The sequence below is a fragment of the Pelecanus crispus genome, chromosome 2 (assembly GCF_030463565.1).
Source record: "Pelecanus crispus isolate bPelCri1 chromosome 2, bPelCri1.pri, whole genome shotgun sequence".
Taxonomy (NCBI): Eukaryota; Metazoa; Chordata; class Aves; order Pelecaniformes; family Pelecanidae; genus Pelecanus; species Pelecanus crispus.
This window is the reverse complement of record NC_134644.1, coordinates 72,971,705-73,115,883: the sequence shown is the minus strand read 5'-3', so window position 1 is coordinate 73,115,883 and position 144,179 is coordinate 72,971,705. Positions and strand designations below refer to the sequence as shown.

Sequence of the window (144,179 nt, the reverse complement as noted above, 5' to 3'; positions counted from 1 at the left end):
TGTTTTTCAGGCAAGGACTGGACAAAGAACTGTTTCTGGAGAAAATTTGTCACAACACCATTTCACAAAGCAACGCTAGCTTTATGAATGGGTTCATAAGTTTCACTGTACGCATTCAAACTGTTATAAGCAAGATGAATGCCTAATAAAATTAATGAACATATTTAGTGTTCAGTAACAGACTCCATTTCCTCTGCCTGTGACAATGAAGAGAACACCGCACATGAGCTCATGAGTTATACCATTACAAAGACTAAAAATCGTCACCATTTCAAAGCTCCATGTTAGAATACTTTTTTTTTTTTAAATCCAAATGTTAGATCCCTCGAAACAGCCCAGTCCATGACCTGAAATGTACATCTTTATTTGTGCAGTTCTTCATAGATGCCATACCTATACAATGGTAGAAACGCAGCCTGTGCCAGAGAGATGTTTGGTGTGTATTGGAAAGGAAAGAGGCATTAAGATATATTACACTATTAAAAAAACCATAGTAGTAGTACCTGCTTGTTTAGTTTAAGATTTAATTTCTGTAGAAACTGTGCCCATTTTGACCCAAGGGTGCCCCTTATGAGTCAGTGACAGCACACAGAGGTCAAGGGGCAGGGGCTGGATCCTGTACTGAGTCCCATCCTCTGCTTGCTTGTGCACCTGCCAGTGAGGGTAAGTCAGATCAGCAAATAACTACTGAAGTGTGACCGTCCTTCTGTGTTCAGTGATTGCAGAGTCTTTTGGAAGTCAAAAGGAGATCACAGCTTGGGTGAAAATGCTGCTGGAGGCCAGCTGTATTAAAAGTGATTATGTGTGTGTACCCCATAGCTCTTGCTGAAAACTGGGTAGTTGGCTTGAGGGGTATTTTGGCCTTTTCCAGTTTTTGTCTCTCTGCTTCTGATATAACAAACAGGATGACCTCTGCAGCACTGTCTTCTCAAGTTGGTATTAGACTGACACAGATATTGAAAGCAGGAGAACTCTCCTTTCATCTGCTCTGAAATGGTGAGATTTTAGGATTGCTCTTGGAGAAAACCTTCTCTAGGGTGAACCTCATCACGACTTCTACGTCTGATATTTAGAAAACACCCATTCAGGCAGGGCAGACTAACAGGTACTTTGAGCTAGGTTACCTTTCAGCTACCATCAGCTGCACTTGGGATATTTGGGTCCCAGAACAGGTGCAGCACCCATAACATGTAAAATATCTTTTTTTTTTTTTTTTTTTTTTTTTGACAAACAGGAAAGAAGAGAAAACCAGATGAAACACTGCAGCCATGAAAACAGTACAACACTGTTCCACCTTAGATCAGCTATCGCTAAATTAGATCATAAATGTAATGGGTCAGTGTCTTGGCTGACACAAATGAACTTCATTGCACTGTCCCATGCAAGCAAAGGCGCTGGTGCAATATGTGTGCCCCCATCACAAATACTTGCTAGATGTTTCCAGTACACTCAGCAGCTAGCACCTGCTGGGCCACAGAACAAAACAAACCCACTGACATTCATCTGATCTCCGGAACAATGAAGGTAATACTAAAGGAAACAAAAAGCCATATATCATGTACATAGATAAATAATACTAAGCCTTATTTGCTAATAGGAGGGAAAGCTTAATTAGAGCATGAGAATGTGCTACAAAACCATCTATACACAAAACACTTTATTCCTTCCATATACTTTGCTAGCTTACTCTGATACTATGCATTGTCCCATCCTCCCAATGAATACCTCCACTGCCCACCAGTCTGGTGGCAGCAAGTGCACAAGCAGTTGCTCAGGCCTGTATCGATGTTTTTGTGCCCTGGAAGGTGCCAACCACATCCCAACCTGGCAGGGAGATGAGAGGCATAAGAAACTCTATGCACCAGGGCTTTTCTGAGCTTGAAGCAAGTGGGAGACTCACACCCATACGTGAAGATGAATGTTGCAGTCTGGACTCATCTTCACTTTTTCCATCTCCTCTCCCCTAGCTGTGATGTTTTCAGATGAGCAGAGGGCACTTGCACTTGGAGCTCAGCAGAATCCAATGTCAAAGTATAGAAAAGGAGTTGAAACTTGTGGCACTTCCTTCCACTTGTGTGGTTAAATCCTGTGCAAGGAAAGGAAGAAGGTGACATTTGGGTACTGGAATATGGTTAGAAGTCTCTTCTTCCTTCCTGGAAGATAAGTGAAGTGAGAAGTAGCAACTTATCACTGCTAATTTACGGCACTTGAACATTCTGTTAAAAAAGAATCTAATCTGTGATTTACTCATTTAAATAACATTTCAGTTCACCTATAATGTCTTCACCTTCACAATGGTAGTTATAGGAGACATGTGGCATGGACAGAATGAACCTCTTGCAGATGTAGAAATGGGTTAAAAAATGGATGTTCTGTCCACCCTACTTTACTACTGCTGTGATTTAGTAAAAGACTAGTTGCTGTCAGATCCAGTAATTTGAGACTCATCTTACAACGAAGTATATATGCTGATGAAAAGCTGCTTTAGCAGCAGAGAGACTGCTAATTGTTTGATTATACAGGTCTTCACATTAATGAAGCACTATTCCATGGATTTGGAGCATGGCGTGCAACCAAATTACCACCCCAGCACTCAAGCTGTGAAATCTGATTATTCATTAGCCAGTCAGTGAGTGGTACAAACATCTTTTCTTTTTTCAAACCGTCAAAGGAGAGTGACTGCTTTTTTTCCCCCACTCTTCCCTTTAAGAATATGAGGTTTTGGACTTTTGTCAATGATAGGAGCTTACTCAAGATTTTAAGGACAAGCGTATTATATAAAAAGGGACCCGTTTTTCTCCAAACTGTGCTCTTCTTGTATAATTTATCCTCCATGTTTACTTAGTCCTGGCCTCCCCTGAGCCTGTCACTAACTGACAATTGTGGTGCACTTAATGAATTGAGAGTAGACTATATCCTCACTAATTGACAAGAGTTACTAAAAGGCAAGAAATCAAAGTGAGGAAAGCTCACAGTACATCTGCCTCTACCACACAGACCTGACTGAAGATGGATAGCTGTGAAAGTAATTTCCAAACTTCTTTTATTATTATCTTTTTATAAACCTTGATTTTTTTTTTTAAAAGGGAAATTTCCTCTCTCATGTAAACAATGAGATGGAGAAAAAAAATCATTAGGTATTATTAGCAGAAAGGAGTCTCTTCCTTGCTTCCTTCCTTCTTTCCTTCCTTCCTTCTTTCCTTCTTCCTTCTCCCTTGAATTTCCCTGCCCACAGCAAACCTAACCTAAGGGACATTCCAGCTACAGCCAGTATGTTTTATACAGTGAATGTAGCTGGGATCAGTTACAAAATGAGCCGAGTGGAAATCCTTCCTCACATAGTGGAGAAGTACTGACATCTCCAGCAAATGGGATTATCTGTAATGAGATTACATACAAAGAGATTAAGATGTGAACTGACACTCCTAGGAGATACAAAAGAGGCTCCTGAGACAACAGAGAAATGAGGTGTCAGAAGCAGAAGGTGGAATTGCTTCCTTGAGAAGGTTTTTCATGATAATGATAATGATCTTACCCGTATAATAGTGCCTTTCATCCAGGAAGATCCCCAAAGAGCTGTACAAATGCCGTACACTAGTTCTTTTCAGACCATCATGGAAATGCTTCCACCTCTGGTCGGAGTACAGTAGCTGTTTAACCACATACAACCTGACCTCATAGCAGCACTGGACAAGAACTGTTAAGATAAAGGCTGATCATGGGGAAAATTTAGGACACCAAAATATAACTATATAAATCTCAAGTCTGGACATATAGTCATTCAGGTTTCAGTTTTCATTTCTTTGGTGTTTTTCACCATTTACATTGACATGTTTAAATAAGAATATTGAATTAGTTTTTTAAATGTTCATTAAAAATGCACCATTTTTCTTTTTCAAAAATTGTGTGGAAAAATTAAGAGGCCAAATCAAGTAAGAAAGAAAAAAGCTGTTGGAAGTATTGTTGCATTAAAGCTTTGGCACTACTTTCAGGTGCATCTGAAAGTGCAGTGCATTGACTGGCCATTGTCAAGCAGATGATTGACACATTAGACCCATGCATGTCTGTTGATGGACGCAGTTTTGAAAATGTGACATCTCATATTTGATCGACAAGGTTGTGGTGGAAGTCATCACAAGCCACTGCAAATTGAGGAGAGACCTCTCATATAAAGTAACCTATGACTGTGGCTGAGGTGGTTAGTTCTTCGTCTCACAGAACATTGCGTTACTTACTCAGCCTTTTAACTTCTCTCCATAAAGCTGGCTGGCGAAAACTTCATATGAAAAGCCTTAGACAACAGGCAGTAGATGTTGTCCAGAAGAAAAAAGTGACGGAAAAAACCCGTCAGTGCAGGCTCATAGCTCATCAGAAGAAATATCTGTACTTCAGACATGGCTTGAAGATGTTAGAGCAGTGTGCGCAACCCTCAGATACGGCTCCTCTCTCTCTCTCCAAGTGCTATATTACCATCATTGTTCTTAGTAGATTTTATTAGTTTTCTTGTCACTCTTATAAATGGAGTTTAACAGGAAAACAAAATATATTTAGACAATATGGTCTATATGGCTTTGCAGCTAAACAAGTTTCCCTGTCAGATTCTTTCAGCTCTCTGGCAATGAGGATAATGAAACGTTTTGCTTGCTCCTCCGCTCTTGTGTTTGCTCTGCCAGGCAAACCACCAGCACAAATGCCCAAAAGACACCTTGCTTTCAGAAAGAGGGGGCTTAGCAGTAACCCTGGATATTATTCTTCTCCTTCCAGCCTCCAAGCCTAGAAGCCTTAAGTCAAGTTTACTACTTCATCGGTTGCCATGTACCAGGGGAACTACTAACTGCTCACAACAGACCCCCACTCAGCATCCTCCAGCGCCATGTCTCTTCTCTGTGAAGGAGGCCTGGGTCCTGGCCCTGCCTCTGCTAATGTCTGACAGCCCTGCAGTGACCCCACAGCTCTGACCAAACCCCTCTGTGGTCCAGTAATCCCTGTCTGCAGCATGGATAATAATGCTACTTATCCTGGTAGGGGTGGCTTTTATTTTTCTGGCAGTCACAGTGCACAAAAGAAAAAATACGGATCTTTGTAGCATCCCTCAGGCATCACAGACTGTTAAAACCAATACAAATTACAACTATTTTACCTGCTGCTGCTGTCATTGGTAACCTACTACCAAGCTCCTGAGAGTGCTGTACACATGGGAGATCTCTTTGCCTTTGCTCTTCTACCTTTGAACTGTATCATCACACCCTGGATGAAAACCCACACACTTATTGATGTTAAGAATACTATGCTCATAAATGAAATTATTCTCTCTCTCTCTTTTTTTTTTTAACTGAACTTTTTGGGCACTAAGATTAGGCCTCAAGACACTTGCCAGTATGATCATGTGATTTTAGGGTTTGGGGGCTTTTTCCTCTAACTTTATGACATTATATTGGCAAAAGCCCTAGGTTTGAGTCACTTGTCCTGGAATAAAGCCTCTTTGACTGATGTAGCTTGGTTTACATGAGCGTCACAGCTGGACTCCTGACATTACTTGTTTGCTGCCACAGGCTGTAGCTACCTGAGGAAAGTTTTGCTCACCTAACCATCCTGACAAGGTCCACCCTAGGACTCAGCATGAGCTAAAGTCTGATTAATAGGCTTCCCCATGCTTTGGGACTTCTCCAGGAGGAATCAGATTGGGATACCTGCCTCTTGCCTTATACAGTTTGGTGAGCATCTGAGGCAGGGCGTGTACCAGAGCCCGGCTCTTGGCTGGCTCAGGTACACCATCACCTGTCCTGCCCTGGTTCAGCGCTGCTCCTACCCTGCCCCGGTAAACAGATATTTCTGGCAAAACCCACTGTGTCCCAGTGTGGACAAGAATCCATTATCCACTGAAGAGGGTCCTGCTTATCACTCTTTCTCTGCAGCATTCAATGATTTTGATCTCTGTCTGGGCTACTGAGAAGTGCTTCCAGTCCAAAGCAAGAAATCCAACAGCTTTCATCACCCGCACAGAAGCTTTCATTTTAAAAATAATGCCTTTCAATGTCAGCTTGGCCAACAGCTGCTTCTAGAAGATTAGAGCTTTTCTCTGCCTTCTCTGGCAACCCAGATGGATTTGTTTGCCTAGTTTACATTGCACTGCATTGTTTAGCTATCTGTAAGCGTGATCAGTGCTGGCTTCCAATATTTCAAAGCCTGTGGCATCATCATCATCTAATACCAATTACGGGGGGAAAAAAACCTCTTCCAAGTAGCAGCTGTTGAGTTTGGGAGGAGCAGCGGGGTACTCTTTGTGCTTGCAAACTTAATCAGCAAGATGAGAGGTATTGGTGCTCACATGACACAGCACTTTTAGGACAAGATACTGCATCTAATCTAGTCCCAGGATTTTCCTGGATACCTATCCCAACAGTGCCTGCAGTGGCATTTCTATATTAGGATGACCATGGCTTCCCAGGAATATCCAAGATGGCAAGAGTCATGTTACCTGACTGGCTTCATGTGCTTGTCATGTCACCTCCACACTGTCCTACACCATGTCCTGCTGACAGTAAGTGGGCTGATGCATGACTCTGACAACCGAAAAGTTATATTGGAGATATTAACCACCTTCGCATGTTTCAGCTTCGCCCTCCGACCAGTCTTACAGTGTGATGAGCATGTGCTTAGATGTCTCCTGCCACACATTCAAGGACAAACAAGGACAGACTGCCAGGTCTCCCCAAAACTTCTATGTTTTTGTGCCTGCAGCTCAGCAGCTAAGTCAATATATTAAGCACCAGCATCAGTGGTCTGTTTTTTTGGAGCTGCTGAGCACCCACAAGTCCCATAGACTTTACGTACAGATTCTCCCTGCTCAGCTACTTTCCCCAAAGTTTTCACAGCTCTGTTATTATCCTGCTTCCTCCCTAGCCTGCATTAACTTGCAAGCATTGACATATGTACTTCACTGCAGAGCACAAAGTCCAGTCATTCTGTAGAAACAGTCCATAACAGATCAAAATGCCTGTAACAATACCGATTTTCCTTGACTTCAACTTATGCCACAACAAAGCTCTTCATGAGTCATTTGGCAGAGACATTGCTCAGTCAAGAAAACATTCCTTAACTTGGGGACAATAAACAGCTCTATTACATATGCTGCCGCTTCTTTCTCTCTTTTTATTTATAAGACCTTTAACACAAGAATATCAGCTTTTCTGTGATTCTTCATTTTTCTCATTATTTCCAGCTATTAGGAATAGTTCATTTCCACCTGCAAATCAAATGTTTGCATGCACATACATACAAGGCACCATCTATTTTGAACAGGCAAATGCAAGCTGTGAGGAAAACACTTGAGCATTGGAGACACAGACCCTAAATAAGTGCACCCTGCAAAGAGAGATTATCATTTTGGATAGGAACCAATGTTCAATCTGGGGTAACATTTGCACCACCAGATGTCATAAAACTTGTTATTCCACATTCCTTATGCTGGAAAGTGCTACATCTGGCTCAGGAACACATCAAAGGCTACGTCTACACAGCATTTTGCAGACAGACTCAGGCTCGATCTGACCGCACTCCCAGCCAGTCAGGAACCATGTGGCCACACCAGTGTTGTGCCAAACCCCAGAGAATCAACCCAGATGAGAAAAAGTGTATATGAGAACAGTCAGAGCTCAGAGCAAGTGTGCCTCCCTGCAAAAATGGCTGTAGATATACCAGGCTCAAATTTTCAGGACACCTCCATCAGGTTTTAGACTAAAACTTCTCCATCTACCTGGCTGGTGGCAAAAGTAATGAAGTTTCTTTTCATACATCAGTAACTTTCTCTAAAATCCTTTGCTACAATGACAAAAGATGCTTTTATGAAATGCCAGGAGAGCTTGACAGACAGACACCTGCTTCATGAGAGCTCATTCAGGAAGACCCACGGATCATAGCAGTCTGGGATATACAACCTCAGTTCAAAGCAGTGGAAAGAATTAGCTCCTTTGAAACTCTTTGCCTAGGAGCTCTCAAATATTTGCATGCTGAAGCCTTTCACATGTTTTTGAAGCAGATTATTTTTTAGGAATTTCAGGTAGTATTCCAGGTTGGTTGCTGAAAAATTATCAACAGCTGACACATGAGAAGCTGGACTGTCATGAGCCAGAACAAATTTGGTGTGGATGATCTGATCTTCACCATAGCTAAATTACTATTAGGCGCCTTTAAAAAAAAAGTGTATTCCAAAACTCAATCTCATTCATTTAATAAAAGATGGAAAAGTTATGACTTATACAAGCTCAGTTACCATATAATATCAGGCAGACTGCATTTATTTATCACCTATTTCCATGTGTTTGCAAAGCAGTTCAAATTTTCCTTTTCCTCCCAGTTAACTGCATTTGGACAGAAGTCAAAAGTTTATTTAAAACATGAGAGAAGCAATGAAGAAGCACAGAAGAAAATGGTGTCATGTCCTCGCCTTTGTCATGCGTTGAAGCAGCTGCCAGCCCTGAAGCAGATGGGAAACCTCAGCTTCTGATGCTATTTCATGGGGTCTGCTCATGTCGGTAATGGGCTCCAACAGCTTGAGATCCACCTGATCTTTGACGATCCTTCTCCTGCTCACTTCATGGAGGGAGGAACCTTATCCTCCATTTCTGCGCATTGTCCAAATGCATGGTAGGCACTTTGTAAGTTGCTTGCAGAAAAACAGTGACCCTGACCCAAAAACACTTTCTGTGTGAATGCAGATCGTGAAACACTAACCAGATGGGTGACAGTTGAAGACATCCTGGCTTTCCACAGTGATGAAACAGCTTTTTCTGGTCTCCGTGTAGAGAAGTCAACAGCGTCATCTCCCCACCTGAGTTTAGGAGTGGACTTTTGCCTGGTGAAATAAGCTTGGTGTGTGGGTTTGTTTATGCAGACTTGAGCATAACTTGTTTCCTCGGGTGAGAGCTGTTTCCCCAGACTTAAACAGTACAAATGCATGTGATTTACAATGAATTCAGTGGGAAGTCAGCATCTGGATCTGCAGTATTTCAAATTATTGCTTCATACTGCGAATGACGTGCTTCAGCTTTTAAAGTGTTTCATGTGAGATACCCAAAGGAAATTTTCAGACTACTGAGTTATCATTACTGAGCTACTGCAACTACTATCTGTCTTAACAGTTCATTGTAATGAAGTAATATTTAAGTTACCACCAAGGAGGGTCTTGCAATACCTCCTTAAGCCAAAGGGTGGGTGAGCACCAGAGATAGTTCCAAATTTTGTCATTCCAGGGATGGATTTTGCAAGTGGCCCATTTCTCCTCAAGCCCAACCTTCCTGCCACACTGGATAAAGTAACTTGCACCTCTCTCTGGCATACACTGGCTACCAGCTGTCATAAAACTTGGGGCAACATTTTATTGATTAAACCTTTTGGAAACGTGCCATTCCCAAGTAAAACTTCAGCATGACAGAGGTAGCAGAAAGGAAATAGTTATGCCAAGGAAGATCAGTTTCAGTTTTTACTTCTGGAGTCACCATTAACATACTACTGTCACCTCTTATCTATATTGCAAATTTAAGGCCCCTAAAAACAATGGTCACTAGCAACACATTACCATAGACAGGGACCTTTCAGATTTCTCTGGGTGACACTAAACAGTCCATGTCTATGTTACACTGGTGGGAGCCTTCTTCTAGGGTAGATGTACAGGAATTGCTACCAGTCCCAGTGAAATCCCAGCAAGCACTGAAGATGAAAACAGGCAAGAGAGAGAGACCTCTGAAGAAACAGAGGGTACAGCGAGGAAATTTGGCCATGCTTTACAGTAATCTTCTGGCATTTATCTCCAAGATGGGCGGAACAAGTATGCTAGCACTGCAAGACTGCTGTCCCCGGTCCAGGCGAGGAGCATGAAGGGACCCATGGTGCTGCCCAGCCTGCTACCAGCAATACAAAATACTGAACCTAGATTTCCTGAAATAAGAGTGTCTTAAAAGTGGTGGAGATTCCCTGTTCTTTTAGGGAGGACTCCTCTGGACAGCCAGAAACCGTCTCATGTGGTGAAAGACCTCTTGAGGTCACGGAAGACATCTTGAGGTCTAGGAAGAGGAAAGGGGCTTTTTGCTTCTGCTTATAAGAAAAGAAAAGGAAAGACTACTTGAAAAGCACTCTTTACTTACCTCTGGCAAGTAAGAGATCCTCTTGAACAGTCCTAAGCAGAAGACAGCTCTAGTCATACAATACCATATTATAAGTCCATCTGCTTCACAGAAAGTTATGTTCAGTAGGTATTTACAGATCTAATTTCTCTCTTTAGTTCTTTTTCATCAGGATAAATGTTGTGAACTTTAAGAGGTATGAAGTTGGGAGGGTGGGGAAAAAAGAAATATAGATGAATTTCAAGGCAAAAAAGTACACTCCATCCTCAATTCTCTTAGCTTAAGTACTCTATGAATATCTGAACAGCTGGTGATTTTGCATATTGTATCATCTGTGCTGTGGTATGGAGGTAGAGGGATATGTATAATAACAACAGGCTTTGGGGCTTAACTGAGAATTGCCCAGGATTTTGTTGATATAAATCAGCTATCTTAGTATAAGGGTAGATTTTATACCAAAGTTTTCACTTTTCACATTTGAATTTTCATTACAATGCTGATTATAATAATTTCTTAGAAAAAAAAGAAAAAGAAAAAGGCAAGTCATCTCTCCAATAGAAACAGGAACAATGCCTTTTACTGGAGTTTCATGAATCCACTTCAATGTCACTTGAAAGTCTCCTGAAGAGTCGAGCTGCTTGGTTTCTGTGAAACAGCCCAGGAGTCTCTCTCTGTCCAGCTCACGCAGCTAAGTTAAGCTCTTATTAAACTCAGTTGCTATTTTTCTAACAGATTCTTAATTACTGTTTTTTGAAGCAACAATCATCCCACGCTTCGCATTCCCTTTGTTTCTCCACCTCTTCGTGCGGTGCAAGCATGTGGGCAAAGCGTGGGAGGCTCCAAGAGCCCCAGCAATTGAAAATTGATGCGGCGCTTTAAAATAAAGGAATGATCCTTATTATAAAAGGGGAAAAACAAAGTAGCACACTGAGATAAACAAAGACGCACAGACAATGCAAGGAAAATAATATTAGCAGATGTTGAGCCAGCCGTTAATGATCTGTTTTATATTTAAATCTATTGCTTGAATGCTGGAGCCAGAACACCAAGGAGCGAGAAAGAAGCCTGGCAGCAGCCATGCACTTCACTTTTATTGCTCTGACTCCAATCATTGATGTTGTCCTTTTAAGTTATCAATATAAATTTTTTGCATGCGAGTTGAGCGCTGATGGAAAAGCAGAGCTGATGCCACTGAGGGGGGAGGGCTCTCCTTGCAGACCAGGCACAGCAAACCTCCCCATGCACCCAGACTGCAGTAGCTCCTTGGAGGAACAGTGCTTGGGTCTTGCTCGCTTGTAGGACTTGGACTGCTTGTAGGACCATGCACGTGTCATGAAAGAGCCGCACAGGTCAGATACAGCTTGCAAGAGGCAGATGAGCCTGTGGAAATGAGAGAGGAAAGGCCCCACATTCAGGTTGTAACCTACCTCCTAAACTGTGCACTGTCTGCACTTCATCATCCCTTGCAGGGACATCTGCACTGCACACCTCGGGGTCATTTTCAGTAAAAATGCAGGGCCTCAGCACTCCCTGCGAGGAGAGGTGGCTGTGCACGCTGCTCCTCGATTGCCCCGTGGTTATGGCAGTGCGGTGAGCTGTCTGTGAGGAAAGCCTGCCTGGTGCTCTCAGCACCATCCTTGTGGCAGAGGGACGTGCTCCCTGGCTGGACCTGCTGGTGTCACCAGGAGCAGTGACAGCTTCCCCCTGCTCATGCTGAGCACAGGCTCATTCACTGCACTGCCAGACCAGAACTTCTTGCCCTGTTGCTTTCTGACCATCCCACCTGCCTCGCTGGCAGCTGCTGCTTGCCAGAGTCAAACCCTCCCCGCTGCTCCTGTAAGCCTGGCCTGCATCAAGACGACCAAGATGTTCTCAAAGTCATAATCCAACCCTAAAACCAAGGCGCTTCTGAAGAGGTGTTACCTCACATCTGCAACAAATGGATCCCTAGTGTTATTTTGGCATGTGGGGCAGGCTGGCAGAGAGCACTTCCCCACTTTCCAGACCCATACAGCTTGTGCTGGGTAACAGGCGCTACAGCTGCCTTTTATACCCATTCCTCTCCTCAAAGGATACCTCACTTTTCAGCAACATACCACTGCAGGCATGTTTATTGCAAAGCAACGTGATGGATAAAAGTTGGAGGGAGAAAAGCTCCCTCATGCACCGTTCAGTCAGGGTCAAACATTCAATTGCAAACCTGCAAGCAGCTACACAAGAATAAAATGTCATAATACCATCTCAAGATCAAAGTTCAGCTTATTTAGGCAACATCAGAGAGAGCTGGATCTCATTTCACACTGGAGCAGGACCCCCCAAGCCTGATCTTCTCCCCAACACTACCTGCACCCCTGTGGGGAGAAAACCAGGTGCATGGGGCTACAGCACCCTTTGCTCAAGTCCTTGCCCGAGGCGTGGGGACCTGGGACCTGCCACATCCTGCAGCGTGCACCAGCCGTGCAGACTAGACACGTCTGACAGAGGCAGTCAGCTTGGCTGCTCTTCCAGGGCCAGGTTTCTGGTTTATGCCAGAGTTTCTTGCTTTAAGTTTCCTCTTGCTTTGCATGAGATGGCTGCCCTGTCCTCACCCACCCTCTCTCCTGGAGCAGCTCCTATTTATCAGCCATCTCCCCCTCTCCTTTATATTTACATTTTCATTTGCATTCCCTAATAAATATACTGCTACCTTTCAGGGCGGTATTTCCTGCTTATGCTATTTTCAGGACTTTGGTAAAACTTTGTAAATCACTGCTCCTGAGGAACAGATACTACTAACAATCTGTTAGTACCACAGTTGTCTGCTTGCTGTCAGCCTGACATAGACAGGGAACGCGATATGTAAACACAATAGAAAAAAAACAACCTAAATGGAAAGGGTGTTGCTCCAACATTTCTGCCTGTGCTCCTTGGTACCCAGAGGGAGGACGCTGGGCTGCTCACAGCTTTTGACACAGCTCCAGACCACCAGGACCAGAGACTGCCATTGTTAATTACCTTCTGCTCCTTCAGTGGCAGGGACATCCTCACTAGATCCTTTTAGGTTCAAGTAGATACAGATTCCCCATGAAATTATTGGATCTGTCAGGCTGTTTGGCTCTCTTCTGTTACTATTACTGTAACAAAAATATCATTATAATGTATTATTTATACCAATAATTCATACCAACCACTATCTAACTTAGAGTAAGTAACTTACAGTTGCTTTTAGGTTATTTAAAATAGAAAATTGTAATCCATTTTACTTGTGCCGTACTGATTTCAGATCAGTGCGTGTTTTTCAGTTAAGACAGGACAATTTCATCCAAGACATGCTCTGGTTGCAACAAGAATTGGTGCAACTTCCATGGCTCCTGCTCCGCCGCCCGTTCAGCTGGACCACCACTGGCCTCCGCAGTGTGACAGTCCTCTGAACTGATCAAAATGGATCAAGCATCAAGTCAGGCACTTTATAGATGCCTACCATGATAGTACAGGTACTTTTAGTCATCACTCTTGAAATCTCACCACTGAAACGTCTCAATTTTGTTTAAAAAAAAAAAAAAAAATAGCCCTTACATTGATACTCATTTTACCCTGTACTGATGCCAGTAACAACCCTGACATTATTGCGCAGAATCTTCTTCAAGGTAAAGGTAATTTCAGTCACCTGGATCAAGTGAGGAGTCTTTTAATACTGACCTTCTTCTACTTTACGGGAGCTCCCCTGCTTTTCAAACGCAAGAAAGGCTCAGCCAAAGCTTTAAAAGCTCTTCAGTTCAAGTTATATAAAACTACTAATTTTAAAATATTTAATAATTTTTGATGCTTTTTAACATCCAGCAACACTACTTCTCACCTTACATGTGTACCCTGACAGCCCAGAAAAATCAGACCCCCAGCTTTTTGGTATATCCTTTTCCATTGCCTACTAGATGCCTGTGTTTGCAATTATCCCCCAGCAAACAGAGTCATGTAAAGTCAAAGGAAACAGAAAGCAGATCTGAGCTTTGAATCTTGCACTCACCACACTTCAATAACACATTGCCTTGCAAGTCACTGTTGTGAATGCTAACATTTGGTGGTGAACAATTGGGACAACGTTACTGTATCCACTATATATTAATAACAGATGCGTGTGTATCCTATTTTTCCTTCCCTTTCTCTCCTCCCCTCCCCTTTTCATGATAATTAACAAGGCAATAAACATGTAAAACTTAAAAATCACAGAAGTGGAAAACTGATAAAAGCCTCTGAAATTATACTAAGGAAAAAAAAAGAATCAGTGAACCAGAAGAACATATAAAGTTATTGCTATTAAGCTTTGCAGAGAGCACAAAAATTGAAAGAATAATAAACAACAAGGGCAGGTCAGTTTTCCAGCAAGAGCTAAATCAGAGGTGACTTAATCAGAGCTAACTTAAACAATCTATGTTATCATGTAAACAAAGGGAGGGATTCCTTATGCGGGAATAATAGATGCTACTTAGGTTTATGGGTGGGGGAAGGAGCTGTATTTTTTAAGGCGCTCAGACATCCAGGAGTGCAAGCAGCTGCACCCAGCACAGTGGGGCAGCCAGGGCTCTCCCAGCAGCAAAGGTCCCACCCAGCCCGGCTCATGGGGACCAGGTCCTTCTGCAGCCCACATGCCTTGCACAGCGCTCTGCGATTAATGAAGCGCAACAGTAAATGGTGGAACAGCAACGTTACCCTGAAAGTGAGAGGGGAAATTCCGCCTACGCTGTTAAAATGGGAATAACCAAAGAGAGCAGCAGGCTTTTGAGGAACTCTGCTGTGGTAAGTGTTAGCTTCACCTGTCTCGTTAGCTATTGCCCTGCCACCTCATCCCCAAGCGTACGTGCACTTGCACACACAGACACACCGGCACACTCGAGCTTATACTTCCCACCAGCTGAAAACAGATAAAGTACATACAACGAGGTCTTAAGATCAGTTTAATGAACCATCATGATGAAATTTGGCAAGATTTCCCATCTTGCTTCTTTTTGGTACCTCAGACTGTTTTGATCCATTTGTGAGAAATTTACTTTTGGCAAGTGAAAGTCCTTTATCACTGCCAGTGGTTAATCTGCACTGTGACACACTCATTCAACCAGAGAAAATCCAGTATTGATATTTGTACCTTGGAGGGAGAAGAGGTTAAATGCTGGATGTAAAATAAACTCCTGGAGTACGACAAGCAACCGTATAATATCTATATCATGTATAAGCATGTTTCTTTCCCTGAGAACTCAATCGTAGCTTGATCACATCTGGACTCCACTATTATTCCACATAATCGGTCAAATGGATGCTGTTGGACAACATCTGGAAGTGCCTCTGATAGCCCAACTCAGCTGCTCCAGCCTTTTGGTGGTCCACTGAGAACTGGCTGTTCACATGCTGCTAAATCTCTTCCTTGTTTCCACCTGCTAAACAGCATTAAAAGGCAGCTTAAAATACATTAAATACTCTCCCAACATTAATTTCCTCTGTAAGCAATTACTGTGTGGGCCACAAGGATGTTTTGCAGTTCCTGGTAAGAAGGAGATGGTATGTGCAGCCAGACGTTCACACATGGGAAGGACCAACCCCACGAGTCTCACTAAAACATGTCACTGTTAATCATTTTCATTACCACCGTGCCTAAGAGTCAGCCGAAAAAATGAAACCCTATTGCAAAAGGCACGGTACAAACATGCAGTTGTGCGAGGTCCTGGCTCCAAAGAGTTCACAGCTTGAGAAGCTCTCACTGCCCTCTTCCCGTCTACTTTTAATTCATTCATTTGATTTCTAAAGCCGAGTTTAAAAGTCCTGAAATCTGCTACCTTTGCATACGTTGTGCAACACCTTTATCAGTGAGTAGTGTCACCAATTTCAGGACACCCATTTTTTAGATTTATATGCTTTTTTTTAGGCACTCATCTGCATACATTTGGGTGTGTATGTATATTCCGCATTTCAGATTATATGCAGGCATAAATATGTTGGTCTTAGAGAATATTTCCCAGAGGAAGATCAGAGCATACAGTATTAAATTCTCTCTCTCCAAAACTAACTGTGCTTTATCTTGGGTGTAGTGCTGTTGAAAATAAGCAGGACTTCTCAAAGGCTAAGTGTTTGTCAACATGAACAAAGGTATCAAGAAAATATTGCAATAATGATCAGAACTGGCTAGTTTTTAAACCATGATTAAACCTTGCAAACTGTTCCACTTAACATAAAAACTTCTCAATGACCAAATTACTTTTTTTACACTTTGTCATTAAAAAGAATATGGTCGAAAGGTTGGAAGTAACCTGGGATTCAGATTTAGCCAAGTTTAGACAGGAATCTGAGAACCAGCCAGAGATAGAAATAAGCCACTGTTGCCCATTATTCTGACCACCGACAAACAGAATCTAGGAGCCTTCATATAAAGCTAACTTAAAATCTATTACACTGCTTCTTTCCCTTATATCTAGGACTTCACCTGTTAATAATGAGCCAAACCAAAATGATGATGCCATCACATATACTGTCTGGTCACCCTGAACTTGCATTGCTTGTCAAAAAATTCTTTACATTTGCTGAGGCCAGTGCTACTCACTCTGCGCTTTGCCTATGTAACACAGAAGGGCTTAACCTATGACAAAGACAATAGAGCCAGGAATGGCATCCTGACAACTGTGTTTTCCTGATACAGTCATTTTGGTTAGAGAGATAACAAAGGAAAGCAAAGTGAACATCAGAAACTACTAAACTCAGATGCAGAACTAATTATTAAAACATACCTTCACAGCTGCAAATTTGATTTCCATAACAGGGAAGATACAGCCACACAGAGCTAGAGTAATGCAATATTCAGTGGGGCTTAGTCCAATCAAAGGTATAGGCGTATCTTTATTAGGAAACATCATGGCCAACAAAGCTGAGAGAAATCATCACAGAAGTAACACCCAGAATCAATGGGAGGAAACTGAGCATTATTTACATAGACAACAAGAACACTTTTGAGGCAGCGTCATACAAAAAGCTGATTTATATGAGAGGATTACTACAATTTACTCAAAAGCATTATGTTTTCATTCTCAATTGGGAAGTAATTCACTTGATTACAAAAAAAATCAAGGCCCTCTCCTGCAAAACTTTCACAGTAGAAAGCCATTTCAAGGGATTGCCCTCAAGACCAGCTTACTGTAGCTCAGGTGAAGGCATCTGTGACAACAGAAATGGGGAGGAAGGTGATTGGATCTGCAACACATGCAAGGGACATCAAGAACCAAAATTGAAGAAACAGTTCCTATATGAAAGCAGGTCAAATAAGGAATATATAGGCATTAATAGAGAGGAGCAGTGGATGAGTCTGATACTTAGGACAAGACTGCAAATCCAGAACAGACCTATAAAAGCATCACACTGATGAAACACGGGTGAGGCAGGTAGGACACTAACATCCTGTCATGGCACTTAAAAATGGTGAAAAACTACATAGTCTGCTAGATAATGGGATCTGAATCAGCAGGAGTTTTGCTCAGCAAGGACCACACAGACCCAAAGTCTTCTCTTCATGGACGTTAAGTAACCACACACCTGTCCCCCGGGGACTACACAGGTGGCAGAACAGATAGCATGTCCTCAAAGCTGCCCCAGGTAGCACCCTTGAATATAAAATTATATCTGCAATCAAAATCAGAGCCACTACAGTGGAGACTCAGTCACTGGGTCCCTACCCACAGGCTAGGCTACAGCTGGAGGCAGTGTCCTCCTAAATCACTCCGGCATGACCCAGTGGTGGGTCAGAGCTGTCACCTCATCACCTTATTGTCTCTGCAACAGGGGATACATTTCCAGTTTTGCTTGCTTTCACTTTGTTTCCTGTGTTTTATATTCACAAGCATGTACAGCTTCTGCAGTGAAGAATATAAATACATATAGATATGCGTATATAGTTTGGTTTCTATTAGAGGTCAAGGATTTGGTTTCACCCGAAAGTAAGTTGTCCCAGTGCCATACAGGGACAAATAACAAGGAAATGGTATCTGACCCATCCCATATTACCTATTCCTTTAATCTGGAGACTATTCCAAAGATGGAGAAGGTGCGTTACCAACATTACCAGGGTGAGTCTGTGGTCCTAGGTACTCAGCGGCTATTAAAACTTCAATCTTTAGAAGAAAAAGGTTAAGGTCTATTATTATCCCAGAGCTCCTGTTAAATCAGATGCAGCCATGGTTTCCCTCTACCTTTAAGGTTTGTCTTCATGTGCAGGGAGCATTTATTACCAGCATCGTCTTCATAATCTTGGGATGGAGGCTCATCTGGGCCTGGTGTCTTCCTAATCTTCATTAACTGTAATTTCATTATCACCTGTCCTGAAGTGACCCTGAGATCACTCACTACTTCTTTCTTCCTCCTCTGGGAAATGAATTTCTGTTTCTGTCCTCAGCTACTGAACTGCTTTTGTGAGCCCTGCGGCAAATAATTAATATTAGTAGTATCCCTTTTGTCTCTCACCAATCTGGGTGCCCCACCCCATCTTAAAAGCTCTGCTGTCTCCTTGACTCATCTTTCTGTTTCTGATACATATGTTTTTAAAAGCCTCTAGAATATTCAGCTTGGCTCGGTAGTCTTATTTCATCCCTTGTATGAGCTTTTCTCACCTTTTTTTTAAAAAATCCATCTATTAACCTTCCTATTCCTCACCTTCCCTTCTTGCATTTGATGTTCAGCAGCTCTCAGATGTCTTTTGCATGACATAAGAACCAATTTTTCCAGTTAATTATTCAACCTCTTCTCCTGCCTCTCCCCTCCCCCCAAACAAGACTGTTGCAGAGGTGGGCTTGGGATGACAGAGCATCACCAGATTAAAGAAACAGACTGAATTAAAGGTCTTCCCACAAAAGAGAAGTCTCAACCAAAAAGCTCAGAGCCCCCCCAGATTGCAGGGAAAAGTTTTGTAAAAAGCAGATGCCCCAGCTCTCTTCCCTGGCAGCGGCAGAGATCCTTGTCATCTGATAATGTGGCAGGGCAATAACATTTTATTTCTGTCCCGCACCTAACTAATAGGGCTGTTTGGCACGGAACAGAAACAAATAAGGAGGAAGAATGATGATGACCGAGAGAGGAGAGAAATGGAAAGAAACCTTTTCTTCAGCTTTGTGTCTTTGACAAACATCTGAGGTAATAAACAGGGAGTTTTATGAGCTAATTGCATTTTAATCAATTTGAGCTCTTAACTGCATTGGAAAGGCTGCTAACTTATATTAGATTCATGTATGGTTTTACACTGCGTCCCCACCGTTAGCAGCTTTACAATAACAAAGCCCCCGCCGCCACCATCACCATGGGCTATTGCTCCTGAGGAGCACGCGGGCGAGAAAAACTCCCCTGAACAAAAGCAAAGAGGAAGAGCAAGATCCTTTGCATAAACAAGGGGAAAATGGAGCGATTGTGCTGCACGACGTGAGGCGAGAGTGGAAGTTCGGCGGCTGGCAGCAACCCGCGGCCACCGATCTTTGGAGAAAGAAATCCTGGCACAACAGATTTGGGAGAGTCCAATAAAAATGTAGAAGTGAAGGCAGAAAACTCTCTCCTCCCGGTTGTGTACGTGTGTCCACACAACCAGCATATGTTAAGCCTTTAAATGAACATTTGGCCATGAAACAGTAGCTATGGCAATACACAGGCATGAATTTATGTACTGTACGTACATATTGCATAGAAAAGCTCTCTGTTTCTGAACTGGACTGGCAGCTGCTTGAAATTTTCCCCTTCGCTTTCCCTAAGGTCTCAGGTGTGGGATTCATGAGCCAGTGTCTCAGCTAGAACAGGTGTCTATCGCTGTGTAAATAGCAATTAGGCCCAAATTTCAGACTTTTTTCAAATCCCTATCTGAGGAAAAGCCCAGGAATAAATAGTTGCTGTAACGGCCAGGGGTATTGTGTAGCATTATAGCCTCCAGCTGGGCTATTACATACTATAGACGGGTGAAGAATACAAGCACCTGACAGATGTGTTCTGTTAGCTTCATTAGAAAAGAAACAAAGAAACTCCTCAATTAATAGCAGTGGAGCCAAAGGGAAGGGGGGTGCGGGAGGGAGGAATCATAGCCTGTTATTTAAACAGAGTCAGGGAGCCTTTCACTGATGGCTTAATATGATTCATTAATAAAAACAGCTTTTTGAATGCCCAGTTTAAGTCAAAAGAAATCACTAGCGTGGTTTTTTTTTGTTCATGGTGGGTATTTTTTCCCTGCAAAAGAAGGGCAAAATGACAAACTGGAGTTGCTGAATTCATTTTGTGCAAGGCTGGTCCTTCTCAAAGCCCCCTTTCCATGGGGCATTCATCCCTCAGGGTGGTGGTGCAGTCCTCGGGAATCAATGGGGTCACATCAAGACTTTGTGTGAGATTTGCAGGGGTAATATAGAAAAATTCCATGTCTTGACTAGGAAGCCCTAATGATTTTGAAGTGTCAAAAAGGAGCTCTTCAATAGAATGAAAATCAGATGCATCTCAAAAGTCACACCTTTCCATTACAACACATTATTCCTGTTCTGAGGGTCTAAACGACCAGTGAAGCCATGTTGAGTGTAGTTCTGTGTGCCACTTCTTTAAAAGTGATGGACTTCATGTCTCTTTATTCAATGCAGTTTTAATCATAACAAACATATATACAAACTATGTTATACTGCAGCTCCTTCTTATGCCCAGGCACGTGACAGGGTAGAGGATCCTGCAGCTAGCTACAGAAACCATGTCTCTTCTGCTCCTAAAAATAAGATGAAGCCATCACCACCTTTTTATAGCAGACAGCAAAACTCAACTGCAACATAGTTCTTAAGCTGCAGTGCTTACTGCTGTCACTGGCGGTGGCAATATCTTCCCAACACACATTTGAAAGAGAGGGAGGCGTTTCAAGCGTTTGTGGGTTCAGGGAGCTCCCAACATGAAGCCATCTGTGCTGGAGGATTTTAAAGATGAAGAAATTGCTGGGTGGTGTAAGATAAGTGGGAAGGAAAGGATAATTCATCTTCTGAGCGTACAGAAGGAGCCCTACGACAGAGGTAGCCATCATTTGCACCTTGACCTGCCAAATGAACGCATGCCAAGAGAAGACCTTGCAAGATTTGCCAGCCTCTGCCTGGGCAAGGGGATGCTGATGGTGTGGCTCTCACACAGCAGTCACTGGATCCATGTGGTCCAAGTGTGGCGATGGCAAAGTTGAGGCACCGAGCTGGGGGGTTAGTTTGATGAGATGTATTACAGAAAGATTAAGGAGACCAACAATACCTATCAACTCCTCTCACGTATTTCCCTGCAAGTTGTTTTCTATGGTGCATTAACTGATGTTTTGTCAAAGCCTGCTTCTAATTTGCCAAACGATGGATCTTTCATCACTTCCCAAAGGACAGTTGTCCATAACCAAATAGATCTTGCTGTCAAGCAGGTTTCTTTTATATATTCAGCCTAATTTTTCCTATTCTTAATTTCATCCCATTACTCTTAGTTAAACCTACTCCTATTGCCCTAAATAATTCACCTCCCTCAGGAATTTACCCCCTCTGTGTATTTGTAGGCTATTCTTTTGTCCCACTGTAGTCTTCACTTAGCGAAGCTATCTATATTTAATTCTTTTAATCTCTCTTCGTAAATGAGTCCCTCCAGCCAGCGAGGGGAAGGTCATATTTGAGACATTATTCAGTGGTGAGCTAGGATGCTCTGTTGCATTCTGGGGATATCTAGAGCATGGAAAATGCCTAAGGGAAGCCTAAACATTATATTATTATTTTTTTCCCCAAGTGTTTGAACTGTTGTAGACAAAGTGATATTTCTGAAGGAGAAAAATACAACTAAAGATCTCTGTTTCATTCTCCCTTTTCTGCCCCACTGCTGTAAATGTCTGCTTTGTCCTCAGTTAATAACCTCCATCACCAGCTGGCTAGCTCTTGCTTACAAGCTTCCCCTTCCTTTACACCCTAACCTAGGATTTTTGTGTCTGGGTGAAAAGCAGAGAATCAGACAGTCAACGTAAAAATAGGTTAAACTATATACAATAATAAACAAATGCACTGCTGCTGTGGCATGCTGGAGTTTTTCCATCAGACTTGAAGAAGCAGTTTACTTGTGATAGTTTGTATACTTGTGACAAAGTTATTGCTTTTCTAATGTACATAAATTCCCAATGAATTAGATAGCACCACTATCTTCTTTTTCTTACTCTACTGACAGAATCAGACAATAGCTGTACTCTTGCCCTTCCCACCCAAAAATTAATGACTTGGAGGATTCAGACTTACAAGTTAAATGCAAACTAATGACTGTTTATTTGAATTGCTGGTTTCCTTCCTAAGGACACTTTGTATGACAGAGCTGATAGCAAAGTCTCCCTTTAGGAGAAGCTGTATAATTCTGCGTGTCTTACATTTATTTGCTGCAAATTGCTCTCTGTTCAGTCAAGCTCTACATCTGAAGAAACTGAAGTGACTCCTACCAGGAGATGAGGGTGGTGTGGTCTTTGAACCCCTTTTTTTTTAAAAAAAAAAAAAAGAGGAGTTGTTGTTGTTATTACTTGTACTTCATGGCACTTTTCCTGTGTAGCTTAAACACTCCTTTACCAGCAAGTGGAATTTTATACTAAAACTTCAATCCTACCACAATCTTAAGGTAACCATTAGTATTTGTTAAAGGGACTGTAATAGCATTTGACTTTTGTGTTGAAAAGGGATTTTCAATTGCTTTAAATACATCCAAAGACTTGGAATGACTGGGCCTGTGTACTGGAATCATTTAAATATCTAAAGGAGAAATGCAGAATCCAACACATGAACCAGTGCCCATAATTGGCTCTGATACTTCAACAATTTATTTACTTTTCTCTACAGCTGACTTAATACCATAAAATGAATTCAGTACTTGCCAAAATGCCTATTGCAAAAAAAAGTCAAACAATTCATATTTGGGTCATACAAACCTGAAAAACATTACAGACCAATAAATGATGTCTTCTGGAGGATATGAAAATAAACAGACACACATGTTAATGCAAACTAACTCAGTCTTTAACCCATTGGCTATTATTTTTTCTTTCTGCATTGTGGCAACACATAGGATCACTTCTGGTTATAAAAGCTGTACAAGCATGAAATGCCAAATAACCCTTGACTCAAGAGTTTTTACACTAAGGAAAGTAATCTGATCTGGAGAAAGCTAGGGGTGTGTGTGCACACGTACAGGAAAAAAAAAAAAAACATTAGTGGTATGCACAAGGTGTCCTACGAGTGCCTGCCACCTTTCAAGTATTCCTTCTCTTCCACTGCAAAGCCTGTTTGTCTATTCAGTGACCAGGGAAATGGCTTAATGTGGCTGGTTATGGCTATTTCCAGAGTTAGGAGATGCCCATGAAGAAGACTTCATCAATTCCTTCCCTCTGGAATCTCAGGGCTAAGCTCCTGGGGTGGCATCCCCCCACATCCAACAGCTTTGTTCCAAGAGAAGGGAAAAGCTTGTGTTTTCTTCTCTTGCTATGTTATGGGTCAACTTGAGTGCAAAATGTGAACATACACAGGCTGGAAAGTCTATTTTAATCTCTGGGTTTGTTATATTTTCTTCTTTCATCATACTGCATTGCAAATTATTCTAGTTCTATTTCTCTGGTGTATTAAACTAGTGCATTGCCAAGTCTCAGCTCTCCATTCAGGTTCTGGCATCAAAGCCTTAGGCCAATTTTATTTCATTTGTATTTGCTGTCAGAGCAATGTCTTTATTCTAAAATGTCCTTCTCATATCAACTTCTCAAGTGGCTTGACAGAAGTAGGAAGTGTGAGGAAGAAAACCCTCCCCCACGCCGCAGTCTGCAGTATTGCTTTTATGTTTTCACCCTCTCTGAGGCGGGAAACGTACAACACATATCGAGAAAATGGAGTTCAGGACGCCATTTAGCAATGAAGGGGATTTTTTTCTAATCTTAGGTAGGCACTTGACCTGTTCATACAGCCTTTCTATTTTATTTATATGTATGTGTATATATGGATATATATATATATGTAAGTATATAAAAAACACACACACTCATGCTGCTGTTGCTCTGGGCTAATTTTTTTAACAGCATCTATTTTCAACTGCTAGCGGCACATTTACTCAGTCACAAACAAAATTTTAGTAAAGCAGAGTGAAAATCTATCACGTCCAATTATGATGACAATGCAGTGCCACGCAGCTGAGGGTTAAGCTGGGACCAGCCGTGTTTTGCTTGTGGCCATCGAGGATTGCGATGGAGCTTTTTTTATGCATGGGTAGAAAAGTGATTTAAACTGGATGACAGGAAGCCCAAATCATTTTGTCATATTAAAGACTGTCAAGGACCCACCTCAGGATGGAAGTGCTTGATGTCAAATATAATGCCATAATTAGGCAAGGTAATGACAGCTGTGAACAGGACATCACAGGACAAGGGGAAGCGTAAGAGAAGTTTATCTTCTGGCTTTGCACATTACGCAGTAACAGTACTTGATTATAATTGGTTTTAGTCTTGTGTTTGATTTTCCCCATTGTGTCCGGTAAAAGGACACTTTGCATTCTTACAATTTTTATTTGCCAAGCACGAATGTGTGCTATCTATAAAATCACATGCACTTAAACATATATAACCAAACATTAAAAATCCACGTGCATACATACACATCCATCTGCAGCATCTGTGTATAGGCGAGACTAAGGACACTGGAATCCCTGGGTCATGTACTTTTGCAAAGAGCTTAGTAAGCAGCAATGCAGCCTGTGGTGCAACAGGAACAGCGCAGTGTTGTCATCCCCCTCACACTCTGTTTTCAGAAGTAATGATTCTCACCCCTTTAAAAATAACAGTGATTTGGGTTGCACAAAATAAAGGTACCTTCCCAAGCACAAACACATGTATACATGTTCTGAAGGCTACTCCCCATTAAGTGCTTTGTTTTTGGATAGTTTAATCTGTGTCCTCACTGGTTTAAGGCAGAACAATGGGTTTCTCAACTGAGGAATGTGCACGTTAAAAGCAGGCGTCAGATGAGACCTCTGTACCAAGGCAATGAGTTTCACCAGGGCATTCGAAATAAATCTAGTCTACAGAAATCCCTACGTTTAGGATCCCAGAAAATGTTGTGCCTTAGGAATGGAGTATTTCAGAAAGTAGTTGAACAGTGCCAGTATTTCAACATCGACAGCCAGGAAAAAGAAACCTCAGTTCACTGTATTGCTAAGTGAATGCAGCTGATTGCTCCCTTGCAAGCGGTGACCATTCAAATTCCTCAAAAATTGTAACAACTTCCAGTAATGTTTTCCTTTGACAGCTCTGGGACAAACTTTTTCATTCATTCACTGTTTTCTCTGAAGATTTATGTCAAAATTAGGGGTCAGTAAAGCCTGCTTCTTTCTGTGCTTTCTTTTGCTTTTCCCCACAACTCTGCTTTATTCTTTACTGGAAAACGAGTTGAGGTGAAAGAAGAAGCAACAACAACAGAAAACAAAACTATCAAAGCAGGTCTCGGTAAAATAAAAATGGAAAAAATTGGAAGCAAAAGGTGTATTTTTTTCCCATTTTGTCAAAGACTTATTTTTGCCACAGGCCAGTGAAGAGCAGAAACCTCTCTGCAGTGTACCTAGATATTGTTGTCTGGAAGCATATTCATATTTCAGACACTATAATGACAGATGTGAAAGAAGAGAGGTTTTTAGAGCAATTGGATGAGAAAAACTATAGGAGTGAATAGAATTTTCTTTCTCTGGGTGTGCAGATACAGAAATGTAGCATGCATTTATATTATTACCTCTTTATATATTATTCATATGATAATGTGTTTTGATTTGCTGCAAATTACAGAAGACTTAAAATACTAATTTTAAAAAACTTTCCCTGCCTGCCTGCCTCTCTCTCTCACCCACACACACACTTATTTTCTATACAATAATCCCTCTTTCTAGTAATCATTAGAAGAATATACTCTCAGAGCTAGGAAGTCTGAGATGATGCACTGAGGGGCCACTCCTGCAGCTACTTCTACCAGGGTCATACAGGGGTTGATAGCAAATTTTTTTGTTTTTTTTCCTGGCCTTTATGCTTTTCTGTGTGCTGTATTTAAGGCAGTATACTCAGGGTGAAATCTAGAAACCACAAATTTGTTTACATCCATAGGAAAAAAATACCCTATGGATATTTCTTCAAACGTACAATATAGGAGCCAGAAGCCATGACCTGAAATTAATTCAGTATCATTATTTTACTCATGTCAGATCAAAAGTTTGAGAAACAGTATCTGGATAATGGAAGTTTATTGTTGTTATGATACAAATCAACAACCATATTAAACCTAAAATCAGTTTACCACAAAGCAAACTCCCCATCTCCCAAGCATCCTGGTACGTACAAATTAAACATACGCAGATCTGAGGTTCTGCATGCAAACCAAGGTGTTTAACTTAACCAAGTTAAACAAAATTAAATCTTGTTTCATTATTTCAAGTCCTCCATAGAACTGTCTGTGCTAATATCTACATTATAGTCAACACTACTTTTAGCATTTCTGTAAGTAGTAAACAGGCAATAGGAGCGGTCTCCTCACCTACTTTATGAGAAGGAAGGGTTCTGGGGGAAGTGGGTATTCATAATTTGGACACAGAATTGCACAAAGGTAGTTTTTTGGCAGGCAGAACAACCACTAGCGTTATTGGTCTTACAAAATGCCCAGACAACATCTAAACACTCTTGAGAAGTACCTTCCAAAACATTTGCTCTGCACTAGTTCTGCAAATCTGAATGTGCTGGTTACAAGGTAAATAAAGAGTTATTGTGGGACTCAGTGGAGAAGCAAGATACCACAGGGAGTCATAAGCAATGGGCAAAGGAAATTGCCGTGAGGATAGTGCCTGGAAAAGGGACTAGGGTCAGAGGGATGCTGGGCCATGGGCACAGGCTGAGGGTGAATGGTGGGAGGTGGGCGCAGAAGGAAACACCTGTGAGATGTTCAATTAGGACCTGGCTTGAGAGCGGGGTGGTCCAGAAATGCTGTGTTTCTGATGACAACATGAGAGAGAAGCGAGGCCCTCCAAAGGTGTAGGTGATCCTGGGCAAAGTCTTGGGACAACTATAGCCCAGCATGGAGCTCATACTAACGCCACGGTCACCAAGTTTGTGTTCTCTTGGGAAGTGTGTGTGCTTCCACACTGGACAAAACTGGTGTGCCCAGCTGCCCCAGACCCCAGGGAGTCAGCACAACCAACACGACCCTCTGCAGTATTGTAAAACAGCCTCGTCAGCACTGCTCCCACAGGGTTCCCGCAGCACACACCAACCTCGCTAGGGTTAAAAAAGGCAAAAGGTTCAGATAATGCTGGTGTTGCTTAGCCTGATCCTCCTGCTGGCAAAAGAAGAGGCAGAACAAACACTGGTGAGTTTATCAGAAACAAGAGATGATTTATTGAGAAAGTGTCCAACAATTACTTCTTTGAAGGAAGCTGGCACCTCGCCCCTGCAACAGTGCCGCTTACCATCCGCTCCAAAATTAGATAAGCAAATCCCTCCTGGCCTTTTCCCACCAGATAGAGTGTCAGTCTACTCCATCCATGAACCATGAATCCCAAGTACTTGATATCAACTGGCAATTGATAGTCAATAGTATTGGCAGACCCATTCATCGAAGCTAATTGCACAACAGGAAACATCCTGTTTTAGTTCATTGTTGTGTAATTCAGTGCTATAATATTAGAGATACAAGGAAAGTTTCCACAGGAAGATAGATTGAAAAGAACAAGACTTCTAGTTTAGAGAAGTAATGAAAACAGTAATGTCTATGTGACACAAAAAAATATACTTTTGTGTTATCTACTGTTTCTCATAATGAAAGAACAAGAGATAGCTAAAAAAAATTGAAAAGCATTCAATTGAAAACTGATAAAAGGATTTATTTATTTGTATACAACATGCAAGTAACTTCTGGAGCTAACTGTCAACAGATATGACCGAAGGAAAAAAAAAAAAAAATCAGTAGGATTAGGAGTTTATCTGGATATTAAGAGTATATATCATTACAAAACTAACTTGCCAAGCTCTGTTTTTTTCTCCTGCAGTTAGTAAACATAACCAACAACTTTGTTGGAAATTCCTGCAGTATTTTGAGGTAGTCAGCCTGAAGATTTAAAGGGACTCATTGAAAATCCCTGAAAAATCACAATCGTACCCGACTTGCTGTCTCATAATTCTACCTTACGGACAATCTGAATCAAATAAGTAGCTGATAAACAGGCTGGGAAACCAATTTGTTGACAAATACTGTAATGTTCAAACTTTGATCTCACAGCTCATTAGCACAGCAACTAATTGGTGCAATAAAAAAATCAAATCTATGTCCTTTTTGTTTTCCCATCATGAAAAGTTTTTTTTTTTTTTTAAATATACTTACCTAATGAACATATAACTCCTCAGATATCTCAAGTCGCTTCTTACCATAGATTTGCTCTATGTACAAAGTGCTACTTGGACCCTCTGAAAGCTGGGCTAGGCACAAATGATCCTGATGTCCTGTCTCATCTGGGTTACTTAAAAGTGTGGACAGGCAGTCTACTCCCTGTCGGCAAAGATTTTAATCTGAATTTTCTAAGATGTAGATCATTCTAGTGAATAAACACCAGGTATTTCCTGCACATAGGAAAAGTGGTTGGAGTAAGGTTCAACAGAGAAGTGTGAAGGTCCTGGTCTACCTTGCTGCCACCAGAAAGCAGAAGTAAACCCCAATACGTTCAGTATTAGGATTATACAGGCTCCTGACTCCAGTGCCACCTTAGTTTAGGATGTCCCAGCAGTGTTTAATTTGTCTAATAAGATGCTTGCCTGACAGGTCCTACGGTTTCACCTTTGCAAATGTGTGCCAGATTTATCTTCCAGCCTTGAACTGTCTTCTTCCTAAACTCACGAGGTGAGCTACTGTGTGTCTAACTGATTCAAATTCAAAGTCAACAGGATGCATCTTCTGCAATCTGCATCTTACTTATGGCTCACACTTCCAAAACACGACAACTTTGAGACATGGGTTAAAAATGGAGGAAGCTATTGCAAAATACATACTGCAGCTCCTTTTACATGCCTAAGCCTGTGAAATACCTTCGCTAATCTACCTCATACTTTCTGTCAAACAGTTCTACCAGATTTGCAAATTTTGCAAAACAGATATGCAAATTTTAGGTAGAAAAGAGATTTTTTTCAGGAAATTGAACATAAGAGGTATCAAAATAAGACTTGATTCTAAAAAGACATTAATTCAACTGCAACTGCTTCATAATTCAGAGTATTAGATTAATGCTTTATGAGCACATTATCTACAAGTTAATGTAAATGCTGTAACAAACTGAAATTCAGAGATAGAGACTGTTCACAGGTTTGGCTTGGACCTCGTCCACAGAAGCTTTATTAATCAGCACAGAAAGTTTAGTCTAACCTTTGCCAGTCAGTTCAAGGTAGAGAAGCTTCCTGAAACACGACAGAATGTCTTTCATGCTTGCACGACGTCTAGCAGCTCCCTCTGCTCTCACTACAGGGGTGGGTCAGACCTTCCTGCATCACCTCATCATTGCTGATGTGCTAGCCCACCAGCGCGATGACCAAGGCATCGCTGCTGTGGGTGCAAGAGCAAGTCCAGCTGAAAAGCAGTCTGCATCTGTCACATGGAAAGAATCAAAAGCCAAAGCTCTGTATCATTGGCAATGCCCCCAAAGCACTGCAAGACACACGTGTGCTTCCCAACGCAACAGTGCAGACATTTCAGTCCCATGCTTTACCCCTCCAGCTGAGCCACATCAGCCAGCGCTCACCATATTCCCACCCTGCATCCATCTACTTTTGCACAGTCTAGCACACCCAAGAAGGACAGCTGAATCAGGAACACACAGAGAATTGCTTTTTAGCAACATTACAAATGTTAACCTAAACAACCCAACAAACAAAAACCTGGCGCAGCAGTAATAGTGATGAAGCCATGGCACTTTATCACAATCCCATCTAGTGAGACAGGAAATTTTTGTCAATATGTTTCATGCTCAGAAAATGTACTGCTCAGCGCTTTGAGACTGTACTAGACACACACATTTTCTTTTATTGGCAAAAGGTTCCTTTATTTAAAAGCACGCGTTGGACCCAGATCTGTGTCCTCCCATACAGACTTCCCGGCTCATTCAAATGGGGACGCGTGGCTGTGCCCACATGAATACAGTGCACTGGGAGAAAGCACCAAGTACATGGGCAGAAGTCCTTGAGACAATTTTCAAGGACTTTTACATGACAGGATATTAGGAACATTTTTTAAGGAATATATTCACTGAGAACACTTAGAGGTCCAGCACAGAGACATGTAATTATAACCCAAATGAGATTAGCTGTAGAGACAAGTATTGGACCTCCACAAGTGACCAGTGTGAGCAGTCCAAATGACAAGGTAAAGCAATTTATAGCAGTTTATATAGTTATGAAATAACTTACCCACTTGAAAAATGTCCTCTGAAGCTAGACAGCGGGTTTCTGACTTATGCCATGGGGCATTAGGGTTTATACCCACTGATAGATTAAATTAATCTCTAATACCGTGCGGAATGCAGCTCTCTTTCCCCTTTAGGCATCCTCTGGGTCGCACACCTCTGTGAGCACCTTACAAACCTCTGGTCTACTCTAGATTTCATGCATCTTCCCCTCTCTCTCCAAGGTTATCTTTCCGTATCTCTAACAACTTCCATAGCAGACTTCAATCCTTTCATATTGCAGATCCTTTCAATCTTTCATCTCAAGCTTTTTTTTTTTTTTTTAATTAGATGAACTGAAAAGTTTTGCAAGGTAGACTAACTTTCCTTCTCTGGCTGAAGACACCATAATTACACAAGGGCAGGGAGTGATTTTTTTTAATCCCATAGACTCTACCACATTATTTGCATTATTTTTTTTCTGGAGATCCCACTAGCACCTGTGTTTTATTCAAACTACTTCCATGGATGTCCTTCACCTTTTTTTACTATTTGTATTTGGTTTTGAGCAATCTACCCACATGAATTTATCAAGTTACTCTGAAGTTCCTCATAGTCTTCTGGAGCTTTGAAAAACCTAAACTTTTGCATCAGCTCGAATATTGTTAGGTGATTAATGAAAACGTTAAGTATCAGCTCTCAAGAAAAGAGCATTAAGCAACACATTCCCATGGATCTATGAGAATCAAAAGGCGACAAAACCTGTAGTCAGTCTCAGGCCAAGCTGAGCAGTGGCAAAGGCAGGCTTACCACCCACTTTCAACTTACTTCCAGTATCTACAGCTCCTGTAAACCTGTCTAATGATACTGTTTACCAGTTACTGGTAACTAATAATTTTACCTCTAATGAAAGTTTTTTTGCTGTCTGCTTTTACTGAACTTGCAAAATTCTTTCAAATGAACGGAAAGGCCCTATCGGGCCGCTGTGCAGGGAGTCACCAGGGCTGCGGGGTTTGGGCCAAAGGGTGTGAAACACTTGAGAGCGTGGAATTTTCTCTACGAGAAAGCAGCATTAGCTCTTGAGCAATCAGCATTAACTCCTGAGAAATCACTCAATACCCTCCTGAGAGCGCTGTGGGACCGCAAGGGTGAAGCCCTGAGGACAGAGCTGCTGGTGCCTGCCTGCGCTCGCAGCCTTCGCTGACGCTTACAGCCTGCCACAGAAACGCTGGAGTGAGATAGCCAGAGCCTTTAAAATTGGATAAGAACGAACAACGGAAATGGTGTAAAATGTCACATCCAGACAAACAGAATGAAACAAAGGGAATTTTTTTTTTTCTCCCCTTACAGCAGGACGAAAGTACTCACAGGAGCTTCTTATCCCTTCCCTGGTCGTTTTTTTTTTTTTTTTTCCTTCTCAGGTTTCTTTCATGCAGGGAAATAATTCTCTCTCTGTTGACACCTATGCAACCACAGATGTGTCAGCATGAGCTGACTGGGTAGAAAAAGAAAAAAATATTTACCCCCAGCATTTCTGTGATCTGGTGCATTGCCGTTTACTGCCGTGATTTATTGGGCCCCTTTACATATTTTTAGCTTAAGCTTCTCAGTCACCCAAATGATTTCCTCTCAACAAATGAGAAATACCAGTGAGCTGCACAAGTTCACAGGGAAGAGGGTGGAGGGGGAAAGAATCACGGTTTCCACTCCCCCCCCCGCCAGCATCTGCCTCAAAAATGGGAGTAATACACCGGGGGCAAACCCCCCGAGATGGATGTTGAGAGATGCTGGGGAGCGGCAGGGTACCCCGGGGGTACGAAGCACCCCCACCTCCCCTCCTCGCCGCGCACGCCAGCAGCCCCCCGCTCCCCCCAGGACCCCGGGGGCACCCCTTCTCCCCCGCCGCCGTGCTGCCTCCGTCCCCCCCGCCGCTAACGGTGGGCAGGCGGTGGGCTGGGGAGGGGGAGACCGGTGGCTGCAGAAATGCAGCATCAGCACGGAGATTAGGCTGTCAGCCTCCAGAGCACTTCCCTGCGAGGGAGCAGATAAGAGGGAAAAGGTGAATGGGAACACTTGTCACAGCAGATGGCGGCTTTGATTTGCAGAAGAAAGCCGGGGGGGGGGGTGGGGGGGGGGGGGGAGTGGAAAATAGGGAAGGGGAGGCCGTGCCTGCCCGCCCCGTCCCCGCCCGCTCCCCCGAGCCCCCCGGCGCCGCCCGGGGTGCCGCAGCCCCCCGCCCCCGGGCCGGCCCCCATGCCGGTGCGCCCGAAGTACTTGTTGACCTTCCCCGCAGACTTTGTAAGACGAAGTGTGGGGTTTCGGCAATCCTGGCCGCGTTATACGTTTTATTAACGTTATGCTAATTAGCTGGAAAGCCACGCATTGATTTTCTTGAAAGGATTCAAGGATCAAATATCCATGAATAGAGCTGGCAAAACCTAATCTACTAATGGATTTAACTTAAGAGAAATATAAAGCTCATAGAAAAATATGATTATTTGGGGGCTACTTAACTAGTACTTATCTTTAAAATACTTTTACAGAATTTCCATATTCCATTGAGGTGGAAAAAATGCAGTTATATTTTTAAAACATATTTGGCCAATAGCTCCAAACAATGCCTTCTCTTCTCTTCTCTTCTCTTCTCTTCTCTTCTCTTCTCTTCTCTTCTCTTCTCTTCTCTTCTCTTCTCTTCTCTTCTCTTCTCTTCTCTTCTCTTCTCTTCTCTTCCCTTCCCTTCCCTTCCCTTCCCTTCCCTTCCCTTCCCTTCCCTTCCCTTCCCCCTTTCCCTTCTCCCTTTCCCTTCTCCCTTCCCCTTTCCCCTTCCCCTTCTCCCTTTCCCTTCTCCCTTCCCCTTTCCCCTTCCCCTTCCCCTTCCTCTTCCTCTTCCTCTTCCTCTTCCTCTTCCTCTTCCTCTTCCTCTTCCTCTTCCTCTTCCTCTTCCTCTTCCTCTTCCTCTTCCCATTGCTGACCCATTGAGGTGCTCAAATTCTCTGCCACAGCCATGAGCCGATGATGGCTGGTTCAAACCAGAGGCAGAAACACCCCACAGCACTTACCCTACCTGCAGAGGGGCTCATTTTCTGCTGACATACCATGGCTGTGCCTCCATTTGCTGGGATGGCATTTTGTCCTTTTGCATCAGGGAAAAACTTGATTCTGCACCTTTTTGTGCTACAGTGTGGAGTTTCCTCATTGTAAAACCCCTCCAAATTTTCAGATTACATCTCAAATGCATAGGGTGGACTCCAAGGAGAGTGCCAGGAGGGCACAACCATGCCGGGGATGGAGGAACACATGTCCCATGCTGACCAGGGCTAGCAACAGGCAACACGGGGGTCCTCCTCTCTCCCAGCGGAACCTCTCCACCTAATATAAAGCCACTGTCATTGTGTCCAGGAGCCCTAGTCACAGGCAAGGCTTGCATTGTGGCAGGCACTGTATAAGCACAGTGCAAGAAAGTGGTCCAAACTACAAAGAAATGAGGCTTAGCAGGAGAAAAAAAGACCCCAGGCAAATGGGGACAGGAAGGAAATACAAGGAAATAACAGGAAAATAGTAGTCAGCTGGACAGGCAGTCTCTCCAGCACACCCACCAGCAGTTGTCCAGCCTTTTATAGATACCATTATAAAGGATAGTTTCAAGGCGGGTTGGACAGCGATAATAAGGCAAGTTTGGCTATGGCTGCAGGGGATGCATCTTGAGCACAAAAGGCAGCAGGAAAGAAAACAGAGAGACACTTGTTTGAAACTTTAACAAGGCAACAGGGAAGAAAACACAGAGGCACTTGTTTGAAAATTTAACAAACGATCAATAGAGACCAGAAAAGTGTCTGACTGGAAGTGGAAGTAGACATTTCATGAGTACATAAGAGATGGTGGTGACCCAGTGGTGTGCTAGCTGGGGAATCAGTCGTGACAGGCCTTGGAAATGAAGATACGTAGCTGGTGTTTGATGCAGCATGGGAAGACAAGAAAGGGGGGGCAATCCCTCAGGACAGACTGGGCATGGTCAACATAACAAGTCATAGAAAACTTGGATCATGATAGTGAAGTGATTTGATGTGTTGGGACATCTGGGTAGGTAGGTGAACTCGTAGACAGCATAGCCACAAAGTTTCAGAGGGTCACACAGCTCCAAAACAGAATTTTTAAATCAAGACTACCGAATTTGTTGTGCAGACAATTGCACTGACACTTGGTTTTCTCTTAGGCATGAATATGAACTAGCAGACCTGAACCAGGGTGTACTTTGTGCTAGGAACAAAACTGAAGCTGGGATCAAGTGAGCAGAAATCTGAAGTGTGAGTCTCCCCTGCCATTGTACGAGAGAGGGCACTGTGCAAGCTGTCTCCCAGAGCTCTCTCCATGCTGTTTTCTCTCAGTGGCTCAAGATCAATTGTGCACAGTTCACTAGTAAAAAGACCCTTATTTTAACTGGCAGCAGCAGGCTCAGCCTGTGCTGCCATTCTGTCTTACACACCACTAACAAGCAAAGCCATCCAATTTGAAATTAGCTGCCAGTCCTCAGGATCTTGGGTGTGTCAGAACAAAATCAAGCAGGGCAATCTACGCTGGGCTGGTTATTCAGTGCTCGCTGGATGAAAATAAGTATACCCTCCATTTGAGTTAGCACAATAAGCAAATATAACTTTAAACCAAACTTTCATACCTGAGTAATATAATCAGGTGGATTTCTACATTACCACTTCTGACATACAATCATTCTTGAAAAAGTGGAATCTGGTCTCCATGTGAATATGTCTCTCTGTGTTCCTCATTGTTGTATTGATAAACCCCCTTTTAGCTAATGAACGGCTGCCATTAGGTTACACTGGTGTCTAAACTCTGAGGTGTAGTGATTTTATTTACTCACCCCAGAAGCACGATTGCTCTCTGTCCCTCAAGAAATTACAGCAGCTCCACCATCACACAGCTCCAGGGCAATGCCTTGCTCTGGGATACCTCAGCAGAGAGAGGTCATTTCAGAAGAGTTACAGTAGCCTAAAACTTGAGCAATGAAGTGGCAGGTCAGACCCATTGGGTTTGTGATAATGCAGTTGTCATCTTGTAATTTAACCAGTCTGCTTGGCCTCTCTTCCATACATCACACTCTCACAGTACTGTATACTTGGGTTCTTAGACCTATGCAAGTCCTGGCCAACAGTAAAGCTCCAACCTCAGCTTCCCACTTCAAGCCACTATTTTTCTCCCCAAAACTCCCTCAGAAAAGTCTCTGCAGTCTTCCCCATTTCTATATCTAGGGCTAAAATTCGCCACACTTCTGATTCCTGGATGTGGTAACCCTCGCAGGTCTCAAATAGATTTTGTTCACTGCAGCAAGGAGATCACCACCTTTGAGACAAACTTTAGAGAGAGTCCTCCATAACATGGCTCATGCCTCGGAGTTCTTGTATGCTGCACCCACCTACTTTATGGTCAAGAGGTTCTGATATGTGAATAAAAAATTGCATGTATTCTGGGTTATTAGAGGGTTATTTCATTGCTTTTTCCACAGATGGCTTGTGGTACTCACAAAGGAACCATCACAGTGCTGGAAAACATCACCATCAAAATGTTCATGATGTTCAGCTCTGTGACTCCTATTTCATGGGACTTCAGGTTTTGCAGACATTTGGCTTTCTCAGGCTCAATCCAAACCCAGGGCTTGGAAGACAAGAGCTGACTGCACATGAAATCAAAATGATAATGGTGGCAGGAAATAACTGGGGGAGATGGCAAAAGTGATGCTCGCCGTCTGGATGGAAGGAAGCCTTGCCCTTTGTTGCCCGGCTGGAGAAGGCCTCCTGGATTTCCAGATGCTTTTGAATGTTCCAGCAGCAGCAGGAGCTACGAGTGTTTATTTCCCCTTCTCCTATCTGCTTGGTGAGGAGATTTCAACCTCTTGTCCTGTTGGACTGTGTCGCCATTGTCTGTGCTTTTCTCATCTCCAGACTGGATCGCTGCCATGTGGTCTGCTCAGCACTACGTCTGAGGACCACTCAGAAACTTCAGCTAATTGCAGTATGCAGCTGCCTGCTTACATATCCACATTTCAGACACAAACCATAGAGCGCAGATGGTACACAGGCTGCGCCAATTTTCAGTTCATTTCCAGGTGCAATTCAGGCCTTAGTTTCTAAATCTCCTTGTGATTTGAACCTGCCCGTCCCCCAGAGACTACCTCTGCCTACGAACACTAGGTCCACCGTTGAGATGAGCCGAGGCATTTGAACTGACAGTCCCTGGAGCAGCACATTTGGAAATGGCTTTTTTCTCAGCAGAAGGCGGCCCACAGCTCTTGAATTTGCTTCCTTCTGTGGTGAACCTTCAGGGCACATTGCAAAACTTGCCTCTTTTGTTAAGCTTTAGTTTAATATATTGGGGTGGGCTAAGAAGGGAGGTTTTGATGAGGATACTTTTACTTTCACTGTTGTCATGGCAGTATAATTCAGTAGAGGATATGAGTTTTGATTTGTTTTTATTTTAACTTTAGCTAATGCAATCTAAGATTGTGCACAGCATAAATGAAATCAAATAAATAAGTACAATTGCTTCAGGCCAGTGTTGTTTACTGGAGAGCCAGGGAAGGAAAGACAAGAGTAGAGTATTGCTGCACTAGAAAGAATTAAGTACATATGACCAAAGGAAAAGGAGTAGGCCAGGTTATCTCTGTATGTTCAAGCTACGGGATGCCACTGACTTGTTTCCTTGCAAGGGGATTCTTGGGGCCTGGCATGTTCTTCAAGCTCATACTGACAGTTGACTGCAATATGTGACTGCTGTTGGTCTAGAGAGGAAAGGACAGAGATACTGACCAAGACACACTGTCAAAAAAAGGAAAAAAAAAAAACAAACAAGAACAAAGCATGGAGTACAATAACAAATCACAATGGCGTTAGATCCCAAAGACCCCCTGGTCAAAGAATTATCCTACCTTTCTTTTTCTTCTGATTTTAGTCCCCACCACGCTCCCTTTGTGTGGCTGTCTCTGCTCATTTTCTCAGGTTCTTTTCAGCTGGGATCACACATTGCAGATTTGAACTGATCCATCAAACTGAAAAATGCTTCTGGAGAAGAAATGAAAGCACCTAGAAAGAAGAGAGGCAGATTGCTGAAAATAACCAAGGGTCTCAGATGATAAAGATATTCTCTCTAAAGGCACATGTACGTACACATATACACACATAGGTGAGTAGATCATGATTGCAAAAAGCATTTCTTTGTGGATATCCACAGTCTGGAAACACATCTACTAATTTTATGGACAATTATATCCCTCCTAGCTAGAGATCTGTGTATATTTCTATTTAATAAACCAGCCACAATTCATGGTTGCTTTTGGGTCTACAATGACAATTGTAGACCTTCTGTTCCCATAGCCGTGTGTGGCAGAGAAGACTTCTTGCTTAGAGCTCAGAGAACAAAACTGTGGGCAAAACACACAGAAGAACTCACCGCAAGAGCCAGGAAAGGAGAGAAACCCAGCTACCTAACCAGGGAGCATCTAACCAGGAAAGCACATGAGATGTCAGCCCTTTGAAACTGCACTTTTTTTACCTGTAGGAAAGCTTTGTTGAGGGATTTTTGCTCTCCAGTGGCGTAAAGGGGACTGAAAGCTGCCTCAAACAGGCAGCAGGTTTTTTGTTTTTTCCTAGGATGGGGATTGGCATAGTGTTGGAAGAAACAGTTTTATACCATCTGCTTCCCCCTCTGGTTCAGAGGAGAGGCAAAGGACAAGAATGCCATGCACCACTCTTGGCAGCATGATTTACAGCAGACCAATTTAAACTCCTGCCAGTAAAGCATTTATACTGTTAGATCATCATGTCTTCTATCATCATGTACATGACTATGCCTGTGATCACACGGACACAGTAAAGATATGCATCCATAGGTTTACATGTTTGTTATCCAAATTTTTAATTTTTGTGGGGTTAAGTAACACCATTTTACTCTTATTTATGGGTTGGTTGGGTTTTTTTCCTTGATTCTTCTGTTAGCTCTTTGTAAATACTGAAAAATTTCTCAGTGGCATTAACTCCACAGCTCTTGCAACATGCACAGTCTTTGGCTAGGCTTCAATCATAAAGAGACGGCTTAAAAGGACTTTAAAAATCACCTGTCTGGCTCTCAGCTTTGTTTAAAACTCCGTCTCATGCTACATTTGTAACTGAGTCCCCATCCCAGACTAGATCTGTTCCTTCTTCCATGAGAGACTTTCCCCACCATGACCATAAGCCTATGGGAAATGCATACACTGCAAGTATGCCCCAGCTCACCTACACCGTATAAATGGGACTGACATATGCATGTAATGCACACACCAAGATGAGCTATGAATATAATCCATTGCCACTGTCATAAAGTAGCCACCAATAGTCCCAGTATCTTCAACAAGTTCTTCCTTAAAGACAGCCTCAAAGTTGGCTTGCTCTTCAAACTCCAGAAGAAGTTTGGTTTTGTAATTCTCTGCAGCTCTCAGCCCTGTGGGACCAATGCGATTCCACTAACTTGAACTCACTCTTCCATGTGCCAACATTAAAGAGCTGACATCCCACAAGTCCAGAACTCGATGGGAGGAAAGGAAGCAAAAAAACATTGCAAGTTGGACTTGTTACATCAAGAGCAGGAAAGCAGCTTTACATATTGCAGTCGGAGCTCATCCTGCCCCTACAAACTTCTGTGAAGACTTCCACAGCAAAACCCACCAGCAGGACAAAGGCAGGAATCATTTCCTGCACCAAGGGGATCAGCATCTGCATGACACTGAGGACTGTAGTTGGGAAATTACATGTTCCTACCTGACAAAGTCATTTTGGGTGCTACCTGAGTCAACCTCATTAGCAAAGCTTAATTGGAGAGGCACATGAACAACCCCGACAGAAGAAAAAGGCTATTGTTTGAGAGCAAATCTCAAAGTCATGTTGCATCTCACTAGCTGCCAGGAGAGCACAAGGCAGGTTAGGACAGGAGGCTTTCCTGGGGGGCAGAGGACGCTGTTTGTGGTGCAAGTAGCCTCGTGCAGCTAGACTTGTCAAAGCCGTATTCTTGTGCCGCAGACCCTGACTGCTGCACCCGAGCCAGAACACAAATGGACTTCCCCCGGTGCAAATGTTATAGCCTTGGCAGGAGAGGACCTTGTCTGGAGGTTGGTATGAGTCAATTGTAAGGGGCTTTTGTGTGCGTGCACGTACGCGTGTGTGTGTGTGCAAGCGGGTGTGTGCATTAACAGAGTATGCTGTCAGGGACTGATTTTCAATGATGTAAGTCTCCTCTAACTGATAACACTCTAAATAACAGGTGAGTGACTCCTGGCAAGAAGGAGATTGTCTGACCTCATTGTTTGCCTTTTCCCCCCTCTTTGTTCTTCACAAATAAAGGTTTTTTAATAAACTGAAAGGTCCTCCGCTCCTGCCTGATGATAAAATGAAAGGAACCAGTGAGGTATGGTACAACGTGGCAGCAAAAAAAGAGAAGCTCATCAGAAAATAACAAAGGTGCAAGTTAAAGATAAGGCAGCTGTCAGAGATTAATCCTGCTGGCCTGATTGTTTTCTTTAATACCAAGGCCTGCAATAGCAAGCGATAAGTTTGCTGAGTAATTTGGTTTTTGGTGAGGAAATAAAATTCAGGTAGGCCTCATAATTGATTTCCTTTTCTTTAGTTTTCTAAACATTAAACAAAAAAAAAAAGAAAAAAGAAAAAAGAAAAACCCACCTCTGCTTTGACTACACTTTCCTTTTTTCAAATTTGGTCCAAGGCTGTGAGCTTCTCCATAGGCCGGGTCTGCAGGAAGATAACTCGGAGGGCAAAGCACCCTCTCCTTGTCCAGCATCCTCCTGGGAATACTTTTGTTTTGTCCTAAACACTAACTGCAGCTCTTGAACGTGATTAATTCTGCCTGATGTTGGCCTCATTTTACTGTCCGAAAGTGGGCAAAACATGAGGTGGTGGAAAAAGCAAACTTCAAAAGAAAGTTGGTGCTGCTTGTCACCCGTGGGTTATGGCAGTACCTGGCCATGGTGTTGGTCACTGCTTGTGGAGGGAGCCGTGCAGAAGGAAGGTGTGGTCCTCATCGGGCTGGAGAAAAATCATTACTGGCAAGCTGTGGTGGCCATCCGAGGGGTGGCCAACTGGTGCACACCCTCAGCTCACCGCAGTGGTATGTCGGGGCTCCCGTCTGGTCCCTGCCCCTGGATGTGGAATGGGGAAGATGGCAAGTAGGAGAGGTTACCTACCGTGCTGTGCTGGTGAAAACCCGCTCCCCACCCAAACCTTCCTCATTTGGGGGTGCACACAGGCAGCTGTGGGAAGCCCGGGCACTCCTCAGGCAGTGGCTGTGGGAGGAAGCAAGAGAGAAATGAAGTCGAGGGAGGAAAGCCTTTACAAATCAGGGAGTCTGTAGCAACAAGGCAGAGCTGCTCTCGAGTGAGATGATGATCCTGAGAAAGTGTGAGTGTGCATGCACGTGTGTGTGTGTGTGTGTGTGTGCACGTGCGTGTGTGGTGCGTGCGCACAGGAGGCAGCAGCAGCAGAGCCTTATTTATTGTGACAAAATGAACAGCCCCCAGGATGCTCATCCAGCAGCTAATTTCTCATCTTATCTATTATGTGAATGAGATGGGAAAACAGTTTCCTGTTTTTCACAGATATCGCTAACATGAAAGATACAGAATGAATTCCCTTGAAAGCCATGCAGTCAGATCCAGCCACAGACTCATTTGTTTCAATGGAAGGAATTAATGCAGTCAGGGCTGCCCATTGATGGGAAACAAGTCTATAAAGCTCTTTATAGAAGCAAATGTGCTGCCACCACCTCCAAAATGGATGAAGAGCTTGGCGGACACTGTCTCCCCATCCATTGATGATGATGATGCAGACGCATGCTTGTGCACCACATAAGCACCCACATTTAAACCTTGTTGTTTCCCTTATTCAGAAAAGGTATTTCCAGTGTTATAATGCAATTTTGGTGCTACATGAAAAGGGCAATCTGTACCATGGGGCTACCCCCACCAAAGGAAACCTTTGCCTCTGGGGCTCTTCTCAGGGTTTTACACGAGGTGTAAGGGTAAGCAGTGGTGGGTGTGCTGAATCACCAGTCCCCAGCACTCAGAGTTTAGGGTCAGGCTTTGGAAAAAGTCCTGTGTCCAGGGCAGAGGAGTTGGGCAAGCTATATTAAAGCCAGGCTATCATGAAAGCAAGCCCTACATCTCTTTTAAAGCATAGACTCACAGGAAAGCCTATTAAAAAAAAACCCTGTCTGTGTATGTCCACAGGCAGTCAGTGGCCATGACCTTGCCGCAGCTATGGCTATGCAGGTGTGTCATGGAGCAGAAAGTGCAATATCGTGTTAACACTTTTCAGGTAATTTCTGCCCATTTTATGTTGGTTTTCACCTCTTTCCTTTTCCCAGCAGAGGGAGCACCGGGGCTTGGATGAAAAGAAGAGGAGGCGGTACCAATCTCATGGAAGAAATCAGGCAAAACCTGATAAGCCTGGCAATAACCTCACTGCAGTGATCCTTTCCCTGAAAACATTTCCCATAGGTGTGGCACCCACCCTGGTGCTGTCAGGGGCACGGGGGGATTCTCCAGCACAAGCGGCGAGACACTGAGCTGACCCACCGCCCGTGGGGTGGGATCCACAGCCTCACAGGCATGGGAAGAGGAGAAGGGAGATGGCGGGCACTGTCCATGTGCTGGCATTGTGGCTGCGGCAGGCACGCCACTGGGGACGGGCTGCCTGCGTGGGGTGGGCTCCCCTGGGTTTGCTGCTCCTCTTGCGGCTCTTGCTCACATCACAGGGGACCTTACCGCCACAAAAGCCATGTCCCCACAACCTCCGCTCCCCTCGCATGGGCAGGCCAAAGCTCTAAGTGACAGCACCCCTTAAAAGGCCTCGTAACAGGTTTCCTTTTGCCTCCTTTTCCTCCTTCAAAGGCACAAATGGGATTAAGAGGAGGGGGAGGACCCAGCCTCCTTGAGGACAAGACACCTTCTCAAAGGGCAGTCCCGTCCCAGCCCCTGCTCAGACACGAAGTACCACTTTTGACCGTATCAGGGTAGGATAGGCACAGCCCCATTGCACCACACACAGACAGACTTCTGTCAGCTACAGACAACAGGTCATGATCTCCATTCCCTGTGACCCCACCTGCTTCCCTCCTTTTTAAACTTGGGTTTTTGCCCCTCCTGCTTTTTTATTACTGGCTGTAGAGGCAGCAGGAGCTCTCTGCCCTCCCTTAGCCGAAAGCACCTCTTACCCTGTGCAGGCTTAAGTGCATCTTCTGACCTGCTATAGCTGGGGGAAGAGGGAGAGGTGCCTGCCCCCTGCAGTGAGATTAGGGTTTGACCCACAGGCCAAGTGATGTACAGAGTGCAGCAGGCGTCCCTGCCTGCTGCCTTTCCCTTGCTCGCGGCCGATGAATCCAGATGACGCCTGGTGTCAGAGGCTGGGTGACAGTGGGTAAACAACCTGCAAGAAAGGGGAGCAAGAAGGAGAAGTGAGAAGGGGAGGAAGAGAAAGCTGAAGAAGGTTAAAAGAAATGAAAAGAGACAACTCTGGTACCTTAGCACGCTACGAAGAGATGCTTCAGTTATACTGCAGTATGGCACTAGTGTAGGAGAAATGAAAACAAATTCAGCCTACAGTCCTAATGAAGTAAATTCCAGAGTGGGCTGAGACCTTAACTGATATAAATGAGGATCATTATCTTCACTCTGCTATTCAGCTCAGCCCAGGGCAAGGAGTGCGGAGAAAGGAGGGGACAGCCAGGGGTGTGACCGTATGAAGTACAGCCCTGCCACCCTGCTGTTGTCCCGTGACAAGGAGACTCGTGCAAAGGGCCAGCGACAGCGCTCTGTGCGAGCCGTGCGGGCCATCTGCAAGGCTCAGCCATCCCAAATTTTGCCCCAGCTCTCAGTCCAGTGAAGAGAAGTGCTTCTGGATGCCAGGCTGGCAGGAGGAGTGGTGGCTTTCTAGAGGGATGGAGTGCGAGCAGCTTTGCATTGTTTCCCCGTGCATCCTGCCAGGCCACCAAGCAGCATCAGCCGCCTGCCATGGAGACTTGCTTGGCCTCAGCCATCTTCCTCTCTCCGGCAGTCCCTGCTTGGGCTGTTGGGGTCAGCCCTTTTCACCCTGGAGACTGGGCTGCGCACTGGGAGGTAAGAAACAGCAGGTACAAAGCAAAGCGCTTCTCACGTGCCCAGGACGGCTTATTGCTTACCCCCAGGATGGGTGAGGTGGGCATGATTTTGATGCTTCCTGATGTTATACAAAAAAATGAAGCTATGCATTGGTGCGAAGCAGAGCAGCACATCTGCTCAGCAGAGCGGGGCCCTGGGAACGAACCTCCCCCCTCATCCCACTAGCGGGATGCAGACTCCTCGGTGCAGCCCAAGAGTGGTTTAAGCTGCCCATTGCACCTGTGCCTGGCCCAGCCAGGCTCACCTGGGAGGCCACCTCTCCCCACCAGCCATCCATCTCCTCCTGACAGCAGTGCCCAGCCACCCTCCCACCGACCTGTGATTTATGTGGCGTGGAACTCGCCACCACCGGAAATTAAAACGACCTCAAGATTTGCCATATTCAACATAAAACCTAGATGCTTGCTGCCCTATCTCCTAACCTTGTCTTCTTCTGACCCCTCTCCTTCAGCTCTTTCCATGCTCCTCTCAAAGGAGCGATGAAGGGATGTGGTAATATGGCAGGAGCCCTCTCTTCATCCTCTCCATCACCATATCTACATGTTAATACCTCATATCATATTTAATACCGACAGCATAGCTTGGCTTAGGCAGGTATGACATGTAAGTAGGCAGCGACTTACACAGGTTCTGAGCATTTACCCCTAATGAGAAGAGCCAGAGCCCAGATAGGCCTGAGAAAATAAAGGCAAAATACAATAAATTTACTGTGGCCTTAAATCAAACTCTAAACAGGATTTTGCCTTTAACATTTCTCTAAGACCCAGGCAAAAGCCTCTCATCCAGACTTGATGGAGACATTACCTCACATAAGCGGCTCTGCTGCAGGTCAGGGTAGTGGTGACACAATTTTAGAGTGAATTCCTAATGAAAAACTGAAGGCTTTACCCAATTTAATCTTTTTAGTAATGATCTCAATAAAAGTCCCATGAAAAAGATACTGAAATGAAATAAAAATGAATTAGGCATTTTCATCCTAGAACACGTTAGCATTTTGAGGTCAAATTTTGGAGTTTTGAAATTAAATTCAAGAATCTAATGTCAAAATTCTTTTAGGTGGTTCATTTCAATTTTTGTACTATTTGTATTACTTACCTATTACATCAGGATAGTTCTGATAACTGACAGCAAGGAATATGATAAAATTTCAATAATTAGCTCCCAAATTAAACAAATCACCAAGTGAACTAGTAGTGAAATGCTACAAGGCAAATTTCCAAAAGTGAAATTTCAGAGAAAATATTTAAAAAAACATATTTCTGGTTCAAGCAGCATAGAAATAACACACCCAGTGAACCAAAAATTCAGTTTGAACCATCTGTGGTGAAGGCTTGCATCTGAGCACTACTCCCAAGCAGGCAGGCAGCATGCTTGGTTCTCTTGGAGGATGCAGGCTAGCACACCTTGGGGTAGGAGGTCCTCTGTGTGACCTCTCCCAGTTTGGTCTGTGTGGCTGTAGGAGAGGGAAAGGCATGAAGGAAGATGGATAAGAGCTCTAGCAATCCACTTGTTAAAAAAAAAAATCCGTGTTTCATTCTACTTCAGTGCGCAGGACGGCAGTGGGCACAGTGTGGCTTTTTGCATGCTAGAAACCCAATCCAGATGCTCATTTTCACCATCAGGCCACAGTAAATGACTCATCTTCAATCTCAGCCAGACCTGGGGATAAGGGTTAGGCCAGAGTTCACATGAGGGTTTGTTTATCTTCATTTTTCTCAGTAAGGCCGGACCAGAGAGAGTTGGATGTGGGTGGCGTGGTTTTTTTTTTAATTCACAACATTTGTGTAGCTGTAACAGATTTCCTCGATTGCTTCACATCTAGGTTAGCGAGATTTAGACAAGCACAGTGTAATTTAACTCAAGCGACCATGTCAAATAAACTAATCTCGCCCCAAAAAACCTTTTTCTTTGTCCTGCTCTGAGAAAAAGCCGTCCACAATACTGTGGTGGAGATGCATGATCCAAAGGGGTTATGATAAAGGTGCCAAACCCTTCTTGATGTTAAGTATGCCTTGCATCAGGACCACAAGTCTCGCAGGTGCAGTGGTACCTCCTCCTTTTCAAAAGCACTGGCAGCTGCTTTTGCTCTCGGCACGCACACCTCCTTAGTGCGTGCACTAAGCACTATGGAACACGTTTCGCAAGCAATTTGCTGTAAGTGGTTGCACAAATCAGGTTTACCAGCACTTTCTGGAGCATTTAACAGACTTTAGGGAAAAGCCCTGCAAGCTCCAGGATAGCTGGTGTCAGATGTTCTCTACAGCTCCAGCCTGAAAACTCAAAGTCACCCAAAATACCAGCTTGGGAAAGACCCTACATGAGGTACATCTCCTTCACCCAGCCTGGGGAGGATGAGAGTTGTCCATCTCTCCTGTCATATGCTGGTTTCAGCCTGGCTGACCACCATGCCAGGAGCAGGCAGGAGGATGGCCATGGCCTGCCCAGAGCTCTGCCCTGGGGGGACTCACGCCACTTCGCAAGCCATTCCCAAAATGAGTCTTGTCTGGCGGGTGCCCCTAGAGCAGCCCCCAGGGCGCCATGGCCTGAAGCACCCCCCACCGTTGGGGAAGCAGTCTGACTTATCCTGGCTGAAGGTCTGACTCCTGATACTGAATTTCACTGCTGAGGAATTTTTGGTGCCTCAGGTGCCCAGACCAAAAAGGCCACAGAAACAAAGATACGGACATCCTAAAGACGATCCTCACCTCTTTGAACACAATTTGGTTCTCTTTGAATACAATTTTCTTTTGTTTTAAAATCTAGGACAAAGGTGGTTTCAACCCAAGCAGAGTGCCTAACCAACACCAAAGAAAGAAGGAAAGATTGGGAATGGCTGGTTAAAACCAGAAGGACCCAGCACTGCTATATTATTATTTACAATCTACATGATTTTCGGGGGGATGTGGTAATTTACAAACTGAAGAAGACCAGATCTCTGCCCTGAGGAGCTGTTTTAGCTTAAATTAGGCAGACCAGGCATAAACAAGTCTGGGTGACAAGAACATCTAGAATTTAAATAGTAAATATTAAAAAAAAAAAAAATTAGTGCTCGAGGCCACATCCTTTAATTGACAGCAGTTCAAAGGCAACTTTCCCAGGGGTAAGCCATTTCATAACTGCCTGCTGTGGGATTCTTCTCTGTCCCCCCAAAGCATCTGGCTCCGGCAACTGCGGCGACAGGGCTTGGAGCTCGGTGAGCCAGCCGCTGAGCCATCTCCTTTGACGTCTGACCTCTCCTCTCAGCCATCTCCTCTCAGATCTGACTGCAAAGGAGGTGGGTCCCTAAAAGGTGGTGCGAAACGAGAGGGAATGCCAGAGGAAAAGTCCACCCAATTGCAAAACGCTGAAGAAGGGGTCAGGGTGGGAAAGTTTGAGCCAGTTGTGAGTCAGACCCTGGACAAGGACGCTGGAAACCTGGATTTCATCCCAGCTTTGACCTTGGACAAGTTCCTCTGTCTCCATTTGCCTGCTTCCACTCCCGAATGTCGTCTGCCTTCATTATGTTGATTATAAAACTCTTTGGGACAGCAACTGGCTCTTGCTACACACTTGTGCAACACTGCTCACAACAGGATCCTAATCCTCACTCAAGTCTGCTGGCATTGCTGTAATGTAAAAAAAAAAAAAAAAAAAAAAAAAAAAGAAAAAAGGCATAAAGACTTCAAAATCTAGGAAAATGTTCAAAGACAGGTGACTGCAGGGAGTTCAAATGAATGTCAGCTAAAGAACTGATTTCCAGTGTCGCTACTAATCATTACATGCAAAACAAATAGCTTAGAAAACCCAAACCTGGCTTTGAATGATCATTCGGCGATGGCTGGGACACATTTTTCACCTGGGAACAACAGAGAATTTTTGCATTAAATACATTTTAGTTGGAAAAAATTTCACTTCTCAGGATTTTCCCTCCTTTTTGCAAAAATCTGTCATCATTTTTAATAAAATTAGCACCAAAGTTACTACGGAGTGGTTTTGCTCTCTGAAAAAAAATACTTTCAGTAAATTAAATATCTCAAGAGTTATTCTGCTAACAAATTTCATTAAAGGATGCTGTGGCCTATTTCACAAGAAATAAAAAAAGTCCATTCTGGTCCCTGCACAATGAAAATAACTTTGAAAGTTCAAAATTTGATTAAACTGTTTTCCCGAATCGAGGCCTGCTCTATTTTTCATGCAGTGTTGACAAGAGCTAGATGAGAAAGAAATCCAGTTTCCATCATCTATTCAATCTCTGGCCTCTCTAATGATTAGCAAGAGCGTCTGTTTCACTGGTGTTTTCCTGTTAAATAGAAATTCATCCCACAGAAACACAACTCGAAACTATCAAATCATTTCACAACTGACAGATGGTAACAGCTATCCATGCAGCCCTCAGCTGGTTTTAGCCAGAGACGTGGAGGTAAGAACTGCGGTGTCATGATCAAACGCTGTACGCTTCATCCATCCTTTAAGATTTCCTCTCTGAAATAAAGGCACAAAAAAGCTGCAGTCACACAAACCCATTGGAAAAGCCAGCTTACACCCCATGCTTTGCTCTGTCTTGCAATTAACTTCTTAATTAGGAAATATATTTAAAAAAAATGTTTTCAAGGGAAATTGAATTCTCTGTTTATGGCTCCCCTAAATGAATTATCCAGCACACAGAAAAAAGTGAGCAGCAATAGGAGAAAGTTCAAAGACTCGGTATAGTTTCTGAAATCCAGATGAAGCTGTTCCCCACCACAAGGAATATTTCTCAGCATTGTCCTGTCTGCTTATAGAATGACTTCGTTCAGAGCAAACAAGCCAGGAAGGCCGAGGGGCATGGTGATGAGCAAGACTAGGTGGGAACCCATGTCCTCCCTGCACATTACAGTGTCAGCCAGGCAAGCTGCTGACCAAACGTCGCTGCTCTGTAATGGCCACTCAGCAGCCTCTTTGGAAGCAATTCGTGGCCTTGGTCCAGTGTCTGAGACAGGTAACATTAACTAACACCCGTGCTGGCAGGCTCAAAATGGCGTCCAAGCATCCCGAGGCACGGATTGCGTGAACATCTTGCATGCAGATCTGGGGTGCCTCTGGAGGCGAGCGCTGCGATGGAAGCCTCCCTTGCCGCTGCTCTGGCTTTGTGCACAGAGGGCTTTCTGCTCTGGGGGTCCCTGTCTGGCCGCTGCCATACGTGCTAAATTCACAGGGGAGGAAGAAGACAACATGCTAGACGGAGGCTAGCTAGCCATGAACTTGCAGCCTTGTCCCTCGCAGACGTTTGGCCTTTTCAGGAAAATTTCTGTCATGGACTTTGGGTGCCACTTTCAAAGCACCTGAGAGAAAAGGCAACATTTTTAAGTGCTCTTCACTAGCATTTTTGGGTCACAAATACAGGCAGCCATGAAACACCCATAACATTACAAAGCACCCTTCACACCGTGCCACCATCCAACACCTTCAGTACCTCACTTGTACTTGCGGAACAGCCTTCATGGCACACATGCAGCCCAAAAAAGTTTGAATTCAGGAAACTTCCATATAAACTACCCTAAAAAAACCACTTCAATTTTCTAGCTCCTGGTACAGTGACTCTCATGAAGCTGTGGCATTCAAGGAGGGTTTGTATGCAGCACACATGTATCATTATCTGGACAATTTTTCTTGTGAGGTTTTTCTCCTGTCTCATTGAAACGTCTCCACTGTACTCCTGCCCTTGCCTTAACCTTTAGGGCACTAACAAAGAGCAAGCAATGAAGAGCCCATAATGTTGTGGAAATAAAATACAGAGAAAACACTTACGCAGAAAGAAGAAAAAAACGAACAAAACACAACCTGAGTTTTTTACAAAAAGCTGCGTAACTTGTCTTTGGGGCTGGAAGAGAAACAAATGCATTTGCCTCAGATTAAGGAGAACTAAACCCATCTATGTGGAAGCTGCAGTATTTTAGCCATCAGTACCTTTGCACCGATACAAAAGAGTGGCGGCTGTATATCGTTAGTGGCTGGCGGCACTGAAAACGCGTACGTACCTTCTCGTATCTAGCCTGCTAGTGAGCTGAAGGTCTGTTCATTTTTTACCTTTAGGCACCGAAAGGAAATCTTCTGGGTTTATTTTAAACACACGGAAAAATGAAAGATGAACGTTTCTGCGTTTACCTGTGAAAAAGCAGGAAAGACAGGGAAAAGGGTCCCAGCGCTCTGCCCTCATTTTCCTTTGGTTTTGCAGCCGCATCGGCAAAGAAATCGCTGGTCTCTAGGTTTGGGTTTTTTGAACCATCCGCTCCCAAATTCTTGAGGGAGCACTGCCACCTACCGGCACGCGCCGGCCGGCCGCCGGGGCACGGCGGGGCCCTGCGGGGATGTGCGGGGTACGGCGGGGTACGGCGGGGTACGGCGGGGTACCGTGGGGCTGGGGGGGGCTGTGAGGGGCTGTGGGGAGCAGCGCGGAGGCTGCCCCCCCCCCCCGCCCCATCCTCCCTGCCCCTCGCCTGCGGCACTCACACTGCATCAGAGTATTAATGGGGGGGGGGGGGGGGGATCCGTGCTTCCCCCCCTCAGCGCTCGGAGGAGTGGATATTACGCCTCTGACTGAAGGCTTCCTTTTGCTGAAAGGCTGAAAGCAGAGGATTTTGCCGAGGGGTTGCAACCGCGGAGAAAATGCAGCGGAGGTGTCCAGGTAGCGGGGGGAGCGACGTGGATTGCTCAACTTTTTGGCACGTCGGTCCTTGTTCACTCACTGCATGATTCCCTTCACCACAATATCACGTTTTGTGCTTGAACACTTAGTGGGATTTAGTTTTATTTATTTAATTACATTACAACAACCTTCCTTGGTGTGACCAGCGGATGCCTGGTTGCTCCCCGCACCGCCCACCGCACTGCTGCCCTGCTCTTCAGCCCCAAGCTGGACACCCAACTTTCACGCTTCTGCCTCAGGGCAGCAGGCTGGGAGGCGGTGGTACCCCCCAGCTATACACCCAGCTGCTCGGGGAGGACCACGGGCGATGTCCCCCAGCGGCTGCCCGAGAAGGTCAGCAAAATCCTGCCACACGCCGTGACAGCCCAGTCAGGCGCTGGAGGCCTGAAGTAGGAGCAGTAAAGCAAGAGCTCCGGGGGGGGGGGGGGGGGGGCGGAAAAAACCAAACCACACCACCAAACCTCTTTTCCTCTGAGTGTTTGTGTGTGTGTGAGTGTAATTTCCATAATAATTGTGTCTGTTGTCTGCAGACATGAATTCATTACAGCAGGAGGTAAGAGAACAGCCAGCGTCAATATACATTTCAAATTCCTTGCTACAGCCTTGATTTATAAGGCATAACCTGAAACACTGACTAGCTCGTTGCCTTTCAGTGAACTGAATTTAGCATGATAGCTGAGAGGACTGAAAAACAAATGAACAATTTTTTTTTTTTTAAAGCACTCCACCTCTGTATTTTTAAATGTTGCTAGCCATGTTCTGGGTATCCCCTCACTCCCCCCATTCCATCCGCCTCCTTTCTCCTGTGCATGCTCCATCGGCACTTGCACTAATCCAGGCCCAAAAGTACTAAATTGATTCACAGTAATGCAGGCACCCAGGGGCAGAATATTCAAGGAACAAATGAATTAATCATCTCGGAGCCTCCATGCCAACCTGTATAAAAGCTCATGGCTCAGAGCGGTGGCGATGATGGGCGCAGCCTGGCCCCTTGGCTGACCACAGGCCCCGGGTCCTGCAGCAAGCACCCCGTCCACCCCGGGTGCCGCCGAACACGCGCATGGAGGCTGCCGGGTGCACGCCCATGTGAGATGGCACGTGCACTTGCACGGGTGCTCTTTGGAGAACTCCAGTGTATAGAAATAGGTGTAATAGGAAAAGGGAGCCCTGCAGAAAGAAGGAGGTCTGCAGTCATTATAAATGGACCTTCACGGCAACAACAACAAGGAAAAAAAAAAAAGCTTTCAGGGAGAAACAGAAAATAATGTTTTGCAATTACAGTCCACAGCTGCCGCAGCTCCAGCACGCGTGCTATACACAGGTGCAGCTATTATAGCAATGAATAGCACGCACTAAAGGTGCCATCCATATGGGTAATAATACAAGGGCTGAAAAGGTATTTTCATTTGCAGCCTGATGCTGGGAAGAAAAAAAAAAAAAAAGAGTAGGCTATCTCTTCAGCCACCCAGGTCTCAGCCTTATCTGAGGCTGTGGAGTACTAGGTGGGCACTAGCAGAGGAGCTCCTTTCACCATCTGACTGGCGAAAGTCTCCTGATGCACCAGGTAATGTCCGGAGTCAAGACTATGAGGTTTTAGATGGTAGGAAAACTGGCAGCTTTTTCACTTTCTTTGTTGTGAATAGCGAATTTTTTAGAAGTTTCCTCCCTTTGTGTCATTTAAAACACCTGAACTGTGAAAGGTGCTGGGAGTAGGGGAAGGCAGGAGTCTCTGCCCTGGTCTCTTCCCTCTCCCCCACCCCAACACCCACGCTCTGGCAGCACCGCTTTGCCAACTGGAGCAGCAAGCCCCCTCGCTGGAGTGAACAAGGGAGAACTAGAGACAGGAAGATGGCCGTGGGACCCCTTCATTAGTATTTTGCTCTTTCCTCCCTCCTCCACATGTCAGCCCCACACAGCGGCAGAGTGGACCGGACCATCCGACCTCCAGAGATCCCCCCAGGCTCAGTTATGGTGCTTCTGTGACTGCAAAGTGGCTGAGCGTTATTTGGCTCCCTTGTGGCTCACGGCCAGTCTCCGCTGATGTAGACCTGTGACTCCAGAGGCACAGGACGGTTATTTCTCTGCAGCCTGGTTCGTCCCCTCAAATCCTGTCACTGTGGGCAGCTCTTGGAAAGAGGGTGTCCCTTGGAACACAGACTTAGCAACCCACGGCTACCCAGACAAATGCTTTCCAGGCTGTTTTACCACACACATCCTTTCTTCAGACAGGGGAGCTGTTAAAGATACTTAGCAGAGAGCTAAGCGAAAAGCAGAAAAGGGCTTACCCAGTGCAATCTGGCATCTTGCCCCATGGTGAGCTTTTTTTTTGATCTGTAAGCCACTAAACATTTTTCCGCTAGCAGTGAAGATGCCTAAATTGCACGTATAAGTCTCTTGATATCAGGTTTGCCTTTTCCTCACAGAGCTCTTAGCAGTTGTCCACAGACCCACAAGCATTCATAGGTGACAGACCCCTGACTTAGCATGCAACAGGGACAGATTTCATGGGTACAAGGATGTCCTCATGCGCACTCACCTCTGCCAGCTCTGAGCCCACGCCAAGGTCCACGTTGCCGCAGAGGCAGCTAGTTTAAAGCTAATGTAACTAAGTCCACATGAGCTGCTGTCACCATTTTGACTTGCAGTCCAGACACAGACCAAATGCTTTATTCAATTTTTTTTTTTTTTGACCTTGCATAGGAAAAACACAAAATCTGTGTTACGTGTCACTTCAGCCTCAGTGCTCCTGCCCAGCTTCATCTGGGCTTTCTTGGAACAACCTTGGCTCGGACAAGCCAGCCGAGCATGGGGACTCAGGCGTGAGGTTCAGGACTGTCCTACTGGGATTGCCTGACCCAGCACAGCGTGGGGCAGGGGTGTGACATGTGAAGCATAGCCCCATCCTCTGCCCCCCGGGGTGCTGGGGAAGGGTCCGGATGTTTTCAGACCAATAATGCCAGGAACCCGCTGAATGCAGGCAGGGGAAACAGTTACCCCCAGCACCAAGGCAAAAGCATCCTCCAGATTCCTGAACAAGTCCCAGTTCACCAAGGTAGGCAGAACCAAGGTCTTTTTATAGGCCTTAAAATTGAGGGAGGCATTAAAATTAATTTGAAAACTTCGCAGGAAGCTGGCATAATGAAAACAAAAGTGGATTCATGCACTGGCTGGCATACCCTCGCCCTGGGAAAGAGCTCAGGCAGCCGCTTCCAGAAAAGCTGGAGCCTGCTGGAAGAGAGCACAAAACAGAAAACACTGCTCAAAGGAAGCTCACAGACAAAGTGGCAATGTGGAAGAAATTATAATCATTAATACAGCGCCTGAAGTGTGCAGGGGACTACAGAAGACTGAAAAAAAGACCCTGGATTTGATTTTCTACTGCCCTTCAGCAGCAGCAGTCATTTCACACCAGCGCAAAGCGGGAGCGCAATGTTCATGGCGCAGAACAAGTGCACTTTACATTGCTTTCTCTCTATTTTCCTGCTGCAAAGATCCCAGAGAAAGGGTTAATCAAGACTATTTGTCCCTGACCACTGGGGCTTGGAGCCTAAGCTAGGACATAGACCATAAACAACAGACAAAGGGAGAGGGAAGCCACTGAGAAGGGCTGACACATTTATCTCTGGCTAGGACAGAAGAGGGAATAAGAATAAACTGAGGGCAACAGCCAGCGACCAGCTGCAGAAAAAGCACAGAGTTACAGAAAAGAAAAACTTATTTCATCTCTTCATTTGATTGGACTCGAGAGTTTTGCTATAATCAATCTCTTCTAATATCAAAAGCAAACCCAATTAGAGCCTTAGGTAATAAAATTTTAAGCCTGTAGTTCAGATTCAGCCACCTCCCTATATGCTTCATAGCAGGTCACCAGCAATAAATAAATAGATTGATAGGCAGACAGACAGAACAGGTATGAAATGCTACCAAGGCCCAAACAGTGGCTTTTTGCAGTGGCACCAGCTTTCAGCAGAGCAACGCTGCACCCCCAGGGTGTTCTGGGTCTGTCCTGTGAAGTCCCACCATGTTTCAGGTACTGCGGTTTCTACAGAATGAAGAGGGTTAAGATTTCAGTTCTTGCTTGTTGCTCCCTGAAAAGCTGTGGTTTGAATTAAGAGGCTTCTCACTCAGATTTACTGTGAATGGGAATATGTTTCTGCTGGGTCTGACTTCAGATGCAGATGAGCACCAAACCAAACTGCTGATGAGATTTTCATTTCTAGTAAATTAAGCAACTTTAAAAAGGTCTAGATTACTTTTGGGGTTACAATAATGGGAAAAGGGGCACGTAAGGTATATATTTCCCTTGGTGAATTAAAAATACATACTTTCGCCTGTGATTTATTTGCCGCATCACGTCCAGAGCAGCTGAGGTTTGCATGTTGTACTTCACTCTACCACACAGTTGCAGCCTGCAGTTTTACCACATACAATAAAGAAATCAGAACTGATTGATACAGGGGTAACAAAAATTTCAGACATGCCAAAGGAAAGGAGTGACTGAGCCTGACCTCTTCCCAAAATGCCCAAGTATTCCTTGCTTCTGGTTTGCAGGCCGTACAGCAGCATTATTATGCAGCTAAGTGTCTCCCATGGGTTGCACCTCTGTGACAGGGGAAGTACCTTCTGTCTCTCTAAAGTCTGGCTTTATAAGGCTTCACAAAGACATTGGGATGTATAGTAGTTGTATCTTAATGTGTATTTATGTTCTGTGAGAATGTTTGGACTAAGCTTCTAATAGCAAAAAAAAAAAAAAAAAGGGAGGGGGGCAGTGTTCAAAGGAATAGTCTACTTCCACCTAAAACAAAAAGCAAATAAACACCACCAGAACAAACTTTATGGATATATCTTTTAATTTATTGTTTCTAAAATAGATGAGGAACATTTTGTATCTGACTATCCAGAATATTTTTCCAGCTCAGAAATATTTATCTCCTGACTTAATGCTCTCTCAGCAGTCTGAAATCCTTTGAGTCATTAAACGATTTTATCCTCAAGTCATTCCCATTAGGGGAATATTCAATTTAGAAACTTGCCTCCTGCTCAAAGTTTGCATGTGAAATTCATGGTTAAGATCCCTCCTCGCTGAGTTTCAGGTCAGTGCCCTACCCACTGAAGAGACAGAGATATTTAACAATTAAATAGTCCTCTAGGCTACGTCTGTATGAGGCAGTCCAGGAGCGCTCCCCAGCCTGGGGATCTACGTGCCCTGACTGTTTTCACTCCAGGAAGGTATGGTGTTATCCCACCTCTCCCCACGCTCCCCTTCCCGCGGGAGGGGAAATTGCCTGCAAGGGTCAGGAGGGACACGCGGTGCCCTCCCGGTCCCCAGGATGGGCAGCTGGGGTCTCTGGCCACAGAGCCAGCCCAGCAGCCTAGGGCAGCTGAACCCTGCTGATGAGCTGGGAACGAGCCCCAAAACTATCTCATGGTGCCTAAATGCCTTGCGTAAATCTGTTCTCCACATCAGGCTAACATTAGCACCCAAGAAGTAGGAGCAACCTGGAAGGTGGGAGGAGATAAGGGCATTTCTTTGCCTCTTTAAAGATGACACAGTTCTGCTTGTAGGAAGCAAGTTATTTTTCCATTCTCAAGCTTTTGATATTAAGAATTAGCTATCCACTTTCCAGAAAACAGGGAATTAGTCTTTCCAGACTACATGTTTAACAGAGAAGAAATGAATCTTCATGAGCTCAAGACATATTCCCTCTTCTTCCCTTAGCCCCTCACCCCCTGCCTCATATCTCTTCTATGCAGTTTTTCAAATAGTTTAATAATATTCACAGGGACATTAGATTAATTGGATTTTAATTCCAAATGACTGTGAAAGCAGAGAAGTGAGTCACCAGTCCATGCTAATGAGAAGATCTATTAAGGACCCTTCTCTGATAGACACATAGAGTAGGGTTATAAATATTTCATATTCAATTAATTGAATTTTGCCCCCTGTTATATGATGCTGCCCTGGAATGTTAATCAACTGGGACCAGAGAGAGAGAGGAAGAAAGAGGAAAAAAAATTTAAAAGAGAGGCTTTAAACAACATCAGAGCCATTCCCATCCCCAAATCGTCCCAGTTCACACAGTGCCTACACATCAGAGCGGAGGCTTTCATACAGACTGCATCTGGTTCCATACAGTGGATAAATTAATGTTAATTAATCAGACAGTCATTTTATGAAGAACTGTGCGCAAAAGGTTATTCGAGCCCTGCTGCAAATAGATTTATAGGTATAATTGCCATGTTGAATGACCCTCTGTACATAGGCTCATTAAACTGGCCATCAGTCAAGAAGTCTAATTGAGGCAGGCCAATAGCACGCCGCTGGGACCGCGCGGCTGGCTGCAAACAAAACCGCTCCGCAGAAGCCAGCTCTCTGAAAGCCGCCGATAATGCCGCTTCCCATCCTCTGGGCAGTTTCTGCCACCGTCCCTCCTGCCAGCCAAAACTGTGGGCAGGAAGGAGAGAGGAGAAAGGAGAGCTCCCGTGCTCATCGTGGCTTTACATCATTTGCAAAACACGTCAGGGGACTGGGTGCAGCGTGGAAACAGTCCTACCGACACCCGTGGTTTCCAAAAGCCTTTCTGGCCTTCGCAGCTGGGAACAGCTTGAATGTGCAGGCTTCAAAGGCGCCGAGATCAGAAGGTGAATATAAAGACACTAAAGATTCTTGACATTTCATGTTTTCAGAGCACCTCTTGATCTCATTGGGATGGGGGGAAGCCTGGGATTGGAAATGCCCCGGACTGGCAATCGGGCACACGCGTACACCCAGAGAGCGGGGCGCTTGTCGAGGCTGCAGTCCCCTCCGGCAGTGCCACGCAGGTCCTGCGGCTACGCTGTGGCAGACAGTCCTTCCCACGGCAGCTGTGTCCGGCCCTGTGGCTGCTGGGTCCGGCGCAGACTCCTCCAGGAGCAGCAGGCAAGCCTTGCCACCGTCTCCGGCGGCAGGCACGTGAAGCCGTAGACTGGCACTTCAGAAACCCGCCTTTCACTCCTGCTTGTGCTACAAGCTCCCTGCTTGAGGTTCCTTGTCGCAATCTCTCTGGATCTCCAGTCCCCACCTATGCAATTATCTCTGCTGTCTGCTGCCCAAAGCGATCTGTCTTTCTGCTTGTGGCTTGTGCGAGGATCGTCTCTTATTTCACGTACCTGAGGAGCCCTGCGCCCGGGTTTTGCACATTGAGGGCTGAAGTTGCGAGCGGTCTCTCTCACGCATGCATGCTGCAGATGGCACGTGCGTTCACGGGGTGAGGAGGAAGCGTACGGCACCCTGAGCTATCCTGAAGCGTCCTGGGCAGCCCCTCACCTGGCTGCCCTGGGCAACCAATGGATCAGGCCAGCCAGAGGTGCCTGTGGGTGTCAGAAATGGGCTTTTTTTCTCTGGGCTGCTTCCCAAGATACCTCCAGGGGAAACCTGCACCATCTGCTGCACACTGAAAGGTGTCATTTAAGAGTGCTGGGGCAAAACAAACCACATCAGAGCCACAGAGAAGGAAATCAATTAACAGAATGTGTTCACCTTATCTATTCCTATACTCACGTTATTCACCACATCCTTTGAGGCTGCCTTTAGTTGTGTATCTCCCTGATCAAATATAAAACAGCCACATAACACCATCTTTCTCAAACACAAATAAAACAAAGCAGAAAAACTGAAGTGCACTAATACAGAAGCCACCAAGGCAAGAATAAATAGGCAACTTTACAAACAAAGAGAAATCCATGTGCCTCAGAGCAGTGGCAATGTCGCCATCTGAAGATGTTTCTGATGAAGAGGGGTACCAGTTTCCATCACTGGACAAAGCAAGGCTTGCTTAGCATGTCAGGACCCTGGCAGCGTTTCCCTTCACCTTGTCCTACAGTGACTGGTTTGGCCTGGGCACGTTCCAAGCACTTTTTGCAGTGCCGCTGGGCACAGTATTTACCTGTACAGCATCTGACAGAAGCTCAGGAAATCCAGCTGTGGGCATGGCATGGTCCTGGATCTGCTGCCTGCCATTTATGCCAGGGCCTCACGGGCAAGCTGCACGGCTCCTCATCCGTGTGCAGGGAACCACCCTGCAGTAGAAAAGCCTCCAGGCAAGCCTGGGGTCTCACTTTCAGAGCTGCTCTGTGGATGGACAATAAATTGGGTCAGTCTCAGGGCACTTCTCAGAACTGATTTTCCCCATCCTGTGGTTCCCTTCCACAGACCACATTTAAGTCAGGTGAATGAGACCGCACCCCAAGTTCCTAATGCATATAAACACCATCTTTTCTACCAGCAAGGCAGCATTTCCTCCTGTAATAATATTTTTTTTCCAATCTACAATTGGTCTTCAATTTCTCTCGCTCTCCTGCCCCAAAGCAAAACACATTTGTTATCGCACATGTGAAAACCACCAGCTGTTCTGCAGTTCGTGCGGTTGCACTCCTGCAAAAACCCTTCGCCTTTGCAGCGTCCCCCCCTCAGCACATTTGACTCTTCGCTCGAGTGTTCGCCGAGGTCCAGTCGCCCACAGAGGGCACTACTCGTAAACGTAACTGAGCAAATGCCTTGTCACTTTATGTCACATCAGCACTCGGAAGGCTGCGGTTTCCACCCGGAGCAAATCGAAATGCTTTATGCATATTATTACTGTCATGTCTAAGAAGAAAGGCAGCAGCAGGCTGATGCCACACAAAAGAATATGTTTTTAAAGCGCATACTGTGCATTCGTACTCACGCTGAGATGTCAGGCAAGGCTTCCCACTTTGTATTGCAGTGGAACGCCTCTAGCCCCTGAGAGCTGAAGTACATCAGGTCACTGACATAAGGAAAAAGAACGGTACCTCAAAGGATATTTGGTATTTCAATATGCAATGATGCATGTCACTTTGTCCTGGGCAAGGATGAGGAGAGACATGCTTTTCCTCTGTCCATAACATGGACTATAGGCATTCCTTGTAACACACTCTTAAATGTTAAAGACAAGTTTCCATTTAGTCCCCTTATGACTGTAGCTAGTAGAATTTTTTTCTAAAGTCCCCAGTTCAGGGATAAGGAGATAAAGGCTTTAAATATCAGAGACACTGACCTCACTGTTAGGAATTTTACCGCTAGACTTCCTTGGGTGTCAGGATTTCAACCTGTATTTCTAAGAAAGGATCCAGATCTAGTTTGCTGAACCTGCTTTTACATGACCAAACAGAGAGGTAAGTACAGGTTTATGCAAACACCTACCAATAGAGTAAAAATCTATGGCCCTCTCACCCGCCTACATCATTTTAAGCAATGCAAAAATCCCAGCTATGTGCAATGCATGCACACAGAGCAGCCAAAAAGGCAGGAAAAATATCTGCCCACCTTGTGTGGTACCCACTTCTGTGCTGCCTCCGTTGCTTGGCATGCTCCAAAAGGACATGCAGGAATGTACTCAAGGAGGGGGACAGCTTACAGGACAGTAAAAGAAAGTACTTTGTGCTTCCAGACCACTGAGGAAATTGCTGAGCTGCTGCTTCTTTAAATACCAGACCCATAGTTAAGCTGAAATGAAGTTTTTACTCTTCATTCTGTCCTCTCTCCTAAGTGTTTCTCAACTTCTGGTTTAGTTTTAATGCAGCCAAATGTGCTGAAAAATAGCAGCTAGAATTTGTCTTCAGTCCAAGGGGGTGATGGTGGTGGTGTCTTTCTGGTATTCCTATATTTAAAATACAACCTTTGTCAATCCAGTACAATCTACCTTTTTCATTTCTGTCTGATAGTCCCATATTTCTCTCTTACAAACCACCAAGATTGTTTTTGTCTTCAAAATCTCTCTAGAAGCTTCAGCTCCTCAGTTTTTGCAGCACAAGGAACCCAGAGAGGGATTAGAAACTAATAACATGTTGGTAATTACAATCATGTATTTTAATCACTGAAGCACACCCTCAAATTACAGTATTCCAAGTAGAGACCAAGTAATGCAAGGCCAGTGCTCAAGTTCCTGACATCACACTTTTATAACCTGAATTTCTACTTTGGCTCTTAGAGTTACAGACTCCTGTGCGAAGTAGATGCATGCTACTAGCACAAGTCTCCTCTAAATAGTAGTGGCTGTTTGCAGTCTTTCTAGAAAACAAAATTTTCTCCCCCTAAGAAGAAAAGGAGAGAAAGACTCAGTACAATGGATTGAGAAAGGTAGTACCAAAACTAACAGCCTTTTTTCAAAGGAGTATTTTACAGCAATTTAAATCCACTCTGTTGTTAGCTTTGCAGGAGTGCCATGTTTGGCTAGGTAAGCTGCCTAGTCCACAGTAACACAGTACAGCAAAGATTTTAGATAATTTCCTTTTTTTTCCCCCCAGCTTTAAGACTAGTTCAACCAGCAAGTTTCCCTGCAAATGCAACATTTCAAAAAGACCATTCCAATTTTAATTCACGTAACATACCATATTAAATAACCAGTTCTCACTGAAGCCCAGGGTTCCTGTTTTCAGGGAGAGATTCAGGTCAAGAAGACAACGTGACAGGAGAGTAAGAGTTTGCTCACTAGCCCTGACTAATTCATCACATTGTAGAAGCTGAAACTACAACAGAAGTCGATGGCATTAGAGTTAAGCAACTTCCACTTACGTGAAACACTAGAAAAGAAACCCCACCAATAATATCTGGCCTTTCTTGAACGTACAGTTCGGGAAGGGCTGCAGACCAGGGCGCGGGCTATACAGGCAGGTCGCAGGGCACAGAGCAGCAGATACAAACCCGCAACCCCCTTTGAGTGCATTTATTTTCCAGAGCAGGTGCTAAAGGCAACCTGCTGGAAACATTTGCCTTCTGCAGGCTTGCCAAAGCCCAGTACGCTGGCTCTGCCAGCACTCATAGCAATTCATTCCGGTTTCTGGGAGGTAAACGCAGGCTGGCTTCAGCCCACAGGATCCCAGGACCAGCAGCACCCAAGCCCCCGTCCTCCCTGGGGATGCGCCCCGGTTCCCTCCCACAAGAAACAGGGTTGGCACAGCCAGACCTCAAGGGAAGTGTTAGATGCCCAAGACACAACCGAGGCTGGTGCCACAAGGAGAACACATGCACGAGGAGAAGTAAGGACTGGCCAAGTTAAGGACAAAGATGTCATGAAAATGAAGGGGGGTCATCTTGTCTCTGTTTCAGCAGGAGCAGTATGTAAAGCCCAGCTGCCCTGTAAAATCCAGCAGACCCGAACACCTCCCCTCACAAGTGTGAGAGATCTCACACCCGCTCACCCGTTTTCACATTAGACATTTGTCATTAATAATGCCAGGCAGTGACACAAAGCAGTTTGTTTATTCAGATCAACCGTTTAATCCCATCTCGCCTTCAAAATAAATTACCAAATAAAATTTTCCATGAACTATGCTCTAAATCATGAGGTGGTCACAGGACAAAAACTTCCCACCAGACAAAAGGAAAAAAAACATTTTTTTGAAACTTGTTTTTGTTTCACCAATTTGTTTCTTCCCCAAACGTTAGGATTCAGCAAAATTTTAATCTGACACAAAAATCAGAATGCAGATTGTTTGCTCAATCACATGTCAATTAAATGATCATAAAGCAATACTAATACTTTAACAAGGGAATTGCTCCTACAAAATCCTGATAAAAACATTCCTGGAAAATAGTCATTTCTAAAAAATGTTTTAGTTGGTTTTGATGTGTCGTACCAGCCTGTTTTATTAGGGTAAGTGGATTTTTAAAAAATTAAATAAAAAAACCTGACACAGCATTTTGCAGCAGGTTATCTCAATGCACAACCACCTCTTAGAAATTAAGCCTCCCAACATTCCTGTAAGCAAAGGACTTCACAAGCAGGGAAACTTGCATCAACAGGCTAAGTCACCTGACAAGATCATACAAGGACTCGGTCTTAACTCTTGTGATGATCATAGCACATCACAACATTTTGCACAGAATGATTCATTATGAGTATAATAATAACTGTTCAGGTTTCACATTAGCGTTACCCTGCTGAAAAGTAACCCCTCCACAAGACAGGATGTTTTTGAGTAGAACAGTCTGATCCATTACAAACCTTTTTCAGATTTAACCCATAACTGTGAGCTTTAAAATGCTAAACCTGCACGGCTCCTCAGTTATTTTGATACTGAAATGGAAGTGCTGCATCACTCTAAAACTGCAAAATAAGGCTGATGTAGCAATGAGCACCAGCTGCGTCATTAGAGAAGCACAACTCTACAGATCACAAGGTGTATGTCGCTTCTTTTACTCTAAAGAGGGGTTTTTTTGTTGTTGTTTTGTTTTTACTTGGCTTTAGATTTTGGCCTAGCCAGTTGTCAGTGCTCCCAGACACCTATTCCCAAGGGACTCATCTTGCCCTCATTACCAGCAGGTGTCACATTGAAGGATGTGAAATACCCTCGCTGCCGAGCTCAGGCTGCAGTCCCAGCTCTGGGGATTGCCGGGGAAAGCCCCGCTCCTGCTTCTCCCTGCCGGGGCAGAAGTCAGCGCCAGCACCTTGAGCAACCCCATGTCCGTAGTTTTCTACTTTCACCATCATTCTCCATAGCTAAGAGATTAAACGCTTCCCCTGCCAGCTGCCCACAGCGCCAGGCTATGAGGCAGCTGGTCTAACTCTTTTCTAGCTGCTTCCTGTCCCTCTAATCACAAGATCACTGATTAATAATTGTATATTTCTGTAAAAGAGCAAAAATGTCTTTCTGTGTGAAAAAGTTTAAATATATAAAAACACTTCATAAAATATTTATTTAAAAAAAGAAAATGCCCCATGAGCCTGTAAACATTGCCAGTAAAATCTCTGTTAACTGGAATAATTTGAAATACAGTCATACAGGCTCTTTCCTGCCCTTTCCAGTAAGATTTTAAGATAACCAATAGAAATTTCACTTGTCTGTCTTCTACTTCAACCCTCATCCCACCCGTTTTCCTTCTTGTTTGTTTGTTTCCAATGACAGTTCGATTTCCCAATGTTGGCAATTTTCTTCAGAGGCATCATTTGTCTTTGCTTTTAACAGAGTTCTGCATGGCCTGATTCTGAGGCTTTCTTACGGAGTGGGCTTGAGGTTTGATTGGTAACACAAGCAACACCAGGATGCTTATAATGTGCATGTGAAAATACATAGACCTGGGAACAAAAGCAGAAAGAGAATATTACATTTTTTTGGTAATAACATGAATTGTGCAACCTCAGTAAGTCCATGCAGAATTTAGAGCTACAGGATGAATGCAGAAAGTATGAACCTGACCTAGAAAGCACAAAATACACCCTTGAATTTCACACAGCTTATACATGTGGTAACTGCTGGCATTGATGAAAATGATGCCATGGATGTTAACGAGGCAAGGAGTCAAACAGCAAACTCCAGAATCCATCTGACAACTCAGATAAACCCATGTAACTCAAGCCTAGACTTATTGAGCCCATCTCTCTTTTAGTGTTAGAGTATACAAGGCTATATTATGAAGAAACATCCTTCATACTTAAGACATAAAACTTGTACAAATTTTAAAAAAATCTTAAGAAGTGACAGAAAGAAAAAAATTCATTCCAAGTGCTGAGATCTGAAATAAATCAGAACACTCAGCTTTTAACTGGGGAAGGTCAGATAATGATGTTTACAGAAGGGTTGTGTTTTTGAAGGCAACTACTCAGAGATATCTGTACTTGATATCTTATTAAATATCAAATACTTTTATCTCAAATAATTCAGTACACACACAGAAATAAAAAATACTTAAGCCAATTACATGAGGCTCTGGCAGCTTGGGGAGGATGATGTTTGGGAGCAATACGGTGCAGCTCTTAACCACAGGGATGCACCTTCCTATGGTCTCATCTATGCTTCTTACCATAGTTCTTAATAGCCTTGTAAGGTGCTTAAGATGACTGGGAGGTGTGCAGTGCTCAAAAAATTCAGGCTGTTGTCCAAAGGCCTACAATTTCCTTGCTTAACAGTCTCTCAGTTTAAGTGTTAACTATATTCAAAGTCACTAGGACAAAAAACATGAAGGTGATGACCCAACTTGAGGCGAGGGTGGGAAATCATTTTCTTTGTTCAGAACTTTGGTGAAAGTAACATTTTTGCCTTCATGGATGCTGGCATAGGGCTAAAAAGTTCTTTATACTTTTTTTTTTTTCTGTAGTTTTGATGTTAGCCATGTAATCTCACAGAATGACATTAGTAGTTACTACATGGAATGGCCTTTTGTGGCACAAAGAGAACCAACTTCACTCACAGGGCAAATTTATAAACAAGTTTAATATTTTAGTCTATTCTCTCCTTTTTTGTTCTGATTGCTGTTTGCTATTTTTTTCTGGAAAGAGAGAAAAGTTGTATATTAACAAGGTGCTTGGGAAAGCATCTTACCAAAACTAAGAAAGATTTGGAGCAATTTTTTACGGTAAGTTTCTGTGTTGAAATCAAATGCTTCAAGAAACAGGAATTCAACCCCCTTCAAACAGACTTACTGACAGCAGCTATCTTGATTACCAGTTTTACGTCTTTAATATTAGAGGAGGAATCTGTCTGTCTTTTTAACCAAAACCTGTTATTCTATGTTGATAGTTCACTGTAGAATGAAAGAACAGTAAAGCAACATAGTCCAGTCTCCCTTTTCAAATTATTTTCTCAATTTCTCTATTTCAAATCATTTTTATTAGAGTATATCCAATATACCTTGCAACACCAGTGTTTTCTTATTTTTAGGGAACCTAGGGAAGTAGTTGCTTCCTATGGAAGGATTCAAAAAGAAACGCATATTCGTTTCAAGAAGTAATTCTCTGCCAGGCACCCACCTTATCTCCTGCTGACCAATCACATCTCCTGTTCTACTCATTTGGCAGCTGGAAACCTGGTCTTTTCTCATCGAGTCCTTCCTACTGCCAACTCACGTTATTCTTAACCTCTCCAGCCTTCGCCACTGTTAATGGTTGAGACTTGACTGTTTTGCAAAAGGAATCTGAATACGTGAAAAGTCACATAAGGACACAGAAAGACTGAGAAGTAGAAGAGAAGCGCTCTGCCTTGGCATTATTATTATCTCATTAAGTTATGGGAGTGCAAAAATCACCCCTTACACATTATTAAGCATCCTGTTTGAACTCCTGTCAAATTTCATGAAATGCCAACTGCCTTTCAGTGTGGTTTGTGTTATTTAACAAAAGCCTGTGCCAGTCTGGAGAATAATATTCAAGAAGAGAGAACTTACTTGTAAAACTTAATCGTGGGCTCAACAGCCAGCATAACAAATGGTGCAACAGTATAGCACACGGCCAGTTGAGTGACAACCCAGGTAACAACGTCATAGGCTATCTTGAGAGGCACTGACGAGAGGAAGTAATGTCTGCAATTGTTTCTTATCTGCAGGTCAGGGAAAAGTAAACAGAAATTTATATAAATTCATTTCTTAGGCGAAGGCACACAGACACATTGCAGTGTATGACTCTCCACTTATCATCAGCATTAGTATTACAGAAAAGTTTGTACACCAGTTAGAAAGCACCAATAGTAGGAAGGACGACAGAAGTGTACTGACTGGCATATCTCAGATCCCACAGTTAACCAGTGGCAAACAGAGAAGTGTCCCCCAGTTTCCTCTGTCATAATCATAGGAGCAGACTTCCACGCTGGGTATCTGGTACAATATCTTTGGGGAGGGGAGTTATGATTTGATCTTCCTCCCTGCTGGTTTTGATTTATTACTGGTTCTCAATGGTGAAACAAAGTTACTTTAGATGAACAAATAGGTGTTTATACCTGCAAGCCTGTTCTGTTCTCTGTAGATTTTGGTTTAGCTTCACATCTATGAAATCCTCATAAATGAGAGGCAAAGCACATGTTAAGACTGCATACTCAGCAACCTGCTCTAGCCATGGCAGTTAATACTGATCAGTAGTTTAATTCACCTTTCAAATTGACCTGGTTGCTTATGCCATAGTCAAACTCTGAAAGACAATGGTGGTGCTTCCCGGCTCTGCACAACTGGCTGGCTCAGCCCGAAAGATCAGCAGTGATAAATTTAACAACAGTGAGACACGACATCTGTTCTGTCTTCGGTGACTCTACTCAAGACGAGGCCCATAAACACAGAGACTAGTTAACTGCATCAATTACATCCACATGAAAGAGTTCCAAGTTTGGGCTGATGCTCAAACTGTAACAGCTTCCTGTGAAAGACTGGGCCCAGAGCCGGTTACATGCCAGCTTATAGGCAACATGACCTAGCAGAGGTCTGGAGTCAAGCTTAACCTTGAATCCCAAGCTAATTTGACTGCACTGACATAGCTGGCAGCACTACCAACTGTACACCCACAAGCGACATTTCCTCTGACAGCCAGGGACAGCACTGCAACGTGGGCAGAACCAGTGCTGATTATAACTGCCGGGGGTACTTTGTGACTAGCATCAATGCAGAACAAAATTTCAGTGAACACCAAGCCCACAAAGGTATGGAAGAGGGCTCACAGCAGGGACGGGCTGCTTGACCCTGTCAGGGTGGTCCCTGCAGTTGACAGCTGGATAGTATCTAGCATGGGCCTTAGAAGAGAAATGAAAGGTACATACTGCTCTGGCTGCGAGTGTGATAAGGATTCCAGTGAGAAATGTAAAATAATATCCAGGATAGATACCATGCCACAGGGCCGACAGGATAAACGTTAAAGCCGTAGGGTACCAAGGAGCTCTGTCATAGCAAACACTGCAAAGACAAAAAAATGAAACAAGAAGAGGCTGAATACAACTAACAATGGACACCACTTCAAATCCTTCTCTGTTTTGAAGGTCTTACTCTGCTTTTTAATGGTCTTATCTTGCCTCCGTTACAGATGAGGGCATGAGGCACTCTGCCTTCATTTAGATGGAGGGTTAGATGGAAAGAGAAAGCACGCTTTTATGCACTGACTATCCAAAGAGTGCCTGTACAAATATTCCCAGTGCTCAAAGCATTTAAATAAGTAACAGGGGAAACAGCAGGCAAGACTTCTCTTTCACCTTTATACCTCTATCTGAAATCACACACTGCCCTTCAAAACTCTGACGGCAGGTCAAGAGCCAGTCGAAGCACAAAGAGACGTGACCCCACCCTTCACTGGTGAACAGAGATATTTTTAGGTACTATCATCTGGCAGATGCTGGGAAGAACAGGGAGTGTTGTAAGCTCTGCCAAAACAGGGGATTCCTGCTAACTTTAGCAGCCCAAAATCTTACTCCAAAGACACAAGTGAATGATACCAGTTCAAGAACACACTAACTGGTCTATTTGGCTATCTGAGGTTTAACTGAAATGCTGTGTTCTGAAGCAACAAGTCAAGATAATGCACTTCTTACCAGGAACATAATTTGAATCATGAAAAATAGTAGATATTGACTTTTAAGTTGTATGTATTTAACAATAAAAATAGTTACAACAGCCGCAATAAATCTGTGCCTGCATTTCAGACACCACATTGACTGTACGCTGAGCTTGAATCATGCCAAAAAGTGTAACGAGTAACAGGAGACAGTTCAATCTACAAAATTTGGACTTATGCTAGTATTTATATGTGCCTTAACAGTCATGTGTTTAAAACGGATCCTCTCAGTGCTAAGAGGTCTCTTCTCCATATCCTAAACAGGGACTCCCTAGCAAGCATCCTCTGGTAACTCCAAACCAGCCTACACTGTGGCTCTGAAGATTTCGACTTCTCTCCAGTTCTAGCTGAACTGGATCCCAGTGACACAAGGCTTGCCTCCAGTAGTAGTACACACGGGAAACATAACATAGCAAAGTGAAACAGTACAGCAAGAATAATGGAGGCAAACAGCAGCCTAAAAGATGCCATCAGAATGCTATTACTTTTTATTATGGAAGATCTGAACAGTTCGTTTATGGCTTTGCTGCTCATATATAAAATGTGGGCATTTTACATTCGCAGCAATAAAACTTTACAGCACCAAATACCCTTGTATTCCACCAGCTGTTACAGACACAGAAAATAAAGACAGACAAGAGGCTATACATTTAGGAGATTCACCAGTCAGTGTTCTTCCAGGCCATCTAGAGTTTTGGGGTCTCACAAGCACGTTACAGTTCCATTACTCTTACCATTTTAGCCAGGCAGCTGTCTGAATGTTCCAGTTTTCAATGTACATTTTAAAACTTGTTGCAGTCTAAGAAAGAAGTTCACATGAAATGTTAGCACTGAAACCTGTAAAATAATACTTGCATTTTAAATTAGAGAGGTGATACATGGAAAATATTAATTCTAGTAGCTAACTGTTATGAAGACTGTGCCACAGTCCATCATTATGATGCTATGATTATACTACCGTGTTTTGGGAGGGACATTAACTAGGCTGATTGCTCACTGTTAACATTTGGCACTTGCTGTGAAATCTCACTTTGTTTTGTAAAATTAAATACAGTGTTTGGTTATTTTTCAAATTACAGGAAATCTGAAAAGCTTTCTTGTTTTAAATGCTTGGGCTTCCCTTCAGTTCATAAACAGCTTCATTTTTGGAAGAGATATCTTGCCACCCATTACGCAGTCTTCACTTCCCTAGAGTGTTATTAAAACAAAATTACAAAAACTGGAAGAAATGCATTATTATTTGGAGAAGGAAGGGGGAAGACTGAAAAACAAAGACAAAAAAATTTAGGATTAAATTTACAAGCCAATTCTCAGCCCACTGCCCAGCTTGAGAAACAAGAGTGGACTCCAGGGTCCTGGGAGAGCCACCTGTACCCCCTTCACAGCACCAGTTCTCCCAGCTTTAGGGCACTGCTGGACTCTGTTCAGCATCAGCTCCCCTAATCCTTGTCAACTTCACGCGGTTACCCATCCCCGCTTCCCCATGTTCCTTGCTTGCTGACAGAAAGCTCTGAGGACCTCCTCACCAAGCAGGGACATGATTCAGTGACACCACATTATTTTCCCATATCAACTGAACGGAAGGACACTGTGAAAAGATGGATTAAAGGCAAAGGTTTCCAAAGGGAATATGCAGATATTTTTGCAAGTCCACGCAGGATCCTGTGAAGGCTCGCACTTCATCCTCTGTGTTTAAAGAGTTAAAATGATTAGCAATTCCCAGTGCAGTACTGCCACATTTTAATTGCATTACTGCACCAAGAGAAGCCAAGAAAAATATAATTTCTCTTCCAACTAATATTGTCACTCTCTTTTGGCATCCTTTAAGTTCCCCTGTTACATTACCAAGAGAGAAAGTAGTCATTGGCTGTCAAAATACACATGCTGCCAAGGCTTTCTTCAAGTCCCCCACATGTGTTTAGCCCCCATCCCATTTTAATGCCCTCACAGCTCCTGCCACGTGTTTACCTTTACTACAGATCAGGTCATTTCCTAGCCACATTTAGCACTCAGGTTCCCAGCTCTTAAGCAATTTTACATATGCAGGTGGCCATACCTGCTGAAAACGCACTGTACAATCACACTTAAACTTCAACTCCCAGAATTGTTGCTCGTGCATAAAGTGACAATTCGAGGCTTACCCAAAGTAATGGTCTCTGTAGCCTCTCTTTTTCTCATTGCACACATGACCAAATCAATGGAGAGCACTCTGTTTTATGCTCCTGGAAATAATTTCTCCACCCTGATCTCTATTGCCCATGTAACCAGTAAAGGAAAAAAGTTTTGAGGGGTCTACAGTTCAGTGGGTAGAGAGGAACAGAGACTCTTGTTTCCTTAATTTGGCTTGACTAAAGGGCATGGCCTGCACTTCACTTTCCTCATTCAAGCAGAAACAGCCTCAGCCCATCAAGGTAGGAATCATGTCCTGCCCCTAAACTGAATCAGATTCAAGATCTCAGAGTGGTATCTAGGGTGCTGTCATCATTCAGGAGTACAAAGCATTTCTGGGCTGTGTATTCTGTACCGCTCAAGGACAGATGCACACTGAGGATTAATTAAGGTTAAAAATAAAAAAAAAAGGACAGGGAAAGGATGTTGAGAAAGAGAATGTATAATGATACTTCTAGTTTTGGCATCTTTCAGTGAAGAATTACAGCAGGGGCTCTTTCATTTTGAGAAGAGCTATTAAAACACATTCACTTAGTCACAGATCATTCGCAATAAAGCACTCAACTTATTTTCATCTCCTTTTCCTTTTAAAATCATAACTACAGAATTACAAGGAGAAGCTCCTCCTATTTCTAAAGAAAATAAGCCTTTAGAGAGCAGTCTCAGACACATAAACATTTTCACATCCCACTGGCATTCATAAAATATTCTTCGGGGCAAACAAATTACATTGGCCATCTTTTGCATCAGAGAAACAAATATAAATAGCTTACAAAAGACTAATGGATATTAAAAGTACACTACAGTCACAAGAAACATGTGTGACAGATGTTTTGAGAAACAGCGTGGTTTGCTGGATGGAGCTCTAGATCAGCAGCTATCTAAGCTCTATGTGGTCCTGCCAGTTCCCATTCAGATTGCTCAGTTTGTTATCTCTCCCACCCTTGCTTTTCTCCATTTACAAGAGGCACTCCAGGCATGGGCAGGGACCCAGCCTTGCAAGTGTCTGTGCAATGTCTACTCGTGGTGGCCTCTTTCACTACCACCACCCATCTCAACTGGGTTACAAAAGTGGAGGACTGTTAGAAGTAAATAAACAGAATACACCACAGATGGTGCAGAATCATAGCTGCAAGCAATTTATTGACCCACTGAACTCAGCCACAATCTACGGTAATTGACTGCTCATTTATTAAACATCTGATTAATCATTTATTAGCCCTCTATAAACTATTTAGAAATGCAACCTGAATACAGAGAGTAACGAAGGCTGTGTGACAGATGCTTTTTATCTCCCCAACAGATAAGATACAAAACCTCTCCATGTTAAAGAGGGGCAGCCTGGTGGCATGGACTTATTTTCCATCCAGCAAAGCTTCTCCCCATTATCATGCCCATTTCTCTATAATTATGCCAATGCAGCCACTCCTTTAACTCACCTCAATGTTCCAGATATTTAAATTGGACAACAGGTCCCAGCGGAAAGTGCCCCTTTCATCAACTCCACTGAATCCATAACCAGCTGCATTGTTGACTGCATCTGCTGCAATGTCAAAGCAAAACTGGTCAAATCAGACTGCTGGAGGAGCCGTGTTTTCTTACAAGTTGGTATGACACAAAAAAAAAAAAAATTCGAGCCAGCTTTATAGCTATTAGCATCCTCTCTTTCAAAGAGAAGCTTTTTCCTCTTGGCAAAGGGGCATTGCTATAACGCAACACAAGAGCCATTTCCTCATGAGGAAAGACTAGCTACTCCTTGAGCAGAAGAAATAAAATAATAAAATAACAATTAACAATGGATAGAAATAACTTTTCCCATTATTTTTCCTCTATTATCAATCTGAGATAGATATACAAGAATTGCCATAAAACGAATTAGCATTTTCCTCAAAAGGATACCTGGATGTCACAGCATTTTCCAGAATTCAGAAAAACTGTAGTGTCTCAAAGACACACCATTCCTATTGACTTCCAACATGGTTGTTTAATTAAGACTTTCATTCAGACTTCTGCAGACAAAGCCTTTTGCTAATCCTGTTGCTCAGTGGCTCCCTCAGTACCTCAACATCTCTACAATCACATATTGAGTAACTTCAATTACAGACTTAACTACTTCAAGTGCAAATGAAAGCTTGGGTAACGGTAGGCATTTCACATGCTGCACTCTTGCTCTTTCCCAGGGTGCCGGTCAACTGCCTCCCCTCTCAGCCTTGCCTGGGAGCCATCTCATCACTGGGTCTCAAGATCCTGCTTTTAACACACCCCTGCCAGAAATCCTCCCTTGGAGTGCTAAGAAAATAGAAGGGATTCGTTATCTCTGGATCACTAGATGCAGTCAACACTGAGGATTATTGGAAGAAAAAGGAAAGTGAAAATAAGGTAAGGCTTTTCCTTCTAGATCATGTACAAAACACAAGCCTGGTTAAGTTATGCTTTAAAAAGGTCAGCATATCTTTCCCAAGAATGAAAACTGATTTTGCTTTGTAAGTTCTACGACTACAGGCACAAGCTCATGGAGGAATCCCAAAGCACAAAACCAGGGAGAGAACCTAACTAAAAGCAACAAGACTAACAATAAATAAATAAATAAATGAGCAACCTTCTCTAACCTGAAACTTTCAGTTTTATTTTCCACTTTACTAAATGAGCTAGATTTTACTGATTGAAAGGTTGGTCTCCAGGTTTTTAATTCTCTCCCTGTTTAAAAAAAACCAAAAAACAAAACCCCCCAAAATCGCCAAACAACAACCCTGCCTGAAATTGGCCCACAGGACCCTGCCCAATTGCAGAGACTGGAGCTTCGTGTAACTGTCACCTCAGAGAAGGCGGGCTGCTGGATTTGCTCCTCCTTGCTCTAAGGGTGGCAAGGACCACTTAGTGTTTGTTTGCCAAAAGCAAGAAACCAGAAATCCAGGGACATGACAATACAGCAGACCCATCAGCCTCTTGCCTCCTGAGCTGCTGTCTGCAGACCAAGGTGTGAAGCACAGAAGAATTGCAATTGTCCACCCTCAAATTGCTCATGAAACCCCAACCTCCGCAAAGCCCAGCAGAGGTTTCCCTGCTGATTTGAACAGCTCTGGCATTATCACTTTCACAGCTCCTTGGATGCAGGTGCTTAGTCCTGAACCGGTTTCATCAACAGCTCTGAGTTTGCAGCCACATTCCCATGACTATTGTTAATGCAGCAAGAAGCCGCCTTTCCACGGATCTGGAGGAATTCAGCAGCACGGCTCTTGCACAATACGGTGACTGTCCTTTTCTGAGAACAGGAAGCGCTTATTGGCTGTTTCAGCAGGCACTTTAAAGCCCTGGGCCATGCCACCAGGAGCTAAACTGGGAAAGGATAAAGTGTCTGCTGTTCTGCTGCCTGGATTTGTAATGCGAATAATAGAGGCCTCACCCTCCAGTATGCAAAGCATGCCTTTCTCGAAACCCCTCATTTGTAAGGCACCTCTACAGCCTCTACAGCTTAGTCATGTCACAAATCCAAGTTCCATTTATCTCTTTGATAACGGACTTTTAGTTAACTATAATGCCAGAAAAAAATGGAGGCAACAATTTAACATTGGATCCCACAAAAATAAGTTTCTGAGCAAGCAATTCTTGGTCCCAAAGCCTTTCCCATCCCACACATGCCAGTCCTGGCTGTCTTCCCTCGATCTGTCAGTTTTATTCCCAGCAGTTTAATCACAGCCTCACAATGAATTTCCTTGGCTCTTTCCATCCCATCTCAACGACACTCTTCTCAGTTTCAGGTGTACGCATTGCTGGCTGGGCTTTCAGGATCTCCCCTACACACAAAGTCTTGTAATACCAGCAAGAAAATTGAGTGTCTCAATTTTCATCCTGGCCTAGAAGGATTTGACTCCTGACACATAGATGGGAAAGGCGACTTCTAAAAGGAAGAAGGTAAAATACAAAAAGATTATTTTGACCACCAGTCTAACTGGGTCCCAATAAAAGAAATTTGCTTCTTTCTATAATGAGCCCTCTTCCTTCTCTTCGCCTTTTCCTTGCAGAGAATATTGGGTCCTTCCCATCACCTCCTTCATTCCCCACCTTCCCCATGGTTCTCCAATCCTTTCTCTTGACCGCTCAAAGCTAACATGTGTACAGGACTACACAGTGCCTTAGAGGCAAAGCCTAACTTCAGCCCCCCAACAAGCACTACAGCTTTCTAATACAGAGGCATGTGCTAAAGATGCCACACAGGAGGAGAGAGGTGTCTTTGCATTATAACATACTTGTAAAGCCTGAGCCAGTGTGACCAATTTTAACCTCCAAACCCCACCGATACAAGCAGCAAATTATGAACAAAGCATAAAAGTCAAGGTTTAGAGGAGGCAAACTTTTTTCCCTAAGAATTCCTGTAAAAAATTTTTGGGGTACAATTACAAAGTTTTAAGTAAGAGGAAATTGTTACGTTGACTTTACTGGCAAGAAGCTGAAAAGCAGATTTAGTTCCAGAGGCAGGGGATGTCAGACGAGCTAGAAAAGATTTTATGCACTTTTTTCAAAAACGTTTGACATCTCCCCACTTCAGTGGGGTCCAGTGCCTACAGGAACACATGTACATCTCCCATGGGAACTACAGGTGTAGGGACTAATTTATCACCCCCTCCATGTTTCAGATCCCCTCCCCATCTATGAACTTATTTGTTACCTGCAAAAATAAGTGATGTAGCCAGACTTACCCAACGTCCACGCAAAGTAATACTTTGGTTTTGCTGCCTGTGTTACAACATACAGGTAACCAAGTCTTGACAAGAAAGGTGTTTTATCAAGAAATTCATTATCAATAATATATGCCATAGGAAAGTTCTTGGTTAGCGTCAAGAATAAAATGAGAGATACTAGTGTGATACACAGCTTGTACATCACTGCTCCCTAAAAAGCACAAACAACAATGAAACATTCATTAGAAACATTTGCTTAAGGGGGAGGGGGGAAAAAAAAAAAAAAAAGCAGTACTCATGACATACAAAAATGAAGTGCTTCAAGAACTAATAAAGTTAGCAGTGACAAAGTTGATAATAATTAATTTAGAAGAGGTAACAAAGAAAAGGCTATAGTCAAGGCTTTGGTTTAATTTGTTTTACTGAACTACCTATAGATAGGTACAAAGGACAATTAGAAGTCAAAATTGGTGATGAACTTCACAAGAGACTCCTACATCAGTTAGTGAAGGTCCTAAAATGAGAAAGAAAACAAACAAAAAACCAAACCCTACAATGTAAAGGAGAAATCTTCCCTATATGGACTGTCATCTCCTGGAACTAATGACCGGATTCCTCCTGGAAGCCAAAACCATCGGTATTCAGTACAATAGCAGGTCTTATTGCCCAGCTACCATCCAGAGATCTTGCTAAAAATCACTTGTCTTAGCCTATATCATGGGAAGGTAGGCATGCTATCTGCTACACCATACTGTTTTCTATTACCGCTCCCTAGCTTTCTATATACTAATATTATTGACAGTCATGTCAGTAGCTAGGAGCTTGATTTCAAATACACATCAGGAGTAAACTCTCCTTGATACAGTCATAATTAAAAAGGTAAATCTGGCACTTGGGTACCATGTAAAAATTGCCTCATGTTCTCAAAAGTCTAATAAAGGTGCAACATACTATTGAAACAAAAACGCATTTTTTGATCCCAAGTACTCTTTTTATATCATATATATATGAAGAATATTCAGGAATAAATTAATGTGCAATTATCTGTAAATAGTTACAACGCAAATTTTAATATTCTCTGCTGACGTGCATCTAACAGAATACAGGCCTTATTCTAACCTCAGACTAATGTAAATGAGAAGTAACACCACTGAAGTCAGTAGAAATACAACTGTGTGCAGTAGGAATCAGGTATGTATAGACACATACTCAATTTCAATGCAGATTCTGCACACGCTCACAAAGCTACACATTTAGTGTTGCCTTAAGGTAAGAGAGAGAAATCTGGTTCTCATGCTATGTTATCCTGCCTTACAAGAAGGTCATTTTATAAGAAGGTCTTAAGTAATATTAAAAAAATATGAAATAAAATTAGTGTTAGTTGTATGTGAAAAATGACCTCCAAGTCATCTTAAAGAGTGAGATTCTCTTGCAAAGCACCTGGACAAGCTACAGTTTCTGATTAGCCATCATTCATGTACTTCTAACATTTCCCACACTATGGGTGAGATTTGCCTTTTTCTTTTTCCTGACATTTCCTCTTCTGTCTGGAGCTGAACTGCAACTCATCATTGTCAGAACCTGCAGACCATTCCCATCGCTGCGCAAAGGACACCCGTTAACCAATGACCCATTTTGCAAGCCAAACGCATTTGGGGAATTCAAGAGGAAGACACTAGCCCCTTCACCCCTGACCCTGTGATAAAAAAAGCAGCCACTTCACAGAAAAAAACCCACTGTAACATTTACTGGGAAGATAATCCAAAAATGGTTTTTCTTCTTAGTTTTTAATTATGAGAATCATGTACAAAGCTGTACCCTCCTGCCCCCTGCAATAAATCTTTGTCATTTTAAAACTTACAGTGGGAGAAGGATCAGGAAGTCTGTCATAACCCTTCTGCTTCCAGTTCACTTCTAATAGTTTCATGTGCACATGCCTCCCTTCAATGAAGGCTATATAATCCTTGTAATTGCTGCAAGGCCCAGCTATGATGCTCATAAAATTGAGAAGATAGCTTAAATACTCCAGTAAAGAAGGTCTTGTCCTGCGAAAATCATCCACACACAACAAAACAAAACAAACAAAACCAAAACAATGTAAAAAACAGCAAAGGCTTCCAATGAATGCTTTTTGTTGTACTGTCTGCCTCAGTCCCCAACTCTCTGCTACCACCCTTCCCTCAGCTGAAAGCTCACTGTATCTGTTTTGGAGAAGATGAAGCACAGCCTCTCTATATCCTGGTGATGTCTGGCAGATGGCAGTCAGAACAAGGGTAACGTGAAGTGCTTAAGGTACAGGTGAATGAATGCTGCTGATTTGAAAAGTTGTAATCTTATTACTAGAAACACTTCAGTTAAAAACAGTCACAAATTAAATACCCACTCTCAAACAAATTGACTTGCACTTTTTAAACAGGCCAGCAGTACCAGGAGTGAGAAGCTGGTAATTGTTTTTGGACATCTGTCCAGCACATCAGGGACCAGTAATGGCTGGCAGACCACAAGCTGGATAACACAAATCTCACCAAGCAGTGCAACGCAGCATCTTGCCTTGTTATGCAAGCCACAGGGCAGGGAGCATTTAAGAGCAGGAGTCTCAGGTCTGAGAGGAGCTCTCACCCACCTTGAAAAATGGGAAGTGTGATGTGAGAGATAGAGGAAGAGAATGAAACGGCACTCTGTCCTACTGTGCAAATAAAGGAAGTAATTGCCTGTATTGCATCATGAACAGGAAAAGGAACTAAAGGGAAAAAACACTTAAGTCAAAAGACAGCTGAAGATGAAAGCCAGAGAGTCCATCCTGTTCGTTATTTCCATTTTGCAAGGGCATATCCCACAAGTTCCTTGGGGGGTTTTACATTAGATGTAAAATGAAGAGGATCCACTGCCCTTGCTATAGATCAGTAGGATGGAAAAGATGCACAGGCCTCTCACTGTTAGTGTAATTTATAAATTGTTGGGCTTCCTTTATTTATGTGGCTGAAAACACCAACATCTAAATTCTGCACTGAGATACACAGAGCTCTCCATAAATGTGCTAACAGTCACCATCCAAGTAAATGCGGAGTCCCCAAAGGAGAACAGAAATGAGGGCACAGTGTTTCAAGACTTTCCTGTCCAAGACACAGATGGACACTCATAAACCAAAACCCACTTAAAATTCTTTCAGACCAAAACAAATTTCTAGCAGAAAAACTAAGCAACAGTTAAACATTTGCTGTTGCCTACTTTTATTCTGAAGAGGAATTAGTTTGAATAAACAGTTAGCTTAGCCAGGATTTTCTGCATTCACCCTGCTGGTTATTGTAGATGTTAATGCCTGAATGCTATGTTCTCTGGTGAAAGCATTTCACAGAAAGATGCAGCAAACACTTTGGGGTAAGGCTCATCTTTCTGTTCTGTAAAATCAAGTCTGTGATTTGGGTTTCTGAGCTCTACAGTAAGACGAAAAATAAAGTCATTAGTTTCAACTTAGATTCTGCACATGGGTGGGTGGGGAGACATGAGCAATGCACAAAGGAATGTACAGAGGATGAGTGAGAAACAAAAACAGACCAAGAACAGAAAGGAAGACAAAAGGCTGTATTACCAAAGGGGATTTAAAACTCCTCAGTTATGACATGTCTGCCACCGACACTTGAGCTATTGGCATGTACTTTTCTATTATGAGCTCATCTGCTGTACAAGAAAAAAAAAAAAAAAGCCTGTTTGGCAAAAATTTGTCTAGAATTAATCATATGGTCACAAGGGCCCAGTACAGTTAAACATTATGCTGTGAGCTTTAAAAAATAGACACAAAGCTATGGGTCACAGCAAAAGTTATATAAGTCTCCCTACAGGATTTTTGCTTTTCAAGAAGTTACTCACTTCTTACTTTTAGAAGCTCATAGACGGATTTTCTAATGGCTGAATCTTCTGCCTTGGAAATGAAGGAAATAATTTCCTTGGCCTGAAACAAACACTTTGTGGTGAAAAGTAGTCATCGTTCTAAGACTAATTCTGTAACACTAATTATTCTTTAAAAAAAAAAAAAAAAAAAAGAGGGAGAGAGAATTCACCTGAATCCAGCACTTGTATTGAGACACAAAATAGAAAAAAAAAAAGGTGCTCAGACACATGATCAACATGCTGTCTTCCTCTGAAAAATGAGAAGACTAGTCACATAACCACATAACATGAAGGACTAGGAGTATTAACATTATGGAGAGAGATAGGAAAAATAAAATTTCAGTGTCCAAAAATAATGGCAAAGAAAAGTAGTACTTGAAGTGTCAGAGTCAAACCAAAATGGATTTTTACTACGCAGTGGTTTGCTGACAGAGGAGGAGTATTCTACTTGGAAAAATAATGTATCACAGATAGGATGAAGACAACAGCCAGAAAGTCCATATAGTACAGTATAACCCTGAATATAAGAGCTGATTCAGCAAAGACTAGTTTTGCTGCATGTGGAGTATATATTTAAGTCAGTAAGATGTTGCCAAGTACTTCAGTGCTTTACTGACCAGCACAGGGTGATAAAGGCAGAAGTCCTGGATTGAAGAAACAGGGAATATAGCAGAGAAGCTATGTTTGTGTAAGGAGAGCATTGACAGCAGCATTACAAAAACAAAACTGTTCAAGCAGATTGAAAAAGCAGGCAGGACTTTTGGCTTATCATGGACTAGAAAGAAGCAGGGAACATTTTCATGGCCAGGCCACTAAGTTGGTCCTGACATTGCAAAGGAAAAAAAAAAAAAAAAAACCAAACCAAAACAACAAACCACAAAAAAAAAAATGCAACCCACAACCAAATCCTAAACTTCTTTGGATTAAATTAAACACAAATCACTAGGCGAATTAGATTCTTACTTTACAGCAAGCCGATTTTGCTCAGCAGTGAGTTCCTCAGCTTGTCGCCCTATTCCTAGAGAGAAGGAAAAGTCACATTAGATCTTTCCAAAAGCCAGACAGTGAAAGCTATCCCCAAAGCCTTATGTTTGCATCCCACAGATAACTTTCTAAAGCCTTAAGCATCAAGATTTCTTTGTCACAGGCAGTTGTAATACAGCTCAATTCCTAACTTTTAGGTCAAGTATATTCATGTTCTACCCTACCTCTTTACCCAGTTCCTTACCTCATTCCCCATTTCTCACCCTTGCTACACTTTCAGGAAGAGCAGCCATAGTATTCCCACACACACAATGCATCTCGCAATGCCACCAACTGGCAGCAACCCCCAGCAGCCTCTACTAACAGTCCTGGGCTAGAAAAACCTCTGTTCCCAGAAGCCGCTGGCTCATTTAAGCACAAGCCTCCTGCTGGCTCCTTGGTGAGAAATGGAGCATTTCACAGCAGGAGGACTGGGCAGTGGAAGAGAAATGGGCTCTCAGGAAGCAGAAGCTCTACGGGTGTGAATGAGCAGCCTGGCTGCCTGCTGCTGGAGCAAGCCTAAACACACACATCAGTAACAATCTGGAATTGTAGAAGCTCCAGACTAGAAGAGTGATCTCCTGTTGAGTGCACGAGACCTTTGGGGTCAGAGGTAGAGCACAGACTCACTGTCCCAGGAAAACTGTGGAAAAATCTTGTATGATGGCCAGCGTGTAAATAGACGTTGCTCGTAGCAAGTATCTCAAAACCTTCACTCTGAAGCTTTAGCTACGCATACTGTGAGGAATCCCACTGGCTTCAGCAGAACAACTCACTGTGGGTTGAGTCACAGCACTCGATGCCGAGCATGCATATATACTTCTTCACAAGATCAGGGGCTTGGCATCAATTAACACTACTCTTCTAAACCTACTGGCCATAATTACCAATGCACACACACAAGACCCATTTCCTAAAAAGACTGCTGATAAGCTGCTCATTTCCATGCTCTCTCAGTTTGTAAATACTGGGAGGGCATGAGTTCCAGGGAAACAATTAAGCACTTAATTGCTTAAAGGGCTGGGTATTTTGTTTGTCTGTTTCCATTGACGGGCAGCTGTGTTAAATTTTTACAAATAGAGATTTGTCACTAATGCTTGAACTGCAAGCTGCCTCCATTTGATCAACTGCTCCATATATGGATGTTCACAATGCAATAATCCTTTTCCACTATCATTAATCTGTAGGATTTCTGTTTTGCTTAAAATGCTCCTGCCTCTGCTGTTATCTTTTCCTTTCTGTCTGTTCATTTACCTTCAATATTCTAGGTGTGCATCTAGGCTGCACATCACTGTGGCACACAGCAATACCTGAGCTGGCTAGCTTAAATAACAGAAGCAGAGAAGCCTCAGCAACATGATTGTCAACGACAAGGTCAATCAGCCGAGCTTCAAGCTGCACCCATTATAGCTAGCTAAAAGCATTACACCCACTTGTGTAAACTTGGCTTGCGAACAATGCCAGACCCTGCAGTCTGTAGTGTGGCCATCACCTAAATCCTAGATCATAACAACTCTATAGCAGCCTACTTGTTTAGCCAACCACAGCTTATAAGGCAATGGGTCTTGGACTATCAGAAATCCACACTGCAACATCAGTAGACATGAGCAGTAACGGTACTGATGACAATTGACATTTCTAGCCTTTGCACTGTACTAGACACGGGCATTTTACTGGGAAATAATAGTGCTCTTTGTCACAGCACAGCACAAGACTGAAGACAATGTTATTTTGCTTGCAGCTGTGCTTCTCCCTGCACTGGGAAAAAGCTATTGAATTCCATCTCTCACAACTCACGGAGTGTATTATCACTGAATATATCAGTGATAGCATATTTTTGTTACATTAACATTAATGACTGAGCCTATGTATCAAACACAACTTTGGATTTTTGAGAATAAAGAACAGCTTCAGAGAGCTTAATGGAGATGCACTGTAGCACCTGAACAGCAGATACTAGTACTAGCTAAAATCCAAATTGGGCCCCAAGGAAGCAGAGCCCCCGAAGGGGAAAACCGTTGTCTTTGTTACAGCAAAAACAGTTTTATCCTAGAGAACTGATCAGAACTTGAAGTGTTTCATTTTCCTCCACAAAGCATTTTTCTTCTTCATTTGGAGCAACTTGCTGAACTACATTCATTCACTCCGTAACTCAACCACAGATTGCGCTGGAGTAAAAAGGCTGTCTTCAGGCCATGGGAAGAGATTCCTTTTCTTACCATCATGTAACTGGCATGCAAGTGTTGTGATCTTCTGTGTAATTATCATCAGCGGGCTATAACAAAGACAGAAACAACAGTTACATGTCTTGTAACACAAATTATCCCCAACTTTCTTACTGAATGTCTTTATCCCTTTAAAAGGCATAACTGTATTAGCAACAAGTAGAAAACATCCAATTAAAACTGAAGGAGGAACTCAGCCATAAGACAATTGCCTGGGTTCAAAACAACCCCACAATAACTTGCACTGGAATTTTTAATTGCTAAGTGGGCACAAAGCCTTATTTTATGTCTCCCCATCCTGCAGCAGTGCAAATCGTAATTCAGAAGAAATCACACCCCTGGGAAATACCAGCTTCTGCAGTCCACTGGGCTTCCTTTCAGGCAAAGACCAAATTCAAGCCCTGTACGATGCAACACTACAATACAGCAATGCTGCTCTAACATTAACTCTGGCTCTTACTGTTACTCTCCTATTGTCTGTCACCTCAGTGCCCTACAAAAATGTCAACTCTGCAGATACACATGCTTATTTCCCCACATGAATAGCCCTATCAATTAGGATTACATGCAAATACCAGAATAGCTGTCAGCACAGCAGAGCTTCCCACTTGCTTCTTGGCCATGCAACTGCCTTGTGCACAGCCTGTCCAAGATGTACTGTCCAACTAGGAGTGTTTGGGCCCATGGGATCTGGAGCCTCCCAAAACTATGAGCTAGCTGTACCTGAGCCACGCTTACAGGCTACAACAACCCAGCAGCTTTAGGGCCAACCTAACAAGCAGTGTAAGAATAGCCACTACGTTCAATAGAGCTGCTTATACTTCCCGTACCCAGCTTTACAGAGCTTCTTAGCACTGTAGGCAAACGTGAGCTGCTGCAGCTAAGGAATAGAAAAAAGGCAAAACTAATCTTGGTGGCATCAGGAGCTGGTCCCCATGAGTGTAAAGGACACAGCCAGGAGCAATCAGAAGTACACAAGAAGAAAGATGGGGTGGAAAACCATGGAGACAACTAACCAGTCCCTCATAGGCAGAGGCTCCAGGTCTAACTGTGGTCCATATACAGCTTCTCAGGGCTATGGAGCCCTAAACACAAAACCTAGTGCTGAACACCTGCAATCTGGTAGGACCCATGGCAGGCAAACCAAGGGACGAGCACCTACTAACACTGCCTCTCCCCATCTCTCTGCCACTGGGGACACCAGCACTGGCTGCCCAGATCTCACGTTACCTATGAGACCTTCACAACCGCAATAGCCAGGAGGTTGTAATGGATGATGAGGATATATCATTATTTTAAAAGCATTAATTGAGATGATTATATGTAAAACCAGTTCCAAAGAAGAGATTTGTCTTCAACGATGATTAATACAATGGATTGTTTCTCGATTTGGTGACAAATTATCAACATAAACCATACAGAGGTTTCTACTTGAACACAAATGATGTCTTCAATATGGAAATTAAAACCCGAGTTTGTGTACATGCTATTTACAGAGTTTGACCAGTATACGGAACTTTTTTAAAGAGATTTAGATGATTACTCCAAATATTATGGTTATTCATTTCAAATATTGTAATATATTTTCTGGAATTCAATGAAAGAAAAAAAGCCGAAGGCTTTTTTTTTTTTTTTTTAGTTCAAGCACTGTATTTTTCCCACTGATTTCTCAAGGTAAGGAGAGAAAAAAAAAAAAAAAAGCAAACGTTATATTCAATGATATCTCTGTCCAAAATAACAGTCAAACACTCATGCTGCAGAGATTTTCAAGAGATTCTGAATCATCCTCGACTAAATTAACCTAAGGGTTACACTCAAATGTAAACCCAATGGCTAAGATGAACTGTTTGCAATCTGATTATCCCACTATGATAAATCAAACTGATTTTCAAGACAAATAATATGCTGAGCATGGTAAACACAAGAATGCTGGAGAAAGACATTCTTTCATTGTAAGTGGCCTTTTTTTTTTAATACTAAATATGGCTGATCTTTTTCAAGAGTCCACATGTAATTCTGCGTGGGTAGAGTAATTTGCATTTTCTACCCAAAAACAAAGAACATGCAATATCAGCCAATTTCTCAATCAGAAACTATTTTTATTGTTTCAGCAGTCTCTATGTGACATGTCAATAACAAAGCTTACACATAAAATCCAGAACAAGCTTAAACACACACACGTCTGGAATACAATCGTAACATAAGGGCTTGTACAGCAGCTCTGCTTGGGTCACCTGGACCACTGATTGCAGCTAAGGAATGGACAAATTCAACAATGACTTTTCACCTTCCAGACAGCTCCAATATTGTGAAATGGTCATTCTAATTTTTATTTCAATTCACCTTTCAAGAAAAGTTATTTATAATCATTTTTCACCATTATCTTCAACATCCTATTTCTCAAAGTAGATTTTCCCATTCAGACAAAATTTAGCTTTGCTTTCAAAGATACATAAATCCCAATCCTTTAAGCATACAAAAAAGCAGATTTTTTTTTAATCCTTAAGAGAGACAGAGGCTGTCACTGAACCAGCAGTTCTACTGCAATAAACACAGATTTTTGTCAGTGTTTGACCTTTTAGCTTTAAGGGTGAGCACTAACACTTGTTTCAAATTGGTTCAATTTGTTGCATATGTTTCTTACGACAAGCACTTTATGCCAATATTGAAGTGGGTAACCTTAAACCTCAGGCTCAGAGCCAAAACCGTATGCCTTTAAGTGCCTAAATTTAGACACTTGGCTTAGAAAATTGGGCCCCCTGCCGCAAGCCAGAGAGAACCAAGATGCAAACAATCCTGATGCGCTGATTAACCAAGGGAAGCAGAAGTGCAGCCTGCACTGAAGTCATCCAATGTATAAACACAGAGAAGAGAGAGGTTCTCTTCGTCTATATTAGGAATTCGTTGCCTCATTGACAGCACATTGTAACCCGGCAGAAGTCGTCAGCCTCTCATGCACTTCAATCAGAAAAGGCGGATGGTCTACCTCCCTCAAATCCCAACTCCAGAGGAGACAAGAGAGCACAGAAGTGATGCTGCTGATACCGTGGGTGGGAAGGAGACCCACAAAGTGCATGTGAGATACCTTCAGTTCTCTCTCCTGCCATCATTGTATTACACATCTACATATCTCTTCTATACCCGACTCGGGAAGGTGGAAACCTGCTGTTCAGTGGCAATAGGATGACACCTTCTAAATCTTTCACAAGATCATTATCAGATATCATTGAACGCTTCACACAAAGGGTACGCAAGGTTTCAGGTGAACAGGGAGTTGCTTCCTCCTCCCTCACCTGTCTACCATTCCCCCACTGACTTGATCTCACTGGGGGACCAAGCCTTCGCTGCAGGAAAGGGCAGAGCACAACAAAGCAATAGCAGTGCTGGAGCTCAGTCAGCTTCTGGCACCATTTTAGGGTGTGGGCCCCCCCACCTTCTGCACACCCACACTTGTCCCACTCCTCCCTGGGGACCCGCCAATCTCTCCCCATCGCACGCACACATACAGCAAGTCTAAGACTGGTTTTGTTTCTTCAGAATGAAAGATAGCCCTTTCCCCCATACTTGCAGAGCAATGCAGGAGGACACAAGTCTTGAATAATATTAAAAATTAGATAAGAAAAATACATTTAATTTAGGGCAAAAATTAATATCATCATTTCCTAAATACATGTGTGAGTTTTGCTTATTAAAACTTGGCAATACCAGAGTACTGAACTGTCATTTCTGTTCAGCCTTTCAGGTAACCGCTACATTTAAACAGCAATAAAACATGGAGCAAGTTAATATGTAAAATACAGCATCATGTCACATATAGTCAACTGTTTCTGACACGATAATATTTTAAACCTTAGACTCTACTGAAAAAAAGCCAGAAGTGCTACAAACAAGGGGAGTTAAAAAAAGCTATAAAACTTCCAATAATCTTTCCTCCTCCCAAATTTTGAGACATGCACAGGTTACTGGGAGTGGGGCAAATTATTAGGTTGAATTTAAAAAGAAAATCATCCTACTATACTTGCATTTACAGACGAAGCATGAAGACCTACCCCTAGAAACAGGGCATTTGAAATAAAACACATATTGAAGAAGCCTAAATGACTTGAACTCAATCATATTTGAACACCTTCCAATCACTTTGCAGCTACACAGTAAGTGCTATGATTCTACATCCTCTACATCCACTACAGTTACAAACTAGCACAGAGGCACAGAATTAGATTTACCTCGTGTGATTCCCCCCTCCCCATGTTTTATATATTGGCTAAGAGTTTAATCTGAGGTTGTAGCTGTATTGTACCGGCTACAAACAAACCATAGTGGCCAACTTTTAATTTTAAAAAAAAAAAAAAAAAAAATCAAGAAATTCTCCCAGGGAGCTAGTATGAAATAGGAAATTTCAACAAATAAAAAAAACCCCAAACTGTCTTTACCTTATGTTAGATGCCTTGAAAAGTAACACAAGACAAAGATGTAACAGTTTACAGAGAATGCTCAACAGAGGGTTTTACCCCCCTAATTAAACCTTCCAAATGAAAACATACCACTTAACACCATTTTTAAACATGGCTTGCCCCAATGTAATGAATTTGCCCAGAAGCACAAGCCAGTGGAACTAAAGATGTCAGCATCGGCTGTAGCCTGCTGTGGGGATCCTTCCCATATCACAGCCTGGCTTCTGCACTGAGCAAGCTTTGATGCTTATGAGAGAAAAGATGTTTACCAAGCAGAGTCTGCCTGACCTTAGGTAATCCCATGGAGGAGTCTGGCACACACTTGCTAGAAATAGTTTCCACTGACCTGATTTCACTAAAGAGAGGAGGTGGAGTCAAAACGCTCATTGCAGACAAGACTCCAAAACAGCAAACATTTAATTCAGGTTTATCTCTCTAGCCCTGAAGTGATGACGAGAAGTTCACACAGTCACACTCTACTACAACATCAACCGTGCTGCCGAGGGGATCGCCGAGCCAGAAATGCCACAACGGCTTCACTGGCAATGGGCTCTTACTTCTGCTTTCGATAGCAAAATGAAGAAGTGCTGAAGCACATAGAGGAAAAACATTTCACTAAACATGCTCACGCCTCCAAAGCAACTTCCAGTTTGCTTCATGTGTTTTTCTGGTGAAAGCTCCCAGAGAGCATTTCTTAAGCCTTCATGGTGGAAGCATTTCACTTAAAAAGGTACTTACTTCTGGAGAAGCATCCTGGGATGCACTAGATATGTGGAGCTCTCTAGTACTGACTGCCTGCTCGAATTTTGGCTAATTCCCATATTGCAGCTCTTGCAGGGCTTCTGTGTAACCAACAGTGAGTGATCTCAGTGCAGTTTCAAGTGGACAAACACGCAGTAGAGCAGCCAAGCAGCGAGCGGGCACAGAAAACTGACCTCCCCTTACTCGTCCTGCACGTGCGCTACTGTACTGCGGCTGGGGACTTGCTGCGGAGCCAAGTCACCCAGAGCTGCTGGAACATACACTGCAGGCAACATATTGCACTTCATACATTTAAGAGAAGAAAATAAAAATAACCAACTGAACGCGCAGGACCAGTTAGTATTTCTGCATTGTGTTTTAACATGGTAACAGAGTACACCTATGTTTGTTTCCATAAGCAAATGTATTTCCTTTGTGGAAAAAAAAAAAAAAAACAAACACCAAACCGCCATTGCACCCTCATACTTTTCTTTTGTGGTGATACTGAGAGGGGAATAACTAGCAACAAAGCACTAACCACCTGACAAAAATTCACTGCCTGAAGTGACACTTGGTACTAAAGTATCTGCTTATATGGCTTTTTGAGAGGGCTCTTTCAATGACCATCCCTTTGTAAGCAGTTTGCTGAGAACGCTGCTGCCGTTCTGCATTTGGGATAGAGCGAACAGGTGAAGACGTCCGTTTCTTCCAGAGAGTGATGTCCACCAAAACACTCATGTAAGAGGTACAGACTTGACATCTGTAGGGAGGAAAACTGCTCAAGTCTCCCTGATAATTCAGCTCTGGTCTCTCTAAAACCAACAGAAGACTGAAAGCAATGCCAGTGTGTGTGGTGATTTTCACAAACTGACTTTCTTTTCTGTAAGGAATGGCACCAAGAAACTCACATATGCACAATCATTCCCTGACATTCACCAAATGAGCTGCAGTATTAGAAAATTTTGCTCAGACACCGCAAGAATTCAGAGAGGAAAACAAAAAGCTCTATTTATGGTCTTAATCAAGCAAGGCAGTAAAGCAGACAGAACTTCATACAGATGAGGAGCTCCTCTGAAATCCATCCAGATGATCATATGCATATGGCATTTGTTCACGTAGCTTACTAGATTGAAACCATATCTATTACTAGTTTCCAGAAATCCCAATCAAGATCCCTTGATTTATTTTAAACTAATTTCTCCCTAAAGCCATGATATTACTATACTCATTCTGAGCCTGTGATACAAAGAAAAAAAAAAACCCCAAACTGTATATTAGGTATTACCATTTTTATAAAGTTGTATAGAAACCAGGCAACTTACCAGCATAATCCTCTTAGCATAAAGAAGAAGAAATAAGAGAGAGAAAAAGAAAGAGAAAGAGTTAGGATTTTGTATTCCTAGGTACAATATATAAATGCCATGGCAAACCAACCAAAATAAAATATGCATGTGTTTCTCAAAGACTGATTTGAATTAAGGGGGAAGCACAGCATTCAGTTATTTTACAATTAGTGTTCAAAAATGAATAGTTTTCTTTGAGAAAGCAGTCAGGAGAAAATTCCTAAATTATGTCACCACTTTTTTGTGAAATAATATAAATTAAAGAACTTTAATTACTTGTCTTAAAATATATATATATTTTATCAAAGTATAGCAAACTGCAACTGTTTTTCATTAAAACCTGGCTCATAGTTTAAAAAAAAAAGGGACTTTTCACCTAAGTACTATGCAATACATGAAGCACTCCTAAATCGAGAAATTACTGTAAGCAGCTTGAGTACAGTTTTGACTGTGGGAGTCAGTGACCAAACCTACCCTTTGCATGAGTTAGAAGAATTAACTAGTCATCAGTAGAGAACAAGTTTCCTTACTTCTTAACTTTGAAGTGGTGTCACACTTTGACTTTCCATTTTCCAGTTTACTTAAGACATGACTCAAAAGTTACCTTGTTCTCCTTCCACCTCTACCTGCATTTTACAAGCTGTGTTCTCAAAACGGGGGGACTCCAAACAAATAGCACAACCAGCTATTGCTAAAGAACCAAAAAAATACATTTGCAAGCACACATGAAAAGAGTTATGCATACAAACTCTTAAGTGCACAAAGCAGGTCAAGAGAGCAGATGAGGTGTGCCAGCTTCCGGCACTGACATCGGGGAACACTCATCTAACATCTGGCTCGCCACTTTAGGGAACCACCACTGGAAAGCTGATGGTACTAGAGCTGGCTACATGCCTATTTGATGTGGATTAAAACTTCCTCCTTGCAATCGGGTATCAACAGAGACTTACAGGATCCTGCAACCTCAAATACAAGTCAGCAGATGACAGGCTTTTTGTTCCTTCTTAGAGATTGCCTTAAATCCAGTGTTTTGCCTTCTCAGTGTATATCCCCAGACACATTCACCCAAAAGGGTGGGAGACTGGAGGGAGATGGGCATTGCTCCATGGATTCTGCCTCAGTTGTTTCTGAAGTCCTGAGAGAGACCTTTAAGGCCATCCTTCCAGCCAGTAGCTTGTTCGAATGCTTCATATTACCACAGGCAATAGATGTGGAACCATCAGACATGGGAGAACAAGCAAGAGGATGTTCAGTTGCTGCTCATACATGGTAAAACTGTGGTCAGGGAGTATATTTTGTCTTTCTGGGTCATCACATCTGTTTAGGTACATGCATAAAACCTCAGTGGGCACATATGATTTACAGCTGGGGAAAACAGGTTTTAAGACAGATTTATGAGGCTGACCTGGGTTTGAGCACTTTGGATTGCAAATTTTTATTAATACCACTACAATATTTTTATTTATTCTTAGTTTTTAAAATATACCATGAAGATAGTTCATATCCATACTACATTTTCCAGTTGTTTACCACTTGGCAGTTTTATGTTTGACTGAAGTTTGGGAATTGGTTTATATCTTGAAGCATCAGGACAAAATCAAATAACAGCGTAAGTTTGGGCATTATTCTTTCAGTACCATTATTATCCTGAAGCTCATCATTAGATAAGAGTAGCTCCCTTTTCATCAAGAGATCAGAAAATGCTACCTAGTCTATAAAACAAAGAACCACCATTCCTCTTCTTCCACCCCCAGTCTCAGCTGGATCTTTATTAAATGTCTTCAAACAGCTAATACGCCTCACAGTGCATTTCTGAACGCACTATTCAGAAAAGCATGCTCTCTCGTATTTCTCTCTGTCTCATACACACACCGAGATATAGCATTCCAATCCCATTTATAGGCTTCTTGGTATGTCATGCTCTTTCAGGACATGCTTTTGTGTATTAAAAGAACGGCAGAAAAAATCATAGAACTAAATTTCTCTAAATGTATGAGTTCCCATTTCTGCCCCTCCTCTAATAAAAAACTCAAAAGTTTCAGAAGAACTCCCTCCCCCCCCGAATTTGATTAAATGCTTCAACCCATCACCACCTCACACAGAGGCACATGCACAGAGACAGCAAAAAACTCCAGTTGCCTATAAGAAGACAGAGGCTTGGAAGAGGCATCTGTAACTTACTGTGCCAGTTTACAGAGGTTTTTCATAGTATGTTACTAATTACTCTGTGTTCAAGACATTCAATTAAACAAGTGGAATATGGATTAGCACACTGTTTTTAAATCATGCAGAAGTATACTTTCCTCTCATAAACAAAATATAGAGTTAGCTGTCTATATTTTTGCAAAGCCTCCTCTACTGCTTCAGTGAAATCAAATAGAGACTGCAGTGTATATGAAAAACACTGTTCCACAGAAATGCATGGCATATAAGTTGTGCTACGTAAACAGCAGCCACAACCTCCCCCCGTGAGAGAACCTGTAAGACCGGCGTCGAGAGCAAAAGCTGATCTCGTGTCTCTCTGCCCGGATTAGACACCCACCCACCTCCTAGCTCCCCCAGCCACTCACCCCCTGCCCAAGTCCTCCCCTCCTGCCCGCTGGAGTGCCTGGGGTGAGAAACACCTTCTCAGCTGGGGCATCAAGATAAATCGGAACAGGGGAAAGGATGACCCAGAGCCGATGGCTGTGCCTAGGAAGGTGGGAGGAGAGCAGCCCACCCCACCTCTGAGGGCAGACCACCAGGGACCAGAGCACCAGCCATGCTACTCGCCCGGGCTATAAGCGCTCCTCCAGCTCCAGTGAGCGCCTGTAGAGACTTCTCATCCCAGGCTGCTCTAGGTAGAATTCTAGCTAACCAAGCTCTACCTTCCTAACTAGATAGTGCCTAGCAAGAAAACAGCAGAAACAATGAGTCAGTGCAAAAATCACAGTGTGTTTATTCCTTCCTTGAAAACAACAACAAAAAAGTCTTAGAAAAAGCTTAAGGGAAACAAAATTACTGGCTCTCCCCAGATAACATAAGAATTATTCTTAAAACGTACTAAAATTTAACTAATTAATTGATACAGAACACAGCTTGCAGACTCACTCACCCGGAAAAATCTGTAGTGAGAATACCATAATGAAATATGTACATTCGGCTTATGTGGCACAACGTGAGGTATCCCATAGCTACGACAAAGGAGTACCTAAAAACACAACATACAGAATACATAGTTACCAACACAAGTACCAACAAGAACTAGAATTGCTCAGATTGGGTTTGGGCTTGTTTAGGACTGGAGTTTGATTTTTGCAAATTAGGTTGTTAACAAGTCTGAAGCTATATTACAAGATCTGGCAGAAATTTTCAAAGAGGACTGATAGTTTTGTGTACCCAGCTGAAACATTACGGAGGTATCTCTTCACACTGGAAGTGGGGAAAACAGAAGAAATAGGATCGCTTCAAGTTGGGAATTTCAATTTCAGTGTTCCCACCCTCACATATTATTTTGACATTTCTGACTCAAGTATTTGAAACCAGATGATACTGTATGTGTGTCACTGAAGTTATCTATTGCCTTTTTTGTCTGTAAACATTCTTTATTTACACGTACAGCTCTTCCTCAGATCTACCAGAAACTAAAATATTTCAAGTTTAAGATATTTTCTCTCTTCTGATTTTGCATAAAGGCAGATAATGACACATAGCCTAATCTTTTCAGATCTAAATGCTGAAAGATGCCCCTTTCCAGAAGAAGCATTCCTTAAGTGGAGCTTGACAAATTCACTCTGTTTTTCAAGACGATCCCAAAATTATATTTGGCAGGACAGTAGCATGACTCTTTCTATCTTAAGAGTTGAACGATCTGAGGACTGGAGGCGTTGCAGTATCTAGGTGGGGCAGATGCAGCCTTTCCTACAACTAATTTCTCCCTGTATTTACCCAAGCAAGAAAGAGAATATGGAGGAGGTAAGAAGTAGATGGATATTTGGAAACAAGACTGACAAATGAAGCAAACTAGACAGTGCAACAGAGAGCTGGGACACCAGAATGAAAGGCTTGCATCACCTGGACAGGCCAGGACGAGGTCTACTGGTGTCCCCTGCATCAGGAGAAGATAGCCACGTGGAGGAGAAGATGCAAAGACCTACAGAGGAACAAGACTGCACATTCTGCACACCCAGCAGAGCTGAGGCATGGGAGGTCAGGCAGGCTGGTAGCACACACTGCCAAGCAGGGTGCCCCCACACCCATGGGAGGATTAATTATGGTGGGGATCTAAAGGTGAAATCAAACAAGAGGAACAGTCACCAGATGACTGAAAATGAGCCAGGCCTTTGTCAAATCATGGCTGGCTTTAAAAGAAATTAGTTTTTCCTCCCTGGGGACTAATAAACTGCAGTGTGAATGACAGTGATGGATTGCAAGGCAACCTGCAGGTCGTGTGGCCCACAGGAAACGGCTGGATGAAATGCAGGCTGAGGGGACGTGACAGGTTCTTCAGGAGATTCCAGGCAGAATTTGTCTTATTTTATCTCAGTCAGGCATCCAGTCCAGCCTCAGTGAGGTCCTTGGGCTCCCTCTCATCAACAGAGAATGGCAAGCACCCCTCAAAGGCAAGTTACCCAGCTCAGACATGTAACTGCAATAGATGGGATGAAGCATCTAAAATAAGCCTAATGCTTAAGTGTAAAGCACCTAGATTGAAAGCAGGGTGAGATATACTGAATTGCTGCTGCAGCTGGGAGCATTTCTGATGCTGGACTGGTTTGTCCATTTATAGGCCTTGAAGGCTGGCAGCCTCACCAGAGAGCAAACTAGCAGAAAATAACCAGGCAAAGAAGCATGCAGGTTAGTTTCTTTAGTTCATTTGTTCACTTCCACTTGTGTTTTGGGGGGAAAAAAAGCCAAGCCTTGGAGCCCCACTATGAAGAATCCAGTGCTCTTACAAGCCCTCTGTATGAACAGGTCCAGCCCTTAAACTGGCATTTTTCAAGCTTATTCTCAAGCAGCTTGAATACACTGTTATTTTGCCAAAACTAATAATGTGGATGTACTTTGAGTCACACTGCTATGGCTAGTGGAACACAGTAGAAAAGTCCTAACCCAACCCTCCCAGCCCTCCTAAGGTTTTTCAGCATGTTAGATTGCTATTTCACACTGACTCAAATCAACACATGACTATCTCACAGCAGTGGGTGACATTATATGAACCAGCTTAATTTGTGTTGCAGTATACAGCTATTCTTCCTATTGTGAGTAATTGGCTGAACAGTAAGAGTGAGGGGGTTTCATGTTGAATCTGTGCCCATTTCCCTACCACTACCTCAAACTTGCCTAGGAAGACATAAGTAAGTATTGCAGGATCCCCTCTGTAGCCTTGGTTCCTCTGACCTACTCCTGCACTTCCCCCAAGTGATGGGCAGAGACAATGACCAGAAGACAAGTAATACACATTTTAGCACCTTTTCCTTCTGGTCTCTGGATGGCATTTCTTTCATAGACATTGTCCAATTAATTTTTTTTTTTTTTATTTATTAATTACCTCTGGACTTCTGGGCTTTGTACTCTGTGAGGGGGTGGAAAAAACCTCGATTAATACCTGTCTTGCTGGTGCAAAATGCTAGTAACTGCTATAGACAGGCCTGTTTATGGTACACATTTCTAAACAATCCTAGAGAAATCATAAGTGATAGTTCCCATTTGGGCTTTAGAGAGGGGTGACCTCAGGAAGACATAGAGAAGAAGGAGAGATGATTATCTGAGCATTAGATCCTCAGACAGCCCTGGCTCTGAAGACAAGCAAAGAAAGGGTTTCCATTTCCCAGCCCAGACTGATGTGGACGTGAGCATTCAGCAGCAGCTACAGAAACAGCCACACAGCGTAAAGACAGAAATCACCTGTAACACACCCAAACCAAACCACAGTATTCACCACATGCTCTTAGGGAGGCCAACACAAAAGTAAAGAAGTGGGAAGAACTACCAGCTTGTCCTTCTAGCCTGCTATAAAGTAGCAGTTTTACAATTAAAAATTCCTGTTTGTGCAGACTGATGGGAAACAAATGACTCCACCTACAAAGTTTTAATAACTTCCACGTGCTGAACTCTAACAGAGAGTATCGTACACACACGAGAAGGCTCGGTGTGTGGGAGCAGAGGTTCTTCCACACGAACTTCCTCTTATTCAGTGAAAGAAGCAGATATAACTACCATGTAGTTTTCATTTTCATATGAAAGCGCTTTTTGTCTTTTGGCCAGGAAGGCACTCGTTTGATAAAGGCACTTTTCTTCCTTCCTCTGAGACATTTGTGTAGGGAAAAGAAAGATCCCATGGTCGAGAACTCATGATGATGCTGTGAGCTTCTGCTTCAAAGCAATAACATTTCTGGTACTTTCTACTTTTTCAAGCTCAAAGCCCGGTACCAAATGCAAGATTTAATTTCATAGATCATTAAGTTAAGCTGCCACAGTGACCTTTTCTGAACTACCTAACTCAAGAGGAAGTGGAAAATACCTAAAGGCCAAACAGCAAGGGGGAAAACACATTAAAAAGGATTATCACAAGCAATCCTCAAGGACACAAGACCAAGGAGAATATGACTTCATTATGTTTAAGAAACCAGAGGTTTTGGCATAAACTATTAAGCCTACAAAAGCCAACTTTTGAGGCCAGCAATTTTGCAGGGAAATGCAATATATCAATGTAAAAAACACAAATCGAGATTACAGCTGCTTCTGTAACTGAACGAACAAAGCTCCTGCAAGTAACTGGGAAAGAAAAGCAGGAAAGGAAAGAAGGTAGTCCTAAAAAACCCTCATGCTTCTCTGTGAGAGAAGTTGTCAGAGGGGCAGCTCCAGACTTGCAGCCGTATCCGCTCACCTGTGGATGTTGGGAATACTCGCCATATTCATAATACCATAGTTCATCATCACCAGGACAAAAAGATGAATGGAATACCTTGAAGACAACAAAGTGAGTGTTTAGATAATTTCTGTGTGACCTGGAAGGTCTGGTAGTTCAGAGTGAGAGAATATTTTTCCATGCAAACAACATAAATGCGATGTCATATCAGGGTATCAGTAAATATGGATTATCACAATGACATCTTTATAGCCTGAATATCCTACATAGATTAATACTTATTGACAAGATATTGTCAATGCACTTCATTCCGAGAAAGAGCAGCCTAGGTCAAAGTGCACATTCAAACTAGATGCATCTTTTCCAAAAGAGGTATCTTCACAGCAGACTGGTGTGGCTTTAACTTCCAGAACAAACATCACAGATTAAATACTTCACTTACAAATACTTTCATGGCTCATTTTACTTTGAGGGTTTGGGATGGTTATGCTAGTTAGGAATTCTTTTTTCTTTAGGATAACATAGAAAGTGCCTTAAGACTAAAAAGATGTAATCCAGAAAAGCTGATATGAAGTTTAAAAATATTTTTACCCAAGCCTTGTCTACATGGTGACTAAATACTCACCACCCAAAGCAGAAGACAGCAAAGTATATTCCAAAGAGGGTGGCAAATGCATGGCGAACAGCAGAGCTGGCATGACTGGGGCCCAAGTAAATACGAAACCAAAATGCAGCCAAAAGTGCAAACAGTTGACAGGCTACAAAATTGATCTGTAAAAGACAAACAAAACAAAAAATGGTTGTGATTCTTGGAGGAGGGGGGAAGGAGTCTCTCCATTCTCAGAATAATAAAGAATGGAGCCAGGAAAAGCGGGGGGGGTGGGGAGTGAGAGCAATGAATCTTTTGTTTCTTAGCATTCTCACTTGCGAGCCCAAGCAGTAACTTTCCTTGGCCAATGACAGAAGGGATTAAACAAGCATGTAGCCACCCAAAAACTCAGACAGGAGGAAGAGCAGGCTCCAGCTACCCGAGATACAGGCAGGCTCTGGGCGGTCCTCACTCTCCCCAGGGAAGGGCTCTGCTCCGCTGCCAGCGGCGCTGGCATGCCAGCCCAACCCAGGTGCAGGGGACATCACCCCCATCTCTGTCCTCCTGGTGGGAGGCAGAGGCCAAGAAGCAGACTGGGACTCTGAAGCATTGCCCCGGTGCCTGACTTTCTCCACAGACCCCAAAACAAGGGTAAAATCAACAATCCTGATGTGACACTGTTTCACAAGCAATAATTAGACAGCCACCTTAGTTGATATCATCTACTCCATAGCATCCTCCAAGCAGGCCTTTCAACTTACCAATTTTGAAGTTCAAGACTGCAAAGAAACCAACCTTGCTCTACCGTCACGCAGGCAGCTAAAAGAAAATTCTCCTCAACTGTTCCTTGGCTACTGCATGTCTCTATAGAGCATGGGAAGCGGTCTGGCCCAATCGTAAGGAGGTAGCAATGGCAGAGGGAGCACAAGACATGTATATGTGGAGGGCAAGTAGTCCATGTCTAGAGGCTACTCCTATGAGACATAAGGACAAGCAAAAGCTTCAGTGTCCTCAGAGCAAAACCCAGCACGAAAACTGCCTTCTTCAAGTCACCTTCTCTTTGACAGCCTCAGCAAAAATCCCAGAAGTCGGAGGAACAACAGAGCTCCAACAGACCAATACAGCATTAGGATACAACATCCGCAAGTCCAGCCTGGACCCTAGACAGGTGGAGTTAAATTAATTTATTCAGCTGCAGTCCTTTTTTGATTAAAAAAAAACCCAACCCCAAAAAACCACCCTGAGCTCTCCAGCAGCAAGTCATCCTAGACTGAGCAAAACTAAATCGGCTGCAACATTTAAGCAATCATTTGGATTAGAGGATTATCCAAAGCTACCAGTCCAGGACAGGATGATATATCTCACTCAGAAATGCTCTGACATGCTGGCTGTCCAGAGGTGGTTGGATTCAAACACATTGTAAATGTTTTTGACAAGAAGCCTGGTTAACAAGACACTACAGCCCTAAACTGCCTTTATTCTGGCAGACTAGATCCAACATGGTGCTGTTCAATCAAATGCTTTTATTAAAGGTTTGTTGGCTACATTGTGGTAGTTCCTTTATTTCAGTGATGCAGGTAGCCATGCAACAGAATAATGCAATAATTTCAATACTTAGATACACTGAATTTTAGTTCTTTGGAGCAGAGACAAAATACCTATTTAGTTCTTGTTTGTGTAAGCAACCAGCATTTATAACAGACGGTATCATAGAACTATACCCAAAAGCAAGTAATTAGCAATGTCTTATTATGACAATACTTCATGTTTTATTTAAATAAGACAATTCTTATTTTCCGTGCAAGATTTAAGAAGTGAGAGAAAGAAATTGCACTGGTCTCACAAAACCCAGATGCTGTAGTACAAATCCCAAACTCTCATCTGGTCTATTACAATACAGTTACCCTCAAAACACTAACTCCGCCCCTCCCCTCCTTCCACAGCCAGAGGCACTGCAGAAATGCCTGAAGAGAGGATATCCCGTACAGGGCTGCTCTTATTGCATCCTTTCTAAGCAAGTTTCCAAGACTGATGGATGCCAGTTCATCAGTGACAATTCAATGAGCCTTAATCCCATCTCAGCCTGCTCCCACTTAGGGTCATACTAGGTACATCCAGTGGAGCTCAACTTTGTGGCATGCAGAGCCCCTCTGATTCAGTGTAAAGAAGGAAAGTGCAGAGACTCCAAGAAACCTGATGTGGCCAATTGTTTAAAAGACAATTTGTTGTGCAGCATTACTCACGGAAGCTTTACACCAGTAAAAACCATCAAGATAAGCAAGCGTTTGCTTTTTACTTTCATCCAGTTCTGACATGTTCAGTCCAAGATGTTAAAAATGCTGCGACTTCAGAGGTTCACACACAGAGCAAAATGGAACTGCAAGATCCCATGGCAGACACAGTCATAACAGCATTTACATAGCTAAGGCAGGTAACCACAGCAGCAGCAGAAAGCAAGCAGCACAGACTTCATCACAAGCTAACATATGGCATATGACAGCACAGCAGCCTTGCACACATGGGCTGTTGCTCGCCTATACTATCAGTTCCTCTGAGCATGTGTTACCTGTGCTACTTGGATTAAAGTTAGCACGGGTACACAACCATGCCACTATCACACCTTCCTTTTGTTGTGCAAATTAACCAAGATAATTCCTTCTCTATGCTGCTTTTGCAGGAGTTGGCGTAAATCCTTGTACCAGGCTAAAAGCAAAAGTACACACCAGCCTTACGTTTCAGTCAGCTTTCAATTTATAAGGGCTGTTTCAGCAGAGCACCCAAACACCACAGATCTAATGTACTCAGCAAGCAATAATCTCAGAATTCTAGTTTTCATTTACCCTTTTTGTAGCAAATTAAGCTAGAAAGTACCTTGCAGAGGAATGGCTACAACACACCATTACAAGTTACACATATGATTCAAAAAACAAAACATTAACCTTACTTTTCAGGATCCGTAAATGACAGTGATGGTGTTGTAGAGACACAAACACATATCAGGATTCCTGAGTGTCATCTGAACACTACACAACCTACCACAATAGCATAAGGGAAGTGAGAAGGCTGCACCCAATGCACTGCTTGGTAGATTGACTCTCAGATACAAAAAAAAAATGCAGTCTGAAATGCAGAAAGAGAAGATTTTCACTCACTGGCTGAGAACATTCATGCCTTTGCCTTTGCCCTCCCTTCTGAACTGCAACCACCATAGCTCTTCGGCAGCTTTCCAAGTTCCTTTCCCCTGTGGCCATGTTTTTCTGACAGACAGCACTGCCCCTAAACACAACATGCTGCATTTGTTTTTCTTTGTCTACCATTAAGGCTTTCAAGGGTTTTTGTGTGCATTTACAGTAACACATACACATTACAAACAACATGATTGGTTTTAAAGGATTCCTCAGCAGAGGGGTTGGGAAAGGGATACCAATGAACAAGAAGGCCAGGTAAACAACATTACTGATAAATACTTTCTGTCATTCATGAGGTATTTGGTACCTGTTGGACAAAACCATTGTGGAATAGTACTGGGGAATACTTCTTGTATCTGTCGACCTATAACCCTGCACTTGGAATCTGAATGCACAAAGATGACCTCTGATTTCTGTGGGGTACAGTCTGAAAACCAAACTTAGCTGTGCAGAGCTCACTGCAAGGTCTAGCAGATAGTTTACTGGAAGAGTGACTTTTAGAGGTGCTAAGCAATTGCAGAATACTTCTGCAGATCAATCCATTCTGAGTTTTACCTGAGCCAAACTGAAAGTGTGGATAAACCAGGCCAAATCTTTTCTTAACTATAACATGTCACAAAGAGAAGCAGGGAAGTTGTTTGCTTCTTGTGTTTGGGGAATGTAAGACAAATGTCAAGACACCAGTAAAACCTGGGAGCTCCTTTCCAAGTGTTGAAAAATTTGTTCTGCCTGGCAGGCTGAATTCCGTATTTAGAACTGAGCACTAACGTGAGACCAGACCAGATCTGGTCTGCTCTCCACAGACTCATAGAGGGATATGATAGCTTTTCATATGACTACCATCTCTATTTAGTTATTTATAGGTAACATTTTAAACACATGCAGCATTCACATGCATACACATGAAGACTGCCAGTTCATCTGACAGTGACTTTACTGCATTCTGTTTAACATGAATTTTATTCCTCACCAGACATATTTAAAGTACCTAAGTAAACAGATGCCTAAGATTTTAAGAAATGTTGCACTGCATCACAAGTGAAGTAACACTCATGCTTTCCTCCCTTTTCCTTCCCAAAGATGAAAGGGTTCATATTATTCCCTTTTGGTTATTTCCACTGTTGCTAAAAACACTTTGTAAACAGTAAATTGAGGGCTTCTGAATGTTGATGAATGGTGTCCACACAAAAATAGCATGGAAATAGAGAAGAAATTACACGAGAATTAATCCTTCTCATTCTGACCCACCATTATAAGTTATTTAACCCATGTTTTTAGCTAGTCACATCTATTGAGTGTTGCCATCAAATTTTTTTCACATCTGGTTTCAACTTTGCTAGCAGAAAAGAAACACCTTTGCTTTTTACAGTCATTTTCTTCCATGCTCTAGCGAGTAAGAGGTAATAAAATTAGGAATCAGAGCACATGATATGTTGCCAAAACAAGATACTATCTTCCTTTCATTTTCCATGATTAAACATTGGAAGACAGAAAGGCAGTCTCATCACAGTATCCTGCACTGACATCTGGAAGACTTGTATCTGAGTCATAGCCGGCTGAAGACAGCCTTGCAATGCAGAAACAACATATCTGCACTACTGGAGAGAGAGAAAACCTGGAACAACTCCAGCCCAAGTGGGTTGATGGTTATTGTTGTCTGGTTAAGGAATTCTTTAATATCTAATAGTCTCGACTTGAAAAGGCCAGATGGATCCAGAGCATGTAAACACCAGATATGAACAACAAGAAAAAAAAAAACAACGTAGTTCCTCCCTTTATCCATTCAAATTCTGTAGTAGCAATAACTCAAAGTGATGTTTAGACTGCAAAACTGAGTTTTATACACAACTAGCAATCAGGTCAAACCAACCGACCAAGCACCTATGACGTTGACACAAGAATAACCAAACATAATGGTTTCAAGTTCCCCTTATACTATTATGCTAAAATCAAAGCCCTCAAAGTACACAAAAGGTTAGTTCCATCTGCCTCAAGCCTTTGCACCTCCTCCCATTTTTAACACGGTGAAACCAACTTCGCATATATTGGACTGGTGCTGTAGGAAGGGGAAACACAAACTCCTGGTGATCTGGAGTCATCTTTTCAGTCATCTCCAACAGGCAGGACATATTACATGGGAAAGTCTTCTCTTCAACTTGCTAACCATTCTCAGAGGAAAACCATAAAACTGTTTGCCCTATATTTTATTGGGTCCCATTAACCATTTGCAGGTGGGCACTTTTAAGGACAACAGCCCATTGACAAGTCACAAAATAAAAGTTCCAAATACCTGGCACTAAATACATGTGTCTCGATCTCAGCATTTGGAGGACATGAGCCCGTTGCTGATAAAACCAAGTGGGAACAGTTATGACCTTTTGTTCTGGGCCAAAGTCCAGGCTCCATGGTGGAGGTTAAAAAAAAAAAAAAAAAAAAAAAAAGGTAGCAATTTGTCAAATTCCTCTAACAGGAAAGTCATGGAGCCATAGTGCATTTCCAAAAGGAGAGAGGTAAATGTGTTGTTTGGTGCACTGGAAAATGACTGAAAAAACCCACAAAAGTCTTACAAGGAGAAAATGGAAAATGCTTTTGCTTTTCCTAGCTAGAAGTCCTTGAGATGGGAAACAGAAAATAGAAGAAGAGGCAAAACCTGGCTTTATACATTTCCACCAAATCATCACAAATAGTCTTGGTCACGGCTCACCATAGTTCAGGGTAGGCTACTAATCACCCACATGAAGGAAGTTTCAATTCCACTCATCCCACAAACCTTGCATCTGCAAATCTCCCTATTTAAAGAAGCGGTAATAGACATTTGAGGGTTACTAGATCACACTCTAGGAAGAGATAATAAGCAAGATTAAGCACGTAGTCTATTATTTTAGTGCTTTTAACATTTTCCTTACAGTTAAGTATCATGAAGAAAAATCCTGCATCCTGTTTTCACCACAAAAATACTTTCCTTTTACTTTATTACTTCTTTCCTCCCAGAAAAACTGATCTCACTTTCCAAAAATCTAGGAGGATATTAACAAATTGACCACGCAGTTCTCTCCAAACTCCAAATGGCAATTAAGTCCGTTACCCAAACCGGACAGTTCTCTGTAAGCAAAATTCCTATTAATGCTGTACTTCATTCACTATGAAAATCACTATGAGAAATCACACTGTTAACTTGTGACTTGTTGGATGACAAGGTGCTGATGTGTCCCCCACAGTACACAACCTTTGGACAAAAAACCAGGCATGTTGCATATTCTTACATGTTCACAGACAGAGGTACAAGTGTGTTACGGCAGCCAGGCTGCTAGAATATTCCCAGCTAGCGTCCAGGCCCGTGCTCACTTCAACATGCAGCAGATGATGCAGACTGTCCTCAGATTATAGATATCGCAAAAGATACTTCTACTTTTATTCCAGGCCTTGCGCTTACCAGCCAAATGAGAGAATAAGGCTTTTAATCTGCATTTCATCTGCTGAACAAAAGAAAGTGTATGAACAGAGGCCTCCAACAGTGGCTCAGTGTAAAGATGAATTTGTAGCCCATGGTCAAGATACTCTGTATTTGCTGCTACCTACTAATGAGCTACCGAGCATCAGTTTAGGAAGCTGCTACAAGGCTTTTATCTGGTAAATTAGAATTTCTCCTCTATTCACTAACTTACCACAGATCACCAAACAGCCGTTTTCAGTATTTGGAAAAGCATAAGGAACCATGTTAATAGAAACTACTGACAGCAACAGCAACTCCTTCTCAAGTCAAACCACTGTGGAGTACAACAGTGCTTGGGTAGTATTTTGGAAAGGGGATGCCATAACAAAGCATTACACTTTGCCAGAGATCAGCCCCATCTTCCAGGACGGTGTCTTTCTTGCAAAGAATAAAGCAAGAACTACAGAAGAGCAATAACTTGTTTTCTCTGTTCAAAAGATTATTTTGCACGTATAACCAAAGACACCTGGCAAGCAACATGTTTAAGTTCACTTTGCTGGAGACATTTCCACTTTGATGTTGAAAGATAGACCTGCTGGTATGATAGCATTTCATAACATCCAAATTGTGATATTTAAAATGGGTGTGTTAAGAATGAGAGATGGAATATTCTTTAATCAAATCACCTCAAAGACATCTGATACTTACTGAAATTTTTCAAAATATTTTGACCTTCCAGACTATTTTTATGAACCATAAGGACAAATATTCTCTGCAGAGATGACTTAACTCTATGCAGGGAGCAGACAAACACCCCCAAAAAGGAGGGCGATATCACAGAGACCACACCAAGTTTTCCACTAGAATGTTGACTTAGGCTTCCAGGAAGGAAAAGGGTTTGTGTAACATCATCTGTGCAGCTCCCCTTATTGCCCACAGCGGTATCGCTTTGCACAGAACCCAGTGCACCGAGACCCGGTACAAACAGGCATTTGTGAAGAAATCAGAATTGACTGTCACTTGCAAGATGCCGTATTTTCTGTCTACAGCCAGGCACTGTGAATTGCAAACAGCATGGATAAGAGAAGAGACAAATTCATTTACATTGGGGGAATACTGATACGACTACTGAAAAGTCACATCTCCAATATCATACTGAAACAACTCATTTCTCTGACTTTGTGTTGTAGGAGTCCTGTGGAAGATTTTGAGGAGGCAGAAGCAAAGGTTTGAAAACAGAATTTCTCTCATGGGGGAGAGAGCAAGAGAGAGAAGTCTATATGCATGACTAATTCAAGATTATTGTCCTCTTCAGAAGCAGCACTAAGTTCACATAGCCCTAGCTTTTTTATTGCTGTTGCATGCAGAATATGGAGTTGGTAAAGTAGAATATGCCAAATTGACAGTATTTTGGCCTGTTGTGCTGTTTTCCTGGGTAAATTCTGCTATTTTCCTACTTACAGGGTCAAATATCCTTCCATGATTTAGACTATAAACTTGAAACAGATGTTCTTTCTGGATTACCTCTATGAAGCCACTAGCATAATAATCACTAGCAGGACACACAAATATAGCTATAGAGCAGATTAAACCCTGAGTCATCAGAAATTTTAAAAGAAAAACATTTAAGTCAAAAGTAAGCTTGAGAAATCAAATCTACATCATAATGCTAAGTCACACACCCATACATTTACCTTTGATGGCTGATAAATTTAACATGTGGACCTGATCCAAACACAGCTTTAGCTTGCTGTCAACAGCTCTTACATTGAACTGTAATGACTCTGTATGTTGAACAGATGTTTAAGTAGTGATCATTTATGTGCAGCGATGTTCTGCCACTACCTGTAACTCAGTAATTACTGTTCTCTCAGTGAGTAATGCCAAAATATAGCATGATGAAATTCCCTTGCACCTGAGATAGCCAGCACTAATTCGTACCTGTAATAGAAGCAGCAGTAAAATCAAACAAGCTGGAGCCTTTAGTGATCCAGGTGTTGTTTTTAAACCAGAATGCCTTTAGGTTGTTAGGAGAGCTACCTCATTTCTTCAGACTACTCAGCACTGAGGTAGCGCACTAATTACAGTACCTTTAACCCAAAAAGAGTACTTTAAAAAGGATAATTTGACATACCTCTGTGCAAGTATAGTATTGCATGGTATAACATGGCAAGCATGTCTAAAAGCAGACCTACAGACAGTAGGTCAGAGTATAGAAGATACTTTAATGAGAAAAGGAAAAAGAGGAGTGAAATGTCATTATCCCAATGGGAATTTTGACAGGAAAAAAACCCACCACCAGGACTACCTGCCTTGCTTTTCCAAAAGCTTCCACAGGAAGTAGGAAGTCACGGGGATCTTTTACTTCTCATAGGAAAGATGGCATCTTGTACTGCCTACCCTCCTTGCTTATGCGTAGATTCATACTGATGCAGAGGGAACAGACTGACCTTACCATCACAGTACTCCATCGCTCCAGCTCTTCTCACAGGGTTCACTCAGAAGACCTGATTTAACCATATGTAAAGTTGGGAGACAGATGCTGAAGTGAAAATGAACAGAAACAAGGAAAACAACAACTCCTGGAGAGTAAAATACAACAAAGCAGAGACTTGAGTGCCTGCAAAGCCTCCTCTGAAAGTCCCTAGAGCTCTAGGAACCTCCTGTGGCAGAAACACCACAGCACTGTTTTCCCCCTTTCTTTGCCACCTCTGCGGCTCAGGCAACTAACTGGAGCTTGGATCCTTAGTAATCATAATCATTATTTACCCAACTTGAAATCTGAAATGAATTCTTGGATAATAGATATTCCCAACTGGTCTTTTCAGACCTGATGAGTGCTCCCAAACCCCAAACAATTATTTTCACACAGCCTCTCACGAGCATTGCCTAGCCCCTGCTCTCCAACACCGTCACCTCATCCACCACAGACAGTGGGTCAGCAACAGAAAAGAAGCAGGAGCAGGACAGGTTTCATCAGGCACGATCCAGCTTGAGTTCACCAGCCTCAAAGCACTAACTGCTCCAGAGATTTCAGTCCGGTTTCTACTTTTGTATTCTTCAGTAAATAACTTCAAAGTAGCAGTGCTAAGAGTAGCAACAACATAGATCTGCATTTTTCCCCCAGATTTAAAGATTTAGTTTTTAAAAACTTAGAACACAGCTCAGCAAGTCAAGCACCTTTTCACTTTGTCAATGTAACTGACATAAGTACATAGCTGATTTATTCAAAATGCAAAGAAGGAAGACAATACATACATATGTGTGTATACCCAGCCACCCTGCTGGCACATCTTTCTGTGGCTTCAATGTAAATTATATTCCCCAAATACCAATGGGAGTTGCATGAATGTAGGAATGGCAGGATCCTTATAGCAATGTTTCTAAAGTCCCAATTCAGAAACACACTTAACTTTCAGGCCAGATGAAAGCCATGCACCTGCACATATTCACCAATTTAAAAATAAAACAGTAGGCTTAAAGTGCAATCCTTCATTAGAATGGGAACCGGCACATCTAAAATAACTTGCCCCGCTATTGCTGTTTGCAATGTCTGTGCAATTCTATTTTCAGTTCCTTTTCTATAGAAAAACATGTCAGTGGTCTTTAAAAATACACACCAATATAAACAGAGCAGCTTTGTTCACGTTATCCCAGTGATATCCCAGTAAGTGTACGCAACAGAAAGAAACAAACATCAGTAAGGGGAAAAAAAGTGCCAACTTCACAAGTTATTCTAAACCAAAAGAAAGTAGGCCTTTTTTCCCTACTGTAGAAACTGTCAGCACTGTGTTAAATTTAGGCACATTATCCTTGGAATTAAGTGGCTTGATCAAAGACTAAACCTTTCAGACATCGCAGTGGTATTATATAAGAAATTATTAGGCCCTCACACATTGAAAATCTGGAACATCCTGTATTTATACACTCAGTCATGCTCATAGTAACTTAAAAGAAGGGCACTGTAAAAATTAGCTTATCAGGACATGCTTTAAAAATTTATGAAAGGACTTTGCTAGAGGAAGAGGTAGAATTTATCTGTCCTAACAGTGATGTGGATACCTGAGCTCGTCCATCTAAACTTCTTTTATTATCAATAGGGAAAAAAGGTAATTCTAGATTGCTATTCATCTTATCCTAAAACACAAGTCTAAAACAGCTACTTCTACTATAAAATTCAGATGAGTGTGTTTAGATGTAGAAAAGCACACTGCAGATTACAAAGATGAATGGCAGCCATACTACACGCATTAACTTTAACAGAAGCAAAAAGAAATCTCTGGACTGTGAAACTGGACTTCCATTTAGTTGTAAGGGATGAAATTTTCAAAAATTATGCCAGTTCCTGGTGCTCCACTTTTTGGTTTACCACTTAAAGACACTGTAAAATGGTATCATATTCCAGAAGCCGGTATTATTCAATAAACTAAGGCCACTTCAAGTGCCTGAAATAGAGCTGGGGGTGGGGAGGGAAGGGAGAGGTGCCAATCAGGAGGCACTTCTGAAAAAAAATTACTAGTGTATCTACTGCCAGATATGTGTGGAAGAGTTTTAGGGTAACAGTGCTCCTGTGTGATGGGTGTAGCCAAACGCACCCAGTTTCCTGCTTCCGCAAGCAGGTGCTGCAAACCTCAGTTCTTCCTGTCCTCTTCCTTGTCTAAGCAGTTTTGCATCTGTGAAACACCCAGTAACAGCACTTGCAGAAGAACAGAAGAAAAACCCTTGTGAACAACAAAGAAAATGCTTTCCGTTGAGCTTAAAAACATCACTTCAAGGTACATCAACAAGGAGAGGTGAAGAGCTATGTTTTTCTGCCCATGCTCCAACCTAGTAGAATATGGGGCACAGATCTCAGGGTGCCACCATACCCTTTCCAACACTGCAGAGCCACAGAATTTGCTAAAAGAGGTACAGAAAATATTCCCAGCTACCTTTCAACATAGAACCCCCTCACAGGCAGAAGAGGATACACAAAGATTTTAGAAAGCCATCAGTAAGGGCCAGGGAAAATCTGCAATGAATCTGCTCAGATTTTTTTTTTTTTTTTTGGTAGAGTTAATTTTCAGTCAACTCAACCTGTGAAGATGAACAACTGTTTTTTCACAAAAGAAGAAAAAGAAGCATGGCATAAGGGAAGAGAATATATGCAGAACCACCTTTTTTAGTAGTAAACTTTAGTCAGAGCTATTTATTTGACTGGGAAAATCACATTTTTAGTTTATATTTTGGCAATTATCTTTGCAAACAAAACAGTTAGTAACTCATTCTGTTTCTGTAAACAATGAAAACTTTATATTCTGCAGTTGCTTGCAGAGTCCCCCATTTCCACCGTGGCCCTTGATTCTTCTGGCAAGCAAGTTTTCTAGATAGCTTTTTTCTTCATTTTTTAGCCTACCTGCCAAGAGCTGTGTATGGGTTTTTTTTTTTTCAATTCAAGCACAATTATCTTTGTTTCATTCCTCTGCTATAACAGTGACCATGTAGAATTAGCAAGCCTCCGTAACTGCCAACTTCAGATACTCACTGTCACAATCATGAGATTTCACAGTCATAAAATACTGCTCTTGCCTGTTGTTCTACAGTTTAAAAGTAAAATTATTGCTCTATGTTGTTTAATATAAGATATGTTTATCTAACGTTCATTCATGTGGGCTGCAGATTTATTTTTAATCCCTTCAGAACTGAGGCAGGAAGAGAAGCCACTAATAAAATGTGTACAGTGACAATATCCTGTTGTGGCTGGTTTTTCCTTCCTTATTTCTGCTCAGAATTTGCAGCACGCTCGCTTCACGCTCATTTATTTTGGATCTTGAACCATGCAAGAAGACAAGAATGTAGCCCCAGCTGTTTAGTTATGCCTGCGTTACAAGCACCTCGCATCTACAGCAAATATCTCTGTAAGCTGAACTTTGGAGCACATATAATTTTAGGCGCTCAACTTCAGACACTATTGAAAACAAGTAACTTGGAGATGACAAGCGCTCAGGACTTGGCGCAAGTCAAACATCTCAACTGTCTCTAAAATAAACTATCTGGAAATCGTTATTACCTTTCCAAAAAGTCATGCTCTGAATGAGTTCCAGGGGTTACCCCCTCAAAAAAAAAAAAAAAAAAAAAAGATTTCCTAGTTTTCAAACTTAGCAACCAAATCAAAACAAAAACTAAAAGGAAAACAGAAAACCAAAGGAAAACACACAGCATGAGCAAGTGTCAGCTGATGAATAAGCATAAAGAAATGTAAACAATAAAAAAAAGAAGAGATACTTGGATTTTGCTATAAATTAATCTCATTTGCACTATACTATATTTGAGGAAAAAAGATTTAATTTCCTTGCCTCATTAAAAGTGTGCTGCCTTCTTTATATAACCCCCAACAGAGTTCCATACTTCTATTTGCATAGAGTATAGCAGAACTTTGGGTTATAACACTGATATTTTCCAAAGACAACTGTCATATCAGGAGGAAAAAAAACCCACCCACATTTGTATTACTTAACCACAGTATTATATTTTCCCCAGGCATGTTCTTGCCATGCTTATGAGTCAGCAATAGCAGAAACTTAACTTGCTTTCCTTTACAAAGGACAGCAATCATTAGACAACAGGAATAAGTCTCATTTTTTCCCCTTTAACAGTTTGGAAAAAAAGAAAAGAATGCTCTTACATTTTAGCATGATTACAGCGATGCTCCTACTATGCAGTAACAGGCAACTCATTGTCAAAGAAACAAAGTACAGCAACAAAATTCCAGAAACTCCAAGTGAGCTCTTCTTGAAATACCCTATGAACTTGAATGTAGCCAGGGAAAAGAAATTCAGCAATCCTTTAAGTTGCATAAATAATTATAAATTCCCTTTCAAACAAGCCCTTTACACATAAAGGCTAAAGAAACACGCTTTAAAAGAACTAGGACACTGCATGATCCACACAGCTGGCCTGCAAAATTTATTTCCATCTCTCTTCCTATCGCAAGGTTTTATGCCACTAACAACTGGCTATCTCAGAAGCACTTTAAGAAAGCATTTCAGGTTTGATTTTTAGCAAACTTAAGATATCTCAAAATGCACACGGAGTTTTTCCCACTGTTACTGTAGCACTAAAGTGCAGAGCGTGGTGGCATTTCATCTTCCCTGATGCTGGAAGGCACCCGAGCAGTACATACTTTGTACAGAACAAGGGAGAGGAGACTCGGACGGGGATGACCAGGGACCTGGGTCCCCACTGACTGCTCAAAGACGTTCCAGGGCACAAGCCAGTAGTTCCACCTGCCAGCAAAGAAATGAGGCCACCATCTCATAGGCAGAAATAGTCCAAGCGATTACAAAGACCCGATCCTAGACACAGGAAACAGAGACACACCTGCCATTTAGGGTCTTCTAAACTGGTCTGGTACATTGCCCTTATTAGTGACTATGCTCAAAAACTGAAGTGTCAGGAAAAAAAGGAAAAAGAGGAGGCAGATACAGAATCAATTTTCTCATAATACTCATTTAAACCTTGACTTAACTCTATCCAGGCCAAAAAAACCAGGAAGCCTGACTGAGATAGTTAGGCAACTGAGGTAATGGTGCACGTAAAATGTATGATTGATAAACAGTTAGATAACAGACTACTGATCAGGATGTCAGAACTCTATCAAAGGGTGAAGGCAGATTACACCAGACACCTGCTGATGTAGTCTCTTCAGAGAGAATATGCAGATCACGAACCCCCCAGATACAGTGTTAAAGATATGCAGCATGAACTGAACAGAGAGGAAATACCCAGCATATGGACAAAAAAACACACCCCAACAGTTAAACAGCAGAACAGACAAGTAAGAGGATAACCAAGAGGGAAATACATTGCAAAGCATATAAGGGGCCAGTTACTTTCCATATAAGCTAACAGAAGGACAGCTGTAGCTTGGGGTCCTTGGAAGTGGGATGCTGGAAAAGTGACCTCTCTTGGGCGTTGGCTGGTCTTCCCTACAGAGACCTGCTGCTTCCTGCTGTATCACCATGTGAAGAATCTCACGTAATAAATCCAGCGTCAAGTCAAGCCCTGGGAGTGGATGACGACTCTAGCAGACCCACTCACCCGTAATGGGAGCAGCAGCACTTGGGACTGCCAGCAGTGACTCGGGATCCCAGGAGCATCAGCAACACCAGAGGCAGAGCTGCCAGAAACCAGTGCCTGCAGAGGGGACAGGCCCTGAAAGCAGCCAGCAAAAGAATACGTACTTCCAAAAGCTTTCCCTTTGAAGCTACTAAGTATCTTACTCTAGATACTCATGTTTTTCATATAAACGTTCAAGTCCATGCTGGGTCTGGCCAAGTTCTTGGCCTTAGCAGCCTCCTGTTGAAATGGGTTTCACAGTCCAGTTCTGGACTGCATGAAAAAGACCTTCATTTTAATCACTGTTGAATCTGCAGCCTTCCAAGGTTATCACATTTTTTTCTTCACATGGAGAAACACCGGGAGACAGAAGGGAAGAAATCCTAGATCTATTTCATTTACGCTGCTCACGTACACTTTCACCATGATCCCTCTTAACAGTCACATTTCTAAAGCAAACAACCCAGTTCCTTCAGTTTGCTTTTGCATGTTTAAGAAGTCTATCCTGTAATTTTTCTCTCTTTTACCTTGTTCATATTTTCATTCTGGTTTCATGGCAAAGAACAGCTACAGTCATCTTTTGATTGACAAGAGCAACTACAGTGGGACAGAAACATAATTATGTCACCCATTTCCCCCTGCCCTGGACCATTCTTTGTTCTAATCCTCATTTTATTTACTGGTTAGCATCAGCAGAACATCTCTCAAACTTTCTTTTTCCAAACTGCTGAGCCCATTTTCCTCTTTGCAATGTTACATTTGCAATTGGGAACTAGCACCCCAGCAGAGAAGTAGCAGTAAAGGTAACACAAAATTAAAGTTACATTCTCTGAATAAAAAACAAATAAATGTTTCCTCTCTCAAGAGTCTATCATATTTCACAATTTACCACAGCAACGTGCCCACACTTTCAACATACTTCTATAAAATAGGGAAAACCCACCCATGCACTGAGTGCAGTGTTATTGTTGCTGTGGCAACTACAGACCACAATTTTCTGCCTCAAGAGAATTAGCATGAACACAAACATAGACACAAAGGCATAAACAGCTGTGGGTGCTAACAGTGCCTACAACTCACTGTGGATGCATAATGCTGCCATCAAAACCTGGATTTATTCAAAAAGTCCTTTAACTTCCCAGTCACTGTCTCCGAACCATTTGTCTACACTTGTTTTTCACCTTCAATGCAGCATAGTTGGCAAAACATCCCGAGATGTTTCTTATTCTGCCGCATAAGAAGTATAAATGTAAGACAACTTAAACTCTGCTTGTGAGTGAACAAAGTAATTCTAAAACTCCCTCTCAAATAGGTAAATCATTGATCTGTCAGCTGGAATTTGCTGGTATAAATACTTACTGCAAACTAGAGGAGTCAGTGATTTGTACCTGCCCTCTGTGTGTGCACACGAGATAAACAAAGTCAACACTGTACTACTCTTTAACACTTCTTTGCACTGATAACAGGAAAAAACCTACTTTCACCAGTTTTTCACCAGTTTATAATGTTATTTAAGCTAGGTGTAAGAGTTAATAATTAAATCTTTTCTACTCAGTGGCCCTTTTGAAAAAAAAAGTTTAAAATAAAACAGATACATGAGCATGAAAAAAAGCATGCAAGTTATTCGGGGGGATGTCAAATGTCTCGGTTTTTGCCTTGTCATTTCACCTTCCCCATTCCTGCCCTATCTGCATAGCAGTGCCAAACTGCACTTGAACAAGAAACCACAAACAAAGAAATTGCTCAAGTCCAATTAGAGCTTTTGTCACAAGAACGGGGCCTGTTGAAGAAGCAAACGCTCACCCTGAGCATGACAGCCAGCAGCTGAAGCTTCTTTCTTGGCCTGAAACTGTTATTTAGTTTTTTAGTATTCTGCATACGATCCAAAAGACTGATCTAAAGGAGTATTTTCTTGCCTCCTTTTCCCTTCCCAGACGTCCCCAGCCTGACGCACTCACTGAACTTGAAGACTGCAGAATATGATCTGACACTGATCAATAATATTTAAAGTTGCTAGTCCATAGGATTGCCAGATTTTTGTCTGGGACTTACCAGGCAGATACACACACTTGGATCTATCTGCCCTTTGCGTAAGTCATCTAGGTAGGTAGCTCACATACTTTCAGGCAGCAGCCCACCCACCGCACTGCAGAGTGTCACATGAGGACACAGGCAAAATTCCCATTATCCAGCCACCCAATCACCCAGGAACACCAGGTAAATGTTCAGAGTCCTCAAATCCCACCTGGACAAAGCATCCAGAAAGAGGAAACCAATAATGAAGAATTGTTCTAATAGTTAGTATTTGTTTTGTCCAAGACCAGATAGCATGGCAACAGTAACGCTATAGACGGACTGACTAACTTTACTGAGAGTTTTCAGAGTAATGACTACCATTTCCTGTTAAAAAAAAAACAAACCCAAAACAACAACAACAAAAAAAAAACCCAAAAAACCATGAAGCTGGTAAAGCTGTCTAGTTAATATTTTGAATTTTGGTTTAAAACTTACTTTTGATTCAGGTATTTTACTAAAACTTAGAGGTATGATTGAGAACAAACTCTTTAGGAATTTGTAAATATTTCAGTTAATTTGATTCAAAAATATGTTTACAAGTTTTTTTCTCACATTATTCAGATTTCTTTTTTTTTTTAAGCCTGTAATTTTCTTATCATGAGGGAAAACCAGAACACAGTAGAAAAATTATTTCCCACCCAACTCCATTAAGTATGCAACATATTGTAAGTAGTCCTCCCCAAAAAAAGGTCTAAAAAACCCATTTATGTCAGAAACAACTGCTTGTGCTTTTGTTTTTGCTTCGGTGCTCACCTACAATTTTGCAAAAGCTGTTTAAAATGCCTTAAGCCAGGGAAAAAAGGACTGGTAAAAACGAGCATTTCCAATCAAGATCTTAAGAAGGGAGAATGATCGAATCTAAGCTTGCTCTGGGGAAGGACCACCCAAAGGGTTTCCCCTTGGCTGTTTTTCTCCATGTGCCGTTCTCCCCCTTGGCAGAGGCAGGACAGGCTGACCCAGCTGAGTCCCTTGCAGAACAGACTGGATTCCAGATTGTCAGAAGTGACCAAACGAGCCTGACCAGTGCTATGCTCTGAAGAAATCACCAAATGAAGGTCAGAGATTTCCACTATGCCTACCTTAGCAAGTGCTGTGGTGCAGCAGAAGTGGGTCTGAAGAGCAAAACAGCTGAGGATGAAGACCCCCACATTCACACGACTCATTGTCTGGAGGGTCTCACTTCAGAGGAGCCGAAGTCTGGTGCTGCGGGCTGTGTGCCCTTTAGCAGCTGAACTGCAGGCTCCTGGGGTGCATCCTTCATCTTCACATTCTCAGAAAGCAACCCTGTAGATGCTCCGGGGCCACTTCACATACAAAGTATGCCAAGTGGGGACAGTCAAGAGATTTGTTCCCAAAGCGCACTCCTGATCCAAACTACATGTTAACATAAACTCTCCCACTATTAGTAAAGGACAGTAGAAATTTATGCATCAGGCTGTACTTTTAAGAGCAAGCCTGAGTTTCTGGAAGCTCTCCTTAAGTACCCTCACTAGACTACCGAGCATCCAGGAGATGAGGTTTGGTACCCTTAAGGTTACCTGTAACTACTAGGTCACATACAGAGGGATTTTTTCACTCCAAAGAGGAACACAGCACATTCACATCAGAATTTTACTTGGTTTTGGACAAGTACAAAAGGTTGCATTCACCTCTACGCTGATGCCAAACCCAGCGCTGCAGCCTCCCCTGCCCAGGGATTACCAGCACCACTTGCAGTTTGGCAAGTCTACCTTGAGCGCTGCCCATTCTCGTGAACTGTAATAGGAGCCAAGGAGCAGCCAAGGCATTAAATACCGTGCCAGGCTGGCCAAGGCACCGTAAATCCTAAGCATCAGGGGCTCCCTTGAAAGCACAGAGCCAGCTCTGTGCTCAGTGCCTAGACCCCTAGGCTGGAGCCCGAGTCTTCATCACTACTTTATATCATCTCAAAATAGCTGCAGAGCACCACTAAATCAGTGCTGGTGTGATTAATGTGCAGAGAAGGTTTAAGGAAACTTTACGCAGCACTTCAACGTTTATTTTTCCAGATCTCATTTAACACAAATGAGAAGGAAGGTGCTTAAAAGGGGGAAAATTGCAAGTGGCTGATTCCAGTTGCACTTTTGTCCCTTGCCAAATGAAAAGCTTAATAGGACAGACTTTGTTTTCAAGGCATGAGGGATGTGGAAATATTTACACCCATAGCACCAAGACATCAGCCATGAGGTTCAAGACTGTGGTGCCAAACTGAGTGAGAACACGTTGAAAAAGGCAGCACGTGTTTCCAAGGCAGAGGAAAATGTGTATTATTGCAATTGTTAGCAATAGGTGACCTGAACAGAAATAAATGCTCTGGAGACAGCCTTAATCTTTGGACAGTACTATACCTCTGTCTCAGGAACATACAGAATCTTGGGTCCTGCAACAAGCGGGTGCAACAAGTTAGAGAGTGGATTTGCTCTAAATGCACAGAAAAGCCGTGCAGCCCATGAGCACTATGAACTGCCCTGCTTGTAGGCACCTGTTTAACTGGGGACCCAAAACAGGATCAGCAAGATTATGCCTCTTTAAATGTTCTTATGTTCTTTAAATCAAGTGCTACGTCCTTCATGGAATTATAATAAAAAGCTAATGATTTCTTTTAAGGACAATAGTTTTACAAAATCTGGGTGCTCAAAAGTCAGCAAATAACAAAATTAAAGTTGGTTTTGGCAACCTAAGTCATATCTCTCTATAAATGTGTTTTAAGATGTTGATTTCAAATTTAATTTTTGCTTACTGTTTCTCAAATAACTAAAAGTTACACAGCTTTATTTTTTGCAGTGGAGAGTGTCAGGCAGGGAGGCATTAAATTGGACAAGTACAGCTGCAATCCAAAATGAAAATATAATTTTCAATTGCAAAATGACTAGCATTAGGAAATTAAAATGTAGCACAGTTCATACCAAACATGGACAGTTGTTGCTGTTGCCTTAGAGTAGCTTTTTTCAGATACTAACCCCACTTACATCTTCAATGAACTTCCATCTTCAGTTATCTTGCTTCAATCTGTAACAAATCACCTTTTTTCATCAGCATTACATCTTCTAATGCCTCTATTGACAACCATTACAGGAACCTCAAAGTTCCCAACCTAAGTATGTTGAGTTCCTAGAAAGCTAATTTTTTATTTGGCTTTTCACTGCCCAAAAAGTAGATTAGAAAAGTCGTGCAAAGAGGCTTGGGACTAACACATCTGCTGACTAGCTAAACCAGAAAGCATAGAAGTAAAACTGAAGTCAGACAGCAAAAGAGCTGAAAAACGTGAAATTTAACAAAACAACCCCTGATTTGGGGATCAGAATTCATGCTGATTTTTGTAAAAGGAGAAAAAATACATGTACTTTTTTCTCCCTTCTCCTTTTTAAACCAATTCATCAGTATGCTTTGGGCAGAGAGCTATTCAAATTCAAGGAATGGTGGGAAGACATCTCTAATACTTCAACTATCCCAAGACTCAGAGGCATGTCCCACAGTCCCCCCACAAAGTTAGTGTTTTATTTAAACTGCTGCCAAAATATAAATATGAAGACCAGCTCCAATGAAAGGATTAAAATGAAAAATAAGGTGTAAAACCAGCAGCCAAAGCATCCAAAATTAAGTTTAAATGCACATTTTTTCCCCTTTGGGGAAACACGGCTGGCCTCAGCAATGAAAATACTGAAGTTAAAAGCCCTCCGATATAAACACAAGAAGATGCTCATAGATTTTTTTGAGACAGTCTCCTTGAACAAAGAACGTATTTCCCTGAAAGTCAACAAACTTGGTACCATCTGACATAGGTCAGGGTAAGGCCTGTTAAAATGTAAGGTTTGTTGTACGGCAGTTGAAGATTTGCATTTGGGCTGCTACTTCGAAGGCAGTAGGTAACCTGGGATTATCAAGGGTACTGCAAAATAACCTTGAGAAGTAAAATGTTTTAATTGTATGTCTTAACCTGTTGAATCTGAATTACTTCTAGAGAAGTCTAGACCTGAGGAAGGCATGGTAAAACTACACATGGATAAACAATGCCATTAAAACTTACTTTTAATATACCTTTAAATAGTGTATTTATTTCTTCACTGTATACACACATGCACTTTGTTTACACAAATTACACTATTAAAAGTTTAATGTTTAACTTCCCATATCTCTCTGATTTATGGTAGAAGACAATGTCCCAAAATTGGTTATTTAGGGCACATATGACATAAAAGTATATACTTTGCCAAAAGTTACTGCATAAGCGTACCAGAGGGATGACATTCCAGAATCAGTGATTTGGGGCATACATGGTAAGGAAAAAAAAAAAAACCCAAACTTTTTTCCAAATGCTGCTGGAGGTATGTCATTGACCTAGCCAGATATTTTTAGAACACAAGTCAGCTAAACTTCAAAGTCTGCTTTCCTGGGATATGAGGATGAATTGAACACAGCGAGTCTTTTCATCCTCTTTCAAGCTCATTAATCTTGTTACTGAATATAGCACTTCTTAAAAAATAGTATTTCAATGCTAAATTAAAAAATAAATCATCCATTAGAGAGACATGCAAAACCACACTGAGACATCAGGATTATTTTAGCATCTAAAGCAGAAAACATCACTACGTTCTCATGCAGCACACTGCGAAATAAAATGTGAACAGTCTGCCAGGTATGCAGCACAGCTAGGAATTGCACCCTCTGTAATGCTGCGCTGTTTTTAAACCTAAGTTGTAATTTTTTAAAACGAAGAAAACAACCAATGTGAAAAATGACATTTTCATTTTCATCCATGGTTCCCATAGTGAGTGATACAATAGCTGCCTACTACATGACAAAACATTTTCCACCTGCCATTACTATACAGCTTTTCTGCCCCTGCTATGGAAGGGTAACGATTATGACTTTCATTTTTCAGACCTTCAGTTCAACTTTTTTCCTGGTCTTTCTCATAGACTGAAATCTCTTTCATAGCACAGACCTCATGGAAAAATCATCTCTATAGAAGAAGGGACAAGTCCTTCGTGCACTTAACGTAGAGGTGGACACATACGGCTTTCACGTACCGCAGTGACTTGGAGGGTCTAAACTCCACCTGTGCACCTTTGTCTCTCACTCTCTGGGCACTTCTTGGCATTTTTGAAGGCTCAGCACCAGCCATGGGGAACCGCCTGCCGCACGGACCAGAGGGAGATTTAGGCTGTCACCATCCAACAGGCCAAGCACGATGACACTGAGATACAGTGACAAATCGGAGATTACCTTCCTTGCTGCAGCCCAGCCACCGAGTGGAAGGCATAAGAAAGCCTGTTAGCATTGCAATAAGGGACTCGTATAAAACCAGTCCCTGCTGCATGTGGGGTTTCTATCCAGCAGAATAGTCTTTCATATGCAGATCTCTGTTCTGCGCAGAGGAGCGAGTGAACTTTTCCCCCTCAGCAAAAGCCCTCTTTCATTCTAATGAGGAAGGTAACCAACCCACCTGGCAAAAAAGCTCTGTGAAAGTGTTGAAAGTGTTTTTATTTTGTTTCCGGGGGCATTAACACTGCAGCTCAGAGTTGAAACTCATGTCATTTGAGGAGACAGTGGCGGCACAACGCTTCCACGCAGCTATCTGGGTATTTCCTACTTCAGGGCGGCAGAAATCCCTGATGCTTGGCATGGTCCAGTACACTGCAGTGGGGCAAGAGGGGTGGGGGAGAGTTTTTAAAATGATTGATAGCATAATCTCACAGGGACAATTAAGCAGGATCGGGGGGGGGGGGGGGGGAGGGGGAAGGTGATTTTCAGGTGAGGAAAGCTGCATTTCAGCACAGCTGTGCTGCAGTTCTGTGATGAACCCCAGCAAGGTGGGGGTTCCTCCTGGCCCATTACTGCTCTGTGCCGCTGGAGCCAGCGGGATCATTCACAGGGACGGCACCCATGCCTGCACGCGTGCTTGCACAGCACAGCCCAGCCATGCTGCTAACCCCGGAGCGTGTGCCGCCCTGCATACTGGTGTGGGTTCAAGATGGCAAACCACCCGGCGCACAGGTGCCCACCATCAGCACCCATGAGACCAGGGCCCTGGGACGAACCCAGCATGTAACCAGATGCAGCGAAGCATCCTCAGGCCCGGAAGAGCGTGGGGAGAACTTTCTCCACAGACAACATTGTCTTTGTATCACCTTGGCTGAACAAAAGGACACGTTTTTGAAAGCTTAGAAAGAAAAACTGCAGCCTGTCAAGTCTTCATTGCTCGGTGACCCAGTCAGCCTAACACTGTACGTACGCCGTGGTGTCGCAAACAAGCTGGAACAGTAAACATTTGCTGTTCCTGGTTCCTTTGGTGTTCCCATATTCATCAATCATGGCGTGGAATAGCTCAAAAAAGAAGCTATCCCTATTCATGCACCTTCTCCTAAATTAATAGCTTACGGATAATTATAGGCCTTTATTATTTGACTGTTTTAGCATTGAGCAACAGATCTCTTTTTTTGCATCAAAACCTGTTTTCTGTTAAAAAAGGAAAAACTAGTACGGTGAGATGTAGGGGCTTAATCTATAAAATTATTTCTTACTCAACTTTAAAAACAAACAGTAGTAAAAAATGACACATAGCACCAGCCACTCTGCAAACAGAAGAAAGCAAATAAATCTCAATCTTCTGTTGATTTTTACCAGCACGTTTCTGCAGCCCTGGTTTCTTAGAGCACAGCTCAGCTTCCCCGTAGTTTGGCAGAGACTTTTTCTGGTTAGCACCAACTTCCAGCCCTAACTTCCTCGTTGCTGAAAGAATGCAGGAAGGCAGCAGGTGCATGCAGGCTTGAGAGACAATAAAAGGTTTGGGGTTGGGAAACAACGTTTTCTGCCTGTTAGGGGCCAGTTTAGCTAGGAGCCTATCAACAACCAGACAACACCACTGCTGAAACACTGTTAAGCATTTCATACAAACTTGCTCGCCCGTAAGACCGCTTTCTCGTACGCGTGCCTGTGCGTTTCACGCATCTCCATACGTGCGCTTTGCAATTCCATCAGGCACTTGTACTGGGGCTGAGGAGACCTCTGTGCCTCTTGTCTACAGATCTGTAGCCACAAAAGCGGTGCCTGAAGGTAAGGATTTCTTGCAGGACACATGGCATCCGCCCTCCCGCACAGTGCCCGTCCGCAGAGAGCCAGCCAGAGGTGGGCAAGCACCCGAGCTACTGAAGCATTTCAAAACTTCGCCGCGGTGAGCCCAGCATCCAGCGGCAGCCGCGACTTCTCGCAAGAGCACCAAAACCGCCGGGCATCGCCGGGAAAAATAAAGGGCTTTCACTGCAACTCCCATCAACCAAGCCAGCCCGGCCAAGCCGCCTGCACCGCTCAACCCGACCCCACCGTGCTCCGCCGCCCGCCTCCCCCCCGCCGAAACCCGCTTCTACCCCCGGGTTTTCCGCGGGAAGCGGTGTCTCCGCGCTGCCCCCAGGCCCTTCGGCAGATGCAAGGGCTACTCGTGTCTGCCAGGGGAGCCTCCCCGCGCCGGGAGACCCCCGCTTCGGGACACACGCAAGAGCCGCCCCCCCCCCGCCCCGCCGCGCCCCGGCACGGCGCGCAGCCTCACCTGGTCCAGCGGGATGCCCAGCAGCCCGCTCAGCGGGTGCAGCAAGGTGGAGCCGGTGGTGCGGTGCGGGGCGCCGGGCGGCTCGGCCATGCTGCATTCCCCCCCGCCGCCACGGCCACACGCCCCCGGCCCGCCCGCACCTGCCCGCACCGCACCGCGCCGGCCGCCGGGCCGCAGGGGGCGCTCGGCGGGGCGGGGCCGGGCCGCCGCCAACGGCCGGGGGCGGAGCGGGCGCCGGGCGGGCCCTGAGGGCGGGGAGCGGGGAGGCCTGGCCGCCCCCGGGGCCTCGCCCGCCGCCGCCGCCGGCAGAGGAGGGGCGGGGGCAGGCGGCCAAGCCCGCGCGTGGGGGTGGCCCGCGATAACGGGCGGCTGCCCCGGCCCGGTTGGAATTTGAAAGGCAACCGCTCCGTCCTGAGGGAGCTTCCCCCCGCGCCCGGCTGCGCCGCGTTTCTTACGGGAAGTGAAAACCACCCTGCGCCTCGCCGCGCCGCGCCTCGCCTCCCGGGGGTCCCCCCGCCCCGCCCGGCCCCGCTCCGGCAGCCCCGGGCCGGGCGAGGGGCAGAGCGGCCGAAGCCTCGGTGGCAGCGCTCGGCGCCGCGGGGAGGGGCGGCGCCCACGGGGCGTGCAGGCGGGCGGGCGGCGTGGCGGGGGCGAGCTGTGCCTGTGGGGGCAGCGGCGGGGCCTGGTAAGGGGTGCAGGGCACCCACCCGCAGCGGCGGCGGGCTTCCCTTGCGCCAGGTGGGCTCGGCTCGGCCGACGACGCAACCCAGAGTCGCAGCTAAAAGGGGTTTCCCTGCCCCAGCTTCTTGCCAGAAGCGCTGGCTTCCCCGGCACCTGCGGGGCCAAGCTGCAAGCTGCCGCCCTCAGCTCTCCCGAGCAGAGGAGAGCTGGAGTTTCACAACCGAAACAGTTGTAAGACGACTTTTTTTTTTTTTTTTTTAAACACATACATTTTTTTCAGTCATTGCTCTTAGAATTACTAATGTTTTTAATGGAGCATTACCAAGCGTTTGGCCTGTGGGTCACATTGCTGGAAACTAAGATGCATGTGCTTTGGGGAAATGGTGACTTTTGCTTGATGGGGGGGGGGGGAAATGAAAGAGGAGTAGGAGTTTTAACTGATATGTTTATCTTGTAAGTGAAATATGGCCATGAAAGGGTACTTCTCCCAAGATCATCTATCCATGGGAGTGTTCTTACGCTTGCCCTGGACAATGTAGTAGTGTGTTCCAAGAACTCGGGCAACGTTGTAAAGCTTTCCATTCAGTTGGTGCTGCGGATGTGCTTAGAACCTGAAACACCCCACAAGTTCTTTGCAGGCTCAGTTTCAGGCTCCTTAATAGGCTCATCATTTTCTCTTCTTCAAATAACTGCCAACTGTGGTAGCTGGAACTGTAGTAGCAGTTTAAAACAGTGTGATGTGTTCAAAGCGTCCTGCTTATGTTGTGCAAGTGAACGCTGTGCTGGAAAACCCATGCAAAAATTGTTCAGTAGGGAAGGATTTTTACAGCAATGACATTCTCTTAATAGTGTTGCTCAAGTGGTACCAGTTTGAAAATATATATATACACACGCATACATACATGCACGCACATACTTTAAGTAGGGAGAGTAAGCCGTTTGGAAGGACTGGGTAGCCATGCATAAGAATTCCTAACATGTTCCGTTAGAAGTCTCTCTTTCCAGTTGTTTAAAATTTGCCAGCCTGGAAGTATATGGATGGAACTTTCCATGGGCTGTGTCTGCCATAAGCGGGCTGCTTGTTGAGCTTTGGCCTAAACCATTGACCTGCTTTTGGGAACAGAATATAAGTGATTTATTACACACACACCACAGATATTCTCCAGGCTTTTTCACTGTGGAAATCTTGTACCTCTGGGACAGTCACTTCAAGTTTAGACGTGGTAGTTGTCCTGGAATCAAGGAAATGCCTTTCATTGTCCTTGTGAAACTACTCAGGAGCAACCAACTGCCAGAGTTCTGGGGAAAAAAAAAACACACATGATCCATATGGAGGCTCAGGAGGTCAGTATATAACGTCTCTGAAGACCATAAGCATTCTTCAGCCCTTCATATTTCCTCCGTGTGACTGGCTTCCATCTATTTCTGCCAATGCAGAAGCAGAGTGGGATATCACAGGGCTCCAGGCACAGGAACCGAGAAAAGCGTGCCTGTCTCTCTATAGTCAGTACTCGGCCATCTGGGCTTTGTGCAGTGGTGGAAACAGCTGCTCCGGAAAACAGCTGGAAGGAGAAAAAGACAGATGGAGAAAGCCAGGAGCAAGAGTACAAGAAAGAGGAAGATGGCAATTCTGAAGTGGGTTAGCACAAGAAGCCCAGTGAAGGGAACTAGAGCAAAATTGCCTACAGATACAAAGGAACAGCAGCAAAGGGAGCTATGGTTAGGAGGACAAAATTGGTGAGGGAGGTGTATCAGCAAGAAGGGAGTGGGACAGAAGTTTGAGAAGGAAGGCAAGATGGTATTAGGATGAAAGCACTGGGGAGAGAGACAAGAGAAGCTGAGAGTGGCAAGAGGGGGTGAAAGAAAACTGGAATTATTATTAGAAGAATTATTACTATTGAAAACTACTATTCCTGAATTTCAGTGTTCCTTTTGTGGTTTAGCTAGTAGCTTTGAAACACATAAGCAAAATATTGTCAGCTCTACAGCTCAGTCACGGAAGGCTGGTACAATCCCAAAAGAAGGAGAAGGTAGATTCCGCCTCCAAACCTGAGCTGTCACCAGGATAGCTTGGTTTAATGTCTCCTCAACACAGCCTTTGGTGCACCTCCTTCTGGGGGAGCTTTACTGGCTTGGTTACAGGGTAGTACAGATGTGTGGAGCCAGCAGTACAGTGCCAGTCACGTTGTGCAGAGTCTGTGCCCCTGGAGAGGGAAACCCTGCTATAAGAGACACTTGAACTGGTGTTTCATGGAGCCAAGGGACATTCAACAGGGCTAAATCCGAGTGAGCACGTTCCTGGACCCAAAAATGGCTCAGCAAAGGTACATTCATGGTACGCCGCACTTAGACTAGAAAGCTCCCCTACACTCAAATGAGCTTGAACAGATTGAGCTTGAGTATCCTTGCACCACTGTTGTATTCGATTTATAAACTAATTTGCACATGGAAATCGTGTGTCACTGTCTACCACCCCTTATCGACTGGCACGACCTACATCTACAAGGTGTAAAAGTAGACATAAGCAGTCAGACAAAAGGTTATTTAGGTCTCTTGCCTCTGACAGTGACAACTGTGGATGCTTAGACAAGGTATACAAGAAACATGGCAAAATCAGAGCAATACTTTTGCTTTGTACTCTCCTAGCTTCTAGCCACCAGGACTTCCCAAGATGGAAATTTTATCTGGAATACCATGTTTAATAGCCACTGATGGGCCTATGTTACATATCCAATCTTTTTTGAATTCACTTATATTTTTGACCTCCACAGTATCCCATGAGTTCTACTATTTAATTATGTGCTGTATGAAAAAGTACTTCCTTTGCTTTGTTTTAAAGCAGCTGCCTGGTAATTTCATTGGGTGCTGTCTTGTTCTTGTGCTGTGAGAAATAAGTGAGTAATCATTGCTTAATCACCTCCCCCATGCTATTCATAACTTTATATACACTGAGTTGTCTCTTGTCCTCACTGAGGAGTCTAGTTAATCTCTCATTATATGGAAGTTATTGATGTCTTTGTACTTCATTTTCACTCTTCCCTGTATCTATTTTTGAAAGGGCAAGACCATAGATTTATGTGGTAACATAATATTTTGTTCTATATTCCTTTACCAAGAATTCCTAACATCATCCCCTGTGACTTCAAAGTCTATTTTCTCAAAGGTAATAGGTAAGTTAGAGCCTAACATGTGTACTTATAATCAAGAGTTGCTTTTTCCTGTTTCCATTTATCAATATTAAATATTAACAGTCTTTAAATTGTCCCACAATAGAACATTGTGAAATCTGTTGCAACTCTATAATCAACCTTTGGTTATTCTGAATTATTTCATATCCTTGCTAACTTTGTCTTCTCATCTCCTTTTCAAAAAACTTAACGTGTTCAACAGGACAGATTCCTTTGTATTAATTTCCAACTCCACTTTTATTCTCATCCTCTATTTATTTACTTTTAAACAGCTATTAATCCAGGAGGGAGTAGTCCCTACTATTCTGTGATTATTTAATTCCTGACCTTACCCCCAACAATCTGGAAATACAAATATTTGTATCCTTGACAGGATCACCCTTAGTGTTGAAAGAACACTTATTGTTGAAAAAGCACTAATGGATTTGTGATGTGTAACTTCTGTACAATGGCTATAATTTTCCCGTTATATCATAGTTACCTGGATGTCTACTCATTTCATCGTTTGCTCTACAGTTTCTACCAGTTGCATACAGAGGCAAGTGCCACTCTGATTCTCTGGCCCTGCCTGATTGATACGGTTCTATACGGTGAGTGTTACTCTTCAGTGGAAGGTTTTGGGTTTAGGATTTAAACAGTAAAAGGCAATTCACTGAACAACATGGAGAAGTCGCAAAGACAGTCATGTAATAGTTGGGAAATGCAGGAATGAAGGTTGCCAGTGTAGCACCCAGGCACAGCATAGCAATGTTGCAAGATATCTAGAATGATCGTATCAATAGAAATGTTGGTCTGCCACTGAAAAATCCCTTTTATCTTCACAAAGGTGTTTTTAACCCTGGCCCTGCAAACACTAGTTTCAGAAGAATCCAGGAAAGGTTGGAAAAAGTGGTGACAGGGAGAGAAACCAAGAATTTGATTCCACAGTTAAGGAAATAACCATGTGAAAGGGCCATAAGGTATCTTTTGTGGGTGAATGAAACTCACCAGAGATGGGCTAAAAATTACTCTTGTGTTTTCATAGAATCATAGAATCGTTTAGGTTGGAAAAGACCTTTAAGATCATCTAGTCCAACCTTTAACCTAACACTACCAAGTCCACCACTAAAACAATTAAGGGTAGAGTAGCAATTTCATGTTTCCTGGCTTGCTGGCTGGATTATTTTTTGATGAAAGTGAAAACTAGGAATCATTAAGGTTGGAAAGGATCTCTAAGATCATCAGTCCAACCATCAACCCAACACCACCATGCCCACTAAACCATGTCCCAAAGTGCCACGTCTAACCATTTTTTGAATACTTAAGCGATGGTGACTCCACCACCTCTCTGGGCAGCCTGTTCCAATGCTTGACTACCCTTTCCGTGAAGAAATTCTTCCTAATATCCAATCTAAACCTCCCCTGGCGCAGCTTGAGCCCATTTCCTCTCATCCTGTCACTTGTTACTTGGGAGAAGAGACCAACACCCACTTCACTACATCCTCCTTTCAGGTAGTTGTAGAGAGCAATAAGGTCTCCCCTCAGCCTCCTCTTCTCTAGGCTAAACAACCCCAGCTCCCTCAGCCTCTCCTCATAAGGCCTGTGCTCCAGACCCTTCACCAGCTTCGCTGCCCTTCTCTGGACATGCTTCAGCACCTCAATGTCTTTCTTGTATTGAGGGGCCCAAAACTGGACACAGTATTCCAGGTGCAGCCTCACCAGTGCCGAGTACAGGGGCACAATCACCTCCCCGCTCCTGCTGGCCACACTATTCCTGATACAAGCCAGGATGCTGTTGGCCTTCTTGGCCACTTGGGCACACTGCTGGCTCATGTTCAGCCAGCTGTCAACCAGCACCCCCAGGTCCTTTTCAGCCAAGCAGCTTTCCAGCCATTCTTCCCCAAGCCTATAGCGTTGCATGGGGTTGTTGTGACCCAAGTGCAGGACCCAGCACTTAAAACTACAATTGGCGTTGGCCCATCCATCTGGTCTGTCCAGATCCCTCTGTAGAGCCTTTCTACCCTCCAGCAGATCAACACTCCCACCCAACTTGGTGTCATCTGCAAACTTACTGAGGGCACACTCTGGGTTTGTTTTCAAATCCCAATTCCTTTTGGCACTGGAAACTCAGGCATAGGGACCATGGTGGCCTGTGGATGAACTACAGATACATGATATTGCAAGAAACAAAGCTGAGCAACTGAGAAAGTATTTTTTTTCTAGGTAAAGTCATAGCACTGATGGCCTTCACTGTTATCAAAAGAGAATGTCACCTGCTTATTCATCCTCTTTCAGAGATCCTGGGATAATGATTTTTAATATTTTCAGATAATAGTAAATTAGAATCAGGATCTATTGATGTAAAATTAAAGACAACAGAAGAAATGAACAGAAGTTTACACATACTTGATAGCTTGTGATCTGTTCTATCTGTGTGATCAACCTTCTGTCTCTATACATGAGATATTTTTGCAGCCTAGTTTCTTTTCCTGCTGCTGAGAGGTATCTCTTGGCCTTTAATAAAACCAGTAGTCACAAGGCAGGCATATGTAAATATAGAAGGATTCTTTTTTCTATTTACTAGTGAATTGAAAAGAAAATGGTTTATATTGGATCTTTTCGTGAGCTCTACTACTCTTCATTCAGGAACATTTTGAGATGTTGAGAAGACTCTCTGTGTACTAGAGCTTGAAACTAAAAACCTTGAAGGGCATTTTGTGATTTACAAAATGAGAAAGTTCAAAAATTGAAGTTTAATAAGAATTACTCATAACTAATATGAAAAAGGTTCATGGAAGCAGTTCAGGATCCAGGTAGTAACTATTGGACATGTGGAGATTTCAGTTCAACTACATTTAAGGAAATCAAGAGAAGGATTTTATAAAGAAAACAGAAGATGTCCAGGAGTATTGAAATAATGTTTTATATTAAACAACTATTTAAATAATGATGTTCATATTCTTAAGAAAGGATTTTCAGAGCAGTCATGTAAAAGCAAATCATAGTGCATGAAAGGTTTTGATAGCACCACTTCAAAATTCCAGGTTTAAGTTTACTAGCAACCATCAGTGTATCCAGCATAACTCTTCTTACCTATGTCAAATGAAAACAGAACACAAAGATAATTTAATATAGCATGACTTTTCAGCTTCTTTGCATGTATTTCACCGGCAACATTGTTCTTCTTTAGTATCATCCCAGTCTTCACAGTGCAAGTACCTTAGAGTTTGTTCTCTTCTACCATCTAGAGGGGAAACTGTACAACACAGAGAAAAGTCATTTTAACTTTGCCAGAAAGTTAGAGAAATAGTTCCAATTCCTTATATTATTTTTATTTAGGAAAAAAAAAAAAAGAGGAAATTGTTGATAGTGCTTCTATGAGAGTTAGTCAATTTATAGTGTCAATTAAGGTACAAGATTTTTTTTTTTTTTTTAATATTATTCTCCAGAAATCCTTTTTGCACCAAATATAATAGGTGGGGAAAAAGAGATGTTGAAATCAGTCAAGACTTACAGTTAGCAGAAAGCTATTCTGGTGTTCTTAAAGCTGTAGGTGTAACATTACAATTTTATATAAAGAAAAATTAAACTTGTATAAGCAAACAAGCCCTTTCAATTGTAGTTAAAAATCTCATGGAAAAGATTAAATCTTGCAGAAATCATTCAGTACTGGCACATGGATTTAGAAAGCCAAGATCTACAAAGTTTTTTGTCCACTAATGCTATCAAATAACACTGTTAGCTAAATCCACTGCTCCGCAACCTGTATAGCCTGAATAAGATATCTTGTAACACTAGTGTTGACTGAACGCTTTGTCCTACAGTACACTGTTCAAGAGGTCTTAATTGTGTGTACTACTATTCTAGTTGTGCATAGTCATGACTTTTTCAAATAATGTCCAAAGGAAGAAAGAAATTAGGGATAAGTATGACTTGAAGCTGATGAGTGTTATTTAAGATGAGCAATGTATTAATTATGTAACTACAAGAAATTCTGGATTGTAAAGATTTTCTAATCTATTTGTTTGATAGAAATTGCCTTTTTCTATTTTAAATTGGTACTTCACTATTCTATTTGAGTGAATACCTGTAGAGGTTTAGTCAACACAAGCTCAGCTAAAATCTCATCCAGGCTCTCATTGTCTCTTGTTTTGATTACCGAAACATTTTTTTCTTGCAGCATTGGTAAATTTACCCTTGTCCGATCGGAATGCTACTGCAAAGTGTATTTCTTGAGCTCACCTCTTTGAACACGTCACTCCTATTTTTGCATATTCTGTTTTGCTCCGTCTTGTGTCATTCTTACTTTTCTAGGTTCCCCATTGTCTATCTGTCCACCCTAAGACAAGCGTCAGCCCTTATGTTAGATTTTCAAATAAGCACTCCTGGGTATTCTTCTGAACTTTCCCTTTTACAATTACGAGTTGACCCCAATAAACATGCTAGATTAGTATAGTATTCTATTTTTAATTACTTCTTAAAACTTTTTTTTCTTAATGTTTTAAGGGGGAAAAAACACTTTTCTACTGAAAGCTCATCAACAGAGAGTTGTTATGCTGAGATCACAGCGTATTCACTGATTAGTGCTGTCTTCTTGTTTCCTTGGCCTCCTATGCCAGCTGGTCTATATCCAGCTTTGAGTCCTGCCTACTGCTTAGATCATTAGCCCCTTCAGCCGGGGCCGCCTGCTTTATTCTGTGCTTGTGTGTAACATCCAACAAAACAGGGTCTTCCCCCATGAATACAGCTGCTTGGCGCAGTGATAATAAACATAATAAACGTATTAGTGCTGTGATCATTATTATGAGTATAATATTTATATGCATGGGGGAAAGGACTGACTTCAATGCCCAGTGAGCTCCACCAGAAAGAACATGACCCAATTAACAATGAGGCTTTTAAATGTATTTTCATCACTGGCAAAGGCAGGACCCCTGCTGGCTGATCTGTAAAACATTGATGATGTTTGTTTTAAAAGCAGCCACTTAACAGACCCTCCTGGGTGGATCTGTTCCTGTCGCTGCCTCAAGCCAGGATCATCAAAGAAGGGTTGTGGATACTACAAGGAAGAGAAACTGAGACCTTCACCTTCAAAGTCTCCTGTCAATCACATCTGTCAGCAGATATTTTATAAACTTACTGTGGGTGTTGGCACACCTTCTGGCTGTCCCATAAGTGTGTGGCTACTTCTGTAGGAAAAAAGACACCTGGTTAAAGAAAACAATTTAGAAGTTGAGCATTGTCTGCTTTAGCAGCTGCTCAGAGAGAGTACTGTGCCTACAGTATTAAGAGACGGTATGTGAACAAATTTCAGGTTTCTTGGCAGCACAGGAAAATAAAAAAAAATAAAATAAAAAAAAAATCTGCCCCACTATAAAGGTGGGCATCCAAATAAATGTTTGGTTTTATTAGTGGTCCAACTAGACCAATCTCATAACACACAGCATGTGTTTCCCACAAGGCTAAGATGGTGCAGTTGCCTAGAAAACTGGGCCTCCCAGTGCCATCAGAACAGTGTGACTGAAGAGCACACAGATTATTTGCACAGAGGGGCTCAAGGTTACATGGATAACATGATCCCATGTATTGAAAAGATGTTTGAATATTACCCTGTCTGCCTCAGTCCTACCGTTTAGTTCCTCTTTCAAAAGTCAGCTCACTCATCGCTAGCAACAAAGGACCCCCCCACTTTGCCCAAGCTGACAGAAAAGATGCCGGACCTTGTTCACTCCATATTTTACAGGCTCATCTAAGAAATGGATTGATTAGCCGTGATGTAGTCTGCTAGATTAAGTCAAATTTTAATGACTTTCAGCAATTGTTGTCTTGTTCAGGTGATGACACTGTTAATTACTTTGGGGAATTTTCAAGTCCAGTGTGAAAGAAGTGATGGAAATGGCTGATGTAGCTGAAAATTCCACTCTCACATTGCTGGCAGTGGAGCTTCACTGGCTATAAGGCCAGAAGTGACCCTAGTGGTCACAAAGTCTGAACTAGTGGGAGAGTATGACAAAGCTTCATTTTAGAAGGATTCAACTTTCCTTTTGTCTTCCTACTTTGGCTTTCTTTCCACAAAATCGGTTTTGGACTCTGTTCAGAGAATAAGTATATATTTTTGGTGCTTAATCTCAAACTAAGCTATAAGGTGCTTTCCCTACATTTGAGAGGAAGTTTCTTGGTTTGTTTTACATATTATCCATATATCTATGTCAATGAGAAGCTGTTGAGTTTTACTACAAAAAGCTCTTACCTGAGTTTGTACTGCAGAGGTGGCCAAGGCATCGTGGACATCTGAACCCTCAGAAACTCATTCTGTACATGTAGTAATGGTGCTTTCCTCAGAAGAGAAAATCAAAAGGTTCAGAGGTTAAAGACTAAAAAAAAAAAAAAAGTCTGCTACTCTGCTCCGATTAGGTAGCATAAGCTTTTTGTAACAATTATTTCTTGTTCAGACTGGAGCCTAACTTTAAGAAAGGCAGGTACTGTAGCTTTTAAAATTGCTAGGGATAGAGAGGAGTTATAATCCTAGCAAAGTTATTCTAATGAATAATTGCCCTGAGAGACAGAGACAAAAGAGAAAATGAATACTTAATGTACAAGAAGGCCTAATTCTCCTCCCATGAACAGGTAAAATGGGCATTATAACTTTGTAATTTTTGTAACCAAAAACCTGATTATCTTGAAATCAGAACCCAACTCTGTTATTAACTCTTCTTAAAAAGGAAACTCCAAATAAAAATTGCCACCCAAAAAATGTAAAATACACCAGTACCTTCTCAGTATCATTTTTTCACATGGGCAGTACGTGGCGTTAACAGAAGGGTGCTGAAGCTGGTGATCTGTAGCACTGGACAGGAAGACAGCTAGTCCTGGCAACCTTCTCTTTAGGTAGGTTGCAGTCCTCTCTGTAATGATAACTTTCAGAACCTTTTTCCTTGTTTTCCTTCAGCATAATTTCTGAGGTGCAATGAGATCTGCTCCAGAGCCTCAGTTGAACATGTGCCTAGTGGGGATCTGCTGTTTCCAGTTGGTTCCATAAGAATATTTTCTTTCCTCTACCCCACTGTTAGACTCCCTGGTCAGATACAGGCTTTCTTCATATGACGTCATTGCTTCTGTCACTACACGGGCAAAACAGCTTCTTCTGAATTGGATGACCCAATTACTGTGGTAACAGATGGGCCAGTGTGCAATGCACTTGCCAGCTGACTGCTTGCAAACATGTTTTTAAATGGATATCATCATAATTTGCTACACGGAAACTGACAAATTACATTCTACTTGACAGGGTATGATATGGATCTGCTGTAGTGACAGCCTCCTATACAGTTAATGAAAGATCTCTTCCATCCCCTGCATAGCCAAGGTTGACAATAAGGGTGATCGCCATTATGTAGCTATTGAACTCCTGTAGTTTCCATCAAAGTCTGCTTCTTGCCTGAGATATCCCTATAAGGAAGCGTTTAGGCTTCTGATCTAACTTGAATTTATCTTCTCTAGCTAGGCTGCAGATCCGTCTTATAGATGGCTGCTCTAGCTCACTGCTGAGTGCCACGATGGGCGACATATATTCTAGCTATGTGGGTTTTTTCAAATGCTGCTACTGATTTTAGGGGCCTGGCCTGAGATTTTTAGGGAGAGCTCCCTGATGTCTTGAAACCAAGCAGTGTAATGATTCTGGTTTAAATTCAAAACCATAGAGGATTGCAGTTCACATCTACCATCTAAACAGAGGCATGCATCCAAGTGTTGTCTTGAAAAAGACAAAGAGTGGTTCCAGCTCCACTGCTCCACTGTGTCTACCAACAGGAAGAGTCTTCTCTGCATTCAGGCTGTGGGACCAGTGAAATGAAGAGGTAGTGGAACAGTATCTGAAAAAGAGCAATACTCAGGATTCCAGTCCCAAACCTCCGTGTATGCAGGCAAAGCCCTCTCCTCAACCACTGCAGGGGGGCTTATTCAGTGGTTGTGCTGTCATGGACTGACCCTCCCCACAAGGCACTCTGACTCCTGTGATGTGCAGAAGAAAACAATAGGGTGCAATAGAGAGTTAATACTGCTGAAAGTATATTAGCTCTGAGCATCCCTGCTCAGCTGTCCCTTCTTCCCCCTTCCATTGGATTTGCCAACTTTTTCACGTGGCCCCAGACTGTAGATTTGACAATGGGGGAGGGAAGGAAAAGCAAGGCTAATTGTCCTCTCCGCATTGGCAAACCATAGCTTTGCACAGCAATTTTTCCTCCTGCAAGTTTTTTCTGGGCATGGGAATGGAAAGTCAGGTTGGTAACAGCATCCCAGAGTTTTACATTAGACTTTCGGAAGACTAAAACTAGCCTGTGCTGTACAAGATAGTAAAACATGACCTAATGTTGCAACTCCATTCTAATTTGCTTCCCCTTAATTCAACTCAGGTTGAGTGTGCAGATAATTAAGAGCTGACTGCTTGCTCAAACTGTTCCCTTGGTTGCTCACACATGCTGGTATCATGAAATAAAAAAAATTCTATCACAAAGTCCAAATTTGTTGCTTTAAGATCCCTGCAGATGCAGCATCCACATTCATTTTTGGATATGGCAAAGAGTGCAAAACACACAGATAATCCTAATATTCCCAAGGGACATAATGGAAAGAAAAACAAGAAAGTTAAAACCACTAAATGATGAAAAGATTTGTTGTGATGTAAAGTTATTCCAGCTCACTAAGGATTCTGAACAAGTTGTGGATCAAAAAATCACACTCTTCCTAAAAGCAGGGTCCTTTCAGTAGGTACTAACTCTCTGTTGCATAACATACTCATTGCTATCTGCAAATTGCAATAGTTTTACTGGCAGGAATATTCCTTGCAGATAAACGAACCATCCTTTACCTCTGTGGGATGTGCCTGAGGCTGTCCTGTGCATCAGTGAACAGCTTTCATGTTTTTGGTACCATCTTCGGGGTTCCTCAGCCTTAGAGGGCTGAGCACACAGAAAACCAGCTGCTTCATAGTTATAAGGAAACACCAGCAATTATTTCTTAAGTATGTGACTTAGGAAGATTGTGTATGGCTTACATTCTATACAGTGCAAAGTTCTGTAACTTAGGAGATAGCCTAAGTTATTTACTGCTGAAAAGTAAAACTGAACAGCTTTTAGCGCTTGAAGTTAATTTCTGCATTCAAGACTGTGAACAGGAAATGCGAGAAACTACATACTTGAAAATACTTATTACTCCAAGCAAATATTTCAAGAGCCTATTTAACAGCTAAAGTGTAAAGAGGAAAGTCTATTGTAAATAGCTAGAAGTGAATGTTGTGTTACACATGGTCAGGAGTATAACAGTAGAAACTTCTAGATAGTTAGCAGACATGCTGAGAAGCAAATAATTGACCAGCTGGGCTAATAACAAATAGAAATAGATTAGCTGTTTTTTTAAAAGCTGTGCTAATTGTTTATTTTGACTCTATAGTATGTCTTTGACCTAAGGAAACTTGAGAACCTTGAACTTCATGGAGGGGTCTGCTCTGTGTCTGATATATCAGAACAGATGAAGGTAAAAGTTTTAACTTCTACTTTACTCCAGACTTACAATCAGACTTTACTGCAGGTTTACAACCAGTCACATCCATCAACTGCTACTTAGGTTAAATAGTTTGGTGGGTTTTGGTTTGTTTTTTTTTTTCTCTCTAATACATTGCTTTTTAGAATTAGATGGGTACTTTATAAAAGACTTTGGTGAGAATACACAATTGACCAGGCAAAAGCTTCTCCACAGTACTATTTGCATTTTCAAATACTATTTTCATTGCCAGATAGCTCCATTTTGACATTGTCCCCTTGTAATTTACAGTGAAACTGGCTCAGGACATTCCCTTATCAGGGCTTTTCTAGTCTTGAGAAACCACTCCATACTCACAGAACTCTGTCCCAAACAATATGATGCTGAAGCCTGAATGTCATCACTAAGCATCTGATTTGAGGCAGCTCCTTAAATATATGCTGAATAATTGGGGTTTTTTTAAGAAGAAAATCCCATATTAACAACAAAATGGACAGTATTCAAAGAAATGTTTAATAAATGGAAAACGGATGAAGAGGTAGCAACCTGATGTAGAATATAAATTAAAAAATTTAAAAAAGGGGGAAATAAAGGTCAATGAATTGCTGTTGACAGAAAGATACTTTTGCAGGGCCTTGTTAGTCTGACATCTTTATTATATTTATGGTTGTTGTTATTAAATGAAGATAGTAAAGTTGTTTCAAGGCTGTAAATATCACTTCCCATAACATTTGTGGACAAGACAGATTTTCCCAATTAGAGTTATGTGAGCAGACAGGGCACTTGTACAGAGCGATCCGAGTCATTCTGGGATGACCTGGACCTTTTCGAACAAATTGTAGCCAAACATACAATTGCACAAGAAACAGAGGCTCTGCCTACAGCATGGAGTCTGTAGGCTGGAGAGCAGTGGCTCTGGGAGGAATTGCAGGAGAAAGTAGCTGAACAAAGTCTCCAAGTGCAATGCTGAGAATTCACACGGCTTGGAAAATAATGCAGAGAGAAATGGTAGGAAGGAGGTAGTTGAGAACTAAGACTATGCTAGAAGGCTGCATAACTGCATTAGCTATCCTTATTTAAAAGAATGTTGAAAATGGGTGTCGATACAGAAGAGAGCAGCAGTATTTATTACAGAGCTGTAGAAAATGCCTTATGCACAGAGACCAGAAAAACGTAGTCTGTTATAAAAATCAGGTTTGATTACAGTGTATAAGTATCTTCTAAAGAAGGAAATACCGAATGACCGTAGGCTAACAGAAGAAAAAAATTACAATAACAATCAGTGACTGGAAATTGGAGCCATGTACTTTGAAACGGACAGTAAGCTCAAATCATTAAGAGGAATAAATTCTCAAAAAAAATGGGGAATGTTCCATCTCTTTTGATATTATAATCAAGTTTTAATTTCTTTCCAGGAACTGCAGTTTAGTATTCTAATAAAACACAAGTCATTGGGTGAACTAGTAGGGTATATCAGTGAAATTTAGGAGTCCATAATATCCTCCAAAACAGGGTGGCCACATTCAAGTTGTTTACCAGCAATGGTCCTGGGCCCACAGAAACTCCTGAAATAGGCCCAGAACTGTTTTGGGAGGACAGTTGTTAGTCTGGACCAAAACCATGCCAGCAACCGTTCTAATAATTTAAAAATAAAATAAAATCCATGTCCAGAAGTGCTCCCTAATGCCCTTTAATTTCTTAGTATCACATAAGTTTCTGGACAGATAACCTCACCTGAGATTTTTCCTTCTAGGTTTCTTTGTTTATTTCTCTCCTTCTTACAGAAAAAAGCACAAATTAGGCCATTTTTTTAAATTCAAGCCTAGAGGAATTAAGGTGCAACATCACATGATTCAGCCACACACAAAAATTAAGCTCTTCCTCAGCAAAACTGTAAGTTAGACAAAAATCAGGGCAAAGAATTCCTCAACGGAACAAGTTATGAGTACAGAACACTGAACTAACCCAACCACACACCTTGTCCTTCCTTCTTTGGGCCCACCTCCAGCCAACCACCCCTCCACAGGAAAAGAAAGAAGGAAGAGGAAGAAGAAAATACCACCTCCCTTCCCAACACCTTCCAACCCTTGCTTTCTAAATGTACCCTGCTCAGATGGTTAATGTTGCACACCTGGTGCCAAAAGATCTCAAGATATGCATCATCTGAACATAAATGGGTCTTGTTGAAACAAAAGATGAGGAAATATCGAAACTCAGAGGATGATTTTTGTTCCTTAGCCTGCACCCCATTCCCTGCCTGTTAACAGCAGGGTTACTTCTGTTATTCCTTTTATTTACACCCCAAATTAAACTGTTAATGCTTGTACATCAGTTTGATGTAACCAGTTAACTCTGTATGAAGGGTAACTTCATTTTAGCATTGTCGGAGACTATCTTCAGATGCCTGGGAGTGAGCAGGTGCAATAACAGTTTTAAGTTGTTGTTATAATTTCAATGAACACAAGAAGATGCTCTTTAAACAGACAACCCTGCTTTAGACAAAGAGCCTCAATGGCAGGCAGAAGCAAGCTGTATTGCTCGACATTGACTTTATTAACACACTCTGCTGGCATTCCTGTAAAATCAGTATTCACCGAATTACTCACTGACCTCATACTCGTACTAGCACAGCGATTTTTTTAACCTTAAGTCACAATCAGCCTAAGTACGCACCACCCAGGAAACCTAGCTATTAAAAAAACTTGACTGCACTTAGTTATTAGGTTTGTAAGTATTTTCTTAGTAGCAATCCTTGCTTCCCTAATTATGCAATAATTTTAAATGATTGTAAACTGGCAGTGGGCAGAAAGGGATTCTGAGCAACAGCTGAGAAGACTTAGATATGTATCTTTTTGTTTGTCCGTTGTTATTTTCCATGGGGTTTTTTTGGTAGGTGAGTAGGGCTTTATATATTGGAAGAGAACAGAGAGTTGTCAGTGAACTGAGGGAGTGTGTGTGGGTACAGTTATGACCAGTGCATCTGGAAGAAAAACAAAATCTACAATTTGTTATTGGGGAGCTGATAATCAGGGGATTGTTCTTGCTGTCTGTCATGACACTTCCATTTCAAGGCCACATCTGATTTGATCTAGTCAAGCAACAGTTCAGCTTCAAGCAGGAGACTGACCTGCATAACCACCACATGTCCTGGCAGCCTTCTCTGCTCCTACAACTCTCGGCTAAGTTAACACCAGTATCCTCCATCAGCAGCATGTGAACCTGTCAAGTACATGCACACAATGCTTGGCTCTTTGTTCTGCAGCATGGCACTCTTTCAGAGGCTTCTGGCAGTCTTCAGATTAAGAAAGCAATCTTCAGGCATCACATTTTATAACGCTCCTCAGGCTTTTTGTGTATTTCAGTAGTGCTGCCCCATTGGGTAAACCAGGAGTATGCAGTTATCCTGTTGTCTTTGCTGCCCTTTACCTCAAGAATGAGATTTCTTGTATCTCTGAGAGATTGCACATTTACCAATGGTGTTTCCTGGAAAGCAAAGAGACGTAACATTTGATACAACATTGATGAAGTTGTTGACTCTTCATGAAGATCTCACTAATCTCAGTGCAACAGTCCCCAAAGTTTCCAAGCTCCTCAGGTTTCCCATCTGTCTCACAAGCTTAGAAATGGCATACTGCAAAATCAGATGAATGTGAGATCTGAAGAAATCTGCTGTTTCCCAACTGATTTGCTGCCATCTCTTTCCCAGAAAGAGAAGATCTTCCCAGATGAGTCAGACATAAGAGTGAATTGAGGACCAAGACCGGAATGCATTTATACCCCAGCACAGCTAACTCAACTTGCATCATACATTTTCTGAAATTGAAATGCTAAATTTTTTATGAAAAACAGAGCACAAGCCTCTATTTTCTATTCTGCTAAGTTCAGAATGTAAATCTGAGGCATGAATTATCTTTGTTCTGATTATAATCAGAAAGATATTTTACACAAAATTTAAAAAAAACCAAAAAAGAACTAGAATCAGAGAAGCATTTCCCGTCTTTTCATCTTGAAAAATAATAATATGCTTTGCAACTACATGCTTCCTTCAACAGCTACTCTCTCTACTGTCAGAATATTGATGTTTGGGTAATGAGGATTTTCATGGACTTGAATCTCTTTGTTTTTGTAAAAGATGCATAGCAAGACTGATCATTTTGAGAATTTAATCCTAAAATCTTTATGCATGATCAGATTGTGCTCAAACCTGGAGACACATAGGGACCAGAAAACCTGACAAGAGGTTTTCCTTGTGGGCAAGGACTGCATCAGAGCAGGTACTATTCCCTACTAGAAGTACAGAGCAATTCATGTTAGTGTCTTATCTCACAACTGTCCATTCCACAAACTTCATCATTTTCTAAGACTTTGACAGCCACATCATAGCACCCCCACTTTTCCATATGGAAGTTCTCTAGAGGAAGGGAGAAAGATTTGGTCATCTTTGTGATATTACTCGGAGTCCCTCCTATCTCGCCACTATCACTCACAACCTCAACAGCCAATTATTCTAATATTTATAATCCTTGTCCTTGCAATGGTACCCATGGAGTGCAATGACACTCGATTATAAAGAGATTATTTTTATTTTAAAGAGGCAAAGACAGGTGAGATCAAAGGAAAGTCAACTGCAATGAAATGGTGGCAGGAAATGGCATGGTTTGGTGGGAGAAGGTTCTGAGAAAAGCCAACCTAAGTAAATAATAAGAAAAATAGGCAAATGGGACCTTGCCAAGGATAGGTTGCATTAAAACTGAGATTAAGAGGCTGATCAACAGCTGCTCCTGTAGCTGTTTGTCCCAGCTGCAGCTGGTTCTTACCTCGAGTTTGGGGGCAGATGGTATCACCCCTACACATGTTTTATGCAAAAGAGTCCTGGAGAGTGGGACGATGCCAGCTGGTCTCTACTATATCAGCTTTTACTGCCAGGTCTGAGGAAACTTGGATCTGCAGTGGCACACCAACAAACCAAGAACAGCCCAGACCCACAGCAACAAGGGAAGCATCAGCCCTGTTAAGATCCCTTCTACAGTCGACACAGTACAGAGACTGCTATTAGGAAGGTGCAGTGTTAAGCAGTTTGTCCAACGGTGGTTCAGCCAAGAGGATCCCTGTGTGGGGCTGTTGTGCAGACAGAGCAGAAGCTGTAAGGCCAAAGCTGCTTGCTTGAAGATCTCAGCAGTGGAAGGTGAGATCTCGCTGGTTGCAATTTTCTCTTTGACCACCAGACTCCACTGTCCTGCCTGGGATGTAGGTAGCTGTGACAGCTACGTCTTCACTGAACTCAGTGCTCCCAGCGTCCCACCTTGGAAAGCAGGAGTAGTAAGAAAAGCCCAGAGGAATGGGAAGTAGTGTAGATCACCTGCGATGCAGAGATGGATGAGGAATAATTGAAATATGGCAAACCAGCAAAAATTCAACTGACCTCATTAACTGAACTCCTGCAAAGCACAATCAAGAAAAAGGCGGGACTTTCGTGAACTCTTTGAGCTGGTGGTGTCTCGGCAGGATCATCCCTGCCTCCATGTTGTCCCCTCCCTTGTGTTGGCACACAAACATTCTGTGCAGCCCTGCAGTGAAACAGATCAGGAACTGATACAAGCTGAAACTAACCCAGCCCAAATAATAGTTGGCTCTAACTCAGATCAGTTCCCCAGCCACAAGCAAAGGGAGGGGTAGCACAGGGACAGGAAAAAATGATAAGTGAAAGGCAGGACTGCTTCTTCTGGTGGCATTGACAACTTCTGCCTGTTCACTCTTTGGGTCAATGAGCAAGCCTGAATTGGCTACAGATGATGTTGGAGCAATATTGTGTTGCTCTTCCTGTACCCCATGTTCATGTGTCCGCAAAAGGTACCTAATTTGAACAGCTCTGGACAAAGCAGAAGGCCAGAAGTCAGAAAACAGGAATTCCCCAGGTGTCTTCATTAGCATCATGCTCTGTTAGCACCTAGCTTCTGACAGGGAAGGCAGAAGATAGTCCCACAGGGATAGTTCTGAAGACGTGTAGAAACCTTGGGCTCTTGCTAACTTGGTTTCCACTGTAGTCTAAATAGAATGGGTTTCTGAAGCCTTTATATGCTAAAATAATATTCAAGCATTATTTGAAAGTATTATTATTTGTTGTAAATACTTCTGATGCCTCCAAAATGCATGTCTCACTGTTACACTTCTGTGATGATGAAGTACGAGATTTTGGACAAGCTGCCAGGTATTGGAGAAGTAAGGCCATATTCCTGCAAAAGCTATATTGACCAAACAATTCAAACCAAAGAAAAATGCTAACGGAAGTTATATCCAGGCAAACTAAAGAGGAAGATAAGGATGAATATAACTACTTACAGAAACCCATTGTGAGGTGAAAGGTGGATTTATTAAAGAAAAAGTTAAAAAGCACAGTAAAGAAATGCCTCTTCACAAGACACAGGAAAATCTCACTATGATCTCAAAGCAAATTTTACAAAAATTCTTGATGCAAAAAGAGTTCATGAAATGTTCTGGAAGTTTGAAAGTGAAAGAGAAGGAAAAAAAGGATTTCCATCTCCAAAAATGGTCATGACTATACCTATCAAACCATAGATAATGGGAATTATGAAAAAATTTTGGTAGCACAGTATACTTTGTGTAACTCTGTACCTTTGTAAAAGAAAGGGCTGTTGGTTTTCTGGTTAATAAATAATAAATCTAACCATTTTGCCAAAGCCTGTAAATAAAGAGTCGGTTCCAAAAGTCAGAACATTATGAGAAACAGCCTCGGTGCATAGACTCTTTAGGCAAGCATTCAAAAAAGTAAATACGGCATGCAATTTATCTGATCTGGATGAATGTGTAAAAGAAACCTAACAAACCTGGATTGAATTAAGACATTCCACTAGTATAACTTTCCTACAACAAGCCCACTAGTTAAAGAAGGATAAAAGAAACCTTGTATACACACAGATGAAAATCTAGTTGCAGAAGAGACAGCACCCTAATAAAGTAGTCCTGCTCCTGTCTCTAATAGGAGGTGGTTTCGAGCTGGATTGATGGAGGGGATATAGGCTGAGCACTGTGGTGCCTGTCCGGTAGGCCCTGACCCAGGGAAGGAAACAGTCCTCCAGCCACGCAGCCATCGACGCTCTGCCTCGCTCTCTGCCACCTGCCTAACCTCATCCCCAGCGCAGGCTCCCGCCATGCCGCTGTGTGCTCGGCAGCTGTTCCTCCGCCGCCCCAGGAAGCCTATGGGCCTGAACCAAACACCCAAGCTCTTCCTATCCAGGGCATGGAGAGAAACAGGCACTCAAGACGAAGAGCTGGCCTTCCACCCTCAAAAAAAAAACCCAAATGAGCAGGAAGCTTCAGAGGCGTCCATACTCCAGCACTTCACAACAAGTTACTCACAGGGCAGAAGGTGCAATTTTCTGTCCTTGTTTGCCCACAACAAGGGATATTGGAGGCCTGGGTTCAAATTGGTCTTCTGCCTGCTTTGGAAAATGGGTTTGAACATACATCTCTGTCCTAGGAGAGTGTGCGGGCTGCAGGCACCCTCCAATGGAGCTGTTCCAATGCCAGCCAGACCACCGTCAGAGCAACACCTCAGCAAACTATTTCAAGTGATCAATTCAGAGAGCTGGACTGCAGCCCTTGCTCCAGTGAAGAAAAGTGGAGAAAGCTCCAGAAGGTGAAATTGAAAGAGATTCCTATCAGAATGCCCTGGAACTGTCTCTCACCTAAAAAGTACCTAAATACCTTGCTCTTTAAAAGGAAAACCTTGAAGATAAAAATACGCAAAAATGAACAAAATATAAGTTATCACTGATCTTAATAACCTTTTGAAGCCAGTTCTTCTCCTGAAGTTAAGAGCATGTGAGGTTCAGGGTCTGCGTGGATAGACATCCCACAGGCTTCTACATGCTCCAGAGGCCAGGAGCTGAGGACTAGCAATCCCCTCTGGGTGCAGAGTCTCTTCACAGTTGTTTAGGCTTAATTATTACAAGGGATTTTGTGGTCTTTTGGAAGGTAACTGGTTCAGTTATACAAAGGCTGAAAGAACTTAAAGATTGAAGGTCTGAGTAGTAGACTTAAGAGGGTTAGATGGCTTGAGAGCAGCTTTATTTTAGGTTGCTTTGTGTTTTAAATAGCACTTGATCAAGAGGAACAAGGTTTCAATTGATTGCTGTGCAGGAGGCTACTATGGACATTAACTCTTTATGTAAAGTTGGACTGAATTGACAAAAGGGATTGGAACTGGTTATAGAGCAACAGACCCCATGCCTCTTCTCCCTCCTAGTGAAACCCCTTGCACTGGGCCATGTTCTCAGAGGGTGAGAACTGTGAGGTGTGCTGTAATCGCACAAAAGGAAAGGCAGAAAGTTGCAACAGAAGGGCCAACAGTCTAGCAACTAGCCCATCTCCTAATCCTGCAATACACAGACACTTAAAGTCACCATGTGATAACTAGCCCGCACAAGGTCAAGTATATGTTTCTGTCTTTCCATGATAGGGGCATAGCACCCTTCCATCTCCTCAAGCAGATAGTCAGACTCGACGCTCCTCACTAAAATCCTCCCTAAAGCAGAACTATGCTGACATACAGAATTTATAATGCATGTATGATTTTTGTGGTATTTTCATAAATGTCATTTGCTGCAAATCAAAATTGTATGTTTACCAATGTGTGTAGGTAGTGACGTATAGAAATGGAAGACATTATCAAGTTTATAGATATACACAGGAGGATTTTTTAACATAAATGCATGACTACATGCAAAGAATTGAGATTCCTATGGAATATCAACAGACTGTGATGACCTTGCCAACAGTTAAAAAAAAAGAGTCATTAACCCTGAAAAATAAAGTCATATGAACCAAGTGATCATTTCTCCACCACAAAGTTCTTTTGATAACTAGGATTAATGGATGTTACACAGGTATAATGGGGAGATGCTACCAAATGATGCTGTGTTACTGTATGCCCTCGCTCTAGTTAGGTGGTCTGCTGCTTTCCCTGAAACCACTGAAATAGCAGGGATGGCTCATTGGTAAAAAAAGTTGTGCCCGTGTCTGATTATTTTTTTACAGCAAAATGACATTTCAAGGTTGATGCCTTTTAAAAATCAAGGGATGATAGTCCTGTAAATGTTTCCACAAACAGTTAAGTAAATACATCCAGTAACTAGATCACTTGCTGCTCAGATGAGTCATTTCACTCCTAAATTCTCAGATCACCTTCTTAGCAGAAATTACAGAATAAGGAAGTCAGTTGAGTTTTTTTAGTTTCATTTCTCTGTTTTTTAAAATTTGGTCTCTATCCTAGAAAATATCATTATAAACCCTGTAAATTTTATAAGTGTAAATGTGGTTAATGAATTTTCCCAGGTTTTAGGCATTTACTTCACAAGGGTTCATTTTTTTTAGTTGGTTAGTTGGATGTTTGTTTTTAACTCTGTGTTCTAAAAGGAAAAAGAGTTTAATGACATAAACTGTGTTCAACAGTTGTGGAATCACATTAGATCTTTTCCAGTAATGTCCCAAATATCTAGCCCCCTGCACAAAACCAGAATATGTTATTACTTTACTGCAGCTCCATCACGTTTATTCTCAAGTTGCTCTCAAGAAGGGATGCCTATATATTATATTAGGGTAGGCATGCCTATACTTAAGGTTATCCAGCATTTCTTATTCTGAGAGCCATTTTTTCGATCATCTGTCACCTTCTAAAATCTAAATCATTTGGTCTGAGATTTCACAAAGATGATGGCGTCAGCCTGACATTTTTGGCAGGAATTATTAAACCACTTGAGAAACAAGGCAAAGAAACACAAGCTCTCTTTAAAAAATCTGGCAGGCTTTTCTTTGAAGCAAAGCCTTGAAATTTGGTCAAGGATAGCTCTAATACAATTTTTCTGAAAATGGATTTTTTTCTGAAAAATGAAACATACTAAACATCACAGCTTGCAGCTGTTTAGCAGAGATTCACTAATTCTTAGTAGCTGCTTCAGAAGATGTCATCCTCAGATGGCAATCATGAGTGGAGGGAGCAAGGCAAAAAGTAGAATCAGAACCCAGACTGGAAAAGAGCAGACTTTGGCTTTTTCAGGTACCTGCCTGGAAGAATCCTGTGGGAGATTGTCCTGGAGAGAAGAGGAAACCAGAAGATCAGTTGCCTTTCAGGGATGACCTCCTCCACACTAAAGATTGGTCCATCCCAGTGAGGTGGAAATCAAGCAAAGGCAGCAAGAGACAGGTATAGATGAACAAGGAGCCCCTGATGAAACTCAAATGTAAGAAGGAAGCATGTAAGAGTTGGAAGCAGGGACAACTGACTGGGCAATAATATGGAGATGCTGTCCCAGCATGCATGGATGGGGTTAGAAAAGCCAAAGCCCACCTGAAGTTGAATCTGGAGAAGGATGTGAAAGGCAAGAAGAAAAGCTTCTCTAGGTACATCAACAGCAAAAGGAACATGAGGGAAAATGTGGGCCTGCTGCTGAATGGGGAAGGGGACTTGGTGGCAAAGGACGTGGAAAAGGCTGAGGTACTGAATGCCTTCCTTGCCTCGGTCTTTACTGGTAAGATTTGCCTTCAGGAACCTCAGGTTCCTGAGAGACCAGTGGAAAGGTCTAGAGAAAGGAGGATTTACCCTAGGTAGAGGAGGATCAAGTTGGGGAACATTTAAACAAACTGGATGTACACAAGTTCATGGGACCTGATGGGATGTACCCATGAGTACTGAGAGAGCTGGCCAACCTCACTGTGAGGCCACTTGATA

At 42.7% G+C, this 144,179-nt stretch overlaps 1 protein-coding gene across 1 annotated transcript; it reads right to left on the bottom strand.

The window, feature by feature from the left end:
• Positions 1-63,220: 63,220 nt before the first annotated feature.
• On the bottom strand, positions 63,221-120,137 carry MBOAT1 (membrane bound glycerophospholipid O-acyltransferase 1). The gene is made up of 13 exons (XM_075704914.1): positions 120,048-120,137; positions 95,726-95,871; positions 95,119-95,196; positions 91,345-91,440; positions 81,707-81,762; positions 79,428-79,482; positions 76,438-76,621; positions 74,595-74,787; positions 71,337-71,440; positions 68,463-68,527; positions 66,944-67,076; positions 65,589-65,740; positions 63,221-63,504 (listed from the first exon to the last, which is right to left on the bottom strand). The coding sequence occupies exons 1-13, from the start codon at positions 120,135-120,137 to the stop codon at positions 63,372-63,374; spliced, it is 1,485 nt and encodes a 494-aa protein (XP_075561029.1). The 3' UTR covers positions 63,221-63,371.
• Between the last annotated feature and the right edge of the window lie 24,042 nt (positions 120,138-144,179).

Bases quoted from the DNA above. Each gene is read 5' to 3' on its own strand.
- MBOAT1 (XM_075704914.1), bottom strand. From the start codon at position 120,137: ATGGCCGAGCCGCCCGGCGCCCCGCACCGCACCACCGGCTCCACCTTG. The intron at 74,788-76,437 runs GTAAGTTTTAAA...TGTGCTTTTTAG, and splicing joins TTCCTGATCCTTCTCCCACT to GGAGCAGTGATGTACAAGCT. The intron at 71,441-74,594 runs GTAAGTCTGGCT...TTGACATTGCAG, and splicing joins TTACTTTGCGTGGACGTTGG to CAGATGCAGTCAACAATGCA.